Source organism: Acipenser ruthenus, chromosome 22, assembly GCF_902713425.1.
Source record: "Acipenser ruthenus chromosome 22, fAciRut3.2 maternal haplotype, whole genome shotgun sequence".
NCBI lineage: Eukaryota > Metazoa > Chordata > Actinopteri > Acipenseriformes > Acipenseridae > Acipenser > Acipenser ruthenus.
The window spans coordinates 28186652-28330830 of NC_081210.1; the positions used below are offsets into that span (position 1 = coordinate 28186652).

Below are 144179 nucleotides of genomic sequence, written 5' to 3' on the forward strand. Positions count from 1 at the left end.
CAACTCATCATCAGCCCAGAACTTCACTGAATTAGCAATGCTGCACTGCAGAATAGGACTACGTTATCTTACTCTGTGCAACATTTTCTGTATCTAAAATTTAAACAGCTTCCAAATCTCATCTCGTTGGTAAACTTGGAAGTAATGATTTCTAAAACACTCCTTCTTTCTTACCTCTGCAGTAGTGTCATTAAAATCCAATCTGTTCTCTGTTCTCCAGTGCCGTCACACAGCAGCTGCTTTTTAACCAGTAAATCTCACTCCAGCAATGTGCTCAGCTATCGTAGGACAATGAAATATTATAATCTGTTCTGCCATTAGGTCAATCTTGCATTAAATCTTCAGAACTGGATAGACCTTCTCTGTAATGCCCTCGCTTCCTCATAGATCCAAGAGAAAATGACAAGGTTTGTAAATCTAAGTTCAGATGTAAAACATGACAGATGAATTGTCTATAAAGATGTGCACAGTGGACAGCGTGGCGCATGCTCAGATGTGCTGTGCTGCACTGTTCCCTTCTGCACCTGGTTAAGCATGCAGATGAGGTTTGAAAAAGTGAGTCTTATGTTTCTTTTTGCTTCTGTTGTTCGACACTTACTGTATTCTATAAATATCAAGCTGACGCTAACAAGCTCTTGGCCTTTGTCTGCGGGTCTATTATTGTATATGACGTACACAACATTCATGCAAAAGTCATGGAACTTCTGTTTCTATTTATTTATCTATTACCTGCCTTTGACTATTTAAAAGTGATGTTGGAAAAATGTATAGCGGATTGACTAGCAGGACGACATATATATATATATATATAATGTAAACTTGTAATTCCCCACTTAATGAGTATCTAATGTAGAAATAAATATCAGTGAAATGTTTACTATACCGATGCCTCAGACAAACCTTTGTGGAGTTGCACTTAAGATGTGAAAATGCTATCCATCGTCGTGCTTTTTCTTTATTATGCGATGCTAATGCAATTGGATTTCGAGAGCAGACTATAATTACCAAGCATCCCCAGGTGCCTTACACTCAGCGGGAAACCCAAGACAAGCTGATCAGTTTGAGTAAATTAAAAGGTGTTTTAGCCTGCAGTTAAACCCGAGAGAAAGTAGTAGAAAGGTGTCAGAAATGTCAGAGGGGAGACTTGAGCCTGAGTGTATGCTAACAAAAAGCCATTCTGTATGCGGTAATATGCTTTATATGAGCCAGCAAGAAGAAAGCCAGCAGCAGATGAGCAAGGCAAACAATGAGGAGTCTGGTACCTTGCAGCTCCTCTGCGTCCCAGTCACTGCTCTGTAACCACTAAGCCACGCTATCAAATCAGTACCATGCTGTTCTCTGCTATAAGCAATAGGCCACTGCCTCTGAATCCCTCAGCTTCAACACACTGGCAGGCCTTTCCACATTTGTGCTGCTCTGGTTCCTGAACCCTGCCGTCTTTGTGTTAGGTTGGAGTGTGATGTAAGCCTTCTTTTATTTGAGTACTGTATGTAGTTTGCCTCATTGAGTTCTTGTTGGCACAAAGGAAATGCTGTGTTAATCGACTTAATATTCATTCTAGATCACAGTGGGATTATCCCAGTGTTTTGTTTTAAAAGCATTGCAATTAAGCAAAGCAAAACAAAACAGAGTTCAAGAGATGATGCCCCTGAGAAAACATCATCAGTTAAGTGGAAATTTGGATTTGGTTGTAACTGGAGTTGGCTGTATAGACAGAGGAACGAATCCACACAGGCCCTTGCTTAGCCCTTATCCTGCCGAAATAATGCCATTTGAACTTAGTAGTTATTAAAATTTACAGAATAAAGAGGTTGGGTTTTAAGTTTTATTAGTCTACAGGGGGGCACCTGCTGTTAATGTTTTTCTTTTTGTTCTCCTATATAATAAATCAAGCAAAGCAGCTCATCTGGGATACAGCGCAATCCGCCTTCTGCAAGCACAGCTAATAGATCTGTTTCGAAGAGTTATTGAAGCAGGGAGCTCTTTCTTTTCGATCTGCTCCGTCTGCTGTTATCAGAGGTGTTTAGCCTGTGCATTCAATCAATCCCCCTGCCTGCCTGTCTGTGTGGTAAGAGTCAACTGTGCAGTGCTGTGGATAGAACAGGGGCCATGGGGGGTTCCAAACAGGGCTCTATAAACGTGTATTCCAGTGGGCAGGCAGATCCCAGGCTGTAACGAGTCCAGGGTCAGAGGTGCTTTATCTGTAGCAGCATATATATATATATATATATATATATATATATATATATATATATATATATATATATATATATATATATATATATATTGCACAGAGCTTTAGGACTGCATTACCAATTGACTCACTGTGGCCTTCACTCTCTTTAGTAACTTGAACTCCCCAAAAAGCATGCAGCAACTGGCTTTATTATGGCCTAAATTTCACCCAACTGATTCACTACAGACATATTGATAATCTTGCTTCAGGATAGCTGCCCTCCACGTTTGACAAAGCCAAAAAGCAGGTGGAGGCTGGGGAGGAGGAGGCAAACTCTGGCGCACAGCAGGAAGGTAATGGTTTGAGGTAAGATATGAATCCATTCCCCTTGCTGATCGTTGGGCATACTGTTTACCGAAAGACAAATAAGATGCCAGCTATTCGACTGACGATTTGTCCTGGTATTGGAAGTACCTAAAACATCTTGATGTTTATGTGATTTTATCTAAGATTACAAGTGAGTTCCCTGCCTGAACCACCACGTTGCTTAATATGCGGGGCAGAAAACCTAAACTACTGCAAGTGCAAGAGGGTTAGTCTACAGCCTGACAAATGCAGCCCTGCTCTGTGAAGACCCAATTACCCCTCCAGAATGGGAGCAGCTGGCATCGGAGAGGTAGCACGCTTTGAAGCCCTTCTCTGCAGGCTGTGCCACCCATTGCCTGCACGCAGGAGCCCTTTGAAGTCCTCGACAGTAGTGGAAGGTCCCTTTTGTTTTTCGGCTTACTTTTTGAAGCGAGAGAGAGAGAGAGAGAGAGAGAGAGAGAGAGAGAGAGAGAGAGAGAGAGAGAGAGAGAGAGTGCCTGGGAGGTCGTGGAATAATCCAATCCTCTGTTCTTGAGAACCTCTTGACTTTCCCCACTGTGCTTTTTCTCTTTCTAAAGTGGTTTTGTTTTGTTTCCCCCTTCCTTTGCTGTGCTGGCAATGTTGTGAATATGATTATCATATTAAACATGTGCATGTGTATGTTTGTGCTCTGGGAGTGCTGGTGAACAAGGGCTAGGTCCTCAGAATACTGTACAGAAATCTCCTTCCTCAGCTAGAGACCAGCTACTCCACACACTCCCCACCACCAGCACCAGGTAGCATTGCTGGGCTGCAGCTGAGCTGTTGCCCTGTTGAGGTTCCTCGGGGGCAGTCAATGCACATTGAACCATTACCTCAACAATATCAACAGTACATTATGACCATATTCTCAAAACTACAGTATTTACTCAACATCGTCATTAGCACATCTAAAAGAAAAACACGCCCTTTAAAGATCCTGAACCAAAAGTAAACAGACATTTATTTGAAAGGAACTGTAAGTAGTGTAAATTCATACATACAGTGAGCCAATGGTGTCTTTTATGCATAGTCAGCTATAGGCACTTCTGTGTGCAGTGCTAAGTGTGTCAGCCACGTGCTAAACTTATGTGCTGTATTCTGAAACCCGTTCTTCAAACATCTTTCTTGTATGTAAATATTCATGTTATACTGAAGTTTATATTGGGAACGTCTGATAAATCTAGATGAATTTCAGATAAGTCCTTTAGAAATCAAATTGGTATAAAGCCGTGGTGTGAAGTCTTCATTATTTAAGGATTTCACAGCAATTCAGTTCTGCTCTCCATTCCCGACCCTTGTTACAGGAGTCAAAAGGTGTCAGAAACCCATTTACACCTGTCAAAGGAGCTCACTGTTTACTGAGCATGCAGCAGCACAATGCAGAGGAGATGCAATTATACCCTGAGACCCTTTATCTTAGCTGTGGCAGCAGAGTCGGTGAAAAGCTTTCAGCCTTGCCTTTCATTCCGGACGACAAACCCTTTCTTAACACCCCCCCACCCCCCCACCCCCCTAATATTTCTGTAGAAGTGCGAGGAAGGCAGTGTCAGGAAAAGTTTCTCTAAAACAGGGCCACGTGCACAAACAAACTGGCACCTTGCCACTAACCTTGTGATTCAATTTAACATTCAGGCTGGTGGAGAGTGAAATGCTGTCTTTGTTGCCCATCCTGGAAATGCAGTTGCTTTAATCTAGTATCTTTCGACCATCTGGCTAGATTGCAGTGCTTTCATCTGCTCTGGCTCATTCTGCCTTTTTGGCTTTGTGAAAACAACAAAAAGCCTTGTGGAAAGTTGTTTCATCGGCGACTCTGTATAGACACGGAACCTGATGCAGCGACAGACACACCTCCCGCTACAAAGGGTAAAACAGTTACGTGATCTAAGGTGAAACCATTCTATAAGGGATATAGTCAGGGCAATCAGACTGCAGGACAGTTCAGATGCAAACCAAACATTTATTTAGCAGTCAGGGAAACTTCAAAGGTCGTCAACATAAAAATAATAAAAGTATCTGGACAAACACTGCCTGTTGCTTATGTGTCAGTTGGTTATCTGGTACCTTGGTAGATGTCCTGGTCTATTCATTTGTGGTCCTCCAGATGCAGTTGACTACCACATGGTAATGGACTAATTTGGGTTCTGTTGATTTCATATACTATCTGGAACCATCCAAGATCCTGTGCACAGTGAGATAGTGGAGGGACGAGAGAGCGAGCCAAACAGCCTGTTAGCTATTCACTTGCCGTTCCCCAGTTGAGGTTATGCTGGGCAGGATTAGGTCAGCTCTGTGGAGGGCAGGTCTCAGGTCACACACACACACACACAGCACCTCTCGTGTGCCCGAGCTGTCGCCTCTCATCTCGGCCCCCGGCTCTCCTGGGACCTCAGCAGAACGACAGGCGCAGAGGGCTTCATGAAAAGAGACAGCTCTCAGCATGGGATGCTAAAGTGCAGCCTCAAATTGCAAACAGATAGCACTTATCTGCACAGAAATGGGCTTTTAACCTTGAGAGACAAGGTCACGGGCACCAAGCGGCAGCTGCTGTTTTTATGCATTAGAGTTGTATATATTTGCTTCTCTTCTTAATCATTTGTGCTCTGGTGGGTGACGGGGCAAGAAAGAAAGAAGAGAGGGAGGGAAGGATGGGGTGGGTGAAAGGTGATGAGAAGAGTGAGAGTGGGAGGTATCACAGGGAGCATAGAAGAGAGAGATGGGAGGGGGAAGGGATATAACACAGAAAAAGCGAGCGTCTGCTAAGAAATTAATAATAATAATAATAATAATAATAATAATAATAATAATAATAATAATAATAATAATAATGGAAATCCATGTGATAGTACAGAGGAATAGGCGAGTGTGGGAGAAGGATTGGAAACAACTATATCACAAGCCATGCAAGGTTAAACATGGCAATCTTTTCAAAAGAATGGGTGTGATTTCCTTGTTTAACACTAGGAATGTGCAATATGAGTTTTAATTGAAATTAACACTTATTTGAAAGTGTGAAAGCCAGTTACATAACTGCTAGATAAATGTTAAAAACTAAAAAAAAAAATATGCATAGGAGATAATTCATCTAATATTTCTGAAGAAGATTCCGATTCCAATGTGCATGGGAGTTTTTTTAATACCAACATTTCCCACACATGATTAGGTTTTGTGCACCAATTTTGAGCTTGTGTGAATTTAATGTTCACAGCACTCCATCTTACTTACTTTAAATCAAAAGGTGTTGAAGTTTCGCAATACGCATTCACAGCATTTAGGCAATTCGATGAAGAAAACCTGATGGGATGTTTAAAAAAATGTAACCTGCAGGTAAGTTTATATTACCTTTATAAATTCAATATAGATTTTTTTTTTGAAGTACACAACAGATTTAAATTATTGAAAAATAATTTATTTCAGGACATTTCAGACAAAAGCCCTTCTCCAGCTGCATTGAAAGAAAAGTAAAAACAGTACAGTAAACTTGTTACTGTCTACTGGAGGCTAATTAATTTCATTTGGCTCTGTTTTGGGGGTTTTAGGTCCTTTCAAGACAAGCTTCCTGATGGCTTAAGCCTCCCTTTGCTGACCATAATTAAGATGGGTGAAACAGGTCTCCCATAGAAGTGAGGCCTTTTGGCCAGACCTTGGAGATTGACATTTACTGCAGGAAGTGACACGATACTAGGAAGAAGGAAGTGTAGATGTTGTGATACTACATTGTGGTGCTTGTAAATTTGTAATACTCTAGCTCCAGTTACAGCAAACAAAAACAAAGAGAGGGACAACAAGATATGAAAGGGGGTCAGTGATAATGCCAGGTAGAGCGAAGGCACCAGGGCTTTAAAAGGGGTGAGCTGTCTCTGGCGTTTTACTTTCTTCAGAGCAGAAACCCACTTTCACAGTAGTGTACACACACTCAGGACCCCACGGAGAGAAAGAAATAACCCAGCTAGTTCCCTGCAGCGCTCTCTGTCTATCTGATCAGCAGGTGCTGAATGGGAGTCCCACAGAGAAACTCTTCTGTTTTAATGGCTTCAGAGGCAAACGGATTAACCCTTCCTGTGCCAATGATCCTAGCCAAACATAGTCAACGTGATCCCATGACAATTCTGCTTTGCACGGACAAGAGAGCATTTCTACCATCAAGTTACATCAAAAAACTGTAATCACGAAGGTTCATAGTGCTCCATGCCAAGAGTAAAAATCAGTTAGGACATGACAGTAGGATATAGGGGTCTTTAATTGGGCTAATAGTACTGGTCTCTAAAACAAACAAACAAAAAAAAAACATTCCTGAAAATGATCCTTAACGTTTTGCAAATAGGGCCCATAGTTACTGTACTTGGCATGCAGTAATGTGGTTCTAGTCTTTGCTAAAACTCTGTTGTGGTGCTTGGGAATTCTGTTCTGTGAAGGGATAACCTGAACCTGCTTTGTCTACCAGCACGATGTGTGGAGGTGTTGCTTCTGCTTTGGAGCTGGACCTAGATCTGCCTGCTAGCATGGCGTAGGTGGCATTGTGCTGTGTGCTCACTGGGGATAATACAATCTTCTCTATGCTCTTGCCAAGTGCTCTGAGGTATTTTTTTTTACCCATATGTCATTCATATTGTTTGATTTCCCATTCTTTTCTTCTTTCTATTTTCCATTGCATAACCTGTGTGAGATCTTTTCCAGTCTACCTATTAATACAACCCTAAAATCTCAGGATAATATTGGGTACCTTACTCCATCTGTTTAGCATGCCATGACTGACAAGGCTGGGGAGCTGTGGGAGAGATCTGGCTAGTCTCAAACCTTACTTTATTTTGTATATACTCCCAACCCCTGTAGCACCACCATTTACCACACGTTATTAATACCACTGAACACTCCCAGCCAAAAAAGTACAGCACCATACCCTAACTCCTGTATAAACAAACAAATAAAGATTTTCCACAATAGTACATCAGCACAGTACCGCTGTCATAGCTATTATTATTTATTTATTTAGCAGACGCCTTTATCCAAGGCGACTTACAGAGACTAGGGTGTGTGAACTATGCATCAGTTGCAGAGTCACTTACAACTACGTCTCACCCGAAAGACGGAGCACAAGGAGGTTAAGTGATTTGCTCAGGGTCACACAATGAGTCAGTGGCTGAGGTGGGATTTGAACCAGGGACCTCCTGGTTACAAGCCCTTTTCTTTAACTACTGGACCACACAGCCTCCTATGCTGTGTACACTACTTTCTTCTGCAGCAGATTTATAAACACTCTGAATTTTCCATTTGTCACTAAATAAATATAAAGCTGCCAGGCCCTACAAGGTAATTAAATCCAGACCATTCATCCACCCTCCTGTCTCCCCGGATCTCTGCCTCTAAATAATGTATTGTTTTGTAATAACCTTTCAAAGAGCTGCACATCGAGGCCTGCTACATCATTCTCTTTTTATACATCGTACTGACGTCTTTGTTACTCTCTAATCTGGCCGTGGTAATGACCCTCCATTTGTTTGTTGTGCACACAGAAAAGGCTGCCCTATCCTTACTGGAGAGTCCTCTCACCCTCCAATGCCTCAGAACTGACTTTGAAGGAGCAGTCTCGTTGGGTTTGCTGGACAAAATGTGAGGAAGCAGAGGAAGAACGTTAGTTGCAGTAAGGAGGATGCTCGGTCAAATGGAAGTGTGCCCTCTATGGGCAGAAGGAGCAGGAGACAATGTCAATTCTAATAGCTAGAACCTAGTGGCTGGTGGGCATTCTAGCCTACAGGTACCAGATGCTGAGGGATAGGGAAGCATTGTGCTTGAAGCTTTGTGACATTAGTGTAAGCAGCTGAGGGCCCTAGAAGCAGTGTCTTCTCTATGGTTGATTGGGAGCTAATGTGGCCAACTGGTAAGAGCTCTGGGACTAAGAGGCAGTGTTGCCCAGTGGTTATAACTGAGGTGCTGGGAAGCAGTGGTCCTTTTGGGTTGAGCGAGAGGATTGGAAAGCAGGGAAACCTAGAGACAGAATCTGAAGGGTTACATGCATTTGGATAAGTAAAGGAAAGTGTAAGCTATGTTTTTATTTCTTTGTCTGACTCATGTATTTATAATTTTGATCTCTTATCTGTTTCTGCGCACTCTAGTTTTTGTCAGGCGATTGTGTTGGAGGAATAACCTCTTGCGATGCCCTTCAGTGCTGATCACCAGCAGAGATACGGGAAGATAGATGCAGCGCACCTATTTTTCTGCAGCCTCCGGGGGAAGAGAGAGAGAAAGAGGAAGATACAGTGAGCTGTTCTTTATCAGGTTAAGAAGACAGGACCGACAGACAGGAGGAATGGTTCAGTAAGGTGCTTCCCAGCAAAGAAAAATATAAATAAGCATTGTATTGAAAATGAAAGTGCCTCCCTGAAATCAATGAAACTTTCTTTATTCTGTCTGCAAACGTTTTCACATCTAACACCTATTTTGTTATTGTATTTATTATATATATTTTTTTATTATAGAGTTTTGAACCCATGATTTTCAGACACAGAGCAGGTACTACACAGGCGGTAATGTTAAAATAGTATAGTTATAAACATTTCTGCAAAATCGTATTCCTTTGTGGCAGCTGAAGTGAGAGCTTTTACAATCAGCAGGGATAAAAAGAAGAAAGTCCAGGCCAGTGGTCACGAACATCGTCGTGTAGGAGCGAGCACAGGCAACAGCAAAACAGTCAGGACAGGGTGAGAGGTGTGAGAGAGGACTGGACTAGCTGTGTCCTCCAATACAAAAACTTGTTAACTGTCATAGAAGATGAATACTAAAATAAAGGTAATGCTTTACATGAAGTGTTTCTAATTACTGTGTATTTACATAGTTGTTACTTAGCAAATACATGTGTACTTACATATAATTACAATGTTATTATGCGTAGTTACAATGTACTTAAGGTGTAAGCAGAGACACTTCATGTATAGTGTTACCAGAATAAAATGGAGAAAGGTAGCTGGGTGGTACTTTCTGCTTAGTGACCTAACATGGTGTGTGAAATAAAGCAACTATCCCACTTTCCTCCCTGCGGTATGATGATGCAGCACTCCACTGTGACTGCAAGTGTTACTTATGTAACATCTAAATACTGCACAAATGATTGTGGTTCTGTACCTATGGTATTAACTCTATTGTACACCCGTCTTTCAGCTATTCATATTAATACATGGAAAAATCTGTTATAACAATGCACTCAATTATGAGACACCATATGTTCTGCTCCCAGCACAAGTAATGAGGATGGAGTGTGTTTGAGGCAGCAGATCTGTTCTAATTATTGTGGTAAGTGAACATGTTAACATGCTACAATTGGGTTTAAAAAACAAACCCTGCAAAAAGTACTGGATACATTATTTTAAAGGGACTGGATAAATGTGTAATGTCCCTCAATGTATACATACCATCCTTTTAAAAAAAAAAAAGTATTTCTTCTCTCACCTCTTCTTGAATCTGATGTGCATGTTAAACTTGGATAACAAATGCATTTATTTCAATTATTTGACCCTTTGAGGCTACTCTTTTCCAGTGCAATGAAACGTGGTTGGTGGAGGTAGAAGGAAATTGGAAAGAAGACTCTGGGATTACTGCCATGGGTCAGAGGGCCTATAACTGCACAGTATGGAAAACCATCCATCTCAAACAAGTCCAAATGGTTCCAAATGGCAAAGTACAGTATTCTCCAAAGGGACTCGCCACACATATTGAAGGATGACACCCTTTAATAAAGCTGTGAATGTTTGTTCTACAGCAGCAGCAACATTAAGCAGACAAGTGACAGTCTGGGCTCTCAGAAAAAAGCACATAACCTCTGAGTCCCATATGTGTGCTGCTCTGAGGCTCTGATAACTGACAGAGAGAGAGAGAGCGAGAGAGGGATTCAGGGATCACAGCCCAGCCAAATGATTTCATTTCTCTTCCATTTTCCTAACAAATAAAAAGCAATTTGTCTGCTGTAAAACCAGGCTGGGGGAGGGAGGAGGAGGGAGGAGGGGGGAGGGGGAGGGGGGGGAGCTTATCATAAATCAAAGTCGTAGCCAAAGCAGTGAAAAATGGTGGTGGCTCTTGCACTCACCCAAATGAAACATAGCCTGCCATTCTCCACAGCCCTCCCCTCTCCCCAGACAGGGGGCCTGGCGCTATTTAATGGAAATGAGCGTCAGGATGTCAACAGCCAGCCAGGCGGTTGGGAGTAATGAGCGGTGTGTGGCCTATTTGTCAAAACAACTAAATATTTCATCGTTAATGTACTGGTAGATGGCTGAAGTAAAAAAAAGAAGCAAAAATCCAAATGTATGTACATTTTAGATTACAGTGCTTGAATACCTGTCTAATTACATTGTAATAACTGGGTACATATCATACTGTGTTTGCTCTTACATGGTAACTACAGTGCTATTACATTGCAATGCCATGTAAACAATTACATGGTAATAGCAGCACGAGGGAGCAAACACTTCTACTTTTCACGTAGAGCCAGAGGCACTTTAAAAGAAAAAAACAAACCGCACCATGACTGATTCAGCCCTCAGAGTCTTGGAACTCATGCGCTTCTGCTATCATAAAACTAAAGATGTATCAGCTCTTAAAAAGGAAATGGATGAGATGGTAGTTCAAATATGTTTGCCTCAGATGATATGCTGATTTAGCTGAAACTGTGCAGTGATATCATTGTCATGCACTCTCGCTCAGTAGCATGCCTGTGCCTTGAATTTGTATAACACTAATGGTTACACTTTAAATACAATGGGAATAACACAAAACGTATTTCTCTTGGTAATGCTTTACACCTTTAAACCCTTCTGTGGCTTTGATTGCTCGCATTGGAGCTGCCAGCTTCAGCAGCAGCGGTGCAGCCCCTGACTTGATAGTCTGTGTCGCAGAGATTCCTCACCCCTGCTCAGGCTGCAATGCATTCTGGTAAGTGTAGGCCTGCTGTGAAAGGTGCCTGAGACAGGTAAAACATACCAGAATGCATTGTGATGCGATTTGAAAAGCTTCAGCTGTCCCAAACTGTCCTAGTGTACATGGAGTCATATGGTAACCCTTCTCACAGTCCAGGGGAATACTTGACAGTGCTCGCTAACAGAATACTGTCCTCCCTTTAAGAGTTGCACTGCTTTGGGTTTTATTAGATTTTTAATTAGAATGCAAGACTACTTATTATCTATTAAGAGGAAACCAAATTAACGTTCCAGTAATCACTGACTGGCTGTTTTACATTGCAGGTGTAAAGCATTACCAAGAGAAATACGTTTTGTGTTATTCCCATTGTATTTAAAGTGTTACCATTAGTGTTATACAAATCAAATCAACACAACATTTGTGATTACACTTGCATCTGGTTGTGTATTTAGAATAAAATTAATAAATAAAGACACACCCGCACACACACACACACATAAGATCAGATTGGTCTGATTGTACAAATAAAAATTAAAAACTCACCTCAACCTTTTTCTTTGAAAGCCAAGCAAACTCAGTAAACCTGCCTTAGTGTGCTAACTCCTTGTAGAAGCAAACCTGGCAGCTGCTATTCTTTACTTTTCTATTCTGGTTCAGCAATTCAATATTGTCTCATTTGACGGTTCCTGAAGGAAAAAACGCATCTCATACTGGGTTTGATCATCCTAGCATTATTTGCTCTTTAAATTAAATGTCACCATGCAGATAGGAAACTGCCAACCCCAAGCTGTGTTATTTAAAGTCAAGGTCCAGGGCATTCATTGGGCTTGGTGGATAAGAACAGGGGTAGGGGAAGATATGAATAATTAAGGAGCCATCTTTATGTGCAGAAGATTGTTTCAATGCAGCTTCAAAAGCACTTGACGTTCACTTTACTCTCAGGGATTCCAGACTGAAGAATTCATTCATTGAATATGACCTTAGTGGAACAAAACAAAAAACATATATACTGCATATAAACATATATACTGCATATCAAAAGAGATCTCCATTTACTGACTGCTCTGAAGACAAGGATCTTCAGTTTTCCTGTGTTGTGGTGAACTGCTGCACTGAGCAAACATAACTGGACATTCTAAATGTTCGATTTCACATAATGCTTGCATTCTTGTTTTTAAGGTATCGTCCAGACCTGCTGTGAACAGGTTTGTATTTGTCATCATGCGAGTGTCTTGGGGCTTGAAGGCAGCACTCATGCCTTGTACTGCATGTCTTCCTGACTCTTTCTCTCTGAGCATGGCTCTTTCATTTTCCCCAGGCTTGCCCCGCTCCAGCAGTGCTCCCTCCCTTCTCTAATTAACTACACTAGTCTTTAATTAAGGTTTTTGCTCACAGTATTCCCTAAGCTCCCCTATAATATAGTAATCTCAAAAGCACAGGCTACAGTTTACTCTCGCAGTCAGAGCAAATCCAATTGGCACTGGGATGGAAATCCCTTTTTATGCCAAGATGAAAAGAAAAAAAAAACAAGGCAAATATATTTTGTTGCAACTACAATGAACACTACATGTTACCTTCACTGGGGACAAAGAAAAAGAGGAAGCAATGTATGCATGGCTTGTTAATATATATATATATATATATATATATAATGAAGAAGAAAAGTACTTGATAAACTGAAAATGCACTATTTTAATAATTAGCTATAACGTTTTGGCTTCCGCCTTTTTTTTTACCATGTTAATTAAAGAAATACTGTTGTAGCTAATTATAAAAATAGTGCGTTTTAGGTTTATCAACTACTTTTCTTATTCATTAAATATTTCTAGTGGTTCTGCCTGATCATGATTTTCCTTGGATATAGAACTGTTTCCTTGTTTCTCTCTCTCTCTCTCTCTCTCTCTCTCTCTCTCTCTCTCTCTCTCTCTCTCTCTCTCTCTCTCTCTCAATCTATGTATTTTAAGTGTTCAATCACACAGCAGCTGGTTGCTTCAGCTAAAACCACAAGGCCAATTTGCCAGTTATCAGCTCTATTCAACTGCCCACAAATATCCCGTCCACTATTTCAACCCTTGGCATTCCAACCTAATTAACTGCTGAGGTGGGTTATTCATTCCTCCCCAATATCTGGCCTGGGTTATTTAATGCAAATTATTTATTTTATTTGCGCCTCATGAAATCCATAGTTAAAATGTCTTTCTGGCTTCTTAGCAACATTCCGTGCTTTAAGAATAACTTACTGTAATGCCTGTTCAGGTTAATAATGACCTTCTCTGCTGCTGTTCTTAGGTGATTACTGGCATTCCTTTCTCGTTGTTATTCAGCGCATGTATTCAGTTAATTGAACTGATGTATTAAATCAGTGTTATTCCCTTGAAAGGGAAATCTTCTACATGGTAATCTGGTGCACCTTTCCATATTATCTCTGCATGATGTAATCCTTACACATGTATTTTAATACCCTTACAACTTTACCATGCTCTGACTATTCTTTACAATATTTGGTACATTAAGTGTCTATTTAATACATTTAATTACACGGTAATAGCACAGTAAGTACACATACCGTTCTGTAGTTACATTGCAACTACATGTTGAACTGCAACGTTAAATGGCAAATCACTCTGTTGAAAAGACACCATATTTACATGTGTTTCTGCATTTACAATATAACAACTATGTAACCTCAGGTGCAAATATGGTGTAGTCGGAGACAATGTAAAGAGTTAACCAATGTTTTACCCTGTATCTAAAGAAACATGTGCTGTACTATTTTGGGCTTACTTTGACTTGCTCAACCTACCAGTGTCCATGCATGCATTAATGTGAGTAGGCAGAGGTTGGAGCTGCTCTTTTTAATGCATAAAAATATCCCATATATAACGCTTGACCAGTTAACCTGTTGAAAAATACATGGACCCAGATGAAGAAACAGATGAAGAGCCCTAAGCGTAACGGTGCCAATAATTACACTGAAATCAAAGTGCAGCCCTGCCTCACACTTCACTCGACCTAATTTACCACGGTTGGCTTTCGCATTAGCCACCTGCTTGTTGAGCAGGTAAAAGCCTGCTTGGTTAGAACACAGTCTCCACGGGGGGGAGCCGAGATAGCTTTGGGCTCCCACAGCTCTCCCGCTGGAGAGGAGACGGTCACTGGCAGCAGGGAGCGCTCAAAAAATCCTCTTCATGCTGAGCAGCAGCGCCAATCAACAGAACAGAAATAGATAACAGAATGTCAAATCCCTCCTCCACCAGGACCAAAAGCTGTTTCTTTCTCTCATTGTTCTGCTGTTCCTTGAGGGCATCATCTTTAAGTACCCCCGCACCCACTCTCGCCACACTCTTTCCTTCCCCCAGCAAATAATGTTCAAAATCCTCTTCTCTTGAATCAGGATGCAAATTCATTGCTGCTGTTTGAGTTTTCAAAGAACCAGTGTGAAATCTGGGTAAGAAAAGCCGATTAGAAACTGCAGGGGAAGAAAATTGAAGTAATCTAATATTCATAATTATTTATCGAGACTGAAAGGCGAGTTCAATTCAATGTCATTTATTAGCGTGGCACATAGATTAATGCTGTATGCAAGCCAGAGGAATTAATGTACTCTGCGTGAGCTGGGGGTTTAAATGTTTAGGTGCAGCATCCTGCCCATTCCCTGTCTGCAGAGCGCCTTTAATTTATTCCGATCCCAGAAGACTTGTGCTGGAGGATTAATATACCCCCCTCCCTCCCTCCGTATGAAATACACCCCCCTCCCTCCCTCCCTCCGTATGAAATACACTTTCCACGCATGCATTTCATTACAGGACATAAGCGTCATTTAGAGTTATCCTCTGTGTACAGAGTACCTCATCATGCAATTCATTCCTTATTAACTACCAGGACCAACATCTTAGTTTGAAGCTTACAATTAAGAAACATTTAAGGAATGATGTTGTCAACTGGATTTAATTGATTTTTTTTTTTCAAAATGAATCCCTTCAAGGGAATTTTAATTCAATATTTTCTCTCTTAGTGTCAACACATTTTAATTACAGAGGCATAAAGTAAATCCCCTGGTTTATTGCCATACAAAAGTGTGCTTTAATGTTTCCTTGTGTGCCTCAATGTTTATCATTGTGGCAGTGCCTTTTAATATTCTTTCTAAATCTGCAACGTCTACAGGATTTCTTAATAAAACGCAGTTTACTTGACTGTTTTATTGTTCCCCAATGTTCGGCAGTGCTTCTAAACTAGCTGCTAAAAGAACGCTCTGTCCAGCGATCACATATTGTTCCCAACTCAGGGATGGGGGTCCCCCTTGATCAGTACTATTAGAATGTTGTAATCTGCTGGCTCAAGCCAACCCATGCTCAAGGGTTAGACAGAAAGTTAGATTCACTTGCTGTTGCAAGTCTGTATGGAGCTGGGGGTGGCACAGATTCAATGCAGTGTTGTGTGATACACCAATGCAGATGAGCCCGGCTCTTTTGCATTGTGGTTATGATGCTTGCTTGCAGTGCGCGGGGTCCCCAGCCTCTACCCTCTTACACTTGGCATGCCTTCTGGATATGTAAATGTATTACAGTAGCCTCACTATTTAACTTCAGTGCACTCCCCATCACACTGATGCATTTATATGTATATCTCTGTGAGGAGTCACAGACTGGTTCTGGGAGTGAGTAAATAAAAATTGTATGATGTAATTAATGTCACTTTAAGTCTACGAAAACCCTAATTGCATAATGTATAAACAGGTATCCCATTAAATATCTCATTAAATATGTAATCCCATTTTATTTATATATATATATATATATATATATATATATATATATATATATATATATATAAAAATATATTTCCTTTAGTAACTCCTAAATTGTAAATTGTGCAACTTGAAACATGTCAATTTTGTCAATTTTCTATTACCAAGTACATTTCTCTTACAGTGTTTAATTGATGTTGACACAACTAAACATCTATTTTATGTTAATCTTTACATTACATATGTTCAAACGTGAATAAAAATGGAGTTTCTAATTGTCAAGCATTATTATTAATATTATGTGTGGGTGTGGGGGTATGGTAAGGAGAGTGATTCTTTCTGTCAGCTAATTCAAATCCACTTTCATGACTGTATGTGACAGGGTGTTGAATGCAGTACCCAGTTGACAACCACAGTTGAGAAGCTGCTGAAGAGAAAGACAAACACAGGTGCAAATCTAGATTCCAGATAGCTTTTGTTGTTTTGTTTTGTTTTGTTTTGTTTTTCCATTTCCAAACACAGGGTCATAATAACCAAGCTTTAACTTGTGAGCTATTAACTTTAATACTCTGTACTGTTGTTAAAGATGCCAACAACAGTCTGGAACACTTTAATAAATACAAAACTGTATTAAATCTATGAGAATGAAAATCACACACACACAGGCACACAGGCCGTTTCAGACTTTGCCATTGCTGGAATGAGATCATAACCGTAAGCACTGTGCTGACTGTAATTTACTGCCATATTTTTTTCAGTGACTTATTTGTCATCTCCTAATGTAACAGTATAAATGGTACTCCTGGTGTGAGCTCATTAGAGGCCAATCAGAATCAAGGAGCTAATTAAGTATTTTGCTCTCATAGTAGAGTGGGAAGAGATTTATGGATATTGGGGCCGGGGAGCAGTGATGAGGAAGTGCAATGAACTTGCAATATCAGATTCATTGACTACATGAACCAGTATACACTACCATTATATCACTGGGATGGGTCCTGTGGAAAGCTCAGACCATACTGTACAGTAGCCTCATGGAGAGGTGATGTGTTGTTCTTGTTCTAGGTCATTGTATGTGGGAGCAGGTGTTGCAATCCTGGATTTTTGGCCCCATGTTAATTCATTGATTTTGTCAATTAAATTCTGTCCATCTTCTCAAGGTCACACTGCTGCCAATTCAAGTCAGAGGAAATGGAGCTTTGCTCTTTTAGCGAAAGCGTGGGTCTCTGAAACTGGAACCTGGTAATCCTCCTCCTTGAAATGTGCCTTGCCCCCTTGATAGGCAGCATGGCATCCCCTGGTATCCCCCAGCCCAAATATACCAGCAATGCCACCGTCAAAAAGCGGTCATCTGTCTCCTAATGGCACCAATGTTTCCCTTGGCAGAATTAGAACATAAGGATTCAAAAATGTGGCTTGTGTTGAGCTGTCAGTGCTGTGGTGATTTGTAAAAGGAGATTGCTAGGACTGATGGCTCCTGACAGCTGTCAGTGGGAGAGCAGAGTCCAGAGGGGCCGGCGTGCCTGGAGTGACAGGAGAGCGAGAAGAGACACAGCTGGGGAGCTCTCAGGCAGGCAGGAGAATCACTTATAAACAATTAAAGCTCTGATGGCCGTCTGAAGTATCATATAAATTGTATGTGTATGGCAATATACCAAAAAGAAAAGAAGAAACTAAAGAAAATGCTGTTTGTGAATTAAAAATAAAACCCATTGGAATGTGCATAACATAACCATGTCTCCTTCTCTACAGAGAACAGCAGAGCTTCTCAAAGCTTTGAGGGATGATACGGGTGGAAGGGGGGCTTGTGCAGCTTGATAAGCACCAGCTGTTTCTGACCAAACAGAAGACAGCAGAACAAAAAGTTCAAATAGGCTGAAAACGGGAGATAACTAGAGGTATTCCCCAGGCTACAATTGGGAAAGATTCTGGTACACTGGATCCAAGCTGCTCCCTGGAGTCTCATCTGGCAGGCTGGGTGCAGTTTGGAATGGTCCCAGCAGCCTCTAGTACAGTACAGCTCATCATCTCTTTTATTGTGGCTGAACAAAAGGCAGACTTCGTGTTGTTATTATGAGAAGTGCTCATGTGGTGAGCACTTCATACTTGTTCAAAACTGTAGGGTGTTATTCTGGAACCCGAGCCACCTAAGTGAAGGGTATTTCACTGCTTTTTCAGGCAGCCTCTATTTCAAATAATAATGTTAGAGTTAGAGTGATTAGAGTACTGGGCTGCAGTGTGGAAGGTAGTGGGTCTGAGTTACTCAGTGGTTAGAGTGCTGGGCTGCAGTGTGGAAGGTAGTGGGTTTGAGTAGCTCAGTGGTTACAGTGCTGGGCTGCAGTGTGGAAGGTAGTGGGTTTGAGTAGCTCAGTGGTTACAGTGCTGGGCTGCAGTGTGGAAGATAGTGGTTTATTTATTCTAAAGCAGGATACTTGTAGGATTTCAGCTCAACTCAATTATGTATCATAATGGCAATCCTGCTGTAAAATGCAGTGCTGTAGCTACTGTAACCTTCAGTTGAAATAAGTGCTGCGTTAGAGAAACACATTACAGGTACTGCACGTTAACTTTTTAAAGAAAGATGATGCCGATGACATTCATGACCTTGTGCTGGATGTTGCAGCAAGAGCTAAAGTGGGGCGAAGCTCAACGGGGGTCCCAGTGCCCTTTTGAAGCCGTATGCACCACACAGAGTGGAGAGGACAAGTCAGGAAGTAAAAGCAGAGGCCCCAGAGCATAAAATCCCTTCCACCAGTCCTTTAGTAATAAAATCAATTCCTTCTGCCCCAAGATCTATGGAGGCATTTCCAGCTGTGAGGAAATGAATCCCTTCTGGCCTTCGCCTGCTGGTCACTTTCTGTATTGTACTGGCTAAGAAGCGATAGAAGAGGGAGTGGGGGTTGTTGTGGGGCTGGTAATACTAGTGTTTGGAGTGTCAGGGACCACACTTCTTTTTAAATGTATTTCTTTCTGAAGTGGAGGTGGCATTCCGCAGCATGCAGTGAGCCATAAAAACTTTGCAACTTGGCTTCATGCAGCTTAGTCTTTTACAGTACTTTTAGTTTTCAGGGTATGGCGTGCATTGACCAACGCCTTCCAGAGGTCACGGTCACTTGTCAATATGCCACCTGCAGAAGGATCATCAGAGCTCCCCTGGCACTGATTTCTGACTGCAGTCTGAGATATAGATGAGATATAGATCAGTAAAATTAATATGTTCTAGATTTTCCTAATGCATCATTTATTGTCTATCTAATATCCTATTATGTCTGCTGTCTATGGTTTTCTATTGTCGTTTCTGTTCAGACCTTTGTTTGCCATGCTTGCTTGGCGTGGAAGCATATTAGCATTACGCTGTGCACTGAAGCCCACAGGTGAAGCTCTGTGCACTGCTAACCTACCTCACCTTGTAATTGAGGCGTGTGCAACTAGCCGCTAGTCTATTTCCACCATTACTTAGGCTTGCAAATGCAAACCGAAATGATAGCTGAAAAAGTCCAAATCAACTTTGTTTTATAAAAGGAAGGGATGCACAGATCATATCTTTTTTTTCCCATTCACAATGACTGTAATTACGAAAATGATTTTCTTTCTTTAAAATCTAATTTCACGGCGAACATATTTCCACTTGGATTGACAGGCGCTATTATATCAGCACCCTGTATGCTCCTCTGTGTAATTACACTCTGACCCGTTACAACTGACAGCAATCATGGGCTATTGTTTTAAACAAACTCTTTTATTTGAACGCGGGTAGGGAATATTTCAAATTCTAAAGGAGAAATGAATAAAAACAATGCATGAAATATCATCCAGGTGCTGATTTGTAAAGCTGTAAGTTCATTTTCAAAGAAGTGGAGGGAACGATCTAGCATTTTCTATTCCTGACACAATATCATTTCCCCGACCCTTTTAAACCAGCCTGGCAGGAAACTCTTCAGCTTGCTGGGCCAATTCTTTAAGAGAGTCTGAAGAAAAAAATGAAAAAGACAGAATACCCTTTGGAGGGTTTTGAAGGTCTCAGGTGAGAAAGACATAAAAGAAAAACGTTCCTCTTTTATATGATAATTCAGCCGCAGAGAAGGTTTCCATTGGGAGGGGGCATTGCAACTGGAGAAACTGGGTCCTTTGAGCTCCCTTTTCATTATCCCTCTGAAGATTTTTATTTAAAAACTCTGTTTGTTAAAGGGTTGAAATGTCATTTGTATTTGTTTTAAAAGCTGCCATTCTCTTCACTTCTAGGGTGTTTGCAATGTATAGTTAATTCTATAAGGTGATGCAAAACCTTTGGCCACAGCTGTGTATACATGGGTGTAATGTGTGTACAAACAGAGAATAAGCAATGAATAAGCAAGACAGGTTTTAACAAACCATTTTATTCATTTATTATAATTCCCAAGAAGTATGATTTTCAAGTTCTGACAATTCTACAGTTGTGGTTCCACATAGAGTATAGGACATGCAATGAAGGAAGGTTTCTATTAGAATTTACACTTTACAGTTTCAACCCCCAACCCCTCCAAAAAACAAAAAACAAACAAACTGCAGAACAAAAGAAAATGTTTTATAGGCCGATCTAAAAGCAGACATTTTACTGAACACCTTTCAACTCCAGCAAAAATCTCATTAAAATCATTTTAGAAGCATTGACAGTCCGTTGCACATTTCATGCTTTTTGTCAGGGTTCAAAGAGGCATTTTAGTGTAAACAGCGCCATATTGGAATGTACTTAAGGATTTGCTTGTGTGCAAATTGCTTAATTTTGCACCAGTAAGATACACAGCAAGCTGTTTGGGAGTTTGATGAAGACTCCATCCGGTGCAAAGGGCAGATGCACATGGAATGTGGGTCAGAGTGCAAAGTTCTTACACATCTGCACCAATGAGATACTGGCGCTGGCAATACAGTGCTTCAAAGACACATCAAGGTAATTTAGGCAGGACTTCAGCATGGCTAGTTTTCTGCTGTTTTTTTTTTTTTTTTCAAATAATACCTGTGTTTAGCAGTTAGAAACTAAACTTTGAATGTCCCTTGCATTTCTACGTAAGATATTAGTTATCATCAAACAAAAGGTTTGCTACAAACTGTCTTACTACTGCAGTTAAGCAGATGTTTTTTTTTGTTTGTTTCGTATTGTTGGAACAGAACTATATTTTAAGAAGTTGATCAGAAAGCTATTTGATTCGATTCGAAAGGTTCAAAGGTGTAGCAAGTGCATCAATAACATTCCCGCTGGCGATAAAGTTGAAAGCGTTCAATTCTTTTAGGATCCGCCTTAAAGCATTCCTCTGCAGAAATTCTCTCCCCAGTGTAACATAATGCTTGATAATTCTCAACACGAAAGTATAACCATTTGTACAGGTCTCATCTTGTTTGTTTGTGTGTGTGTGTGTCTTTCTTCCTTTTATTATTATATTTTACAGTTTTAAAGTGTTTACAAACATTAGAGAAACAACCATGGCTTCCAGTTATACAGCTCATACACTCAACGCGTGTACCATTTTGCTGTGCAGTTAAAAATGCTTTTATGATCACATTTATATATATATATATATATATATATATATATATATATATATATATATATATATATATATATATATATATACATATTTGTATCTCTCTCCAAATGTTATTGTAGGCTTAATATTTTCAAAATGGTTATGTTACATGGGGGTAGTCACAAATATGGCTCCTAGTTCATCAGCATTGACAGCTGTCCACTCCCTACTGCTCCTGCCAGTGGCAGATATCAGAGCTCATCTCCCTCATCAATAAATAGAGCCCCTGCCTGAACCACTTTATCGCATGTCTGTGTTATATGGAAATATTCTGTGATTTAATCAGAGTCTTTTCTTAAGTTTGCAAGGTTGATTAAAAAGGACTATCAAAAAATAACACAAGGTTTATTTATTTTTTTGCAACCCACCCCTTTTGTACTATTTTCATGTTCCTAAATCTGTGCTACCCCTCCCCCTACTCACATCCCTGATACAGATGCATGTTTCTTTTAGGAGGAAAAATGAACACCCTGCAGGGAATTTAAACTTCTGGAGAGGTGCGATGTGATTGCCTTGAAACTTTCCAAAACTCTGAGCCTTTCAATCTTCAAATGCCATCATTTGCGCCACCAAAGAAAAATAATCTATAAAGGTTTAATAACCTGGCTATAACCCCCCACCTGTCTATATATACTGTAGCTTCACCTGCCGTTCTAGCTTTGTCTTTTTATTTCACTTTGTTTTTGGTCCCCACTGGAGATGCACACTATTGGGCCCTGTGGTCCTATATATAAATCTAAGCAGGGGCGAAAAACAAAGAGAATCTACCACTGGATCTATAGGATTATCACAACTTCCCAGCGTTTCAGTACATTTACATACCTTTGTCAAGGGAAAGTGTGTTTATATCTATCTATCTAAATATATATATATAGAGCTAGTTAGATAGATAGATACATACTAATAATTTTGGTGATAATGAATGGAAATAGCCCTTTACAAAATGTAGTCTACTTAGTGCTCAGTACACAATTTAAAAATAGGTAAAAACATTCCGAGTCACTCAATACCAGCATGTCGATGAATCCCACCCAGGCCAGCGCCGGTTTACCTGCTCTGCCCTGCCCTGCCCTGCCCTGCCCTGCCCTATCCTGCCCTGCCCTGCCCTGCCCTGCCCTGCCCTGCCCTGCCCTATCCTGCCCTGCTCTATCCTGCCCTGCTCTGCTCTGCTCTGCTCTATCCTGCCCTGCCCTGCCCTGCCCTGCCCTATCCTGCCCTGCCCTGCCCTGCCCTATCCTGCCCTGCTCTGCTCTGCTCTGCTTGTTAGCTTACAACTTAATAGCAATAATTCAGCCTGCACAGTCTGCAGCCCACCTTGGACTATTACCTTATTAGATCTCCTGTGTTAAACAGGGTTAATCTTGGTCGTCACTTTGCTGTGAAACTCCAGAAGTGTGGAGCCCCCAGCATGGTGTTCGGGGAACACGATTCTGTGTTAGGGGCTGCCTTTGGAAGGGGCTAATAAAACAAGTTTCTGTCTATTTCAAAAGCATATTATTTTTATATATACCTCTCAACTGGGAAAAAAGACATCTTAGATCTATCTATACATAATAATAATAATTCTAACAATATTAATAATGCTTTCTAAGTAGACCACATTGTGTTAGAATGTGTTGAATTGAGTTTCATCTGAGCCAAAAACCTCCAAGCTTTACCAGCCAGGTGTCTCTGTGGCTCGTTCAGCCCTTTTGTCCCGTTAAAAGTTTAATACATTAAAGTGGCAGAATGACTGCTGCTGCATGCCACCCTACCGACGAGCAACTGTTTAGAGACAAACACTGGACTCAGGGATCTGACAAGAGTTCAGTTAGCTCTGACAATTTACAAACACAAACTGTGCTAACTCTTTACATGAATTGTCTACAATTACTGTGCATTTACATAGTAGTTACTTAGTAAATACATGTGTACTTACACATAGTTACACTGCTATTATGCAGAGTTACAATGTACTTAACATGTAAAGATTTTTTTTACACAGTAATTAGAGACATTTAATGTAAAGTATTACCAAAAGTTTCTAATTTTGAATGAGTGTTGTTTTTTTCTTCTTATTGTGCTACATTATTTGCAACTTTCTCATTGTTTTTATTTTATAATGAAATATATTTACTAGCCTACTAGACGTGCCTAGGAAGCGCTCCAACATGCGATTTGAATATCAGTTTCTCAAAGGAACCTCCACCGTATCATTCTTCCAGGATTTTTTAGCCACACTGTAAGATCTCAGGGTTCTCTGCTGAATGACTGTGGATCAGACAGTTGCGATCCCCCAACCCCTGATAAGTGAAACCAAGCCAAGCTGAAAATTATTTGAGTAATGCTGCTTTATTTCTTCCTGTCCCTCACAACTATTACCAACACTGTACACTACAGCAATAAAAAGTGTAGCCATACACATACAGTGTAAGGTAACTAACTATTCAAAGGTACTTTGAGTAGCATTATTTCATGCTTTTTAATGACTGCCCAAAAGCCTAACAGGTTAAGAACATCCATCCCTTAACTGACTGCTAACTGCTGAAGAATACCCCATTTTGTGACTACCCTTTGTGTAACCTTCAGACTTCCTTGCTTATGGAGACTAACAATTGGAATCAAGCACATGGGTCAGATAGAGAGAGACACCTATGACAGGGACAAGATGAAACGACAGCTAACATCACGGACAGACACGGAGACACACACATATACAAGCACACGTGTACGCACATGTAGACATCATTACTGTGGCTTTTAGAAAGAACATTTCTGTCAGACATTTCATATATATATATATATATATATATATATATATATATATATATATATATATATATTACATAGAACGAAAAAAACAAGGAACAACTATTTATTTATTTATTTATTTACCCATTTTGTCTGCTTAGATTTAGTATTGCACTCTAAAACGATATGGCTTTAATAACTATTGAAAAAAGTTCCACAGAGCAAAACAATTAAAATTAGATTTTACAAAGCAAAACAACCCAGCAAGTCAAAGACCTGTGACTAGACTCTGGCTCCTCAATGTTGTGGTTTTATCCAAGTCCTCTGACCAGATCTGATTCTTTAGGCAGAGAGATAATGTTTATTAGGGTTTTTGGACCAGAAAAGGCTATAATTCTGTAAGAATAACCTCCAGGTATACCTTCTTCTAGTTGTAATGCGTTCCCTCATCACTAGAAGTCTTAAAACGGCATAAGAACCTGGTTGCAAGTCCTACTATATTTGTAGTCTGGCTGACACTGCTATTTAAGTGCAATGTAACTACATTGATATTCTGATTCCGGAACTGCTTTTCTCTATAATGTTTCCCAGGACACTTTTGACAAGGAGACCGCTAAAGCAATTTCTATAGAGTACAGTACTTCCATGTAATACAGAATAATAATTCATAGTTCTTTCATTTGAATCTTTCGGTGCTGCTCCTATTATTTGCCATACAAAGTGAGAGGATAGGCATGCTCCCTGTGAGCTGTTAATGCCCACAATGAAAAAACAGGAAAGGCACAAAGGCATTCTGTAAGACACACTCTTCCCAAGTGCCTCTTCAGGATAACTGTGAAAGTTAGCGAGAATCACACATTCTGTCTCAGTGGGTTCCTGACAAGTTTTAATATGTTACCGGAAAGTTCCACACTCATTAAGAAAGCTCATGAAAAGGTATTCATTAGAAAAGTGTCACTTTCTCTGACAGGAAATGATGACTTTTTGCTCAACAGAAAAAAAGCTGCAGCAAGCCACCAAGATGGTGTCCAACAAGAGACCCCAACATTGCATCGCACCCAGCAGTTGTACATTTCAGCGTTTACCTGGTCATGTTTTCTTTCTAAAAATAAGAATAAAACAGAAATAAATAAATACGAGTGGATGAGTCTGTGTCACCCTTTCAATGGCAGCGATAGACAACCAGGACCTTTTTGAGCTTTTAGAGTGCACACTTCCACACAGCAGCTAACTGGATGAACTTTGTCAGGCTTGCTTTGTGTCTGCGCATTCAGAAAGCAGATGCTGCAGAAGGCTCTTCCTCTTCAGGCAAATCAGTTTAGCAAATGACAGTATTTATTACTGTGTGCATCTGTCGGTAGAGGAGCTTCTCAGTTCTCTAATCAGTGGCTGGCGTCATGCTAGTTTTTTTCCCAGTGACACAGCAGCCTCAGTTATAACACCAGCACAACTGGTGGCTGCAAGTTACTACAAACAAATAAGGGATGATTTTGTATTGTTATCATGTACCTCAGTTTACGTAGCCCCTAACTTTGAACTTGCCCAATAATCAGCTATGATTTCAGAAACACAGCCGACAACAAAGCATTGCCTTTAGACAGGCGTTTAAGAACACGTTTTACACACACAGTATTGTCTCTCAATATATCCTTCTGTCTCTCAGGACAGCGGTTGGGAAAGAGTAAGCTGATTAAATACAAGCAAACCTCCCGCAGAGCATTTAAAATACTGAGAACTAGTACCTGAGATTTTGAGATGAAATATTCCAGAGCTAAGTCTATAGGGGTTTTTTTTTTTCTGATGATCTAAACTGTGGCAGAATTAGATCATTAAAATAGATGCCTATGTCCTGTGTGAGTCAACGAAACCAAGCCTGAATGGTGAAACTGAACATCTGATATGGTATCAGTGGGGGGAACTTCTTCTCTTTGGTCTTCATGTTAATGGATTCAAATGTTCAGGCCATGTTAGTCCCAGCACTATCAAAACATGCATTGTTACGGTAAAAGTTAACTTGAGGTTAAAGGAAATCGACAACCCACAAATAATATGGAACCTCATGGAATAATCAGGGTGCATTATTATTATTATTATTATTATTATTATTATTATTATTATTATTATTATTATTATTATGTACAGGGCCACTATTAAGGGAGCTCCTACAGTGACAGAGGCTTGCCAAACTGGCTTATCAGTAAGTCTGTCCAAGCGTAACAAGCCAAACAGTTGATAATTGAGAAAATCAGTTATCTCACAAAAACATGTGTTTAAACTATTGCAGTTAGAATAAAAAAGGCAATGATATTTTATATTCACGTATGATTTCATATATAACCCCCTTTTTTATAGGAGGAGCTTGTGCATATCTGGAACCTTCCTTTAACAGGATCAGTGGCGACGAGGCCCGGTATTTAGGTGCATCTGAATGATATCAATCTATATGCTGAAGTCCCTCTAGATATCACTGTATAACATTTTCTACTCATTAAGGTAAACCGTTTAGAAACAGGTGGGAACTGGGCAGTTATAGCTGCAAAATAAATCTACTGTGTATGTATCCAAATATATATATATATATATAAAAATACATCTTACAAATGTATGAGATTTCTTTTGAGTAGGTTGTGTTTTTGCAAATGTTTCCATGGCGATTTCAAGAACAGAAAGCGATGTGGGAGATTATATTACATCTTACACATGGTTCCTCCTACACAAATCATTGGTCCCCATTTAAGCCTGATTGATGTCATTTCCTGTTGTTGGTCCCTTGGCTCACAATCAGACATTTCAGGAGAGAAAAAAGAATTGCAGCTCACGCAGACATTTTAACAGTCACTTAGGACAGTCGTCAGAATTGATGGAACTAGTTTGCTAAGAAAGTGCTATCAAGAGATATGGCATGAAACCAAAGGCGAATGCTCCAAACAACTCCCCCTGTGGCAAAAAGTATTCAGAACTTTCAAAAAGAAAGAGGCTGTGTGAAAGTGCTAACAAGCTTTCTGTTACTGTCAATGATAATAATAATAATAATAATACAAACATATGAGCATAGCATGACAAACAAAGACTGTTATGATTTACTGGCTATGGACACTCAAAGGTATAGCTATGTGTGGCAGTCTTTTGAATTCCATGAACTCCAGGCAATAAGCAAACCCTTGGAGGCTCTCTCCTGGCTTATAGTGCAGGGAGCTAAGCGCTCTCTGTCTGCTCATACTGTATGTCCATTAATCATTTTGCCAAATAGTTTTTTTGGTACAATAAAACTGTACTCATTTCAGGTTTATATATATAATGCACCAGTAATTAAAATATATCAAAAACTATCTAAAAAGATCAAATGGATGCAATGCATAATATGGTGATGTATTTGTACAGAGAATATCAGACAAAGGATGAATGACCAGACCTAACCAAACCCGAAAGCTTTCTTGCACCCATGTCAAATTACGACCGTTGTCCAGACTGTTTTAGGATTAGCACAAAGCCAATTGGTGGAAGCCAATTTATGATCTCAGTTCAATGTTCACTTCGGCAGTTTAGAGGCAATTAAAAAAAAAAAAAAGAAAAAAAAAGAAAATATTATTAAGAAAAAAGGTGGAAAAAGAAAAAGGAGATAACTATCTGCAACATGGCATGTTAAGCTGAAGACTAAGAGTAACACCTGACTACACAGAGCTTGGGGGGGGGGGGTGTCAGTGTTCATCGGACTGCACAGCCCTCCAAGCTCAATGTATTCAGTGCAGTGGCCACTTCAACATGGCTTACAATAAATAAAGGCACATTTAAAAAAAAAAATTACATGTTCTTTAAAAATGTATTGAAGTTAGTGGTACAAAAAATATCTCAGAATTATCTTTTATACTGGGAAAAAACTGGCTTTCCACAACTCACACACCAAAACAGGTCAGTTCTTAAGAGAAAAATTGCTGTTTTTTGTATACATATACATATACATAAACATATACATATACACATACATATACAGTTTAGTTCTATATGTCTGGTCAGTGTGTATGGAAAGCTTCTGCAATGCCTACGCAATGGTCCACAGATTCATTCTGAAACAGGCATTGCAGTTCTATACTTTTATGCAGCTCAACCATCTTACTTGATTCGTGAGGACAGAAATTCTGAGATCAAGAAAGAAAAAAATAAAGAAAGAAAAGAAAAGATATGCAAGCACTATCTTGAGATATTAGATTTAGATTGTTTAAATTTTTATGGACCAAAATCGACAGGTTAAAAACAGAAAGGGATTTGCGCTGTGGTTGGCCTGGTTGCCCCCTCTCCCCCCACACCCCCATTACTTCTTAAACATGTCCTGCAGCGGCCCGGGCAGGAACTTGAGCACGGTGTCCAGGATGCTCTCCTCGTCCTCCTCATCTTCGTCCCCGCAGCCTGTAGGGATTGCCTTCTTGGGGCGCGTGAGCGAGCCCTCGCACGCCTGCTCCATCGCTGCCTTCTCCTCCGCCTCCTTCTCCTCCTTCTTCTTCAAGCCATACTGGGAACACAAGGAGGGGGCGTCGCTGTTAGACTGGGTTTGTACCGCCTCACTTGATAACAACAGCAAGGATCATTATGGCAAAGTATGACGCTGCTATACTCTTAGAACCAAATAACAAAACAAATACTGTAATAACAATACTATAAATTTGGTGCAAGCACATTTAATCCAAGCAGATGTCATATTCTGTATGTTACATCTCCTTGTTATAAACTGAAACTGCTAAAGAGGGATCTGATCTCTTCTTAGAGTTTTCCCTTAGAAGTCACATCCTTCTTTTAGCATTCTTATTCTATTGATTTTTCTAGAGAATTCTATAGCCCCTGCTGTTCCCTCAGAGATGCAATCAAAATCTATAATGGAGATTATAAAATAAAGTAGGACAAAGGAAATTCAGTGCTTAGTGAGATCTCGGCGATAACCACACCAGTAGATTATTAAAGATGGCAGATAGCAGAGTTTTTTGCGGTGCAGGGAGGAACAAGGTTACTGGTGAATACAGCTGCACAGGAGAAGGAGAACGCTGAGCCCAAAACAGAAATAATATCCTGTCTCATCTCGGGCAATATCAAAGGCAGTCACTGTTGCCAAGACAATCATTACAGCCTTGATAAATATTTTGTTTTCTTTCTTTTATGGCGGCGTAACTGATCTTTCCCGACCATTCTCCAGATGAAATGTAATTCTCAAGCAGCAAAATAATGATAGAAAAAATGATGCAATGATGGCTATCATGTTGGTGTATTGTTTTTAAAGAAATATGAAGGAAATTGCAGTGCCACATGCAACTAGTTTACAGAGGAATACTGCGTTAAAAGCATAGCAATGTGAAGAAGAAAACCAGAAGAAATTATAATCAGAAATGAAATTAGAAGAAAAGCCCAGCTCTTGTATACCCATGATTTTGGTAAATGGCGAGACACCTGGCTCTGCTTTCATGCAGTTTATAATCCATGTCCTTCTCCATAAAGTTTAATGAGCTTTTCTTATTAATAAACTTAATAAACAAAGTGACAAATCAATGTTTGTAAAAAGCAATGGTGCCGCGCAGGGAACAACTTTAATGTTACAGAATGATAACCATGCAGTGATGCAATGACAGTATAATAAAGCTAATGGTGTTACAATGGAATTAGCTGTTGTCTTACAGGAACTGCTACCTCTGTGGCAATAACGTCACATTGGAACAGCAATAAACACTGACATCAGCTGCCCCTTACACACCCTGGAAACATGCCAAGGATATCCAGCTAGAAAAAAATGTAAACGAGTGAATTAACTGTGCTGCACTGTCCGTGCGTATTGTAAAGAATGTGTTTAAGAACTGTATCCCCTTTCTGTCACTGTGCTGGGGTGGGGAGGCCCTTTATGTAGCCCAGAGGCAACCCTGTTAAGGAGATGCTCAGCGTATTCTCATAATATTAATGCAATCACAGTTAGAGTTTATCTAGCCAGGCTGGATGATTAGCAGCTCTGGCCAGCCATTTGGTAGCAGTCTTGGGGCTTGTTAGGCTCTTTATTCAATTGCTTGGAACGGAAAATAAAAACCAGCGCTGCATTTTATTTAAGTTCTTTAGGATCACATTAGTCCTCTGCTCAATGTGTCACTCTTTTAATGACCTGGAACAGACAGGCATTGCTGCAATAAAACACAGAGGTATGTTCCCATCAGCTCAGGGAACTGTAGCATGTACTGAACTGTAAAAAGCAAATCAACTTTCTCATAACTCAGCTCTAGGGAGAAGATGAGAAGATAGGTAGCTACAATTTTATGGGCCAATGGTAGGATGGTGCCCCAGTATTAACCTTTTCATATTGTGACATACTGATGATATCGCCATGGAATGAATCCATTCCTATTTCTAATCCAATGCATTACCATGGTACCATATCAGTACAGGTGTGCTACTGTATTGTAAAGGTCCTTTCGTTAAACAGTGAGACCATGTAAAGGCTCATGTGACAGGGTGGAGCCAAGACGCAAGCTAGCAAGCGTCAGGCTGGTTTGCACTAGCTGTTATGGAGCTTTTAAAGTGAATATTGATAGGGATGACAGTTTGCTTTTGTTGTGCTTATCTCTGTTTTGGGCACGTTTCCCTTTTTCTCAGATGTGATGTTTAGTCTCTTACTTGTCGTTTGAACATTAAAATCATAATATATCTCCCTTGCATCCAAACACCCGTTTCCTTTACTAAATTTAGTAGTAAACTGCAAATTCTTCTTTTGATGTCATTTTCCTGGTGCACCAAAAAGGTCCCCAGAAGAAACTGTGTTTTTCTCAAATCAAGCTCTGCAAGAACGCATCTTGTTTGACAAGAAATACCAGCACTGATATATCAGACCTACAGCTATGGCCTAAAGTTTTGCATCAGCGAGAATTTTAGGATTGAGACATAATTAAAAAAAAAACAAAAAACTGTATGAACATTATTTAGATATAAAGAAACCACAAAATGATATTGCAAAAGTCTACTTGGAGCCATAATACTAGTAAAGTATTTCATGTTAGATTTTTCGAAATGTCCCATTCTTCAGTTTTTGTTAAGTATATGGAAAACTACAAAGCGGTAAGTAATTCAATGTGTTAATGTAACAAGAGGATGTTCCTGGACTGGGCTGACCTTGTCTCGGATCTGCTGCCGTACTTTCTCCCTTTCTGCCTCCATGCGGGCGTGCTTGTCCTTCCTCTCCTCCTCCTGCTGCCTCAGTGCCTCCTGCCTCTCCTCCTCTTTCTTCTGAGCATCGGGGTCCTTCTCCTCCTCCCCACCCAGCATCTTCCCCATGTCTTTGGTGGCCCCTGCAAAACACGCACGTGCTCTTATCATTCACGTTTCATTGCATGAATCAGGCATGCACTCGTGCATGGCAGGGTGCATCTGTTAAGCAAACCAGGCGAATGCTCTTAATGTGATAATGAGTCAGTGAAAATGTATTAGAAATCCACATATCTATTTTCACATCTTCTGTATGCTTTGGTAAATTACCCACAATTTACATTTTCTTTTTTCCTCCTGTATGAGAGGCGTGACTGGGTTTTCAAAGGAAACGGTGTGTGTCTTTTTATAAACCCATGAACTTACAGGATTGCTGTGATTATAAAGAACATTGTCCTTCCTAAGTGTCCTGAATGCACAAAGTAGGATTATTCATCGATAGATATTTACATAGTTTAATTATAAAAGGAGGGTAACAAAATACCAAAAAGTCTATGATGTGATGGGCTCCACTCAACTGGGTAAGGAGCTTTTTAGATAAGAGCTTTTATTATTTACTTGAATGTATGTATGGGTTTCAGTGTTGGGGGTTAAGGGTTGTGGAATTGGGGTTCTTATATATATATATATATATATATATATATATACACATATACAAATCTTTTTCCTCTAGGATAACAATATTCAAGGTTTCTTCAAATCAGTGGTTCAAATTGCTTAGCAAATACCTCCAATATATCCAATGTCATCATTTCAGTATCTATTACTAAAACATCAAGGGTGTATTATAGAGTGCTAGAAAAAGCTTTCATGAAATGTTCATAGGAGAATTTTATGATATTATGGAGGTATTTACTGTAACCACAGTGTGTTCAATTTGAGTCTTATCTGGGGCCTGTTCTGGAACCCTCAGCTCACTTGCAAGCATATACGTGTCTTTAGAGAGGTGTCTGTTTGCTCTGTAAACAGAGTCTGTCTCTTCTAGGATAGCAGAGAAAATTGGTTCCCTTTACACATCACAAATAAACCCTCACTAAAGAGAAACTTTACAGACAGTCTCTCCAACAATGGACATAAAGACTGAATTACCCTTTCGATCCCTAAAGGGATTATCTGGGGCAGGGCAGGGCAGAGCAAGCTTGCATTGCGGTGACCTGTGTTGTACCTGCCTTGTGCATAAACAAGGGCATGAGGCTCACATGTGCAAAGGCATATATTTGATAGAAAATATGTTGTTTGAGGAAATCATTTCCCTGCTAGAGAAAGACTATCAGATCGTAAGATGAGTGCTCAAGTAAAAGCTGTTAAGGCAGCTGTTGTGGGAGTGAAGGTGGAGAGTATTCTATCTGCTGTTTGTGAGTGATTTGCTTGACTCTCACTTACACCCACACTTACATGGAAGAGGCAGTGATACAAATGGACTGCATTGAGAAGAAGAAGAAGAAGAAGAAGAAGAAGAAGAAGAAGAAGAAGAAGAAGAAGAAGAAGAAGAAGAAGAAGAATCGGTTGTCACATTCTTATTAGATATACGTTTGTTAAATTGAGCCCATCATTTGTAATGTTGATGGCATGTGTGTCTGTGCACGTGCGTGTGTGTATGTGTGAAAATAGTACTATAGATGCCAGCCAGGCCAGTTTCATTATTACTTTATTATCATATCATAAGCAGTGCTGTTGTCCAAACCTTTAGGGTACTAATTCTGGACAATGCATCCGGTTCTGTGTACTCCAGCTAATAAAGAGGGAGGGTAGGAGAAATGAAGACAATCAGAAAGATGTCCAGAGGGATGGAGTTAGAGATAAGAAGTGGACGAGCAGAGACAGACAAAGAGAGAGCTATATTGAGAGAAAGGGACAGCTGGAGGGAACCACAGTTACAGGAACTCAGCACACTTTTCCACTTGGTGCCATCTGCCCCACAGAAAACAATGCCAGCACACCCTCCGAGAGCCAAGTCTCTACTCATACCAAAGAAACTGCCCAGTCTGAACTGCCAGCAACCTGAAACTTCACTGGTACCTTTTTATACCTTGTACAGATATGCAATACAACTGTGCAGTGGTTTTGTACTAAAAGGCACAAATGCACTAAAATGGTATCAACTATTTGGTTGAATTATACTGCAGGGACACCCATGTGGTACCTGTAGTATTTTGATAGACGGCAAAGAGACAGGACACACAGAGATGCACGTTGAGGTAAGCAACTTGTTTATTCTCCATTGAACCGGAACAACTACAGGTAGGTCAGTACTTCCTAAGACAGCACTATCAGAGATTAACTCTTTCATTGCCCACTAGTACAGTACCAATGTCATACCATTATGGCACCACATCAGTAATGAAGTGCAATAATTGTTCCAAAAACATTGTGCTGCCCTTATAAAAGTTTACTGTGAAAAAACATAAAAGCATAGGAGAGTGTTAAGTAAAGCATAGTGAAAGCATGATAAAATCCTAGAAAAGTGTTGTTAAGTTTAGTGAAAGCATGGATAAGCACTGTCAAGCATGGTGAATTACTGTACCAGGAACTATGGTAATGCACGTGGTTTAATATAGGTACAGTCATTAATGTAGAATATGCATGGAATGTAATATAGTGGTACTCATTTCTATAGTTATAGTAAATAAAGTATCCTTCTCCTCTCATTTCTATAGTTATAGTAAATAAAGTACCCTTCTCCTCTCTTGTTCTCTATTTATCTCTGAAGGCTCTTGACTTATTCATTATCAGTCTATCCAAAGTAAATATATTTCTATTTTTGTAAAAGGAAAAAAATATATACATATATAACCCAAATGACCTCCTTCAGCTGTGTTCAGAATATAACTGATTAACACCTATTAGCACAATAGTTCCTGTCTGGAGATCGGCTGATGAATAGCAAGCAATTTACACAACAATTCTTTAATTGTTTTTGGTTTTTCCTTTATTAAAATGCAGGATAGATTGTTTAAAGCTCAACTGAGCCAACATGTTTCTCTTTACTAGGAGTTCTTTTGATTCAGAGTGGTTTCTACTAACCCTGTAGTAAAAGCATAACAATGTGTAATAGAGCACAGTGAAATCACGGTAACCATTGCAAGAATCAAGTCAAGAAGACACAACAGCATGAATTAGTTTCTCAACATCAGACAATGACAGAAATGACCTAATTTTAGCAATGTTTCGCAAATAGTAAGATCACACTTTGGTGATATTGCGAATATGCATGGGAAAAGCTTGGTAAAACTACAAAAATATATGCAAAAACACCATGGTAAACTTTTATAGGGAGCTCCACTCTCCAAATGTAGCTTTTCTATGGACTGGGGGGAATGTCACAGATTGTAGACAGAAGCACATATCACAGATTCATAAAGGAAGGCTAGTATGGGGTTTTGATTGACAGAGAACATGCTACAACACAGAGAGCAACTTTAGCGAAATGCATAATATTTTTGTACAGTATTCAAATGAGTTGGGATGGCATTGTCCATAGTCCTAACCTGTTGATATCTGATGCATACTATGAACTAGTCCCCTGTTCTCAGCCCTCAGCTCTCACCATTGGGCCCTGATCTGCCCACCCCTGTGTTCTGTCAACAGCCAGAAATGTCAGCATTGATTCTGAGAGCTAACTACATAGTCAATTTGTTTAACTGAGTAATCCACAGTATGAAATTGAAATCCTGCACAGTACTACTGAGGATATCAGGAGCAGACAATGAAATACGTATACAGTATCAGTCTAGCTGTAGACGTTATCAGTACTGTCCCTATCAAGGCTTGTTTTTTTTCCATCCCTCCAGAAATCAAACCGGTATAATTAGCTTTACTGATTAGAAACTCACATACACACGACTGTAGCAGGAGCCAGAGCTTTCTATTGATTCTGTTGTTGTTGCTGTGGCCAATCAGTAGAAATACAAGACCGCCTGAGTGAATATGAATTATGTATATGGCGTCAGAATGAAACCTTTAAGCAATATTGATTTGTTTCATGGAAGGAGTGACTTACAGTCTGCACAGTCCTGGTCAAGTAATAAGGTTGCACCTATAGTCTTTATTACTGAGACACACTAAATTATTTCTGTCTGCTCTGAGTCGTCGACAAACCAGACACAGAGCTGAGGCACAGTAAATTCCTGCTAAAAGCACAATTATTGTGCTTATTTACCACTATAAACATTTATAAAAGCACAGCCTAGCATCCACACTGTAGCCACGTTTCTATTGACTGCTGAGAATCCCAAACCCACAATGCAGCCCAGCACACTAACCACTGAGCTACTCAAACCCACTGTCTTCCACAATATAGTCCAGCAATCTAACCACTGATACTCAAACCCACTACGTTTCTCACTGCAGCACAGCACGCTAACCACTGAGCTACTCAAACCAACTACTTTTCACACTGCATCCCAGCTCTCTTTTTTAGATATTGAAAATCTCTCTGAGTGGTTCTGCTGCTCAATATTTCTCTGCCTCTACCTTTCTGCAGGCTCGATTTAGGCTTGTCTGGACACGCCTAACTGCCTAACATTGGACAGACTTCCCCATTCCAATCAATGTGTAGTCACAGTGACCTTTCAACTCTGTCTTCATATATAAAACATTTCTTTTGATCTTAATTATTTGTAAATTTGATCTAATGATATTATAATTTATCACACTTTCATTTTGTAACCCCCCCCCCCCCCCTAAAAAAACACCCTGTGATTTGTCCCTGCTCTCCTGTTCCCCACAGAACATATGCTTGTATATTTCTGAAATAAACAAATTACAAATTTGAGGCAGGATGTTGAGAAAAACAGATTAGCTCCCAGCTTGAGAGCTGCCTGCATGCTGGTGTGACTGACACCCTCCCTACAGGGAGACCTGGGAGAGGGTACCTGCTCTAGATTACTGCGTCCTCTGCAGACACTATATATATTAAAAAAAAAAAACCAATTCCAATTCTACAATGTGGGCTGTTCTGTTAAGGGGTAGCAGCACCTCTGTCAGCACCTTACAATCAACCCCTGCTTTTATATCATCTCAAGCTTCCTATCAAAAGTGGTTGAGGCGTGGGTGTGCTTGTTCTTTATTATAGCACTAGCATTGCATTGGCCGTCTGACACCCCATTCATTCTGTTATTCTGCATTTCTCACAGAGAGCTACCCACTACCTGCCCTATTCAGCACTGCAGCCCCATAGACAGAGAAACAGAAAGAGAGAGTTCTATACAAATCTAAATTACCGCTAAAGCATTCTGGTCCCAACAGCAATTTGCCCAGCTTGGTTCACTAGGACTGACAAATATTTCCTCCATTACCACCCTTAAAGAGCCACTGCCTGAATTTGAGGCTTGAAAGCTTTCCTAATGCATTCCGGGATGCCTAAATGGCTTTTCTTGTTTACACTTTTTCTCCTCATTTATTATTAGAAAGAACTGAACAGCTACCAGTTCTTTTGTGCGCCAGAACCCGGAGTGTGGTGCCTAGAGGGATTTTCCATTTCTATATCCATGTGCTGTTCCATATTAAACGTACATGTGTTGTTTATTTAGGAATAATTGATCATTTCTGGTTTTCCCTGGATAGCTGAAGGTCGCTGTCCTTGAATTTCAGTATGTGTTCTTGGTCCCCAAAACCATCAGTTTCCAATAATAAACATTAGACTGCTGTTAAACAATTTCATAATAACTAAAAACACTCAATAGCAGAACTGCTCTTAGAAACTTAGTAAATTCAATGACAAACGTCAATGACTAAAAGCCTTTCAACGTCTTTGAGAGAGACTTTCATTCAAAACAGTTTATTTTTGTAATTTCATGTGTAATAAACTAATAAAAAAACTAGGTACTTAACATCAGTTGCTATCCTACCATGTTCCCGTAGTTTACACATTTAGCTTAGTGGATAAATACTGATTTTTAAACTGGAACAAATACCTGCTTGTCCCATTGTTTTGTTGGTTATGTAACCAATAACTGGCAGATTCCAATAACTCCATTTATTTATGTACTCTGATTTTCCATCATTATTTATCAAATGAAGTGCCCATTTCTTCCCTTAATTCCACATTAGCTCTAATAGCCACTAACCAACTTCCAATCTCTGCTCTCTATTTAGTCAATTAGCACATTAATATGACAGCATCAAATGAGAGAATATTAAAGAGCTTAAACTGATTTGCATGCGCATGGGACAATATATTGTATAAATTAAGAAATGCAATGGCTCCTGTTATCAAAACTTGTGCCTTGACTTGACAGTGCTTGCATAGCGTATGTGTTTGTGTGTGGATTGGACTATAGACCCGCACCATGGAAAAAAGTCAAGTTGACAAGCATTGCAGCGGGTGATAGCAAAATGCAAGCTCTGTGTGCTGTTTAGGTATTGCTTTGTCTTTCTCAATCAGTACCTTATAATGAGTCTCTATCTCTTGCTTTCTGCCTTTCTATAATAAAGCTTTGGCTGTCAAGGCGTGGGGTTATTGTTTTTTTATTACAGTACTAGAAGTGTATTGACCATGTGACGCCCCATTAAATATTTATGCTGTTTGCATTTCCTCGGGACAAACTGCAGTGTGCCAGCGAGGCTGCTGATTACCTGCCATCTTGTGATATACGAGTTCTCTTGCCCCGATGCAAAACCGCTGCCCAGCCCTCTCTCACAGCAACTGGGCAACAGCCCCTTACAGGACTCCAGCCTCACGATCGACCGAGGTGCTTGTTTAGTTATTAATGTATACTGGTGGCATTTCATTACCTTACCTGATACCTACCACCTACTTTTACAATGTAGCATGGCGGAGGCTGGGCACAGACCGGCAAAGACGCACACCGCAAGTGATCGTTTTACTCTGCAAAAGAGCTTCATCTGACCGACAGGGGGCAGAGTCTGTGATGGCAGGGCATCACACAGCACTGATCGTTAGATAGAGAGCTTTGTTTTTCATGTTGAAAAATGTTCTCGACGTTCTCAACTCCATATTTCACCTCTCCTTCATGCTGATATTCCCCAATTCCTTCAATTTACAAATAACTTCCTGTATTACTGCAACTATAGGACTATAATAATAATAATAATAATAATAATAATAATAGATGGCCAATCTCTTCATACAGGCACAAACGCACATATGTACAGAGTAATTATTAAAATTGGGTCTGGGAGAGTTAAAAGATATGAGTGCAGCTGCTGTCTCCCCATCACTTAGTAACCTCCTCTCCTACACATATTAATAATTCTATAAAAATCTTACAAATTGGTGTCAGGACCCTTCCCACGTTAGCTCTAAATTACTGCTGGAAATGAACAATCGCAGTTCCTGAGTCTGAATCTCATTATGTTATTCCGCTAGGGTGGAGGGACGCTCTTCACTGTGCCTGGAAACAGAGCCACAATTTTAATGCGCACAGAAATAATAAAACAAGCTTGATACATTTTTAGGACATTTAAAAAGTCAAAGCGTTTGTCATTGAATGTAATACGTGTCTTTTAGTGTTTCTAAAGTCAGCACTAGTGAGTGTTTTATGGTTATGGGTGCTGTACACAGAAACACAAACAGAAACAGAAGCATACTAACTCACTTAGGGTTGTACCAGTCATAAAGGATTGAAAGACACAAAACAAGAAAATAAACATATCTCAACATATTCTCATAAGAAATCTAAACATTAAGCTTAATATTAGAAAAAACCTGCTATGTATGGTTTAGAAATCTCCAATTTCTCCAAATGCATGGGGATGATGCGTGCATCTCACGGGGCTACAACTGTTATTTTGGTGCAACAAGTAGACCAGGATCTGCAGTCTACTAGGTGTGCAAGGAGTGATTGGCACTATGAAGTCTTAATCAACAGCAACAGTCACATATTAATGAAACTGTTTATCTCTTGTACTTACCACCTAAAGCTTGCTTCATCACAAAATCCATGGTGCTCCTTTAAGCCTTTTCAAAGCAGGTGAGATAATGCACATGCAGCTTCTTCACTTTCCACAGGGCTCTTTCCAAGATTTAACACCTTAGAGAGAGAGAGAGAGAGAGAGAGAGAGAGAGAGAGAGAGAGAGAGAGAGAGAGAGAGAGAGAGAGAGAGAGAGAGAGAGAGAGGAGAGAGGAGATTACTGGGTATTCAGGAGTTCATCTCGCAAGATTGATTGCAAACCGCAGAAGAAATGAAACAACTGTCAGACGAGGACTTGGGTGAGTATGCCATCAGTCACCGAGGTGATGTGCTCCCCCAGTCCAGGTCAATATCTCATTATCAGTGGATTTTTCACTGTCCCATGCTAACGCCACAGAGAGTGAAAGTGAAGCCCTAGAGATCTGGCGCAGTCATTATAAACCACACCTTTCATGAAAAAAGGTTCAAATTTTACTCTTTCTTTCTATCTTTTTTAATGTGTTTTGGTGCTCAGGTAGGGTGCCACACTGGACCCTGATATACCTTCTTTAAATCTACAAAAATGTGCAAATGAAGACCCACTATATTTCATCATATTTAAATGAAAATCATAAAAATAAAAAATACAATCAGACGCTGCGGTACCTCAAAGCACTTTCATTGCCTCATTTATATTCAATAGTAAACTTTAATCAAAAGCACTCAAGGGGCTGTGACAAAAATAAGGAATTTTACTCTGAAATCAGAGGAGATTTATTCCATGAGCAGACCTGACTAACAAGTGACTGTATATGGCAGGATATATTATTATTATTATATTATTATATTATTACAGCACAAATATCACAAATAGGAATAGATCCCTAGAATTCGGCTACACTGTGTTCTAGTAATTAGCTGTATTTGGTTTTATTTAGAAACAGATGTTCTTGCCTGGGTCAAACTTAATGGCTTGTTAGAATGATAAGAGCCAGCTTCTAGGAGGGGCTTCTTGCTCAATGCACAGCTGTGGACTCAGCTCAGACATTTAGCGCATCTGAATATATCTTAAATTGCATATTTACTGTGCTGTGTATATATATACCCTTTCACTCCATCACTCCTGTTGTGTACTGTATATTAACTTTACAGGGCTGGATAGCAGAGGTTGAGCCAGCGACTAAAAATAAGATCTCTTTTACTTGAACTAAAGAAATAGTTTGCAAATGCAGGTCAGCAGATGACATCTTTGGTCCCATATATTTAAGCGACAATTTGTTTTGATGTGTAGCGTACAAAGGGGTAAACTCCAAATTCGAATAAACAACGAGGCCTGAAGAGCGCAGGTGACCATCACAACAAGGTATGCAGTGCTGTCTCAAAGGATAAAAAAAATGTGTCTGTTTTTTCACCTACAGCTTCTTGATGTTATGATGTATAGCATCCCACTATTAGTCGACTAGTAAGGTTTTGACATCCTTGTTGCTGCACACAAGCTTATGCACAGACACACACTGTTTCTGGCTTTGCATGTCAACTTCCATTCAAAACACATGCATGCACGCATGAACGCACACATGCACGCACATATGCACGCACACATGCACACACATACATTGGGAGGTATGTTTGCACCCGTAGTGATCCTACTTGAAACAAGACTGTGCAAAGGGACTAGCAAAGTCTACTGTAGGTATAAACCAAAGGACCAGGGAATCCCAAATGTATACCCTTTACCTTCCAGGAGCACATGTAGCACAAGATATTTCATCAATAGTATTCAATTTCAGTTTCTAGCAATACTGAATAAACCCTGGATGGCGACTCTATAAACATCACTCAAGACAACTATAGTTTAACTATGGATTCAACGTCTGAAATTGAGATAATGAAAGTAGAATGCAGCTTGTTTACATTGCTGTTTAACAGTAAGGCCGTGTGCCAAAAGACTGCGATGCCAGTGTACACAGGGAAATCATGAACGCATTAAAACTGGTATTAGGAATAGATACTTAATATTAAAGCTTGGCTCAAAACTCCACAAGCGGAAACTACTCAGCATACATGTATAATATTATTTTAGATGTATTATTCTGATTTAAACTTGTGAAACAATAATAATAATAATAATAATAATAATAATAATAATAATAATAATAATAATAATAATAATAATAATAATAGCGGTCTTTGGTTTATTGAGACAAAACAGACTTGACTGGACCCAGAAAAAAAACAAAAACCATTATACTTAAAGCGAGTAAAAACATCTGACAGCCACTGGCTGAGACTTCAAATAAATGATATTAAATACTGTAGCAAAGCGGAGATACCATCAAGTTATTATTATTATTTTATTTTATTTATTTTTGTATCCTTGCAATACAAATAATAAACATAATAAATAAATCAATAAACACATATCTTTTGTAACGACAACAAACACACCCGTGTCTGAGCTGTCCATTCAGCACCACACGCATCAAAAATAATTTGATTGCCACATAATATATTTTATGTTATTCTTCTGACTTATGGAATATTTCTCACCATACATTTAAAGTTCGAAAAAACAGTATTAACACATACACACACACACACACACGCACACGCACACACACACACACACACACACACACACACACACACACACAAACACACACACACACACAAACACACACACACACACACGCACACGCACACACAATCTAAAACGTGTTTCTATTACAACTACAAGATTCACTTTTAAAGTCAACTTATGTATTTGCTTGTTTGTTTATGAACTTTTAGTAATTAATAACCATGCTATTTAAATCGCAAAACAAAGCTAGGTAATGCATGATAAACCAATGAACAGCTCAGATGACATCAGGCATGTTGCAGCTGCAAAAATTGAAAGAGTGGCAGGCGTGTTTTCTCCGTCCAATCGATAGCCATAAAACGCATTTCTTTTTCCCTTTACTAACCTTAAAAATAGACCTTTCCAGTGTTCTTAAGACCGTCTTCCTCTCAATCTTACAAATAGCCAGGTTTCCGCGACGCAGCGGGTTTCAAATCGACAGGATACAAGTTCTTCTGCTACCGAGAATGATAACCGCCGCCTAAAAGCAAACTCGCCCAATCGCTTTCCTTAGCCACAAGCGCCCCCCTCTCTCTCTTTCTGCTTTCTTGCTGTGTTTCTCTCTCTCTCTCTCTCTCTCTCTCTCTCTCTCTCTCTCTCTCTCTCTCTCTCTCTCTCTCTCTCTCTCCCCTGGGAACTGTATATCAATCTTACTTTCAGATACATCGACTGAGCAGTGGCAATGTTTTAACCTTCAGACCCACCCGGCTATGGTTCACACCGCCCTTCCCCCTCTTTCTTTCACCCACAAGTGATGGACACACCTGCCTGAATCAAAGGTCATCTTCTTTTACAATGTCAGAGTGAACAGCGAAACTAGAGTCGTAAAACTAGCAAAACCAAAACGATTCTGCCAGTCTGATCCTGCCACTCAGTACTAACGAGACACTTCATTACATTTAGTCTAGACTTCCTCCATGCCCGCACCGCATTATAATATTAATCCTAATTATTTAGTAATTACCGAACAGGAATAAGCACCGTTACAGTGAAACAGCATCGCTCTTACTTTCAGTACACTGTTTATATAAGCACGTATTTCTCATTATCATTACATTTTGAATATTCTGAATGGGGGAGTTGGGTCTTGTCTATAGATTGGCCCCGCATATTAAGAACGTGTGTTATATTCATACACACCCAAAGCACACATTAGAATGCAACATTTACCAACTGCTCGTTTCATGCTCACCACTAAGAACACTATGTACTGCATATAATACATTATTTATTGGATTTGAGTGATGCCAGCTTGATTTCATACACTAATACACTCCCAAGAAGGATGCAAGATAGGAATAATAATAATAATAATAATAATAATAATAATAATAATAATAATAATAATAATAATAATAATAAGCCACTTTCCAAATCCTTTCCAAAGAGGTATCGATCTTGTCACAAACCCATATATAGACAGAAATATTTATATATTGCCAAACAGATCTAATAAAGACAGATTTACAAACGGACAGGATTAGATTAATATACCTACAGATATAAGTATTGACCTGGACATACAAAAGAGATAAATCCAGTACACTCAAGGCTGAGATACACAGAATAACTGCAAATATGTGCTTACTCTGGGGGCACAGACCCCACAACTCCACTGATATCCCACACATGCTCACAATTACTTACATTTTTATATTCATCCCCTTCGGTCATGAATTTTAAATTACATTTTTAGAACATTTTAAAACAGTTTGTGTGAACTCTGTGGAGTTTGAGATGTTGTCCTGACAAAACTTTGATATTTTAGTGACAATATGTAAAAAGTATTGGTACGGTATTGTGTATCATTTATGTGTGACCTTATATGTACAAACTATGTACAAACTATTTTTAAAATGGGGATACAACACCAATTTGAATAGCATGTTTTTTTACACCTCCATTTTCTTCTTAATCATTACAATCAAAGACGTTTTTGACACTGTATGCCTGACAATCAGATGAAGATAGTTTAAACCCAGTTGCTTGCAGCTCTATACAATAACCCTCCTGCCCCAGCAGTATCAGTCCTGTCAAAGCTTGGAGCTGCGTTAGCTTCTGTATTTCTGTTAATCAGAGATGGATGGCTCCAAACAGTTTAATCCCCATAAAAACTCAGATCTCAGTTAGCTGAACAGCTGAGGAGTGTAGCCGCCCCCAGCACTATAAACACACAGAAACTTGGCATGCAAAGCTACTAAATATCTACTGGCAACCACATGTAAGAAACGGATAGATAGGATTGGAAATCTGCTGCTTTTTGGCAAGCGGGCAGAATGTGAAAGAATGGAAAGAAGTACTGGTGAGTAACATTGCCGATGAAGTCTCTCAGTGCACTGAAGCTTGCCTGTGTAACATTAGATCACAGAGCATGGGTTACAGTTAAACATGTAGTTGTATTGTAACTGCACAACCCTCCATGTGATTACTGTGCTATTGCATTGTAATTAAGTGCAATTAAGAGACTTCATTTAAAGTGTATCCGATAAGTACGTTCCACCCCCCCCCCCCCCCAAAAAAGAATCAATAAGTTATACCAACAAGGTAAGAACTGAAATATTGACCCATTATATTTCCAGCAAAGGAGGGTTTCTCATTTGATATGCAATGCAATATAATGCAATAATACTTCATTTTGTATAGCTCTTCCCGTGAGAAGCAGCTCAATGTGCTTCCAGTAGATTAGAAGGAACAATAAAAGTTATCAATAAAAATAAAATCCAATAAAAATCCAAGGCAAATAAAAGCTGTCATTCTGAAAAACATAAATAAATAAACAAAAATATAGCCTCGTTGTTCTTGGGGTGGGAGCACAGATACGAGGGACTTATTTATGTGTTTTATGTATTCATGCATTTATTCATTAAGATAAAGAAAGATATACAGTACAGATACATTAATGCTCGTGGAAGACAAGTAAAGGCATCCAAGGAATTTTTTATGACAAGTGCCATTGTCCAGAGAGCCAGAATGACCCCGTGCAACACAGTGATACCTCACTATGGACAGCATCGGTCCAGAGACCCCTCACTGAACAAACAACACCCACCCAAGCACTAGCCAGCTCTCATTCTGCAGGGACTCTGAGATCTGATTACATTGGAATCCTAGTGGCCATCCATACCTGCCAAACACTCATTGAGGGGATCATTTCACAAAGCACTTCTAGGTAGTGATCTGCTAAATCCAATTCACTTCCATAAAAGATTCTAATAATAATTGTAATAGAAAACAGAACTAACACATGTATGCTTTAATCATATAGACTTGTGGGCAGTGATGTAAGGAAGTCAGCCAGTCACTCTTTGTCAGTCATAAGAAATTAGCCACAGGCAGATACATGCCCTAAAACACAGAGGCATCCTAAAGAATGGGTGGAGCTTACAGGTCAACCCAGTGAAGAAAAGCCATTTGAATAGACAAACCGTGTCCTGCATGTATCCCGGCTACTTTCTCGGTTGGCTTCTGTCCACTCATACTGTCACCCAAAGGTTCCTTGATGTAAAGCAGCATCTTATACAAGGCTGTGTTTGATATGCTCTCTGCTCTAAAGCTATACAAAATAAACCACAAGTGCATGGAAGAAATGTTTGAATTTGATGAACCTTCTACATAGATAAACAGAGATACATCACCCTCCCCGACTCCTGACGTTTCAACTTTCAAACATATGTCAAACCACCTGGGCAATGTGATCTGCACTTGGCACTGCTCCTGCGATAAGACTGCTCTCGACCCCTTCACCCGTGCATTAAGGTTTTCTGCTCTGCCTCAGGCACAAGCTCTGGGAAGTGATCTTTCATCCAGACCACACTGCTTGGCCTGACTTCTTCCAAGCCCTGATCCTCCACACACCAGCCTGGCTCCTGCTGTATCCCTCGACCCCTGTCTCTGCCAGATTCTCAGCATGGATATTCCATGATTAATAGCTGCCATACTGTCAGCACTGCATTGCTTTCTTTTTTTAAGGATAATGCAGGATATGCCGTATACACCGTTATAGCTTGCCAGCCACATTGTCTGTATTCAGATCTACCATTGAATTAAATAAGCATTAAAGAAATTCATCAGGCACCATGAAACAACAACTACTTTTAATAGATTGTAAAATAATCTGCATATATCTACAATAAAGTAGAATAACCAAGTAAAGTATCAAGAGGTCTTCATCACAAAAAGCGGGCCAGTGATAATGTGACTCGTGCAAATAGCAGGTCAGAAAATGGATTTTTAAAGCATCGGTTTGCAAGCCAGAATATCCAGTCATTTTGCAAATCTCAATTCTGTTTTAAAGGTCATTGTCATGACCAGGGGAACCTAAGGAGAATGAAATTACACTGTGAGGCCACCTGCTGAGCAAAAGATGTCTAAGTTGTGTGCTGATCCGGCTGTCTCTGCAGCGGTGATGTTAGCAGACTCTCCCCAGCAGCAGGTACACTATTACCATATAAAATAGTTTCTTTATTTTTCATATATCCCATTATGCTGATGATTCTGCTCAAAACCCAGGTCACGAAGAGAGGTCCAGTTCAAATGTGAACTTGATTGCAAAATGCAGAATCCCTATTACAGCATGCCTCTGCAATTTAAACAAACACAGATTAGTAAATGGAAGCTGCCCTTGAGAGAAATTATTGGGTTAATTTTTGGATGATTGGTTCAAAAAGTATAAATGTTTAATGCCACTGTAATGGGAATACATTTATTTCAAGTTTCCATACTTTCTCAGTACAGTTTTTCTTGTTTCTTTTTTTTTGTAGACCTGTGCAGGCAGCTTGACAGGGCTCCCACCCTTGGGTTCTAGTCAAACCCATAAACAAATATCCACTGGACTTGAGGCTTCTAGTAGATTACAATTGCCCTGGAGGTTTGAAAAGTCACCGGCTGTTTTATGAAATCTTTAATTAATTAAATAAATAAATACATCAGAATCCCTGCCCAGGTTTGCGTATGATGACAAGGCATATGATGATATATGTATATATTGTGATGATAGACATGGAAAGTGCCGGACTAAACATCAAAAGACTAAAACACTAAACATGGTTGCTACATCACAAAAACAAAAAGGTCAAAAAATTATACCAAAAAGGAAAAAACTGTGACCCATTACATTTCCAGCAAAGGAGGGGTTTTGATATGTAATGAAATATAACTTCGTTTTATGTAGCTCTTCTTGATGTACCACCAGTAGATTAGAAGGAACAATAAGTTATCAATAAAAATAAAATAAAATAAAAGATCCAAGGCAAATAAAAGCTTTCACTCTGAACAAAAAAAAGATATATGACTGCTATCCATTTCTCATTAATTTGCTCTCTTTTTGGATAATGTATCTCTAATATGTTTTTACTAGCACTTTACATTCATATGCTGTAGCAACCAATTGCTTTGCAAAGGGGATCGAACCTATGCAGTATTTCTGGGTGGCGATCCCATCTACTGTACTCGCTGTACTCCCTCCTTTTACAGATAGATGGAGGCTAATTAGGCAGTGCTCAGTACAGCTCTGCCTGCCTTACAAAGCGACTTGGACAGCCAGCACAAGCCTGTAATGGGTAATTAGGTTACCAAATGGGCTGCTGCTCAATACAGAGACTGCAATGCAGGGGGCTTAGACTGCAGGTCATCTGTAAAGAATGGAAATGTGAGTTCTACTGCTCGGCACATTCTGACAAGTACAGACAAGAGCGAGACATGGGACTGTAAGGTATGTGAACCTTGTGTTCAGAGGCAGTGTGTAGGCAGTGGTTAAAGCGGAGGAACTGGGAGGCAGTGTGGTCTTGTGTTTAGAATCGAGGGACTGGGAGGCAGTGTGGTCTTGTGTTTAGAATCGAGGGACTGGGAGGCAGTGTGGTCTTGTGTTTAGAATCGAGGGACTGGGAGGCAGTGTGGTCTTGTGTTTAGAATCGAGGGACTGGGAGGCAGTGTGGTCTTGTGTTTAGAATTGGGAGGCAGTGTTTTAGTGGTTAGAGAGACTATGAGGCAGTATGGATTAATGGTTTGAGCTGAGGGACTGGGATGCAGTGTGGCCTGATGGTTTGAGCTGAGGGACTGGGAGGCAGTGTGGTCTTGTGGTTAGAGAACTTAGCCACTCTAGTTGGAAATTAAGATTCAGAATATAACAAAAAAATAAATTGGGTTAGAGAATAATCTGGAACCACCCACCCCCTGCCTAATCCCACATGTGACCTCCAGAAAAAACCATGAAAACCAACCGGCTCCCTGACTGGTACAAAAGAGTAATTAGCTAATCATGTTTTCAGCGCTCACACAGTTCAGTGGTTCTTTGTGCTGTTTTTTTCTTCTTTAAAAAGTTATTTTCTAACACAATGGGGAAGACGTTTCCAATCTGTCTTCATTAGCATTAAAATTGGTTTCCTAAAGAGCCTGCTGGAAATGACAATCATTATTGAAAGAGGACCGGTGTCTGACAAAGTGGGCTTCTTCCTCTATCAGTGTGAACCAGGTGCGCCGCACAGCCCTACTGAAGCAATGACAGTCTGAGGACAATACAGCAGAAACCTGTTACACTCCTGTGAGAATCCCTCTGGAACAGAGTCTTAAAGTGACTCTTTAATAACACTGGGGGGCTTTCACTTTTTGTACACTATCTTGTACAGTATTTACGTATTGTTTCCCCATAATTCATTTCTCAGACGAACAACATTTTTTTCTTCATGTAGGTCTTTTAGAAATCAACCCACTTAAAAAATACTACAGACTAATAAATAAATAAATAAACACACAAAATAACCCAGATTGGTGACACTGAGAAAGACTAGTCAAAGCGTTTGCTAAATATTTTTTGATTTTTGAACCTTGTGAAAAGTAACAGATTTCAGAATGTTATTTGAACTGAAATGCTGTCCTAATAGATTACAGGCAACATATTTGAATTACACCATCAAATAATTCTACAGCAGTTTAATATTTCTTACAAAAGAGAAGTAAAAGATGTCCAGGTGTCTTTAACTTGTCTTGGATGACAACACCAAAACATTATTAAAGTTTCATGGTATTTGCATTTGAAAAGATGCAATTGAAATCTTCTACTTCAATGAGTGACGGAGGTTTCCAGGGAATCGCATACCAGCACAGGGCCATCAATCACCTTTTACAAGTGGCCCTGAAACCCCCACCACTCCAGGCAGTCTGATAGATGAGGGAGCAGTGCTCTCCAGTGCGGCCAATCTTTAGCTGTCACAGGGCTTCAGAATAGCGCCAGGGCCAACATGCACTCAAAGCTCACTCATGTTCCATGGCTTTCTAGATAGCACTCTACTGTACATGACCCCACAAAGGATCTAAAAGGAGGTGTTATAAAACAAATAGCAATCCTGGATTGTCTATTGAAACAACTTACTGTAACAAAATGTGAATGTAAAGTTTGATCAAATTCAGACGAACAGTTCCCAATAAATTAGCTTTCTTTTGACTGGCAATCACAAGCAAGAAATCATGCATACAGTCTGCTGTATAGTGCACCATGAACCATGAGGTAATAATAATAATAATTGTCATTATTCTTTGGTATTAATAATAATAATTAATTTGTTTAACGGAGTCGGGTAGTTGTATTATTATTATTATTATTATTATTATTATTATTATTATTATTATTATTATTATTATTATTATAAATCATTTAATTATTATCTTTGCCAGACTTCATTTTTAACATTTGTAATATGTCATGCTTGCTCCTTGGTGTCTAATTAATGTCTTTCTATAAAAATGATCATCCTTTCCAGCTGGCTCAGTGCAATTTCCAAGCATTACGGCAACAGGTGGAGAGAGAAGTTTCCAAGGCAACCCCTCATTATGAGAAATGTGGGTTTGAATCAGCGGGTGAGCCCAGAAAACAGCACAACAACATGGCTGGAAGAGAGCAAAGAGTTAGCACTCCACTGTGAGTGAGCAGGGAACTGTTACAGAAACTAAAGGGGTACGGGGGGTCAGACTGGGCTGGCTCACCCTGATCTGCAGGAGGACCACTTGGGGGAATATTGACCTCTTTCCCCTGGTGTCTGGAGTCCTTTTCAGGATCTCTGTCTCAGTTTCTCAGACCATTTTATTCCTGGCAATATCTCAAGCACCCTTTCAACTGTCTAGACTAGCCAGCATAGCGTCAAACGTTTGAGTCACTCGGTTGCAGTTGGAAATGAATCAGTTGATGTAACTGCATCAGAATCCTCTTGTCGCAGGCTCCTTTTGAATACTTCTTCCTCATTCCAAACCAATCACTTGGTGCTGTGACCTTTCAGCCCTTGCTGTCCCTATCTCACTGGGAGCAAAACAGTTTAAAGGTCACTGAATCACATGGTGGATTCCAACACACAGAAAAAAGTAAAACAAATATTAGAGTATCAGAACTTAAAAAGCTAATGGAAAGGTGAATAATAATCGTTATAATAAAAACACTTCTATTAAATGAATGAATGAATGAATGAATGAATGAATGAATGAATGAATGAATGAATTAATTAATGAAAATACAAATGGCCTGAGGGACCAAGGGACCATGTAAAAAAACACAGTGATGTGTTGCAACACCACATTAATCCAGAATCCCACACATCTCTAGTGTCCAAAGATCAAACTGGAAAAGGCTTGGGTCAGACTCTGTCCAGATTTCCAGATGTGGTTCCCACATACCCAGCTGTTGTCTGTTATAGGAGTGCCCCTCTAATCCTGCAGAAATAGGATGCAGATAATGCTCTTAAATGGGCAGCCTGGCTGTAAGCATGTTGGCTGTGGGTTTATCTTCACTCCCCTGACTGGCCTGTGCTTTTATTACTGTTTTCTGGCACACACACACACATGCAGGCACGCACGCACGCACACACACACGGGTTAGAAATTGATCTCATGTATCCAAGGCACAAAAGGTTAATTAGCACAGAGGAGAGCAGCCTTCCCACAAGGCCCTAACAAGTCCTCAGGTAGACCTGCTGCACAGATACTGGCTGCAGCGGGTGTCCCAGAGGCCAGAGCCTGTAAGTATCTGCCCACCAAAACTGAATTGCAAATGTCTCCCCAGAATGACAAAACCACAACCCTGAGACCTAAACACTCTTCCATCCTGTAGCATTGTAGGACGTACAGCACAATATTATCTGTCATCTTCACTTATATTAATTATCTTAGTAAAAAAATAAAAAAATGATCAGACCTAATTACCAAGTACAGTAGTAACCAGTAGAAAATATAACACTCAAACTTGATATAGGGATTTTAATCGTGTCACTATACTGTATATACAAAATCATTTAAAGTACAGTAAAATGCTGATGGAACATTTCTGGAGCTTCAATAAATCCATCTAGCAGTTTTGTCTAAATATCAGATTGGAATGGATGACATTAAAACTTCCCTCCTAAATGAGCAAGGTATTTGCTGGTAATTGCCTGACTCATATTTTGAATGGAAGTACATTTACTTATTCCTAAATAAACACAAAACACTACACAGCACTGAGATTGAGGTTATTTCTGAGCAGTGATAAATAATGAATCTGATCTCTTCCATGCGATCCTTGTTGTAGTCTCTCTGTTCATTACTTCCAGAACAGCGTGTTGAAAACCAACATACAGAACTCATAGAATACCCGGGATCCCAGCACCCCTATGGTAGATATGCCTTTGTGTAAAGAGACACTACTATATTATTTGTTTCATTATTTGTACACTGTCCATGCAATCCTCCCATGACTCCCTGGATTACACCAGCATAGCCAGACAGATACAGAACCCTGGCATTCTTGCAAAAAACCAGTTGTTGAATCCACCACGCCTTGTTTGGACCACTATAAATAATAAGCAGACACATTTCAGTTTAACAGTTTATTAATTATTCAGTTCTGATACCAGTTTGCAGATGTCTTGCATTACTTCAACAGACAGATTCTGATTCTGCCATAAAAAAATGATGCTTGATAGATTACAAGTGGCATTCTTTCCATAAGCATGGAATCGCAAAAGGAATATAAGAGAAGAAAACAACCACGTACAACCATTAACATAATCATGATCCATCCATGCCTAATATTCCTGCAGGAATGTGTAAGGCTTAGCAATACAAACGAACGGGACGCTGCACCTTTAGTGCATCTAACCCAGAATCACTTTGCAGGGAATAAATGTATTTTTATTACAAAGGCTTCAGAAATGCATAACCAGGACTATTTATAAGAAAGGTTCAACAGGGGGTGGTGCATCCTCACACACATATCTTTGATTATCAGGAAGTGCTGCACTTACCATCAGTCTGATTGATTGATCATTTATGAACTGGCCTGTTGTTAAACTACAGTACAGATGCACAACACAAACTACACAATGCTGTGTTTATACCATTTAAAACAGCGTTACATTCAGAAACATTCCCTATCAATCAGGAGAGAATCCTGTTTACTGATGAAGTCAATCCAGTACTGCTGCATGCTTTTAAAGACCTAACATTCTGTCTCTTTTAAATGCCTGGCTGTACAGATTCATGTTATATAACCACAATTATGCTGTTGCAACCTTGCTGTTATCTTAGGTGTCTACCTGTAAACAATTCTCTGAATCCCTGGGATAATTACATGCAATGCATTTGTGCAGCAGGTGTCATCAATAGCTCTATGCATCACTGAACTTTCACTTAAAATGGCTGATAGAGAAAATGAAATCAGAAACTGTAGGCTTTTCTTACTATTCTTGGGAAGATCATTAGGGATCCAGACACATCCAATATTTCTTTATTAAAATATTGACTAACATATATGTTGTATGTGGAATAAAAGAGAGACAATAAACTTGCTTTAGACACACAACTACCTGCCAGTGAAATGAGTAATGCATAGGCTGACAATTTCACTGGAATTACCAAGAAGAGTTTCTGATTACTGAAGCTGCAGAGATCCTTAAACAGAACCAGGGGCCATGATCTCATCTTCACAATGACGCTTTACATTTTAAAATACATTCCAGTCAGTAAACTAGTTGACAGGATAAGCCAATGTTATTACAGCAGCATTAGCATTAGCACCAGCACCATCACCAACTAGTCTTTGCACAATATTGCACTTGTTATTCAGTGGCCCCTATGGCCTTAAAGAGCAGACAATGATGCAGATCTTGTATCCCACATTACATGCTGTTCCTTAATGTGTTTTTAATGAGAGTGCTGTTGACTCTTTCACTGACATAGAAGAGGGCACTGAATCCTTTTAATGCATAGATGTCCATTGGGTAGAAAGCTAGTCTTTGTTGACCCAGTGAAACACAATCTAAAAAGAAGAAAAAACATCGCTTTTATATATAACTTAGTATACAATATACTGTAATAACAGAGCTAATCAGCAGAGAATACCCTGTTATGTTGTTTTTATAGGACCTGTGGAACTAAATCCAGAAGAGAAAGCTGAACCAAACTGGGTGTTTTACCAAGTCATGTACCAAACGAGAGATGATAAGCATGCTATAGATGTATGCCACGGATTCGTGGAATTCAGAATTCTGTTCCGTGAACTGACATTTTCAAAAGATGAAACACATATATAAAACAACAGGTATGCTAGTAACACATATCTCCTGTAAAATCAGGAAAAACAGCACTAAAAAGATCGACGTATATCAATCAATCAATCAATCAATCTTTATTTTTATATAGCGCCTATATGTGCAAGTTTAATCACAATTGGATAGAGGCCAGTGTATTAAATCTAAAGTGTGCGCCTCCACAATAAAATAAGTAAAATAAATAAAAAAATCCAGCCAGAAACACTTACTGGCTGCACAAAAAATACAGACAGCCGGTGTCATGGAGACACGCTGGCATGTCCCGCACCAAACAATCTGCAAACACTGTAAATCATTCGTGATCACATTTTGCACTTGTTAGCCTTTCACTGCATACTGTACGACCAAACGGGAAATTGTTAATAATATATACCTTATCTCTGCTGCAGCATCCGTGCCTCTCTGTCCTCTCTCGCTGTTTGCTGTCAGTTAGCAACACAGCTTTCATCTTTAGTCTAAGCATATCCCTGAGATGCATATAGTCCATTAGTGTAATCAACGATAAAGCCTATGTAGGATTTAGATAGGGGCGGTAAAATGCAAGCTCTACAGTGCCAGCCGTTACATCCCGATTGAAATACACTTTGCTCCTTTAATAGGGCTGATGCATGTTTTTGTTTATTTTTTTGGGCAACACAACATTATATATATCTGACACGACACCATTTGTGGGGTAGGGAGGTCATTTAGAACACATTTTTTTATATTTCTGTATTATGTGTCTCCAATTTACATGCATGGGGAGGACATAAAATGACCACACACCGTTTCTACTGTTAACACAGTATAGCAAGCATATGCCGGTTGTCATTGTGGCCTCTTATCTTATCTATATTATTTAATACTTCAGGACCATGGCACAGGGTAACAAAGAGCAGCGGGTCACACGAATCACAGTCAATGCAAAAAAAAGTTTTTAATTTAAGAAATGTAATCTTTGTAAGCATAGTTATGTGAAGGGGAGAAGTAAACACTTTCAAGCACACACTGGTGTGCCGAATCATTGAATGCAATAGGATGGCTACCGAAGAATAATGACAATGAAAGAAAAACAAGTTTGAAATAAAAGTGACGGTGGGATATAACATATTAAAATGAGGAACACGAGATACCAGAATGGTACCCATCCCAATAACCTGCATATTAGTAATATTTAGTAAAAACGGACACAGAGGGATTGATAGAAACCTTATGTCATAGTTTTATATACTTATAAAATATTTATACTATCGGTTTTATTGCAAAAGGGGTGTTCTGATATTACCTTGAAACAAACAAACAAACAAACAAACAAGTCAGTTACAAGGGGTGTGTAAATCAGTATTTCTCTACTAAATACAGCTGATAAGAACACACACGCGGTCTCACACGCGGCTAAGAAAAGGAGCAGGAGCCATTAGCATGCCCGCGCTTAGATGCAAGACACTCTGGCGCTGTCCTTACGAAATGGTGCTGAAACCGGTAGCTCACGCCTGCTCAACAAGCGTCTTTCTCAACAGCCTTATTTTGCTCCGCTGTGGCAACGATCTTCAGCATTGTCTGGACAGCAGCACTAAGTATGATCCCAATCAATCTCTCAAGCATGCAACCATTGAAACCGTTACCAGTACAAAAATATTTGTTTTTACAAACCTTGATCAAAACGGGCCCATAAGGGAAGATGCAATTCAGTAGACGCCTTTTTTGTTCCTTAAATCTGTTCATCCAATGAGTGTGTGCGTGTGCGTGTGTGTGCGTGTGCGTGTGTGCGTGTGCCTGTGTGTGTGTCTACCCCCTTGTTTTTCTTCCACTATCCAAGCTCTACCACTTCAAGCTTTTGCAAGGAATGACTTCTAAGAATAGCACAAAAGCCGAAAGACTGGCATCCCCACGTACAGTACATAAGCACACGCATACATTCAATCATTTGGTCACGCATTCATAAATATTTGTACGTTTACTGGATTTATACCCCCGTGTGTAACCAATTTAAATGTAAACCAGCATATGACCAGTTCTGTAGGTAAGGACATGCAATTCAGCTGATAATAATTCACCCGTATACACGATGATTTATTATCATATAAGAGGTTAAAATAAAAATCAAAGAACTGGACCATTTGCAGTGAGGCATCACATTGCTGAGACATACAATGGGTTTTAAAAATAATTCTGCATGAAACAAACATTAATTTGACTTTTTTGTTGGTGCTTAATTACATTTGCCAAAGTACCAATACATGCCGACTATATGCGAGCAGAGTTTTATGCTAACTGTTTCATGGTATATCGTATGTAACGTGCTTCACTAGACTTTACTGCTATTTTGCAATATTGCTCTACATCGTATTAAACGTTTGCTATTGTTTCACTGTGTTTTTATCAAAAATTGTAATTTGTCAAATGTCCACGGGTGTCACAAAAATATTAACAAAGACACATGGGAAATGAATCTGTTTGTCAGAGGGAAACACCTGCCTCACTCTGCAAAAAACAAAACGTTTAGCACTGAATAAACACCGCGTTGGCACGTACTGTGAGCTCATGAACTCGGGGGCTGCTGTTTTTTGTTAGCGTATGTGTGGGTGTCGGGGTGTGTGTTTAGCTAAGGGGACACTTCATCTGGGATTAGTTGTACTTAATTATTATTCAAATACCACATTTATCGTAATATTTTAATATACACATGTTTTAATATTCCTAGTTTACCCCAACACACTGGGGTTACATCTAAAAATGAAATGAGTAAATCAAAAGTAATGAGATACAGCTGGTGCAAACTAATGCGTTATATATTACACAGATACAATGGCAATACCATACTGCACACATAATGATAGCGCTGTATTTGCACATAGTGCATTGAAAGAGTAATAATGATCTGCAATGGGTAAACCTTGATTCAAATCTGAAGCACACGCCTGCCATACTGGTGATCTTAGTCGTCTCTCACAGTCATAAAATTACACTTGTTTGACTCTTTACTGTCTCATTTACATTTTGGGTGGGATTGCAGTCAGTAATTTGCACCCATGGTCCACATAGTCAGCTGGGATTGAGACCCGTCCCGGACCCTCCCCAGCTCCCAGACGCGGGACCTTATATTCCGCTCTCTATGAAGCAGAGAGCCGGGAAAGAGCTCGGCATGGGAGAGGACAGTGACAGAGTGCTTGGGACGCTGCCAGATCCATCCATTCTTCTTGAAATTAAAAAAAAAACATGGCGCAATGAAAAAGCAGCTCTTTGTTTTATGAATACATTAGGCAGCACTCAAGTATTCATTATTTAGACTAGCAAAAAAAACCGTAAAAGGCAAACACAGCATATTCTATTTTTTCCATTTGGCAAGTTTGACGTTGTTCAGAAAGTCAAATGGGCAACAATGTTACAGAACAACTGGCCTTTTTAATTTGACTACTTATGTAAACTCTGAATGTAACTAAACTGCAGTTACACTATATCTATTAATGTAGATATCTGTATTTCATGTTTTATAATTTCCCTTCAGCTTCAGACGTGCACGTTTTGTGGACTGGAAGGTACCATTTAGACATTTCCCCTGATATTACTTCCTGCCCTTTCACTTCCTGTTTTCAGATAAAAACTGTGTCTTGAAGCCAGATATATTGCAGACACGGTGCTTCCATTTAGAGTGCCGAGATTATTTCACATTCACAACATCTCGCTCTGCCAGCATTTCCCTGCCCTCCGGGTCTTCCAGCTAATTGTTTTATTATCAACACAAAAGTAATTACAGTATTACACTAACACTGGATGTCAGGGGCTGGTGATTCTGTTTCACATAGTAACCATTTGTCTGTGAATCACGCCAAAGCAAAAGCGAAACAAATGACTGAGTGGGGAGTGGGGGGTGGGGAGTGGAGCGCGGGCGGGGTAAAGACCACTCCTGTTTAAAAAGACTAATTGCTTTCTAAATAGGACTTTCAATTGAACTCCACTTGAGATCCCTTGGGTAAGGATTCGGGTTTCTGTAGCAGCTTTAAAAATAAAATGTAACTGCATGTGAGAAACAGCATTAAAGCCAGTAAAGATAATACAGGGAGCAGCTGTTATTGAAGCTCAGAGACTAGCAACATATTTTTAGTTTTACTGCACTGTGTTTACTTTTCTTTGTACACAGCTGAAGGGCTTTTGTCCGATATATACATTGTGAAGGATTTCACTTGTTCTCAGGTTCGTTTGGCCCTTTTTAAGCAGACCCAGACTCATAAATTGAAGTGTTGTGTGGTGGTGGACTTTTATTACACACAAACAAAATAAACAAAACAAAAACCCAACTCCCCACGGTGTACTAACTACACTTTTTTTTTGTTCTCACGTTACACAGCTAAACCGTTCACGGATTACAAAACACTTTTTTTACACGTTACAGCACACACAGAGGTTTACACAGTGCCTTGTTCTTCTACAGACTGGCCAGTACAAATATTTGGTTACTGTTTAAATACCTGCCTGCTGATTACAGGCAGGTGACATCAATTACATTCAATTGAACAATTACACCTGTAGTTGTGCAAACACAGCCACACAGCCACATTTATCTGTCAGGGACAGAAATTAACCCTATCCCTGCCAACCACCAACACATTTTTTACAGGCAGGGATTCGCCCTGCCACTATATATATATATATACACACCTAGCTGACACATTTTCATTTTCCACACCAACCATCTCACACAGTCCTCTTATTTACTAACCTAAATAGAGACTGCTTTGCCTCAGTGTGTAAGTGTAACTGTACAGCAAAGAATATGTGGTACAATGTTGTACTCGATTGAGACTGGTTCTAATTTCCCATCTGACATAAAATGATATAGATGTTGTGCTAACACAGTACTGGCTGTGCTCCAAGGCATCTGTGAATTAAGAGTAGCTCTGTGATGGATAAGGGGTGCTCATTGTGTTGATTCTGCTATTGTAAGAGCAGCACCTGTGCTGGCGCTATTGTGAAATATATAAACGGGTGTCAGGTTTGTCACTCTTCAGCTAACTCCCGTGGGCTTAACAAGCAGGGATTCTAAATGCCACAGTACCGCTCTGGACCCAGTTAATTAAATTGAGTTTTTAAAAAAACACTTCACACATTCAACTCTCTGAGTGCCGTACAAGACCTTTATTTATACCTTTAATTAATAGATTTACAAATTTATTTGTTTATTTATTTATTTTTTAAACAAATCGCATTTGCTCTACCCAAGGCACTAAAACGTGCAGTGCATCAGACACCTTTTGCGGTTGTGTCATTTTGAGTGTACAACATCCTTTTTTGAGTGGACATCCACATATGTGCAGAAAAATATCAAATACATGCATGCATATAGCTTATCATCTATACATTCATCCACCCATATAGCCTTAGCCAATGATTCGATGGCATCTAAAAATATCCAGGTCTGGCTCTTGACATTACCTGTTTTCAAATATAAATTATGAATGTAAATAATTTCTTCTGATCATTAGCCATACATTAAGTGTACAACTAGGGTACAATACACAATTTGGGGAAATATGCCCTTAGGGCCGGCTTCCCCAATATGGGAGGGGGCAACTTGCCTCATAAATACCAATCAAATGTTTGGGCAGACTAAAAAAAAACCTGTTATTAACCTGTGCTTTAACTCTTAGATTTATAGTCATAAGGTTCTGCTATCACCACAGTGCATTGTCCAGAGCAAACTGAAACTATTCATGTACATCTACAAGTGATTTACACTCAAGCTTCACGTGTGCGTTGCTTCCGTTACCCTACAAGTTTATCGTATCATCTTAGTTGCAAGTAAGTTGATTTTTTCTTTTTCTTACATGTAATTGTCTTTCAACACAATTTCATATCATCTCACTAGCAAACGGGTGTGATTAATCGATCGTAGATCGGGTAATTAATCAATCAATAGAACATGTCAAGATTAAACCCCCTAGTTCTTGTATTTCCTATGAAATGCTGTTGTGGTTGTGCATGCAAACTTTAAAAACAGAACAAAAACCTTCCCAATTCGTCTTAAATTTAAATGGATAGCAAAAAAAAATCTGTAATTACTGCAAAGAGATACTAGTCACCAACACATGAGGAACAATCCTACAGTGCTGAATACTCAATGAGTGAAATAAACTTGAAGAGGCTACCAGTGGCTTCAATTAGTGAAAGTGTGTGCATAGTTAATCACTTTCTGATGGATAAAACAAAAAAAAAACCTACATTCTGAAAATGATTTTTTTGTTGTTGTTCAGAACAGTTGTGGATTACCTGTGGGCGTGATGTGCTGTTTAAGAATAAAAGACACGCAATCTATCTACACACACCCCAGCAGCGTGTGTGTGGGGGTGTGTGTTAGATTATCAGCATGCTCACAGAGTCATCAGCAGGTCTATGTACTGTATGTCAACAAGTCTCCCCAATTAATATGCACTGTGTTCTAGCTGTAATGCAAGCAGGGTTACAACAAACACATCCATTGACAAACTTGACAAGTCCCCGTCCAATTACAGAGACAACACGCTGCCAGGCTGGCCAACTCGACAATGACTATTGGGACAAGAGAATTTCCAGTCTTAAAAATAAACTGTGAGATTGTACCAGCATTCAATCTATAGCTGCATTCACCATGCTTTCCTAACAATGTACAAGTACAGTACTATGCAATAATACCATGTTACATTAAATGCATAGCAAAGTAAAGAAGCAAGGGAGGAAGGTAGAACGGAACCAAGTCACAGCCTTTTCAGAAAACAGTGGAGTATTTCACATGCTGATAAGTGTGATTGCAGCTCAGGAAATGAAACAGCTTCGTATTGTCACACGCATATAGGAAAGAGAGCTGTTTACACGCTTTATCTCACCTCGGATGAAGTTATTCCAGACTTTTAATCATTAATTTGCACCTCATTAATTACCAAACAATGCATTTTAATGTTGCTTTTTGTTGTAAGAAATTCAACCCCGTGACACCTCCTTCACAGGTTTGCTTTTCATTTTTTTTTTTTTTACTTTTTAATACTTTTAATATAAGGGGATTGCAGGGTCCATTGAATTGATTCAAACCTCTGAGGATCCAAATAGCAGAACTAGGTTTAATTGTGTCTTGTTGCTTCCTTCTACAGCTGTGATCAATATGGTGACGTCATCTCTGTGTGATAGAAGCGTTCGGGCTCCAGGACATTTCTGATGGTTGATTCTGAGACGCCAGTAGAGATTTTGTCCACGTTGTGCACAGTTGGATTTTCTTAATTTGTACAACAGAAGACATTGGGACTTATTAAATAGATCTGCTTATATACAGATAAGAAACAAAAATAATAAAATCAATGTACACAGAAGAGTCTACATTCAAACACCACAGATATATCTTACATTGCCATTGTTATTTATGCTGTAAGAGAAGTGGAACATGCCCTCTAGTTAGAAGCCACTCCATACAGAAAAGCATGTTTTTGTGGAGCCTTAATAGCCTCAATATAGAATGCAAAGAACACAGTAATTGCTGGAACCTGTTCAGTCTTTGTAGCTCATGTATTCATCGCTCTGTGTTATTAAGAGCCTTAGGGAATAGTACTGAACAACAACAGCTAACTGATGTTAATGCACCATACAACCTGTGTCTAACAATGGAAAATAATGACCACCCAATTGAATTGAATATGGTAAGATGTGAAAGAAAGAACATGTTTAACAGTGGAGAGCTCTGACAGGGAGTCTGCCTTCATGCTTCCAGGCTGCTTGGTAGTGTGAGGTTCTAAGTTAATAGCTCATGTGTAGGGTGTCTCATACTGTAGTAGAGATGTCAGCTCGTGCAGTTTGGGCAAGAGGTTCTGGCTGATCAAACTGTGACGCAATCACCAAAGAAATGACTGAAGAGAGGTGCCACTCGATATACTTTCCAATGAAGTGACTAACCTCGCAGTGGAAATGGAATCAGCCACAGTTCATTTAAAATGTCACCCACATTTACTTTGGAATCGTTGTATCATGCTGGTGTAATAGGTTTCTTACAGTAATAAGTTTCTTATCAGATCCTGTCTATAACTGGAACCTGGGTTCCTTAAGTGACTCCTTCAGCCAGAGCCCAGCATGGTGTACAAGCCCGGGCACTGTGTTCCTGCTGTTTACAAAACCCAGTTAATCTAACATACAAGCGTGGCGTACAGTGCAAGCACGCGTCACTGCTGGCAATTAATTGCTTTCATTTTGTATTTTGATTGTGTTGTCACTTCCATTAGCATGAATTTATTAAAGCAGTGGGGGGCACCTGCATGGGGGAATGGGAGCCTTGGGCCCTGCAGGCTGAAAATCGACTGCAGCTCAAAGCCCCAGCAAGAGATCAGAGACGGAGAGCTTTAAATCAGTCAGCTAGCCTGCCAGTGAAGGAGACTGTAATTATACAGAGCTGAGGGCTGGGCGCTGAAATATTTAAGAGGCTGCTCAGTCCTGGGCTCTTTGGTAACATACAGTATTGCAGAGGCAGGCTTGTTTAATAAAGAAAGGAAATCAGCCCAGACGAAGCCCTCTGCCTGTTGTCTTGTGTTGGCCTTTCTTCATGAAACTGTACATAATTGCTTTTTTGTGTTCTACCAGAGCTTGTAATACTGATGAGAGGTTTGTTCAAATCTTCCAGACCTTGATGGACTACAGGAAGCATGTAATTTATTATGGAAACAACAAGGAGAAAACTTGAGAGGGAATTATTGATCAGAACTTGCAGGGGAAGTGATGCTGAATGCATTGACCTACACTTCAGTTGGCTTTAATTGACATGTGGACTATTGTGACCTTTTGTTTTATGCTCCTATGATAACATTTAAACTCTGCTGTAGTGTTATATTAACTCTATTGCAGCAATTCTCTGCGCTTTCAATAGCAGCTGAGTTTACCGAGGTTCCCAAGCATCTTTGTCAAACCCAGATCCTTCCAGAGCAAAGGTGCTGAAGCTAACTACTCCCAGCCACACAGGTGCTGGTTCTGATCCATTTAGAATAATACGATTCAAGCAGAGAGGAAAACAATTAGCAGAATGCATTGGAACTTATTTTCAAGGGAAATAGCAGCCCAATCCAAGAGAAATGGCCCAATTTCCACACAGCCAGTTGCAGCAGATTTATGACCAGCAGACAGAAGCTAAGGAAAGGAGATTGGAGGATGCCAAGGTTAACAGCTGTGCTATGCAGTGAACCTTTAAAATAGAAAAAATAAAGTTGTTTTTTTTTTTTTTTACCATCCTGCAAATTGGCCTTTAATATGCAATGCAAAAGCTAAATATTACATATCAGCTCCTATTATGTTTATAATCTGACCACATATGTTGTATAGTAAGTCCAAAAAAATATTACCAAATGTGGCAGAATTATGATTTTTTGTTTGCATTTATAAAATGGCATGATACAAAAAGATATATAATTGCAAAAATTCCTCTCTGATTTCTTCACTCTCCACACATTTACTGAAACAGCCCTACTCCCTCATTCGCTGCTATTCTGACAGCAAGCCTGATTAGCTAATGGCAGTCATGAGGCCATTTGTTATGACAGTCAGGATCTGTTCCCTATTAGCTCACTTTCTGGTCCTGTTCCAGCAGCCAGGTCTTAAAGCAGCAGTGATTTTGGAACTCAGGTGGAAAGGTCGTGCTGGGGTCTAATTAAAAATCATCAATCAGTGAAGAGAATTGCCGTTTTAATTAATACAGTACCCACCGGCAACTGGAAATGGGATTCGATTACAAATTAGAATACGGTTGTCAGGCAAGTTTCTGCTAAAAAAGATTCTGATCTAATGACTTGGTTGCTGAAGTGTTCCCTTGTAAAGGTTTAGTGTGATAAACAGTGGTAGAAGCACAGCAAAATGTAATAAAGCACAGTAAAGGCATTGTGAAAGCATGGTGAACACAGGCAAACAATGAAATCATTGGAAACTAAAGCATGGAAAAATAAACATGGTTAACCATGGAAAAGCAAAAAAAATGCAGCATACATGGATAAAAAGCATGGTTAAATGCAAAACTACTGGGCAAATATACCGTTGTAAACTCATATTAGGATTTCTTCAGCAGACCTTGTGAGATGTTTGCTTTGTTGAAAGAGATCGAATGAGTGAATCTGAGGAAGTATGCCCATGTCATAAATAATGTATAGGTGTAGTGAACCCTGGTGACCCGGTTCAGAGACCATCTGCCATGCCAAAATAGCCATTTGAGCAACAGACAGACAGACTTTAATTTACTGAACCCTGGGGGGACTTCGTTACAGACTGAGAAAAAGAGCAGAGAAACTTTGTGAATAAAAAAAAGAAACAGGAGAAGAGGAGTGTGAGGGTTTAAACGTGGATTCTAACTAAAAAGTAGTCAACTAAAAGGCAGAGCATGGTAGAAAGCAAAGCTTTTTGTGCATTTTCACAAAATTAAATAAACTAGAAACTTACAGGAAAGGACAGCACAGACTTGAAGCGTTCCTTTTGCAGCATTGAAAGGAAAGAAAAAGAAAAGGAGGGGTGACTGTGTCAGCGTGGAGAACAACAACACCCTGACCAGTGGGATGTGCATGAATGTGTGTGTGTGGGCCTGGGTGAGTTTATTCCTGTGCCCCAGTATGCACAGCTATGACATCCCTGCCAAGCACAGTCACCCGGGGCCACTCTTAATAATGAGGGCTCCACGCCACAGGACTTTGTCGCAGGAGATCTGATTGATCTTCTTGTTTTACTTAATGAAGGGGAATCTCAGGGGGTGTGGAGAAGGGAGTGGAAAAGGTTACAGATTGCCCAGCTGGTTAACACACTAATACAATCATGAAAGTTACAGGGGCTAAAGGCAATACCGCTGCATTGTTATGTTTGAAATATCTGTTTAAATATTACAGGAACATGGCTGGTGTCCTCATAATGTAGGTTTTGTCAGAGTTTGCTTCCTTGTAGGGACTTTTTTGAGCCAGCAAGCACTATGAATGAGCACACACACACACATACATACACACACTCTCAAATTATTACATGTAACCAAATACATGCAAAAGCACATCCCAAATAATGGTCATTAACTACCAATGCAAAACAAATAGATGGGACTTAAATTATGACTTCCATGAGTGGCACCACATCAAGTGAACAATAACACAAATGCATAAATAAATGAAAGAATGAATGAATTGTTTCAGAGATGACCTTGAAACTAAATGAGCCACCCTTCACTCTAGGGAGCCATCATGTTTCTTGAGTTGCAGCAGAGACTAGGGATCAGCGTATAGCAATAAGCATTGACAAGGATAACACATACCAAAGCTCACAGCCAATTTAAAAGCCTGCTTCCACAGCTATATTCTTGGTGAGGCCCAGCGGTAGTGAGAATCTCAGCTAACAGGAAAGAAAATGGAGACAGATAACCTTCCTAGCAGACAAACCCTGCACTGGTGTTGCTCTGTCCCTTAGCTGTCATCATGGGGAGAGTACAGGACAGCTAACTGCTCTGTGCATTTAGCAATGCAAGTACCACCATCTATAGCTTGCCCAGAAGTCCAAGCCCCATGGAAAATCCTGAGCTGCAGAGATGGTGTCAATGAAAAAAAAAACTGAGCGCTCAAAGAAGCCTGCTCAAAAAAAGTATAATTCTATACTCTGTTTCTGCAATGGAACAGCGAGGGAGACGCATTCATCATACTGGAGCATCAGAGAGAGCTGATCACCAAATGAAGAAGTTTGAATATTTCATGATTCTCTGCTGAGGGGGGGGGGCTGTTTTTACTGATTTTTATGAAGCAGTAATCTCAATGACAGATAGACCCCCTATTCATCTAGGGCTAGTATTAATCAAGGAGAGCATGTGCTAGCTTCGTTTCATTGTCTGTATATATCATCCAAGACGGTGGTAAGAACAGAAAGTTTTTCATTGTCATTTATTTTTTCATTGATAGCGCTTGCAAATGTAGTGCACTTGATGGGTAAAGGAAGCAGGCAGGTGCCACAGTAGCTTCTTCTCATGGCTTTGTGAGCCCTCCGCAGTACTGACAGGTGAAGTAGAGACACCTGTATGTAACTACTCTTAAATTCATCAAAGGGAATAGGAGCGACCCACCCACTCTCAATCAGGCCGTATTGGCTTATAGATGGAAAGGGTTCAGACTTTAATTACAATGGGGCTGTTAGTGAACAGCAGTGGTTTCAACATCAACCTCTTTTCTCAGTGACATCTATTGAGAGTGTTGTGGCAGCTAGCTCGCCAGTGTAGGAGGGACATGATGTATGGCCGACTCCAGGCCAGTACATTTCCTGAAATAAATATCCAGGGAAATGTAGGGAACCGGAGGGTATTTTTTTTCTTCACTTTTTCCAATTACTGAATTCATTAAAAATATATATACTGTACTTATGGGCTGTCTATTTGAATCATAGGCCATTAAACATCAGGCTCCAGCACAGAATCTGCACTCACCCCGTCTGACTGGAATGTGCCAAACCAGATACAGCAACACCAAAGTGACAACCTATTTAATGAGAGACGGGGGTCCCTGGCATGTTAGCAGATACCTTTGGATTGAGCACTTTGGAGCAAATGTTTACTCTTAACCCTTAGTGGTTACAGTCACAGCACACAGCTAGCCAGGTAGTTTAAAGTGATATGTGCTTCTGATTTCAACAAGAGTTTGAAAACTATATGAGGAGATGTGTTGATGAGGGGCTACCCCATGATGATAACTGGACCCAAGCCATGTTAATGCTAGGGCAGCCACAGGGAGTTCTTATTCAGTCCTGGCTGTATTGAAATTCCTAATTGAGTGTGCCATGCACAGCTGAAGACAGCACATTAAGTAGTAATAACACACCATTGTGTATACTGACAACCTTGCTCATTCAGGCTGGTCCTCTTGGGTCTAAAAATCTATACGTGGAAAAATCAATCTGATTGACACTACCCTTGCCAGGCTTTTCCTTTAATAGATTTTAATCTCAGTGGGACCCTTGTTAAGTAAAAGTTGCATAAATTATAAATGCATGCATACATTCAAACAAATATTTTGAATGTTATATTTTGTAACAGCAAAGCTTCAGAGATTCTTCATATTATGTTATTGCGGCAGTATAACTGTTCAGACATTAAAGTGGAAAGTCCTGGAAATCCAAAATAAATATGGTGTTTCTTTTCGGCTTTTAATATTCATCTCATACATGTGTAAGCAGGGAAATGCGCTTGAATTTGACCAGTGATGTAGTAAATCCTGACTAGCCATCACTGCCACGGAAAGAAGTTCCATTTGTCATTTTTGGACGAGCCTCCTGAAGTTTCATTTTGCAAGGAGACAGGTCCACAGGAATGATCGATTATAAAAACAATACACGTTATATATAATCATTCATCCTACAACCTGGCTTTATTTTACATAATTTACTGTCTTTATGGGAAATATAAACAAGCTGAATATTTTTGAGTTTGGGAATTGCTGAATTATTTCTAGACACGTTATAGTCTGGTTGGCACTACACCATAGATGAGTGGAGAGAGGCTAATCTTGTTCTGGTGCTGGGGAAACTCTGGGACTGTATATACAGGCCAGGGTGTAAAATAGTTTCTACAGTCTTATCCATCCTGGCCATTGCATACTGGATCCATTCTGCTGCTGCTGTTTTTAACGCACCAAAAATTAGATTGAAAACAACTCAACTCGGCCAAACATACTGCATGACTTACTGATGTACAAATGGGTAGACAGCTGCACAAAAGATCATATTATTAATGAATTCAAACTAATACTTGTATAAGAACAAATAAGGCCTTTTATTCCGAGGGCTGGGGGAATTTTAAACTGAAAAGGTATCTGTCACTTTCAACCCAATAAAAAGATGAGATACTGCAGCATAATAAACACAACCCTTTTTTGGAACATAGATTTTAAATTAAACTTGTTTCAAATGAAAATTAGTATTTGGTGAGTGTGTATGTATTCACTAGGATTCATTTAAATTCATTGACGATAGAAAAAAAATGACGTTGCAAATCCTGACATCACTGTTTTCGGGCATTGTAGTTTGTATCCTCCTGACCCCTCAGTACCGATAAGAACTATAATGCTCTTAAACAGGGATGTGATTGCTATCCTAGCCTTTAGAGCAGGCTGTGTCTGCATTTCTAACACAATTTCATGCTACATTTGGGATAAGAAAATGTCACAACAGTTTATGCATCCCTCATCCTATCAGAATGAAAAAGACTTGCTAATTGCAATTTAAATATTACATCATTTACTTGACTGAGCACAAGGCCAAGGTGGAACTGAATACTGTGGAGACTTTTTTTACAATGCAGGTGCACGCACACACACAAACACAGAGACAGACAGGCTTACACACACACACACAGAAAGCAGACACAAAAACAAACAGACTCATACACTCACACATGCTCACACACACACACACGGACTGATAGACAGACAAAGATAAACACATTCAACTGTGATATGAATGTTTTGCCCCTGATGAAACTGGAATTACTGGCTGTATCCCAAATCCTATAGAAAACATAAAGACAGGCAGCAGTTTATTTGGTCAGGCTACTATCAAAGCAATCGCAATACCATGTCTGGGTCTCGTTTTGTTTTGATTTGTTAAACACTGGCAAAGACGGCAGAGTCAATTGTAAAAAGAGTTTGGACACAAAGCTTTGCAAATTGGTTGCTTTATTTACAATTCAGAAAGGGCCTATTTAATAGCCACAGTGCCATCTATAGGGGAAATTGGAAAACTGCAGCTTTTTGGCTTGTTATGTTATTAACCACAAGAATAGCCAGGCAGCTTCAGTTAAAGGGGCCCTATTTTTCCCATTCTAGTCTTGAAAATCGAAAATAATTCCCTGGTGCAGGGTGGATGGGAGAGGATCAAATACCAGCATATGAAATTATTACAGGAATTTACAAATATTTAAAATCAACTAAAGAAGCCTTTGGAATATACATGTTTCTAAATAAAATCAATTCAGCAATAAATTCAATCATATTAGATCCCATAGGTAAAATGTAAAGGGACAGCATGATCGTGAGCAGCTATGTGCATGCAGGAGGGGATGCACGCACAGACAGTGCAAAAGAGCATTGTTATTATCAGGAGGGTGGCTAAGAAGGCAGACAGGTTTCATCACAGAATCGGATTGCTGCTCAGAGGCGGAACTGCAATAGTTAGCGGCAGCTGATCAGAAACAAGGGGAGCTGTGGAGCACGGTGAATGGGATAAGGGCTCAGCGTGGAGCCCTTGCTATTTGGAGCAGCTCGCAGACTCAGGTGTGCGGTGCTCATCCTTGTTTTCTGCTCCAGCAGACAGCAGCAGATCAGATATGGCAGGTGTGTGTCAGGATTCTAGTGCACCAGTAGCACAGAGAAAATGTGTTTTAACACAGGCTGCTGTTTCAGCAATACTGTTAGCTTGCTTGCTAGTTTAAACCCAAATGAAAGCAAAAGCTTTGGACTGCAGTGAAAGAGCAGTAATCCAGTACAAATGGGCATTGTCGTCAATTCCTGATCCTCAAGGATGCATTTTATTATCAATAAGCTATTAGCAAAAAGAGTGGTTCTCTTTTCCGCAGGACAGTTTCCAAGCCATGCCACCCTGTAGAACTGATATGTGAGCAAGGAAAAAAAAAAAGATTCACTCAGCACTCGAAGCCTGGTGCTTAAATCAATCCTGTTCGTCTTCAAGATAGGCTCTCACCTATGCAATGTGGACATGTGTCTGCTTGCATTCCCTGTAAGCCCCATTAAATCCCATCACTGTGAGCTGGGAACATTTCTTGTAGTAAATAGCTCAGCATGGAATGGAATGCAGCAGGAAATTCATTTTCAGTGGTTAGGTTAAAAGCCCTGTAATATTCAGACCCTAGATTATTTCTCGTCAGAGCTCCTGCAAGTGGAATCTTGCAGGGCAGCTGCTAACAGGGGTCCTTGTCTCTGTAGAATCAGAGGCAAGGAGCCATACTCTGCTGTTTAAGCCTTTCTTATATGCAGTGAAACAGGGCATTTTATTAATCCTAAAGTCTATTAATGTATACTGATTTTTTTCCATTTACATGTCATAATTGAGTTTATTTATGTATCATTATCCAGGTTATATCAAGAGAGCTACAACATCTAATTTCAATAGGATCCCAAGGGACAGACATCACCTTAAGCTGTCACCATATATATGGGCAGCTGGCTCTTTGAACTAACATATATATATATATATATATATATATATATATATATTTCCTGTATGATGTGATTTCAAGGTGCCATAATATATGGTATAAAGACAAACCAATCAAATAAATCATACAAAATACATCACAGCAGTAAAACATGTAGGGCAACTTCACTGTCTCTTTCATCCACTTTAGTCACTGTACCATTAGAAGTTTCCTATGTATGCTATAATGCATGTATGCCTTTTCAAAGTCTTGGCAGGGCAACTTCTCAAACCCCCTAACCGTTTTATCCTGAAACAAATTCAAAATCAAGACGAATGGGCTTAAAATAATGTAACTGCAGTCACTGCTTACAATGCCCCCCCTGCTCCTCTGCAATGATGAGATTCCACACCCCACCCCACCAGAATAAACCCCTGAAAACAAAGGCGCTGAAGACCACTTTCTGACTAATGCAGTGTGAAGGTTCTTCCTTCCACAGTCCCATTATATCACACAGAAGCGGATCACACACTCGTCCTGAAGCCAGACACATTATATGAAGTGCAGGAGAACTGTATCCGACTCTATCATCCCTCCACAAGTACATCGAAAATATTGCAAATATTGAAATTTGTGATCGGTGTTATCCCTGTGCATTTTGCAGTTTCCTAAAAGATCTGTGTGCCTGTTTTGTTTTTTTTATTCTCGAATACTGTAAAGAAATAGCACCCTCTAGTTTCAATGTAATAGAACTGGTTTCCTTTCCCCAAGCCGCAGTGGCACCCACAGCACAGGACCCTGGTTCTGCATTGTGGAACACAGGGTCCCTCTGCTGGTACACTTTAACATTACCATTCTATACTTTCAACTTCGGCCGTTGTTTTGAAGCTATGCATGATTTTATTTGAATCTATCTGTCAGTGTTTTTTGTACTATAAATATATGTGTCTGTTACTAAATCTAAAACCAAATTACTTGGATCTTTTCTCTATTGATCAGTAAAGTAGGTCTTAATTTATACTAATTACTCCAGTCCGTTCATATGGTGGCTCATCAGGGTTCCTTAATCTCTGTCTGTCCATCCGCCCTACAAAGTGAAAGAATGCCTGTTTTAGATGTCACTTTATTTTTCACTATTTCACTAAGACTATTTTCTTCTCAAAGTGTCTTTATTAAGTTCCTATAGAGTTACTGTAATGGAAACGTCCTATAGCCAGCTAAGATATATATATATATATATATATATACTGAGCTTTGAATTGATGTGCTTTGGAAATCCCATGAAGATTTGTATGCTTAAAGTCTCAAATGATCTCCTCACATGCACAGCAATTTGGCCATGCAGGGTCTATACTGTTCAGAGATATCCACATTCTCCTCCGCAGTCTTTAAACCTGCAGTTATAAAATCTCAAGTCATCCAGCACGTAGTCTCTCTCTCTCCAGTGTGTTCCATTCTGCAAGCCTGGGGAGGAGAAGCTCCACCCAGTCCTCAGCAATGTGAGAGACTGAGGTAGACTCAGGGAGGCCAGCGGGTGCTCCCAGTCCACTACAGACCCCTGAAGAACCTGAGGGAAAGCTCGTAGGCCAGGAACATGGTGGCACTCATGGGGAACCCCCGGATGGCATTTACAGTGACCCCGCGGAAAAATACCTGGTGATACAAATTAGTTTAATTATAACAAACTATGAGCCATAAACTTGTCTCTTAGTTTTTAAATCAATTAGGAGAAAAGTCCTGTGTTAATGTTAAAAAAGACATCATATTAAATTATATTGTTTGTTGGTTGCAGGTGATTTTAATTAAAGAGTAAAGGTTTTGGAAATAAGGCCTTGGGTGAATTACACTAGGTACATTAGGCATTCAAAGTGTTACTTTAGACATGCCTGGACTGACGAGGTGCAACGAGGTGCAGGCCTGGTGTGATTTTATTATTGAGGGGGAAGTTACCTGTAGCCCATCAGTCTTGTAACTCTGCAGGATGCAATGGACAATCCCTTTATATTTTCTTTGATAAACTGAATCTGCCTGAAGACGACTTTTTACAACATCTGCTGGTGTGGCCGTGACCCAGGAAATTGAACCTGCGAGTCAGAACACAAGTACTGAGGTATTATTATTATTATTATTATTATTATTATTATTATTATTATTATTATTATATGAGGATAACATGAGTCCCTCAAACATTATAAAGTTTGTGGAGTACCTGGTAACCACACAGAAATAAAGAGCAAAGGAGAAATTGTAATGGTGAAATGCATACATGTTGAAAGAGCAGTTTCAGCTTTCTTTATTAAGTTCCTATAGCGTTACTGTAATGAAAACGTCCTGTAGCCAGCTAAGACTTTGGATTGATGTGCTTCGGAAATCCCATGAAGAGTTGTATGCTTAAAGTCTTGTATATTATTGGGGCAAGCAGTTTCAGCTTTCTTAAAATCCTGAAAGTGAATGCCATTAGATTTTTAACTATTAAAACCTACACAATCCATACAATGCTGCCTGCAAGTACAGTGGAAGAACTTACCAGCAATAAGGAAAAGATTAAAAAAAAAAGAAAAAGCAAATGAAAAAGCTGAACCCTGTCTGATTCCAGCGTCCTGGCAGAGCCGGTTCAGACGACAGCACCACAGAAGAGATAAGCCTCTCACCTGCAACTCCTCCTGCCAGGCAGATGTAAAATGGTTTGAGGGCAGCACCCTCCCCTGGGGACAGCCAGTCACAGAGCAGCGTGTAAGGAACGAAGTAGAGGGTGTACCCCGGGATGTCCCGCAGGACCATGGCCCCAGCCCCGCGGTACAGCCCTGGGATCCCCTCGCTCTGCAGGATGGTGCTGATGCAGTGGACAGGTCCCCTGGAGCCAGGCTGCTGTTCTCGGAGCTCAACAGAACGCAGAGGGACACTGCCTGCCAGGGTCAGGTTCTCTTCAATACAAATAGAAACACTTTGCAGGTGAGCTTAGTGCCTACTCCTCTGACCACCTGCACAGGATCACTGTTTGCTCTGGAAGCCTCAGTGTTCGGTGTTCCTTCCCAACCCGATCAGAGACAACACGTTTAGTGGGTTCAAACCGCGCATAACTATTTGTTCTGTTGGAACCAGTGAGAAGTTGGCTCCCATTCGTTTGTGAAAGGACATAAACCCAGTGAAGTAAAGTACTGGGCAACATTGGATGAGAGCCGTCACCATCTTTACAGCTGATGAATCATAAGCCAAATGTGCACACTTGTATTTCTAAACTAATATTAATAGGGATTATATTTTGACGGTATGATAACCTTCAAAAAATATACCATAGTTATCGTCATACCGTCGTTTCATTATACAGCAATTACAACCATTATAATTGCACAATGCAATGAACATCATATACAAAAGGATCTATTTTTAATAAGCTTCCATTACAATGCTAAGTTTTAATGTTTTTTTTTTTTTCTAAAAGAAAAAAACAGACATGTAAATTACTTTGGCATACCATGTAAGCCATGAAACTCCATATGGAGGAATGATCATGGTATCCAAACCCTGGTAATGTATACCATGGTATAAAGTGATACTGGTATAGTGTGACATCGTTAAAGGTTAACCTTCCAAGTTTAACTGGGCATACAATCTTGAATCAGCAAATTCCTCTTAAAACTGGAGTTACATAGGCTCAATATCACGGCTCACCCTGTGACTCAGTATATATACCTATTGCATAAATTATATATATATATATATATATATATATATATATATATATATATATATATATATATATATATATATATATATATACTGTATATATATACATATATATATACACGCCCAGGACATATAACTTGGATCCCAGATATCAAATGTGAATATTATATTTTGATTCGATTTCTTTGATGAAGAGAAATCAAACACATACATAAATGCACTCCACATTTGCTCCTTCCTAAAAGGCTTTTTGTTCTCCACTACTTAAGGGTAATGACAGACAGCAATACGTCTTATAAACACCCAGATCTACCTGTGGGAACTGGCCGGGTCTGCATCTGCAGCCGTATTTTGACCAAATCCACAGGGGCCCCGATTCCCACCGAGATGAATCCGGCAGCGATGCTGGACAGCACCAGCTCCACAAGGTCAGGACCACGCCTCTCTGTGCCACTGCGGGACTCTCTAATAAGCCGCTGCGTGTTGCTGTACACCCCAAACACCACCGAGTTGTAGAGAGTAATGCTTGCCAGGGGGAAAGACAGGCCTTTGAAGAACCCGGAGACCTGGCAACCGAACAAAAAGTAAAACGCAGAGGGAAATGAAAACTAGAAGCAAGCAAGTGCTGTCAACTGCAGCTGGCAATACAATCTCAGGAGGCTTGGGACACTCTGACAAGTTTAAAAAACTTTCCAGACATCCCTCACCAGGGATGAGCGTGCAGCAAAGAAGCAAGCACCCCATCTACTCTTTAGAACTGTGTAGCACACACTATGGACTATACTTGTGACATGTATGTCCCAGCACTGTGTTCTCTGAAATGACTTTGCTGGCAGAGGGAACAATGGACTGGTTGTGTTGGGAAACACAAAAAGAAAAACCTTAAAAAATGCAGCGACACTGACACAAGAGAGACACGGGGCATGCAGAACAATGGAAAGCTACCAGGAAAGCCCAGTTCCAATGCTACCAAAAATCTGGAAGATTCAGCACTGACGCAATTCCCATTTTAGAAACAAATATCTGGAATCTAAGCTTACTGAGTTGTATCTGTCTGTATCCATTTCCACACTATGTTAATTTGTCACATCCTCCCCTTCATGTCAGCTTTATATCGTTTCACTGTAGCCCACTCCCATTGCTTCCAGCTCACTGATGAATGTCTGCATTGTATTGCAATGTCTCTGAATCTATTTGTGATCCCCATGTAAACTTTTGATTTGCAATGAGGTGCTGAACTCAGTGCACAAGGCTTTTTATAAAAGATCCACTTGTTATGGCTAGATCTGAAATACACAATTTATATAATACAATATTCTTATGTAACAGCTATACTGTTTGGCTATACTGTTAATACAAGACGGTGCTAAAAGCTTTGCAAGAGATACTGTAATTGATGAAGCCTCCCAGTATAACCAGTTCACCCCTGGCTGGGTGATGCAGGACAAGGCACCTCCTGGGAGGGGTACAGAACTGCAAAGGAGGAGATAGGGAGAAGGAGATAGACAGATTCTGTAAATGAGGCTAAACCACTGAATGGACATTCCTTTAAAGGGTCTCCACAGGATCGCAGAGTCACACACTTACATTTTCCTTTCTGTAGACTGTCAGAATGCAGTGAAAGGTGTTTTTGTAACCTTTCCCAGCTTGTAAACGAGTCTGAAAAAAAAGGGTTTCGCATCAATGTTGGTCCACAGGCTAACATACCACAGAACTCAGCATAGGGGAGACAGGGGGAGGGACACAAACAATTCTGTACGACCAGCAACCTGATATGAACTTCCATACATATTCTGTACCTGCTATCAATTCAGTACGTTCTTTTTACAGCTTCTGCCCTTTGACCAGCGCTCTTTTAAATAAATGCAAATGCATCACGCCTGTCTAAGACATGCAGGGATACAGGTACCATCATTCATTATGTTTGCCCTGGGGAACCTGAAGTGTTTCAGTGTGGGACAGTTCTCAAAGTGGTTATTGTATTAGTTGTCATGTTAGAAAATAATTGCAAATAAACAATGTACTGTTGTCTATTTTCACAAACTTGATAAGAGATTTAAATCTTAAACAGTAAGTGGGTCACCTTCACTGTATCCAGGGGGTGTCCTACAACAGTACTGGCGGCTCCTGGAAAACAAAAACAAACAAAAAAAAAAACAAGGTAGAAGGTCACCAAAACAAACCCTCAAATCGTACTTCTTTAATTCCAATAATCTCTAAACATGTCCAGGTGGATGAAGCGGCTACATTGAAAACTCACATTTCCAGTCGTCTACTCCACCTCTACATTAATTTATACTACACAGGAAAGCTTCTATATGAGGCGAGCTGGTAGAACGCAGCATTATTTACCATTCGGGCTGCTCAATCCTCGCATAATCCTGGAGGAACGGATTAGTTATCACCCTGATCATATTATTATTATTATTATTATTATTATTATTATTATTATCAAACATTAAGAAAGTATGGTCGTTTATTTTAACGTTCAGTAAAAACAACTTACCCCCTATCCACCCAGCTAGAAAGTCATCGACTTTAAAGCCGTTCATTGCCCCATCCAAGCAGATTATAGGTATATAACCTTTTTATTTAGTGCACTAGCACTAGACAGACGTTTTGACTATTTTTTTTTTTTGTTCAGTGTCTGAAAAAAACAGTTTCTTCTTGTTTCGATCAGACCTTTCCATTCTGGTTTTGATTATTCGTCCATAACTTAAACACTAAATGAAAAAAAAAAAAAAAGATTCAAATAGTTGAATCTTCTAGTAAGAAAAAGCAACTTTTTTCCAATTAATTTTCTCCCAAATAGATTCCTTTTCAAAAGTATTGATAATAAATAAATAAATAAATAAATAAATAAATAGTTTTGTTTTGCTTTGGTTAACTTTTGCAGAAAACTTCACCCACTCCCCTTTCTGGTGCTGACACTTGGTCTCCTGCTGTGGTGTACAGCACACCGTACAAACAAAGCGCAATCTGGGTTAAGCGCCGCCGTGAAAAGGACTGACTGTTTCTTAAAGAGTTGATGCTGAAGTGTTTTTAAAATAGCATTATCGCTACGCTAGAGGCGTTGCGGTGGGCTCGTCAAATAGAAGTAAAGATAGGCTTGTCCTTGCTCGTCCAATGAGAGAGAGAAAAAGAGAGAGAGAGAGAGAGAGAGAGAGAGAGAGGGGGGGGCTGCTAAAGCATTTTTTTGCGAGGAATTTCGTGTGAAAGAGTTACAAAACATAAGTTACAGAAACTAGTTACAGGTGTGATATTTAAGCAGTAATATACGACAGTGTGTGTTATCACGAGACCTGCTTTCATTTAACTCAGTATGGCGAGATGTTGATATTTTCTTTTCTTTTTCAAGTTTTTCAACTGCGGGACGTTTGCAGTTAATTTCAGGGCTTGCTGTCATGCTGATTGACTCCAGTGGTTTTGTTTACCCAGGCGTACAGTTACATTTGGCAGTTCTTCACTGTTGTGTTATCACCTGGTATCTAAGTAAATGCATTATATTGCCTTATTAAACTAAAATTAAAAGAACAAATCACATTTGTTGTGTTTAAAATTTGTATAAGACTTTTCACTGTGCAGAATTGCATATGAACCTTTGTTCAACTTCCCAGTTAACAAAATTATGTGTTGGGATCTTAAAAAAAAAAAGAAATCTCTCTGATGCCTGATTTTGGATCATTGCGTTAGTGCATATAAATTATACCTGGAGCATACTCTCAACTGTCTCTCCATTTCCTTAAGTAGGGTTGTAATGTCAGCTGAGTACAGATCTCTAGCAGTGGCTCCAGTAGCATTCATATATAAAGCGTTTATACGGCTGGTTTCACAGATCCTCGTCAGTACTAATCCTGGATTATCTCACCTAAAGTAACATTAGGTAGTCCAAGATTAGTGCTCATCAGAGGCTGTGAAACTAGCTCTTTTGATTCTTATTAATGTGATATGTGAAATCATATTAAAACACAGGGACCGAAATTGTTAAAACCTCTGTCAGTAAGCTTTCTCTGAATCCTCATGTATCACCAGTACGCATAATCATTATGGGTAAAAAAAAAAAAAAAAAAAAAAAAAGAAACAAGCTCTAAAGCAAAAGGCTATGACTCTGCATTGTACTAGATTTAGTCACAGGTTATACTTTATGTTTCTACATTTTTTGTATCTGATTACGTCCCTACCCCCCATAAACAATACAAAGTCAACACTTATCAAAAGAAAAAGAAAGCAATTTTATTACTGTAGCATACTTGCAAATACCTGGTTCTGCAGTTTAACTGCTAAGATGAGTAATCAGATTTATATGATCCACAATAAAGGCTTAATAATTGTCTGCTCTTGGGATCCAGCCACATTTCAACTTGATGACACACACTGGATCCAAGCCACAAAGAACAAGACAAGATGTTCGTCCATTTCCCATAACTGCTGCTTAAATACCACAGTGTACTACACCTCCAATAGCACACAATGGAAAGAGGTGCATGTATGGGCGATTGGGTGCATAATTATGAAGTGCTAAAAGTACTTGCTGCAAACTTGCAATCATGTTGCAAGTGAAGACCACCAGGTTCAGTTGAACAGCATTGGTCTGTGCATTGCGAACTGGTGACCCCGCGCACTGCAAACAAGTGTCTTAATCACAATGCAAAAGAGCCGGGCTCGTCTGCATTCGTGGTCTTAGAGATTTTAACCTCATCTCACCGACAGGGGACAGGTGAGATGAGGTTAACACTGTCCATTGCACTGGCATCTGAGTTTGATGCAAGGTACCAACGTAACCAGGCAGTCGCTCGGTGAGAAGGGTTAGATGGCGATACTGATAACGAGTGGATGTTTTTTTTTTCAGTTTGAAATGCAGAGGATGTACTTCAGGGTTTGATACTCCAGATCTGGGATAGTGCAGGCAAGGGCAAACCACAGGGGGAGGCAAAGAAAATCGGTTTAAATAAAACTTTAACGAAACACAGCCTGTTAGCAGTGGAAGGGAGAATGTGTTTGTAATTGCTGGAAGCGTTAATGCAGTTCCTACCAGGGACTACAGTGTTCTGTACTAAATATTGTTATATTTTTACCCAGTAAAAAAAGGAACAGCTCTTGAACAAAATGAAACCTGCCTTGTCATTGTGTATGTATAACTGTGGATTGGGATCACATTCTTGCTGTAGTTAAATATTCTTGAACACAATCTTTTCTTTTCACTATAAAGGCAACCACTGCCCTCTGTGCCATAAGAAAAACACATTGTCCATTTATATGAAATAGCTTGAATTTATAAACACAGACATAGACTATAGGAACTTCTTATGACACAGGGAATTCCACTCAGCATCACAGTAGCTTCACATGTCAATGTTAGCTTGTTTACTTACTTGCACATCTCCATGACTTGTACAGTAACTGAATGCATTGCCCCACTTGCCCATATAGAATACCAGGGGGTCATGTTGAAATGTTACAGAATATGCATGCAGGGATTGCAGGATGATCCCTGGAAAGGTTATGTCATTTTGCTAGCAAAGGCTGCAATTAGTTTGTGTTTGGACTTCAGTACAGTAAGTAAAGCATTTTATAACTGCAATTAAATACTTATATATCATGCCATATCCGTGTAATACTGGATATTCATTTACACTTTCCAAAAGAAAAAAAAAATAAGAGAATAGGAACAATGGGTTATAAAGAGCAGTAAACTATACATTGGCAGGGTCCAACGCAATCCTACTGGGGTCAACTTTAGAAACGCTCTGGGTTCAATGACATCCAGAAGGGTTTATCTTTTCTCCAGTTGACCTTTGCCATTCATGCATGTTTGGCAAACATTGGAAAACAAATCTTGCAATGAACAAACATTGAATGTTTTTTTTATTTTTTTTTATTGGCAGTACACAAAAAGGATTAGGCGTGACACAGACAGTGAGATTTCCATACACCCGTACATGTCTGACACCTGAACAATGAAAAGCAAATTCAATTCAAGGATCTGCTGCATGCAATTCAATTTACAAAGTGTATTTATTTCATTCGGTGGGTCTGGTATCTAGGGAGCTCGTATGAATCCAATCACTAGGAGAGAGGCAGGCTAACAGACTTTGGCCTGGTGTCATACTGGCAACAGTTCAGCTGCCTGTCTTAACTGCAGAATAGTTTATTTGCCTCTGGAATATTAACAAAGTGTTGTTTTTGTCCAAATCAAAGTATAGACATTCAAAGAAAAGTTTCACTGGGTCTGTGAAATCCAATTCCAAATTAAACGAAGGTCTAATGCGATGTAACGTAAATATTTGAAAGTAACCCATATGTAAATAGTTAAGAATTGAATATGCACCAGATGATTTTCCCATATCAGTCCTTGATATCTAGCCTCTGCAAACCCAAGTAGAGGACCTCAGTTTATCTTTGCGTGAAGGCTGGGCTGCATTAGTAGTGTAAGGCTGATAATTCTTCATATAGCCTTCATTGATGAATCAACATCTCTACTCTTAATATATTCAATTGAAATAATTTGCTGGAGTGTACGGCTGTACGGTATGCTCAAGCAAACCTGTATGCTTAAGAAGACCTTGATCATTGGCTTGACAGTGGAAAGTTTATAAAAACAACACAGACAGTATAAACATACATCCTGATTATGTGATCTTGGCTCCCAGACCATAGCAGACACTGAACTTTATATCCCCCTCCTCTTTTTGTAATCGGTAGCTTGTTGGTGAAATTCAGTGTTTGTTTTTCAAGGACTAGCACAGCAAGTGCTGTGGTTAAAACTTAATGGTGTCTGATTTTAAGAAGACCTAAGGTGAACTTGCACTGAAATGTCATTGACCTCGATTAGTAAATGAACAGTGCTGCATTGTCAAAATGACATAAAATAACATAACATAAGCTACTGTACTATTGCACTTGAATTTGTGAGATAAATTAAACCACCTGGGTCTATATTTAACTGTTTCACTGCTGCTGTATTTAGATATTACTTGTTTAACAAGGCAAGGTACAGTATGCTTTTTTCTGCAAATATTAACTATACAGGTAATGCTTTATTTTGAGCAGCATACATGAGTATTTAAATTAAGCAAAGCAGTGGATTTGGCAGGTAACTCACTTTAGCCTCAGATCAAATCACATAAACATCAGGCATATTTTAGGCACTTCAAAAAAAACAGATCGAATCATCAGAAGAATAGCTGGTATCTTTTTTGTCCTTCGATAAACAATACATCCAATGATCAGCACTGACAGGATTTATATCTTAACTCAATCCATTGCCCCTGTACTGAGAGGTTCTGAAAGCATATTGAGTTATAAGAAATTGCCAGGGACATGTTTTTAAAAGTTTTTAAGTTTTTAAAATCTTAAAAGGAGTTGACATGCAGCAGTTAACCCTGAGCAATACTTTAAGCTCAGTACAGAAACCAGGACCAGAGTTGACAGTTGGAAATTAAGTGCAGATAGACTTGGGTCAGAAGGAAGGAGACACTTCTTTGCACACAGAATGGAGAGGATCTGGAATGGGCTACCAAGTCATGTGGTTAAGGTAGAACCCCACTGGATCTTGCAAGATCAACTTGACAAAGATCAATCAGCTACTAGGAACCAGACCAGCTTAGATGGGCTGAACAGCCTCCTGGTGTTGCTACATTTTCTCATGTCCTTATGTTTTTATATGACGACTGAAACAGAAAATGATTCAAAGTGAACAAGAGGACTGTCAGTTAAGATAAGTCTGATGTTTGACACCCACACGCAGTTAACCTTGAGCACATGACAAACTGTTTTGTAATCTTTACAGGACAAGACACACAGGCAAAGCAAGCATGTCACAGGATGGCTTGAGTGGTGACATCAGACCCGGAACAAACACACACAGAACTGCTAGTGAAATGAAAGAAAGGGCGCTTGTGCTGTTTAGTGAACAAATAAAAGGTTTTAACAAAAACACAAACAATGACACAAAACAAAATGGTACGGTGGCCAAAACGAACAGACAGACAGACAAACAAACAAACTGTGGTCAAACACTAAACAAGTATCATGCGAGAGGACTAGCATTTGTTATTGTTAATGTTAATGTTAATGTTATTGTTAATGTTAATTACTTATTATTTTAATCTCCTCTCTACACCCGTTCTCCACTCACGAACACCCAACCCTGAATGAGTGAATTGTGCAACTATTTATACAGCTGTGCTGGGATTTAATTACTAATTAATTATTCACTTGAATCCCAGCACGTTAACTAATTTGTGCACTCCCCGTGCACACATATTAATACACATTTTATCTGTGCCTAAATGCAAGTATATATATTTTAAATCACTCGTGCTACACAGACCCATGTATAGCCAGTGCACCACTATATCCACATATAGCTGACAACATAAAACACAAAATACACACAGGGTCGGGGCACACTGCTACAAAGCTGAATAAAACATCCAGTTTACTCAGTCAAGTCTGAGTGTACTGTAGGTGACTGTCTTAGTATTATCCTTTCACTGTGACAATAAAACAACATTGTAGAAAGTCTGTTTTTAGGAATCCAATACAATTTAGTACTCCTGCTAAGGTCTAGATAAGTGCCACAGACATACACCTTTTATGAAATTGGCCCATTACTATAACTTTTAGAACAACTACCAATTTGAGTCAAATATTTGAGGTAAAAAAAAAGTTGAATATATCGACTAGATTAGTTGCCAAAAATGAATAAATCATGTCTGGTGCTCTATTAGTGAACTGTTGTTTCTGCAGTGTATTTTAAAACTACACTTCCATCCACCTGGAACCTCACGCTTCACAATTACATTGTAATCACAAGCGATTAGCTGACTAAATTCAGAGGTTAACTGGTACGATGTAATCATTATAAACGGTTGGAACAGAGACCTGGACTTGAATTTCTGAGATTGCTTAACCCTACTTTAATCTTATCAACAGGAATCGAGTGTCTGTGTCAATATATATATATATCTTGCCAGCAGATGTCAGTATAAGCAATGGGACAGCTGGGAGCCAACAACACTCTCAAATCCATCTTCAAGTAGAGCAATTCTCTAAAATATATATATATTGCCAGGTTATATTTTCCTTAGTTGTCCTCTAGAGGGAGACAGTACCTTGTAAAATGTCCAGGTAAAACAACTTGCATTTATTGTCCACCTGATCACACTACAGCAATTGAAGGATTCAGACATAGTAACCATGTACTTTATTAGCACTCCAGGCTGTTTGACAATTGTATTTAGTGCTGTATCACGTCCGGTTTGCCCCAGAATTCAAAGGGGCAGTATGTGCCATCAGCAATGGGAGTCTATTGTTTCTTGTTTCTTGGATGGGCAGTGTAGCTAGTCCTCAACACACCCAACTTCTGTGGCAATCAAAGGTTTAAAGCAACAACGGTAGAGAAAACTAAAGCTAAAGGAATGGGCCGTGAGCCCTTACTGTGTGTAGATGCTGCTGGAGTCATGGGGGCTCCCACAGGCTTTTTCACTGAACGAATTGACACCTATGAAAGACTCTTGAGCTAAATATCAAAATCTACATAAACGCAGACATTGATTCTGCCTTGCGAACAAGGTGATGTAAGTGGATCATGCTCACTCATGCAGCAAAGAACCTGACATTTACATTTAAATCCGGAAGACCCAGGAGACATTATTGCTCACAGGTAACGGAGTTCAGCACGTCCACATTTCTGGGAATTACTTCTCCAGTATCCCCCTATGGTGCTCTGTCACATCATGCAGGATCGTCTCAAGATAAGATTTCAAAAGGAATAGACATATTTGTAATATGTTTTAAGTATGCAAAATCTATAATTTATTATTGCATATTTTGTGTTTTACAACTAGAAGTTCAGGGATGTAGAAACAGACATTTACCAGCTATTAAATCAAGCTTAATCTGTGCACATCACTTTGCATCAACAGCAGTTTGAACAAATACTTTGCTCTCTCTAATCACTACAACTCCTCAGCTTCGCTGTCCTCTTTGTACAGTTTTGCCAAAGGCATAACTGAATGCCCAGGGGAAAAAAAGAACGCAACCACTAAACAAGTGGTTTTGTAACAAATAAAATGTCGTCTTTGCTGAAGCACAGCTTTGACACAAGGCTTAGCTGCTGTTGCTACTGTTTTTCAGCTTGATAGAGAAGGGACCTAGTGGCCTGGCAAGGAAAAACAAATGAATAATTCCCCTGCACATTCTCCAGAGAGCGCCCAATGCCATGTGTCACACAACCGGAGACTTGTATTGTGTTGAATTATTGTTATTAATATTTCAATGGGGCAGCACCCTTGAAGGCTCAGTGCTGAGTTACAAAGCTTGAGTTAATTCTTCTGACCTTAATCAAAAACGGCTATAGTAGTATCCGAATAGACGAAACCAAAAGGCAAGCCGTGGATATTTTGCAGCAAGAAAAAAAGTTTGTAATCCTATTGTAACTGATTCTGTTGACTTTTTAAAGATAGTCTTTACATGGACTATCTTTTATAATTTTTCAAGTTGTGTCTCTTAGCATCATCAAAACCCAGTAAAAATGCACAGGACAGTGTTCTGAAGACTATCAGAGGCTGCTGTGTGACAAAGATACTGAGATGATCCTCAACTTGAATACATGCATTACATTTTCACCATGTTGTTCTGTCGTAAGCCTGGACACCAATATTGAACTTGGTTTACTCTGCACTGCGGTCAGTACTCTACCCTTCTTTATGGTAATTTAATACCCATTGAGCAGATACTGTCTCACCAAATAATGTAAGCAAACTGAATGCTATTATACAGGTAGCTCCAGACTCCCAGACTTGGAAATGGTTGAGATCAATGCCATGCGCCTGGAGGCATAACGGGGTGATGACTCTGAGAGATCAGTCCTCCAGAGGCCCTGCATGTTGTTGGAACAGGGTCCATTGTATTCTGTACATGCACACATGGTCACCTTTTTGCATTGAGAATACTTGAGATACATTTCAATGAAAGGATCCGATCTTGATGTACTGGACATATTGACTGCATTAAAAAAAAAAACATTTGGTCAGGAGCCTTCAGTTGCATCATTTCCCCTGTTTAATCTTGAAGTTAAGTCCACAGTCAGTTTTTTCAGTCTACCAAGCTTTTCCCATGATTCTCCTATTCCCTTACCATAGTGCTTCACCATACTTCTCTTGTTTTTACCATAATTTAATTTTGCTGTTCTTTATCACACTTTGTTATGCTTTTATTAATATATACACTTTACTAGATTTGTAAATCCATCTCATTTTGTGATCAAAGCTGATTTGGTTACTATCTAAATGAAGGCAGTTGGTTGGCTAGAAGGTCTTGGAGCTCCCTATGAGTTACAGACGCTTGTCCTTCAAGTACTTTTTACACAGAGTATATGCTTTTGCAGCAAATAAAGGTTAGCGCTGTCCTGCAGTCACACAGGGAGTATTAAGCTGGCTGTGATTCACACAGGGGTGCTTGTGCTCCCAGAATTCAACACAGGATTTTGGTGGTTACATAAAATAAGGTCGTGTTCTACCCTGCGGCTGTGTATTGAGTCTAATTCAGAGTGACACTCAAAGAGTTTTGTTGTTTTAATTGTATGATTGGTGATATTCCATGCATTTTGGGGGTGGGTCTGTGTGGGGTAGAAGGGGAGTAGTCACCTGGGTGCACATTATGACCAACTGAACTGTTGTAAAGGTCGGCAGGAGGGGATGCAGTGTAGGGAAATGGTCCTACACTTAATCTATTTTACAGGGAAAGAAAAAAAAAATCATTTTCAATGTATGTGAGAAAATGAATCATGCTGTAAGCTATTGGAAATATTGTCCTTTACAAAAATAGGAACAGTGGCTTTCTCTGCAGCCGCACAATACCAGGCTACTGAAGAGAGACCCAGTTCATTCTCCTCGTGCTTCCCCCAGTGCACTGATTCACATCCTAACTCATCACTGACTGAACAGAGTTAAATAAAGATATCATTGCTCCAATGGGCTGAAGAACATTTAGCTTCTTCACTTGTTTATATACAGGACTGTATTAGCAGTTATCTTTTCTGATGAAGGAGAGATTGACTAGGAGCAAAAATCTAGTTCTGAGTCTATCAACTTGTGTTTGACCAATATCCCCCGACTTTTACAGAAGATGTTAAACCAACCCTGGCTATTGGTAGACATCTTTCTAAAATGTAATCACACAATCTGGCTTTTTTTCTATCCATGCAGGTCCATAGATCCTCAGCACCTTTTTAATGCTTTGGAGGCAGGTTGGAATGTCACCAAGCCTATGTGGCTTTTGTACAGGACCTCGAAAGCGAGTTGGCAAAGAAAGACAACTGCAAAACATGTATTAGCATTTTTTGCAGTTGTCTTTCTTTGTCACCAGCTGCATGATCCAAATAGCAAGGAATACGGTGCTTTATTCTCTTCTTAATTCTCTAAATCTAAACTCCACACAAGGGCCCAGTTGTTGTATTGCTAGTATTTGAAATTACGTGGGTCATTCCAAGGGGCTGTTTAAAGAGGACTGTGCAGTCTGCTCAACTGATCTGAACAGAGGCGGACCATTTGTGTACCAAGGTTGTGAAAATTACATCTCATGACATTCTCAAATGTATTGTAGGCGTTAATAATTCCAGGGAGAATGCTATTTGAATTATTTAAAGGACTTATATTAATTGCATAGAGTCATATATAGTTAACACTTTTCATTTACATACAGTAGATCATATGATAATGGTTGAAGTCTCTTCTGAATAATTTCTACTTTTTAGATTCAAATTGTTAGAGGGCAGCATAGGTGATATCGCAAAGAAAACCCTGCAGGTCAAGGTGAAAAACACAATTAAACAAATCCCCAAACTCTGCGATACTGTTAAATACACCAGTATGTGTTTCTTTGGTTTAAACATTGCTACCTTTAGGAAAAAGATCCTGGTAGTAACAGAAAGGCATAGAGAAAGGAATATGAATACCAAAGCTGCCATTGTGAATCAAGAATGCCATGCCGTCCACTATAGAAATGTGCTGAGTGAAGAATTTACAGAGGATCAGCATTTACTAAACTGTTTGCAATTGAATGCAAATGCAAATCCTGTGGGGGGTCTGTGCACATCAACATGCCCGTTATTAAACTTGCCTTAGGCATTTATGCAAACAGCTACTTTGCAAAAAAAATCCTTTATAGCTCCCAAAACTAGGAAACAAGTTTGTAATCAGAGACTTAATTATGTAAAATAGTATGTGCACCAAGATATTCAGCACTGACAACAACAGTTCTTACATGAATCTCTCTAGAAATACCCCATTTTGAGACAGCGGTGTCCTGACTCTAGTGGAATTTGCCAATATCATGGCTATGAAGTGTGTTGTTTCATGCATAAAGGACTCTGTGAAGCTCGCACACCTGCTTACAGTAATAATGCAATAACAGCAGCTTGTTGGGGCTGTGAGGTCTATGAGGCTGTGAAACATCTTCAGAAAGCACCATAACTCTTTCTACAACAGCGGGGCTCTCTGTGTTAGGATGAAAGCAGAGGCCTGTGTTCTCCAGATAGAGAGAGGACTTGGTGGACAAAGCACACTGAAAGCTGACAAAGCATCACACTGCAGAATCATATTTTTTTTTTGTTTGAATTCCTGGAAATAACATGCACAAATATTACAGCGTTACCAACATTTCAGGGTCATTTTTTTAAAATACAAATTGGTGTGTGTTGTTTGCAATTAATCACGATACATTTTAATGAAACATTTTTCCTACCCTCTGGCCGTCAACATCTGGCAGAATTCCATGTTCATTTATAATTTTATGAAGGGCTGTTGCAACACTTGAATTAAAGATCTGATAAGCTTTTTATGTACTGTACTATAGCCACCACTTTCATAGTAGCCAACATCTAAAGACATCATTTTAAAATGACCTTGCGGCACATCTTTGAAGACTGATATATTCTGGGGTCTATTTTCTATTAGCTTTACAAGCAAAATATGAGACCCATTGTATTCAAATCTCAACTGAAATATTTTACAGATAAAAACATAAAAGAAGAATAACAGCAGAAACTGCTGAATGGATTATATTACCTTCTGAGCAGCTCCATTGTGCATAGAGTATGTAATGAATTGGCATCTCAGCCCTTTGAATTGAATAGAAAGACAAGGGGATGACACGAACTGCAAGCCATACAGTTCAAAGATGAATGTAAACCGTTCAACCAACGAGCAAGCTCTGCAGTGGAGAGGTAGGTATGTTCTTATGCTGATGTCAGTACTGTTAACTCATCAGCCGCTAGGAGGAGATTCATTACAAGTATAATGTACACTTACAAGATTTCTGCAAACATGTTTGCTTCTCGAAATATTCATCTGTCGTTGAAGATGGTGAAAAATAATTTTTGTATCACATTTAGTGCGCTGTTCTCCTGAATTAAAAAAAAAAAATGTCACAGTGATATTCTAGCCAGCCACAATCCTAACTAAAGCAGACATAATCACAGTTTAAAAAAGAAAATGGCTGGACCCCAATCTGCTACCAATGGAAATGAACAGGACTGGAATACAATCCCTCTGGTATGACAGCATCATTAAGAAGAAATCATTGAAGTAAACTCCACTTAACAATATCACTGCGATAATTCTAATCTGATTTACACAGATGTTAAAATAATACCTTCAGGGCTTTGTCTCTGATTAAAACAATACCTTGCAGCGTAGCTTCAGGGCTTCAGTTTTGCTGGCGTATGTCTGATGTATGTTTCCCTTTTGTTTTCACTGTATGTGAAACGTCCTCAACCACTTTGTTCCTCTCACTCCATGAAGGTTCAGTATCGTATCCGATGATAACTTGCTTTCTTGATTGTTTCTGTCACTTATATTTTCACAAAGTGTTGTGTTAAATATGTAATCTCAACACTTTGCAGATAGAGGTTATGATGGCACAACAGAAATGTTCTAGATAACTTCAGGTTCCATGAATGCTTCTCTCCAAAATATAAGATCTGCATCCTTTAGTTCCTTTAAGTTTAAGCGTATCAATTGTTTCACACTGTTTTAAATGTGATAGCAAGGATCATGCCAAAAATTATTATAGAAGACATCATATTTTGAAAACGGGTAGCACACTTTTAAAAAAAAAAAAAAGAGATTCTGCTATTTTATGGCTGGTTTTAGAGACCCTGGATAGCCCTGATCTGGGATTATCTTTACTAAAGTAACATTAGATCATCCAAGATTAGTGCTAACGGCAACGGTCATGTGTACAATATATAAATTATTATTATTATTATTATTATTATTATTATTATTATTATTATTATTATTATTATTATTATTATCATCTCCTCTTCAGTTTGAAGGTTTGTAAATAAATAATAAAAAGCTCCTGGTAAGAGTGGTTTTATTCTGAACAGACTGTCTGTGTCTCTTTCACCTTTCGTGACCTCCTTCGTAGTACTTTATAGAGCACATCTTTGCTCTCTAGCTCCTTAATCGTTTCATTAGCAACCTGAAATGACAGCCCTCTGAAGAGCTTTGGTTTTAACACTTTCTGTCAAACCTTTGAGCCACTGCTACTGAAATCCTTCATTAGAAACCAGCTCCATGCTCGTATAGAGTGACTAAATCTGATGTTTTGGTTAAGCTTGAATAAATGACTGTTCTATCCCTGGGACAACACTTTCCTCCTTAGAGCTCTGCAACGCAGCTCAATACATCTCCCTGTCATTGTCTTACACTGAACTGTCTCATTTGCATGCCAGTGCAACTGTCACACTTTCTCTGAAATATCCAGTCATTACCTGTGCTGAATCAATAAATGAGGCTACCGGGAAATACACAATCGCTGCTTAGGGAAGGGGAAGAGGAATGGGAAATGTGCAATGCAGCATCAGCCACCAGTTCAGAATGTTTCTATTAAGAAAGGCCATGTTGTTCATAAATAATCTGGGGAATGCATGCATACCAGGCATAAAGGGTGGAACATGGGCTGTGATGTATTACATATGCATGAACAGTGAAGAGCTGCTCCTACAGTTTGACATTCCAAGAAATTCACAAACAGAAAAGTACCTAACAGGCTTCAAATGATGTGTATCTTTGGCTTTCCATACGGTAACTGTCTCAGCTTGCATGGCTTCCCAATACAGCATCCTCAACTCAGTGAACACCTAGGCAGGGATTAGAACCATGCCTTCACAACCTGGACCTCATTCCACACATCCAGTCTGTAGCACTATTAGGGGAATGGCATGGTAGGATACTGGAACTTGGGGGAATCACCTTAACAATGCATGTTTGTGCAAAATGAATCTGTGTTCATATATATGAAATTAGCACCACCAATATGTTTTATTTGGGACATACTGTACTGCGTGTTCTTTTGATTCCTACATATATAGATGAAACGAACCCCAGGATTAAGTTCATTCCCCTGAGCACTTTGTGAATGTTCTACTTATTTTGTTCTTCTGAATAGCAGAGTGTTTCTAGCCCTGCTGAATATTCATTATCTTGTCCTCTGAATGACAGCCAGCAGCAACAATGACATTTGTTTTCAAGCGTATTCCCATCCCTCATGCAGTTTCATTAAGTAAGCAGATAAAAAACACCTTACTTCTCTTTTCACAATTCATTCACCAGCTTTATTCACAGCACTTCTTTGTTAATTCTTTTCTCAGCACTTACAAACCCTGGCAAAGAAAGGAAGCTCACAGAGAAGGATACGGGTTGTTTCAGATCATTTTTATCGTGGCCAGACACCAGGCCATATTCATATTGTTTGTGGTGATTTTTAAAATGTTTAAAACGGGCATGTGATTCCATGAGGATGCATTCTGTTTGTAATCAGGCTCACCTTTTACAAAGCAAAATGTGCAAGGAGACACCTATTGCAAGGATACATACCTAATAACATTGGGAAACCCATTTTGGCTTTGGTTTTTAAAATGCCACTTTCTACATGCGTGTTTATTATACCAAATGCAAGTGTCCTCTAATGTAGCCTAGTTCTGTCATATATTAAACAGCTCCAATACAACCAACCCATATGGCCCCACATAAAGGTACATGCTTTTGTTGGTCCCCATTAGTTAAGAGATTATGCAGTAGAGAGTATGCCTACCTGACACACGCATTAACAATGGTAAATAGGACCGTGTTCATTAATTCATTGTTTTTCTTGTAGCAGCAAGATCTTTGCACCCCAGGACATGTTTTTTTTGTTTTTTTTAAAGATTACTTGACACTTCTAGTAGCGCTCATATCCTGTAAATAAGTGCTCAAGCTGTTCACACCAACACTCTTATACAGTATGGGCTCTCTTTATATGTACCTTCCCTAATACAGAATTAAACACATTACCAGGAGATGGTAAACAAGGAAAAGAAAAAGAACTATAAGCTCTTCATAATGAATCTTTTGTAAGAGCTGCAGCATTGTATACATTCCATATGAATGCATTATTTAAAACTGTTCCAGCCATTGACTTGATACAGGATTATTGTATTATTGAGCCTGACAATGAGCTTGGTCTGTTTGTTGGGTATGTATACACATAGATAGTGGAGTTATACAATTGCAACCACAATTTTGACTATTAGGAACATAAGACGTTTAAATGACAGGAGATTGTATAATCCATTATTAATGCACACTCACAGAAGAGGAAGATATTGAACTTAAAACTTTATTAAAGAATATAAATGTAACCTAGCTGTTTAGATCATTAACATTGATCACTGTGGGTTAGTAATGCTGTGGTTCACTAATGGTTCTGCTGGGATTTCTTAAGGGTAATACACTGGGATTATAATTGAGCCCCCAGTGCAGTTTTCAAACTTGTAAAGTCTCTCTCTCTCTCTCTCTCTCTCTCTCTCTCTCTCTCTCTCTCTCTCTCTCTCTCTCTCTCTCTCTCTCTCCCTCTCTCTCTCTCTCTCTCTCTCTCTCTCTCTCTCTCTGCTGGCTGCAAAATCAGGACTGAGCCTTGGCAGCTAGTGCTTATAAGAGACCATACACAGCTTAACCCTGTCTGTCTCAGCCATCTCAGCCATAGAAAAGTAAGAATCTCGGTCAACGGACTGGGGCCTAGGGGAGAACGATATATAGAAAAATGACATATAACATGTTCTACTGAAATACATTGGCAGCTGGAAAACATCAGAACTTGAGAGTTACAGGGCTCTCTTCTGTAGGCCTGTCCAGTGCCATCTCATTACTTGTCTTTTTTGGAGATTTTGCCAACGCCTGCGAAAAAGTGGTAACACAGGCCAGGTTATTGACATCCCTGCAGTGAGTTATTATGTTGCAGGATGCATTAACATCCTCAGTGGCTGTTCAATAATATGGCACAGGGACACAAAAGGCACCCTATTGGAAGAATGACCCATATAATCCCACCATTGTAAAAGACAGCAAATTTCAATGACCTTTTTTTTTAGATGACCCAAGGATAGAAGTCCTCTTTGATACGAATGGTGGCCTCATTGATGCAATAATACATATCAGACATCAGCTACAGCACCACCCTTATACATATTTATAGGATCTTGTAGCCCAGCGGCCAGTGTCTCCTTTTTCCTGTTGCACAAAATGGCTTTCCACAACAGTAGAACACAGTGGCCAACTCTGTTCCTAACCAACTTTTATATATAGATAGAGAGAGAGAGAGAGAGAGAGAGAGAGAGAGAGAGAGAGAGAGAGAGAGAGAGAGAGAGAGAGAGAGAGAGAGAGAGAGAGAGAGGGAGGGGGTATTCTGTTTAATTGAGGGAGGGAGGGAGGGGGATTCTGTTTAATATAGAGGGGGGAAGGGGGTACTGTTTGATATAGAGGGGAAGGGAGGGATTCTGTTTACTGTATTAATATAGAGGGAGGAGGGATACTGTTAGTATTAAGAAAAAATCTTTGTCTGTATATTTGAGTTGGTTATGCCATGTATGTGCTTTGGCAACACAATTCTTTTTATTGTCATGCCAATAAAGCCAATTTGAATTGAATTGAATTGAATTGAATTGAGAGAGAGAGAGAGAGAGAGAGAGAGAGAGAGAGAGAGAGAGCTTGTACAATATGGCTCTATTTTTTTTAGCAGTCCAAACTCTGTTAGTTCTGTCTGTAATAATTAATGGCAAAACTGACACATGAAAAAAACAAACAAACAAACAAACAATAAAAAAACATCCTAGATCCAATTTGGGGATAAAAAGCCAGATTACAAACCCCATCCATCCCCATTTCGAAGGGTTTCACATCACTTTCACATCATGTAAATATTTTACTAACACATCCCATATACAGTTATATATTGTAAATAAAGCTACACTTTTATCCTCACCAAAGATTACTGCACTGAGAGACACTGGTACAGCATTTGTGTTGATGGAGTATACTAGAATGCTATTATCATCACTGTCAACAGGAAACTCAATGAAACTGGTTGACATTGTTTTGTAACTGTTGGCTTGTGGCTTGTTCTGATACTGTTGCATGGAGTTGACAAAAGTACCTGACACATTCATTTTATTAAAAATAAGTATAATGCTCTTTGATACAGATGATATAGTAGGGGCTAGTGCTGTATATAGTCAATGCCTTTTCGCATCTAACCTTCATAGCTCCTTTTCCACAGTATGGCAAAAAGCTATTATATCAGGTACAATCCCTCAAACATACACCTGGCTACGGCAATAAATCTCTGTCTCCATTATAGCTCTGCCAATAGCATTGCCATGCTGGCTGCACACAGTCTTTATAGCATAGCTTGATGAGTATTTCACAAGGGTGCAGGGGGAATGACAGAATGGGGTTGGGAAAGGAAAGAGCAGATTCATTATGCCGCTACAATGTAGAGTCACTGAAAACCTGCTATTAACTTCACAGGACTGCATTAGAGAGAGAGTGACTATCACGAGCCACTGAGTAATTCTTCATTGCTGATACTGCAGTGGTGCGGGGCAGTCCGAATAATACCGCTCACTCCCAAGAGTCGCTCAACTGTTTACATCCTGCCTTTTGGTTTTACAAACAACAAATCCTGTTGCCCTTTCATAGAGAAAAATCACAGCAAAGTGTCATGTTGTTTTGCACAGTTTCATTTGAAGGTTTTTCTAATGCTGGTATAGATCCAGGACGCATGTGCTGTCATTCACACTTCTGTTTCTTTGGCACTTATTTTGGCACTCGTGTCCATCTCTGGATCAAAACTAGATATGTACTGGCAGGTGATAACTACAGGCAATAATGAGGATTCAATTAATGAATCACAGCTGTGGCAATCGAGATTTTGTAGTTTTCATTCTTTTCAACGAGATGGAATTCCAGCAGGTGGAGCTGGACTGGATACTTCTGGTTAATTCTGGGTGTAATCAAGAAGGGCCATGTTTTAGTCAAGTGGGTTGATGTGATGGCTAAAGGCAGGGAGATCCTAGCTTTTAAGCTTAAGCTTAAAATGGCAAATGCGCTACTGGAAAATCAGTAATGAAAGGAAACTGAAATTCAGCTTGTCAGACCAAATGTGGTCACGGAGCGGAGAGGAAGCATGTTCAGATTTAAAAGAGGGCTGATGTTTTCTTTATAAGCCCTCATCCTCACCTTATGTAAAGCAAACAGATTTGTATATATGTATGTATTTAAGCTCAATCTTTTTTACTTTTCAAGAAACAGTATAATAAATTAGAACCGTGGGGCCCAGAAAACAACAGAGCTTAAAATGGAGCTATGCTTACAATGCTGCTCTTGGGAAAAGGGTCTTTACACAGACAAAGCGCTTTCACTCTTAAGTTATTTAAAGACCATTACATACTGCTATTAAACTTATAAAAGTTTATGATGGTATTTTTGCAGTTTTCCCATGTTTTTTCCCATGGTTACACTATGCATTTACCATAGTCTACCATGGTTATTTAAAACTAATACAAATAAATTACTTTTAGTCACTACATTAATCATAGAGTCCTCTCTGAAAAGGCACCCATTCCCTTGGATAAATTAGGCAGTCTGTTCACAGTTAGTAGTTCTGGCAGTAGCTGGGTTGTTCACCCAATCTCAATAAGATCTGGCCAGGATCCATGTCTAACAGTGTTTAATACAACAGAAAGGTCAGCAATATTAAATGGGCCTCTTAAGACCTGTCTTGAAAATGTAAGCTTGAATATTTTCACAGATTAGTTAGCTGCTACATTAAAGTTACAGTGCATTCATTTGAGATGTTATGAATTGTTGTGTTAATTTCAAAGCTGTTCTTAAAAACAAAACCGCATATTTTTTGGCAGAATTTCCAAGCTTGCTACTCTCTAGGTCGCCATAAGCTTCCCACAGCCTGCTAATCTGCAGCTGAAACACAAACTGTTCTCTGTGCAGGGGATAAACTTGGCAACACATGTTTTAATCCTGCTAGCTAACCCAGCTCCAAATCAGATGTTTCACTCTGTCTCCAGAGTTAAAAGCAATCCAGGTGAACCCATCCTGATATAAAATTGCCTCTCCAAACAAATCAGGGTCCAGTAGCTGTGTTCACAGATGTACTGCAACACCTGTCTGCAAAACTTATATAAGCCATTTGGTTGACTGTGGTTGAGAACACTGATAAACACCAGTATTACATTTTTCATGTCTGCCCAGATATTTCATAATTGCATATTTGCTTCTGTTGCAAATTGTGTGTTGATGTGCAATTTAGACATGGTGCTTAACTGTCATTTCCATCAAACTGTTCATATTACAGCAGCATTTTTAATATGCCACAATGGTAAGACACACTTCCCACAATCAGCTAAAGTACTGGATGTTCCTGGAATACCAATGCTGATTCATGTGAGTAAACAAAAAACACATTTTACTGAGTAAGCCAGGACTTGAGGAGGGGAGAGGACGATGGACATTATCTAACCTCCATCTGTCTTCTATTGAACACTTTTCCAATGACAAAGAATTCATTTGTCATTTCATTTCGTTTCACGTTTTGATAAAAAAAAACAAAAAAAAACTTAAAAACCTGAAATACAATTCAGCGAGATGAGAACTTTATGCATTCATATAAATACCTGCTGTTCCACCTTATTTGGTATGGACAGTGCTGAAACAATAATATGTTCTCACAAAGGCTTTCTCTAAATTACAATAATTTTAAGAATATAACACGCACCCTTTTAATAACCCAAACCTGCTGCATTACAAGTACTGGGCAGTTTTTATATAATGTGCATCTTTTGTATAAAACCCAAGTAAATCTAGTCACATACACACTTACTGCCAATGTATTTTCTTCATTTCCAAATCCCTGTAAACATGGCAGTGTCCCTAGAAATGTGATGTGGATTCTCTGAGGCTCCATCCAGCTGCTTAGGTACTGTAATATAAAGGTAAATTAGCCACAGCTTTTATTTACTCAATCTGCCTGTCAGGATTAGCTAGATTAGTAAGCGATTAGCAAGTGATTCCTTTATTTCATTTATCACTGTGCATTTTAAACCAACTGTTTGAGATACAAATAACATAGCATGCAAACCAAATATAGGACACCTATTCTCATTTCATCTTTCAAAAAGGGGGGGGGGGGGGTTATATTTACAATATTGCAGAAAATTGGTACTTTTTTCATATGCTCTTTTTCAACCAATGTCATTCAGAATACAGTTTGCAATTTCACATCCTCTTTTATTATATCTGTTATAACATAGTTAATAAAATAATAATAGTGACAGACACAGAGCCAAATATTATTACTAATAACTTATTTTATAAAATAGTAATGATTATAATTATATTAAAACGTAGCATATGTTCCAACTCCATTTCCACATCTATGTAATTGCTACATATATAACAGAAAATAAGCCTCATGAGCCATCTTTTCAATTAAAATGAATTTCAAAAGTGTCATACAGAATATAAATATATTGTAGCTGCCTGTTCTGTCACAAAGTATTGTCCTGTTAGCGAGAGCTGTTAGAATCAGCAGAGGAAGTGCCACTGCACACATTTCACTTGCGTATTAAACCTGTCACATCACAAGCAAATGGCGGGCTATGCAAATGCCAACCAGCCATGTGGAAGGAATCCATTTAACACAATGCATTTCCAAGCCAGAGTCTCCTAATGAACCAAGTCAAGGGTAAGTGCTGTCTGTGAGATTCTCCAACGTCATTCATTTGTTAACAGATAATGACTAACACTCTTTATAAAGATGCCATTAATGCAGTGTCCACTAGTGTAACAAAATTAAGAAAGAAAGATTACTAATAACAAGTAAAGTGCTCTCTTATTATTTTGCTATTCGTTTAACATATATCCCATAAAGCACCATTTTCTATTGCACTTGCAAAAGTTACAAATGCCACGGGGGTCTCTAACTGGTGTCATTTATGTTAACCTCCCCAGGGCTTTTGATAGTGTTGAACAAATAACAATATAATTTCTAAGCTGCAGGGCCCTTGGACCTGGCTGAGGTCATGTGGAATGGGTTTAAGTGGGCTGGTTCTATCTCACAGTTGTAACACAGGTGCTTTGGCTATCATCCTAATCAGGACCTACATCTCTCTGGGGAAGTTTCACTCCACTCTTTTAAGTCCTAGCTTATCTCTTAGAAGAATTTGCGGTCATGCTGAAGAAATAGATGTATAGTAGGTTGAGGTTTGGTACTGTTAAAACACTGTAAAAGCATAGTATAGTATGGTTGTAACATCTCATAAAGAACTGACCCGATGGGTGTATTGTGAAACTAATACTGATCCTGGGAAACTGGTCATTTTCAAACAAGCACTGGTTGACAGTGTATCTAGGTTTTTAAATCTGTTTTTAAATCTTGTAATCATTCTTCTGGGTGTGCGTGTGTGCTTCTGTTTTCCAGTCTGGATCAGTTTTTAAAAGGCAACAGCATCAAACCTAAGAAAACTATCAACCCAGTAAATCCCAAGTAATCCTCAGATTGTTTGTCAGCAACCATCTCGTTTTTTCATTTTTTCAAAAGTTTTTTGATGGAAGCTTTTTATTATGTAGACCACGCATTCTAACACTCTTTTGATTTGAATCAATGCTTTTAAAGTTAACCTGCTGCCCAAAAGCTGTTTCTGAATTTGAAAAATGTTTTCCGAGCGCTTAACCTTTCGCTTACATCTCGGAAGCACACATTTCTTTTCAGCATGCTGCCACTGACTGGTCTTCAGGGGGAGCAAGGCAAATATTGTTCAGTGATTTAGAAAATTAAGGAGTCGACTCAGCTGTTGAACTTGAGTCTTTCTGTTAAGATATGAAGGATCTCACTTGCCCAAAGCATAAAGAGTTGAACAGAGAACTCCTCCTTTGAATTTGCGATAACATTTTGTTTCCCAGATCAATGATGAAATAGCTCCGTGTTAAATCAGTGCCTGAATTTGTTTTCATCATCTTGACAAATGCTACTGTAGCATATAATTGATGCTCATGTCTGTGCGTGTGCATATGTCTCATTTTCAAGATACAAATGAATTGGTACCAGGAACACTTGCCATGACACTGCAAAAAACGAATATGCTTCCTCTCCTCACGTTTTTTCTTGTAGATTAGGCATGGCAAATAATGTCATATCATGTTCTCAGCGGAAACAACCATTTAGAATCATTCAGAACACGCACAATAGGATACCAGGTATTCCATTTAGAATCATTCAGAACACGCGCAACAGGATACCAGGTATTCCTTTAAGAGCTGACATTTCAAAAAGGAAACGCAATTGCAAATACTCTCTCCAAAATTCAATTTTATTATTAAGCTCAAGTGGTTTGTTTTGGCATCCTGCCCTTTTTTGCATTTCCACAGAGTTACTTAGCAAAGTTACAGTGGGTTTCTTTAGCTGATGTAAAGTGAACCCAGTAACACTGGTGATGCATGTTCTATATATCTGACATTGAGGCCTGGCTGGAGCCATACATATACATTTAAATTAAATGCTGGCTGCAGATTTGACATGTCTCCAAGTCAATATTAGGAGCAGTGTCTTAACATTTTTACATGAATACAGATATAACCTACAGTATAAGTATTGCATTTACATAACTTGCAAACCCAGAAATCCAATACATCCATTTGTGTTACAGTTTATGTGCATAGCCAATGCATTTTTAAGAAACAGGCAACATAATCTTATTTGTAATATACTAGCCTGTTCACACATTGATATCTTTTGTAAGAGTCTACTTTCACATTTTAGTTTTATTTCAGAACGTTGGAAGCAAAACATCGATCTACTGCAGTCCAATTTCAACAGTGTAATTTTAACAGTGCTGGCCCTGTTACACAAACAATTGCAGTTTCAAGATGAGAAGCAGTTTCTCTCAGATAACTTGTGATATATTAAAAAGAAAGTAGGATTTGCATCTCAGGAAAAATAACAAAAAAACATCTAGAATATACCCTTGTAAAAGTTTATCACTGTAAATATTGCAGTTTTCCAATGGTTATTACTTTGCATTTACCATAGCTTACCATTTCTTGCAATAGCTTGCCATATTTTGCCATAGTTTACCATGTTTTGCCATATTTTATCATGGTTTGCTGTGTTATTTCATATGCTTTACCATGCCTTCCTGGGCTTTACAACTCTTACCTATGTTTTATCACTGTGCTATGTTTTTACTATGGTAAACTTTTATAATGGTAGGAATATATATATATATATATATATATATATATATATATATATATATATATATATATATATTAGCTCAAATATATAAAATGTTCATCCATTAAAAAAACAGAGCTTATTACTCCCAGCCTGGGATAATTACAGCTATGTTTTTACTGACTATGCTTAGCATTACCAGATTGGTCTGTAATCCTCTCCTGTCCTGGAAGATGGCGAAGATTTTCTAATTTACGATCTCCAATGCGTACTTATTCACCTTCTCTTTCTAATGCTGGTGCTGCTTCGGCTTCAAAAACTGATTTATATTTTGCTGTGAAGTATATATATATATATATATATATATATATATATATATATATATATATACTATATATATATATATATATATATATATATATATATATATATATATATATATATATGAGCAATCTGCAAGGGTGCTGCAGGATAAAATTGGTTAAAACATTTTTTTTTTCGCTGGATAGAACAGAAGCAGCTAGCTGATGAAGTGTATGTTATAACTGCCTCCTGAAATCAATGGCTTCATAACTTTGTTCCAATGTTGCATATATTAAATGAGAGAGAGAGAGAGAGAGAGAGAGAGAGAAAGAGAGAGAGAGAGAGAGAGAGAGAGAGAGAGATTTTATAGCCAAGTATTTGAAGTGCTGTTCTAAGCTATTTCCCAAAGCAACACAAATACTGACCTATCAACATTCAGTCCTGAAGAAGCTATAAATTGCACGGCTGTGTTTTAGAAAAGGGCTTTATTGATTCCTAACACTGAAAAGTACTGCAGCAGCCAGCTCTATTCTGATGCATATTAACTGCACGAATAAGTCACTGGGCTGAGGAATATGCTGAGCGGAGATTCGATTCTCTGATTGCAATGCAGCCCAGATTATACTCTGTGGTACTGAGGAGAAAAATGAGGATAGTAGGAGAAAAGGGCATAGGGTTATGTCTTTAAAGAAACAGCATGTTCTTAACCCTTCATCTACCACCAGGGCATCTCCGCTACAGAAAGTATACCTTTTACAAGCTGCAAAACAATACATTTGCACATACAGTGCAGCTCCAGCTATGGGAACACACAGTCTGGCACAGATCCAGTGCCATGTTACTGCAAGTGTTTGAGCATTTAACACACAAGCCAAACATATACAGTCCCTCCTAAAGGCATATTATACATACTAGCAAAATGTTTGAGCAAATTGTCCATGATCATGCTATATAAAAAATAGGGATCCTGGTATCTTATTATTATTATTATTATTATTATTATTATTATTATTATACAAAATTTATTTTAGATCTAATGGTTTTCACGACTTAATTCAAATAAAACATGAAACGAATGTGGTTTTAAGTGATTCTTCCAAACCTTCCTAATAAGAAGGTCCCCTTCCTTTGAAAACAGTGACACATGAAGAGCTGCTCAAGTGCAAAGCATGGGAAGCTTTCCTTCAAGGCTGCATTGCAGAGCCGCTCTGATGGCAGGCTGATTTGCAGCTTTTTAAAAGACAGCAGTAGAGGCTGGCTTGGAAGGATGCTGTTCAGTCTACTGGCTTTTGTTTCTTTCTCTTTTTAAATGTTTTTTTTTTTTTTTTTTTACATGAGAACAATGAAAAGCAGGGAGACCATATTTAGGCTTGATGGGACCGAAATAGGAAAATTATAATGTTGTTGATGCAAATGGACTAGGGTACCAAAGTGGCAGACAGAAGCCTGGTTTTGAGTTTTAATAGACTGGGTAACACTTTATATTGTGTCTCTAATTAACGTGCAAATCGTTTTGCACGATATATCTAAGTACACAATTGTGTCAGAAAAGGTTGAGGGATAGGTTAAGGGTTATAGGGTGCAAAAACATTTTCACATTAAGTACATTGTAACTATGCAAAATAACCCTGTAATTATGTGTAAGCACACATGCATTTACTAAGTAACTACTATGTAAATACACAGTAATTAGAGACACTAATTATTAATTACTATTATTAATTATTAATTATCAAAATCTGGTACCTGGGGAAGGGGTTTCAGTTTTACATCTGGAATTGAAGTGGTTAATAGTTACATATTAAAAACATCTCAGGGACACATCTAGAGCAAAAAAGAAAAACAAAACAGTGCTATTCTGTAAACCTCTTCTCGAAATACACTGGGATTCTGCTTCATGTCAAGAATAACTCGGTATAAATGTGCCACAAGAAATCGATCTTTAATTAACCAAGAAAAAAAGAAGTTGATAAGCTCTAAACTCTTAATAAATATTAGCAGTAGTTTTAGTTTGACTAATCATATTAAAAATCTAACTTGAAAAAGAAAAATTAGCATGTTGCTAAAAATGATGATTTTATGGTTGAAGTGTTCTGCTTTTACTGGCGTGATACGAACCCCGGATGAACACAGCCATATGGTGCTTTCTTCAAAGAGCAGGCCAGGTGTAGTCCCAGGTCCTCTTCAGAAACTGCTTCATTGTCAGCCAGAATATGCATGTAAGCTTCAAAGTGAGTGCTGTTCATGGAGAAAGCACTGGCAGCGTGTTTCAGTGCAACTCATGTTAGCACTCTGATGACATGACATGAACAGCTGAGCATGAAAGCCTGCTAAAGGACTAATCGAAGGGACTGGTGCATCCTTGTCTTGTAAACAGTGCTTTCTAAGATCGAGTGAAGTGAAAAGGACAGCAGGGTGGGTGGGGATGACTCTGTTTTAATTGAGGTTTGTGCCTGCCTGCTGTAATCTGCTTGTGCATTCCACTTTAGCAAGGCTTGCATGTTCTGTGAGGTGCAGCAGAGTCAAAGGTAATGAATGCTTCTTTCTGCTCTCCCCATTATCATTTTCAGGGTGAGTTAGCAGCAAGAGCGATGGATGATATGAGCTGAGCTCACAGCTGGAGTGGGCAAAGGCTGCTGTTCAAGGCATAGGGGCTGTTGGACGAAAAGATGGACAAAAGTTAATGGTCATCAGAAGAGACTTACTGGCAGTTAGTGCACCTGAAATACTTCACAACATACTGCCGTAACATTTTAGTTTACATGTCAGTTATAAACCATTAATAATGCATCTATTTTACTGTATACATTATGGCATAAGCAATATTAGACAGTTATTGTTATTATTATTATTATTATTATTATTATTATTATTATTATTATTATTATTATTATTATTATTATTAATTAGTAGTAGTCATAGAAGTAGTATTATTAATACTACTACTACCACTACTACTACTACTACTACTACTACTACTAATAATAATAATAATAATAATAATAATAATAATAATAATAATAATAATAATAGGCTAAGGTGTATACATGAAATAATACAAAAAAAAAACACATTCTGAATAATTCAAAAAATGTTCATGCATCTTTTCATTAACAATGCCTCACTAAAATGTGCCACAGAAAGATCTAAGAATGTGCAGTCATGGAAACATACTTAGTTTAAGATTTCTTAGTTTAATGTTTCATGTTTCTAAATACATGTCTAAATACAGCTTGGAGTAAAATAACTGGAAAATGCTGCATGAAAGCCTGTGTTTAATATATAATAGAGCGGTGGAAGTCAACTGACTTTACCCCAAAGTCAAACTGAGTGAGCAAGACACAAGTTGTTTAGCATAGCCTGAGGTCACTATCACTGCCCGACATCATTTCATTAAAATATTGATATATATATATAAACAATTGAGTGTCAACAGCCAATCAGCTTCCAGATCTAGTGGGCTTCTATTTTGCATAGATGCCCACTGGAACATTGAAGTGCTTAACTGTGAATTCAATTTTTATTGAATTCAGCGCATAAATACCGGCTTTTTCCCTAAACATTCTAATTTACAACTAATCTGATAACATAAAAAGCTACTTAAACATGCTTTCTGATGCTGGTCTAGAGACAAGGGAAATCATGTCTGTGACAGGACAACGTAATGAATGCTCAATTCGCAGCTACTGGACAGCAAATAAACAGGAAAGACGCGATTGGTCCACAGAATGCATTTTGTATTGACTTAAACTTTTCTTCATTGTGATGTTCGATAATTTCTAGAGTACTACAAGTCACTGCTGTTCCTATAAAGGAAGCTGTGTGATAGGGAGAGCATCAAACATAAAAAAAAATCTACAATATCTTTCCTTCTGGGCTTGGAGCCGAGCAGGCAGATCCATCACTGTGTTTAGTATTGATTACGCCTGGGGTAAAATAAAGATTGGAGCAGAAAACCTTTTACAATTTACACAGCTAATGGGAATCCTGGAATAATACCCCTTCTAGAACATATTAATGCAGCATTGAGAGTGAAGTGATTAAAAACCAAATCCTACAATCAATAATGGCATGTGCTGGAGCCTCACAGTCCCGTATAGAAAGCACATCATTAAGGCGTGATAAGTCGTTTCATATCCATAGCCCTGATCTTTTGTAACACTGTACAGAAGTATCAGGTAGATATTAAAGCAGTTTAAACTTTATCAATAGGGGCCTGTGTTGGGCCAAGGGGGTTGGGGGGCTTATAGGCTGTGCCCCCCCCCCCCCCCCCCCCCCAATTTAGACCCCAAATAAAAATCTATGTCAAGTCATTAATAAAAGTTAAACACAAAAATCTAACTTTTATATGCATTATTTCTGAAACAATTCCAAGGTTGTATACTTTTTACAAATTAGTACCAGTAATACCCCTCATTAGCAACCCCCTTTTTTTTGCAGTATTTTCTAATCTGCATATTCCGAGGGTGGAAATTATTTGACTTGGGTGACCTTTCCCCAAAACAACCTGATTTCATAAAACAAATGCTATGCACAGAGAGGAACACAAACAGAATCCAGTACAAGCTGTGCTTATTATTAACACCTGAACGCTACTCTTAAAGCCCCTGGAATCTTTCATCCCCAAGGTTATGTTAGTAGCATGTGTAAATAAAGCTTACCAAACTAATGATGAAGAACTCATTGCACTGCTGGTTGTAGGTCCAGTCCCAAGAGGGATCAGTGAGTCTTGTGTCCACACAGTCTGGATGTTTATACCTCATCCATTGGGATGCTGAGCAGGACTTTACCTGCTCAGTAAGAAAATACAAAGATAACACTAAGTCAAGAAAACAAGGAAAGAGGATTTGAACATTATTAATTATTAGTTAAGGCAACACTTTATAGTAGCACTTTACATTGAGTGTCTCTAATTACTGTGTATGTACATAGTAGTTACATAGTAAATACATATGTACTTACACATAATTACATGTTGTTATGCATAGTTACAATGGACTTAATGTGTAAATCTTTTTGCACGATATAACCCTAACCAAAACCCTAACCCTTTTCTGATCCATTTGTGTACTTACATATATCATGCAAAAAGATGTACACATTAAGTCCATTGTAACTGTGCATAATGAAATTGTAATTGTGTGTAAGTACACATATATTTACTAAGGAATTACTAAGCAAATACACAATAATTAGAGACACTTAAAGTAAAGTGTTACCCACTTTACAATTGGTCTCTAACTGCAGTGTAATTGCATGTGTAGTTACATAGTACTGTAATTATATTCAAATCTAAGAATTTAGGTAGAGAGTGATAACTGTAGTTTTTTTTCATTGGATGACACATTCAATTTGTGCTCTCCATGAACTATATACAGTAGAACATGATTAATGTAGACTGTATGTAAAGTGTTCAATTTATGATACATCAAATAACAGCACCTGGCATCTGGAATAGAAACCTGCAGGTTTTAATTTGCCTCTCAAGACCAGTTTAACTGCTTGTCAGGTTTGCAGGAGGCATTCACTGGAGATTTAGAGATGGCTTTCCTTACTGTATCAGATGTAGCTTCTTTGAATTGCTTTTGTGTACTCGGGGGACGGGATGGGACGTAATGGGATGCAGCCCTCGGCAGAAGGAATCCTGACACATTTCCTGCCAAGGATTGCTTCATTAAGGAGTGTTCCTCTTGTGTGTCTAAACATCTCAAAACCCTTTGCTGTGTGCCATATGCCAGGGGTAACCTCAGGACTAGGATTGCTTTCTAAGCTCTTCTTGTAGGCTCCATTGCTGCTGTCGATCTCAGCTCTGCAGGCTCTCTCAGTTACAGTGGGGGTATTCCCAACACCAGCCCTGGATCTTGTGCCTCCAGGTTCTTGTGCAAGGAAACATGCAATAAATTAAACTGTGAACATTCAGTATATTCTGTATCATTATTAATTGAAGGACAGCCTCGAAAGCATTTGTTACGCTAAACGTGAACTTTTACCCATATGTACTCATGCATCATTGATTCCAACAATGAACCACCCAAATGTTAACAAACAAACTTGGGGGAGTTAAATGATTCATAGGAAAGGGCTGCTACTGTCTCTGATTATTCTATTCATGCCGACAAAATATTGAGATTGCCAGCATGTAAACAATTTACTGAAGATGCATTATTTAATGTTATTTGAGGCAGCCGTAGGGCATGTGTACTGTACCAAAAATGACTTTAGTTACAATTGTCCTTATTTGTAAATAAGGTTGGTTATCTTCCAGCTTTGTTGCTTTAAAATCTGTTGTTTATCCTAGCACTGTCTGTGTGTATTTATTTTCTTTGTTCAAAAGAACTGCCTTATTTATGGATTAAAAAATTCGGAGTCACTGCCAGACCACAGGAATCATTTTTACACAGTTGCCTGCGTTAACTAATGCTATAAATATTTCCTGCCACAACTGAATTAAATTAAAGTGTATAATTATTGCATTGGTATTGCACAAGGATCCAATGTGCCATTGTTGAAAGTCAAATATTGAAGACAATGGGCTTTCATATTAGGATTCCAGAGCTGTTGCAGGATGGGACTCTGCTAATTGCATTGCAGTGAACAGTCAAGGGCAATTAAACATAGGTGAGGTGAGACATTTGATGAGAAATTATGCATTGAATTGTATGTTTAATTATCATGCATATTGTACATTTTCCCAGCTCATGAAAAAATCAATGCATATGTGTTAAAAATTAGAACAGCAACTGTATTTGCAAACTGAAGTCTTGGTAGATAGTAACTTGGTAGGTTTTAATACTGTATGCATATTAAGGGACTTATATGTTGCTGTTATATTAACAAGAAGGTGTTTATTGAGATGGTAGGAACAAATACACACTGATATTTAAATGTCATACCATGGCACCACGTCAGTGCCAGGTATTTCTGCATGTTGTTGCTGCAGCATACTGTTAACACTGTGTAATGCTGATGGTTCTGCTGGAGTTTCTTTTGGCTAATACTCTGGTATTGTAAATGGTTAGTCAATTATATTTCAAACCCTACTATCATCCATTAAAGCCATTAAATTCCACCATTAATTTGGATTTAGTGTTGTATGTTAAATGCTCGATAGGTGGAGCTGTTGGGCATATTTATGGTAAGTTCTGGGAGTGGCCTGCATGCCACTGTTCTGTCAGGTGAATTACAGTGCAGTCACAGTGCATTTTCTGCACTAAACACAAACTGTCAGGAAGAGAAGTTTTCAAAATAAATACAGAACCTATCGGGATTTTTGACAATTTCCTTTTTTGCGGGATGAAAAACTGTAGCTGTTGATTTTAATTGAAGGAGTGCAAACCAAGGTTTTGCTCTCCTTTTTCTTACCTCTTGTTGGTGCTACCAATAAATTTGCTATTCTTTTTCTTTAAAATAAACATCTTTAGACGTCTTTATTCACACTTCAGTTTGGAAGATGCAGATTGCAGATATTTAAAAGATATCTCTATTAAAGTTGTTGCTTCCTTTAATGAATCCTGGTTCAGACTCACACTAATGGTCTAAGTGCAATAAGACCATATGTCCAAGATGCAGCAGTTTACAACCTTAAAGATCTACGTCTCTTGAATGAACACAAAGTGAAGTGAAGAACCAAATGGATTGTTCAACACAGTATAAGAGGTAAAGCTGATAAGAGGTAAGAACATGAAATTCAAAACCTTGATTAGCACTCTAAAGCTGGGAAGTGTTCCGAGGTCACCGCTACTGCTGCAGTTTATTCCACTTTCTGATTTAATAAATTCAATTATCTATTGAACCAGTCTTTACTATTCAGCCCTGCATCTATTTTTACACAATAAAACTATAATTCAGACCAGGGGGGCTATTCAATGGATCTACGAAGAGGAGGATCTTAATAGCGCCGCTCTTTAAATAATTAAAATAGGATCCTCTCATCTGTTTTACAGAAATACCCTGAAGAGTCGTACACACTGTTTGACCTTTGCAAACATATGGTCCTGTAAAAATTATCTAAATAGATAAACTGACCCCCAAGTATTGGAGTATGGCTATAATTTCCATATGTATTCTGATCCCTGCCAGGGGACTTCATCACAGAGAATAAAGGAGACTCCAAATCCTATCAAAGCTTTACATTGTAATGAGAAGCCACTGGTGGATTAGCCTCTGTTTAGTGACGAGACATATTTATATTGCAGGAATGAAATTTAAAAAAAAGGCTGAACTCCCTGGCATATTTGTTTAGCAGACCAATCAGCCACACCACTTGGAAGATGTATGAACCATTTTCTCTCTAGCCAGTGCAAAGCATTTCAATATCTTCTTTGCATCTTTCTTTACTTTCTTTTTTTTTACATGCCATAGGGAGAAAGTTTAATATTAAAAAAATGCGTGGGCACAGCAGTCCTTTCTCCACTGTGAGATGATAAATTGATACGATACTGGCAGTGGCACGGCAACAAGATAAAACATAGCAATTTGGAAGATGAGAACCTGTTATATTTCAGACAGGTCAGTGTGATCGATTCAGAGTCATATCTCTGCAGTCGCTAGGTAAAGATTGTAGGATCTAGCACATCGATCTCAACAGTAACAGACACTGCTGTCCTTAAACTGTCACACTGGATCCTCCCTAGCGTGTAACTAGTAATAACGGGAAGAAATACATACAAGAGCTCACATACACTGTTAAATGCATCGTTTTCATAGCCTTGAAAAATGAGTTTGAATTACATCAGTGGTCTCTTTGGGTATGCCTCTGCTTTAATCAAATTAACTCTCTCTCCGTGTTATATCTCCAGTGGGAATAGAGTGCTACTAATGAGTTGTTTAAGACATTGTGCCCAAGTAACGAGATCAGCAACTACGATACACTACGAAACAATTCTCAACCCCTTTTTGTTTTTGTACTTGAGGTTTTGAACTCACGTTCTGTATATTTATTGTTACCTTAAGCAAGCTTGAATGAATCTTCAGTGCTAAATCGGAGTGATACAAGTAGGGTGTTTTATCAGGCTGGATATGCTGTTGTACATTGAGAACAGGTCAGGGGAGCAGTGGATTGCATTTGAAATATAATCCTTTCTTTCACACTCCAGTTGAATCATCGCAGAATAATATCTTTATGGATAAAGTACATAAACTGTCAAGGTCTATCAGGTAAAATTGTTTAAAAAAAAAAAAAAAAAAAACTCGTAACAGCTTCATGAAACTGCACTTGCCATGCTCTGTAGAACTCGATCCTACAAATAAATACACTGTCCCCCCCCACCCCCCACCCCCCCACCCCTTAAACACGCAAACACTGACATTAATGGGATTAAGGGGATTCCAAAGGCAAACTAGATGACAAAAAAATAACACCTTCCTCTTTTTAAAGATTGGACCCAGTAGTGTATACTTGCCTAGCATTCAGAATGAGTTCACAATGAGTTTACTGCAGTTTAAAATTCTTTCAAGACATGTCTATATATACACAGTCAGCACTCACATATCCTACCCTGTACAGTTTTGACTTCAGTGATGATTAAAAAAGTGTGACGTATTCTGATTATTTTATTTTGGCCCGTTCCAACCCTTGTCTGTTTTTTCAGGGAACACAGCCTAATATAAGTAGGCTTTCATTTCGATGTACTGTAGTTGGTTTTGTTGGTACAGTACTATATTTTCAACAGAAGAAGTCATTCTGAAAATATCACTTGCTAAAAGAAATGACTGTGGACAAGTACGGTATGTATTGTAGCAGTATGTAAAATTCCCCATTAACGACCCAGCAGCAAAATGAAATCAAAATGTTACCCATGCACAGAACTGCATAAAACATAAAAGGCAATGTAATTTAGCAAAAGATTAAAAAAAACAACAACAACACCAGTTTCCAGAATTAAAACAGTATCCAAAGTCAGTATGCAAAATTGCAGAATATAGTGCTCGATAAGGCCCTGATGTCACAGTTCACTTGCAAATGAAAATGCACAAAAGCAACTAAAGATCAGATTTTTAAAAAATGCATCACGGTATCTAAAACTGTTTAATGATTCATTGTTTTCCATTACCGTAGCTGGTCTCGTTCGCTTTGTTTTGGCTGCATTTTCGTCAGGTGAAACTGGAGGAAGCGCTGTGTAACTGCACAATAAAAACAGACTGATTTGGCATTTTTGCGTGAAAAAAAATGCACGTATGACGGGAAAGTGCATTCATTTGTTACATATATATAATGGGGATTGATTTTATTCTGAATTCTTAAGGTCGGTAAAACGTGATTGACGTGTACCTAGGTAATGGCTATCCGAATGCTGATTGTATAAAGTAATATGCACATTTATTAGAAGACCCCATTGTTTCTGATTTGTTGTGCTTATGAAATCAAACCACTGTAACTGAATATCTTGGAAATGTGTCAAAATAGGCAAATTAGCCACACATACAATTAGCCACATAGCCACAAATGGTAAAGAAGTTGTTTAAGATGGCTAATTACAGCACAAAGCGGTCTAACATTTCACACATGAGTGCCTATGGTTTCTATATCACTGATTACTGACCAAAAACGGAAATTCTCCTACCCAGAGGTTTTCATGCAGGTAGGTATATAAAGGTTATAAATGACAAATCTTGAGGTGTTCTAATAAACGTGCATGCTATATATATATATCTATAGATACACACACACACACACACACACACAGAGTATATGTTTTAAAATATTGTAAAAAGGGAAACATTCGTTGTGTACATAACAAATCAGTCTATTTGGAGAATGCATTTCTCTTCTCCCACTCAGAGCAATGATTCCTTTTTAGAAACTGGTGTGCCCCCCCCCCCCCCCCCTTAAGCACACAAACACTGACATTAATGGGATTAAGGGGATTCCAAAGGCACACTAGATGACAAAAATAATAATCCATGTGGTTTATCTGCACCCTTTAGAGTATTGCCTTGGCTCTGCTCTAGGGAAATCAGATCCCTTTTGCTTCAGGAGTGGGATGTCTACAAATATATGTTTGAATGATTTACTTGCCTAGGTCATTTACAAAGAGCTCACATGTTTGGAATCCTGCGTCAGTGAACTTAATGGCTTTATTGATTGTGTTTCTATCAAAATGCATGCAGTTTCGCAAATGGGACATTTTAATTATCTCAATAAATCATCTTATACGGGACCTTCTGGACAACACAACGGAATAGTAAAAAGGTATAAACCAAAAAAAACAGCAAACTGAGCTAACCAAAGCATGTTCTATTGTAGAGACTGCAGAAAGCTAATAATATAGAGGCCAATGGAACAGACCGCCAAGCTATAAAGTTGAGGTATTTGGTTGCAGTTTGTCCGTATCCAATCAATAATCTTTGTTAAGATGTATGGTTTAATTGGGAATTTAATTACAGTGCATTTAAATAACGACTTTAGTCATTTAAGCTTGATTCATTTTCTGAAGATATGAGTATTGAAAAACGAATTCCCTGCTAATATTTTAGATAAACCTCAGCGTGCTGAACAACTGTGCGATACTAAATTACGGATCAATTTGTCAGCTGAAAATGAAAAGGTGACTCAAGCAGTGAATTATACTTGAATATTTTAAAGTTTATTGACCTCAACAAAACTTGTGGAGATTATGAACCTTTACGAAATGTATTTCTTCATTTTTTATTTGAATGTCGTACAAATAAACTCTAGAATACTGTGTTATTACTAACCTTCGTTGCCAATCGGATTTAAACAATTTTAAAACTGTTTCTTTAGCTTTATTCCTATTGTAGGATTCATTGTATATGTATGTAGTGAGCAAATTTATTAGAATACCCCTTTGCTTCTGTTGTTTTGATTTGCTATGCATATGAAATCTACTGGAACTGAAAATCTTGGATAGTAGATGGTTATTAAGGTTTTGTTGGGTATTTAATACCCCACATGACTGTCTGCATTTTCAGAGACCCCAGCAAAAGGCTCACATGAAGGCAGTCTATTTCTCAGTTTCATTGAGGTGTGAGTTTAACAGCAAACTCAAGGACTTGTTGTTTATTTTCCATGTCCTTGGTGCTTTTTTCACACTGACACAGCTTGGCCCGCTTGTGTTCCCTAATAAATCCAATCCACAGGGACAGATGAAGCTGTAGACTCTGGTTGTTTTATAAGGTAATAATTGGAACTGAAACTAAACTACAGATTGTGTAGATGTAATCGCTGAAATGCGATAATTAATCTGTCTGAACCTATATGCATGCCTGTCTAATTGTTGGAGCATAACACTTATCATTAACTGTCTGTTACTACACTGTGATTACATGCACTGTTAAATAGTAATTACATTGTAAATACACAATCACATGCATAAGTACAGTGTTATTATAAAAGACTAGCAACTGTCCACATTTTTCATTTTGTTATTGTTATTGCATTGTAACTACACTACCATGCCTGGTTAGAGATAACTAAAGTGTCAACTAAAAGGCAGTGTGTATTTGTCTTGTCAGCAATATGTTGGAAAGTCATAATTTCTGCAATTATAATTTCAGCTTTCCTCTTGCAGACAAAAGCAGATGACTCTGTCGACTTTTATAACTTCTAGTATAACAAACCCGACAGCATTGGCTGGTTGCATCTAAACCCAATCTCCTTTGTGTCATTAGGATTGTGAGCATTAAAACTAAAAGCTCAATTTTCTCTCACATCTGTCCAACATTATCCTAAGATTGGGGGGGGGGGGGGGGATTTCAGGGCACTGTGCGAATAAGGAATACTCAATGAACCTTGATTAGTTGTAATAAATCCTCATGTCTATGCTCATTTGCTTCGCCATGCAAAAAGAAAACTTTTGTTGCAAAGCAAGAAACGACGTGTATTCCAAATACTGAAGTATTTATCATGCATGAAAACCTACACCTGGACACCAAGAGGAACATCTAATGCAAATGCATTTAGATGCTAACCCTGCATGGCAATGCGCAGTTACTGTAACCAGTACTTGAAATGGGCCGGTAGTGTAGTTGCATTTCAATCATGGACTGTAATTACACAATCCTTTCCTGCCAACTATAGGACATTAACAGTTTCTAGATGAGATTCAATTGACTTTCCCTTCTCTGTAATTTGGTAACACTTTACATTGTCTTTAGCTGCACCACAACTACGCTCTAATAACACTGTAATTACACACGTGGTTGTGTAGTTACAATGCAACAAGATGTTGAATTACACAATCCAGCATCCTTTGTAATAACACTATTTTGAAATAACACTAAACAGTCACAGATTGGTTTCATTTTGGAGGTCAGGGGACAGGTGGGGGTTGGGGGTGGGGGGTTTAAATTCACAAGATTTTATTGCAGGCATAATTGCTAACGTAGCTTGAGACACCTAATAAATCACACAGCAGTAAACAGATTCATCCTGTTCGGGTTTGAAGATGATGATCATCCTATCCATGTTTTATACTCACTGTGTGGGGCACTGTAAATTCAGCTGAGTGGAGCCTAGTTTAATGCCCCATGCTCCTTTCATTTCCACGCTCGCTGCGTGCAGTAAATATCAAATGGAATTTGTCTTCTATGTAAAAATAAAAAATACTTTTTAACTGTGAAAGTGAATGCAAATGGAAAAGCTGTGAGCTGAATTTCAATTAAGCACAAAGAGTGTCTGATTCAGTGATATTGAACCAAACCACCCGGAGCTATCATGCCCCTGAAGAAATCCAGATATTCCTGGGTTTGCAGTTTTGTTGTCATGTCACTGCGCATCTCTTCATTCTCATAGTGCTGACAGGTGTTTAGAGCTCAGACTGGGCTGATCTAAAAGCCTTGGTTTACTGTATACAAGCCTTTCGCAGGGTAGCAGCTGAGAAGCCTCTTCATAGTGAATCTTGTTGTGCTTAGAGTTGCAGCGAGAACAATGCCCTGTGGGTCTGCCATGGTGTGTGAGCTATGTGGAGTGCAACCCTGCTCTTTCAAACTCAAGAAATGACACTATACTGCATGTGTGGCAGGAAGGCAGGAACTAGGGGTTCTGGGGGAGGGATAAATGAAAGCATTATGGAATCACACATGTGAGGCAGCAGGTGTGGGACTGCAGACTGCACTCGACTCTTAAACAGTGTGAAGAATAACAATATGATTCTCTTTAGGCAGCGGTGTAGTCCTAAATCTGAAGTTACCGGAACGCCACTAAAATATTGATATTCTTAAACAATAATTACTATACAAATTCTATTTGTATACGGAAATTCTAGTAACAGATATAATAGGTAATGCATTTATCTAATTTGTACAAGTATTTCCACAAAGTGTCTTTCTCTCGCTTCGTTTGTGTTTGTGTCCACTGTCGTCATAGTCGATGCACTGTTTCTGTCGTCTTCGTCAGCATTTTTAGCCTTCTTAAAAAGTAGTTTGTAATAGAAGAAGTTCCTAATGCTCTGTTCATTGCATAAAGAGAACTACTGACTGAATCAGACAGTTGTGTGGGAGATGTGAGACATGTGACTTTGCTTGTCTATTATTTGAGTTCCGGTTAGACTACATCACTGCTGCCTACATAAAACAGTACCAGAACAGCATTCTAACACGTTCCAGATCCACTACACCACTGTCTCTAGGATGCCTAAAAGATTGAGCACCCAAGAATACGAAGAAGGGGATATTGAAGATAAAAAATCATCCACATCCAAGACTGTAATCATCATGATCACTTTGAACAGTATTTTGGCAAAGAACAAAATTGATAACATATGAAAAAATATCAGGAGGCAGTGGGGGGGTTCAGCCCTGAAAAATGTTCGGTGTGCCACCTCACCTCTGGATATGTGATTTGTAATGCAAAACATTATATTTAATGTATCAAAGCAGAAAACAATTAAGGTACAAACTTTTTAAAACCATAAACAGGCCATAAACAATAAAAATTATTACAAGAAAGCATTACAAGCATTAAAAAATGCATGAGGGATATCTTTCTTCATTAACTGATGCTCTGCTGTTTCTCATCATGGATTCCCAGTTATTTATGTAACTCATTCTGAGTTCCCCTGTTTTAGGCTCATAATTATTTTAGACCATATCGTGTCAGATGTATTTTCCATCTTAAACCCTTTTGAGGCATTTCTTGCTGTGATTGTTTATCGGCTAATCCTTTAGAAATGCTTAGACTTACTATAATTATGCTGACGGTGGCGAGAATTCTTTTGGTTTTATAAAAAAAAAAAAATAGAATGTTTGTTCTTATCCCTACAAGCTAATTAGAAAATTGATCATTTTTCAAATGATCAAATTGTCACACTGAACAATGATTCTAGGCTATTTTTCTTTTTTCATAATTCAGGTTTTAGGTAATGAGCATTTCCTGCATATATATATGGAAAAAACACTCAAAGTCCATTTTTGAAAAGGCTCATTTAGGAATGGGTGTATTCCATATGTATCAGTTCTGAAGACCAGGATTGCAAGCATTGGAAACACTATTAGAGCTTTTATCTGTGAGAACTACTGAGACTGTAATTTTGGATAATGAAAACGTACATCACTGTCGTGTTCAAGAATACCTGTGATTGATGTCTGTGGCATTTAAGGAATCTGTATTTAAAACTCTGGGAGGCTTCAATCTCAGTCAATAGAGGAAGCCGGCTAGCTTGAAAAAGTTCTGAAGCATGTCTGATCAGATGGGAAAATCCTACCTGAAGGCTGAGGAACTTTGCCAATTGTTTCTCCTCCAAATTCAGAAACTAAGCTTACAGACATTCCTTGGTTGTGTATGAAACCTGTTTGTCTGCATCACAACCTCGCCTGGGGAGACCCTTTTGCAGTTAACGATTCATTCACAGAACATTCTTAGGAGTCATTTCCAGTACCTCTACCACACTCAGATAACAATGACTTGACTACTGTACTGCTGACAAAAACATCAATTTGACCAAAACAAAGCCGCTATGTTAGTAAATATATATTTAGTGTTCTGTAAGGCGTGTTTGTTGTACATTTTTAATACAGGTTTAAAAACAGTGCTAAGTGGAACCCAGTGTTGAGCTGGCTGTGATTATAACTCAAAATAGTGTAATGAAGTGCTCAGGCAGGCAGCTAAATAAATCAAGTGAAACAGGTGATACATGGTTTAACAACAGGAACAATAGGCCTGAATGTGCACCCTGAAAATTACAGGTTTGCACCTAATGCGTGAATCTTGAATTAACTGAGAAACAAGACAGAAACTGAGAAACCATGCAACTATATGCTAAGTTAATTTCAACTTGTTATTATGCAGTAATAATAGTATTATACAATTCAATACTATTCCCATTCATATAGCGCCTTTCATCACAAGGGTCCCAAAGCACTTCACACACAGTCATAGTGGATTTGTTTTTCACAATCTGTCCCCAGCACCTGTAGATCTCAATTCACGTCTAGGATGTGACACCTGCTTCCAAAAGTGACCTTCTTGAGTTAAAAAAAAAAGCTTTAAAGGGAAACATTACAATGAGGCTTTCAATATCACCTTCAACTGTCAGTGGCATCCCAATGGAAAGCAGTTATGAAACAGTTACCGTGATCAAGAAGTCCTATTTTGCGACATCCCTTCTGTGGTCTTGGTTAGTCTAGTCTGATTTTAAAGGAATGGACGCAAGACTGCATCTGAGGGACTCAGTTATTAAACATGGGAAATCATTTCTTTGCTGCATTTACAAGGACTGCTCATCTGAACAGAGAAAGCTCTGAATGAAGATGTGTCATTGTCAAGTCTGAGAGATCCCAAGATTGATTAATAGTAGTATTTAAACATTCATGGCAAATGTTGGCATTGCCTTGATTGAACCTGACAGCTGAGATATGTTGGGGACCTGCAGCTTCTCTGTCAGATATCCCCCCAAATTTGGGAAATAAAATATGCAGACAAATGTTGCTATTTTTCTTGTATTAGCATTCAGCTGAACTGTTGAATTGTCTTGCACATTTTCAGATACATTATAAAACACAACTCTGATTCATTTCTCCATTGATTTATACTGAATCGGCGTGTGAAATTAAACACGTTGGCAGGTGCAATCTTCCTTATTTATACAGGAAATCGGCTTCTAGTCAAACTGATAAACCCCGGCCAGAGGGTATTAAACTCTTCCCAAAGCCTGGGATTAACAACTTGAAACGTTTCTGCAACCTTCACAGCTACACAGTTAACCCTGTGCACATCCAGAACTGAATCAGAGGAGCACCGAATGAAGATTGAACAACTTCATGCTGTGTTTACAAAACATCTCAACCGTTCTGTGCTTGTCTCTTTTCTGGCGCAGTGCTGAGTGGGGTGGACTACAGATAAGTGTGCATATGTTTTAGTTATCCAGTTAGGATATTGTGCATTAATGGCGGTGCCTTTATTTACTCAAACGTTCAGTATTCAAAGCACAAGGTATATTCTATTAGAAGATGCAAACGTTCATTAAATTCATTGGGCTGTAACAAAAGTGTTCTTTTCAAGATAAGAAACTCGTTTGCCCTCCAGGTATTAGTTTCATTACCAGTGAATCAGAGTTTGTTTCTCAGTTTGTGTTTAGAGATTTGACAGCTGAAAATGTTCACTTCTGAATCCAAATAATGTATTATAAACTTTGAAAGTTCTTTCTTTGCTGGTATTCATGCAATTAATTGATAGTTACACAGGCAAAACGGCAGTGGTAATTAGGAGACTGATGACCACTCAGGGTTGGGACTAATATAATATCCTCAGCGCGAGAACTCCTAAACCTGCAGCTTCACTAAATATGTTAGAAGAAGCAGACTGATAATAGCATTTAGAGAACGACACTCAGATACCGGATTCTTCTATTGCTTTCTTTCAGCTTTTCATTAGATGTTACTTTACAGCCTCCTTTTTTGTTTAGTGATAAAATGGTCAATCAGTATAATACACATTTTGCACAATCCTTGACATATATTTAATTTGAAAAAACAAATGTCTGGTTTAAAAATAAATGAAGCCCAGTACTATATTTATGTTGTTTTTTTTTTAAATCCAACAAATCTTTAGAAATGTTTATGGAAAAATATGCAATTTTAGCCCAGGTCATGCATAAGCACGTAATTACATAGTAATAAATGTGTAATCACAGATGGTTCCTGCTCTTACAAAGTACTGTAACTACTGTTTAATCAGATGGCAATGGCCTTTGTGAACAACAGCTTGTTATCTGACACAATTATAGAGTAGTATTATAGTACAGGCTATGTATATGTTATTACACACTTATTCAACCAGCAGTTACACGTAAGAATAGGAATCATTGGTAGCTATCCAGTTATTACTATGTAATTACACGTTCCATAATCTAGAATGCTCAAACTATCGCATTAATAAGTATCAAAAAGGCACATCTTTGTTTATATTGTTAAAATTATTCAAGCGAGTTTTACATTATTCAGATTATTAAGTGAAAGTTAGTTGATAATGGCCCACTGCAGAATGGTTTAATATTGCTTATTTTCTAAGGTCAATCTGTTTTGCTTGTTTCTAACTGACATACAATGCACTTCAGAATGTAGCACTTGCTTGCTCTCTCATTTGTCCTGCACACTTTTCATGTGTACTGACTTTAACTGGAAATATTGACGTGGCTAACCACATATTAACCTTTGACTTTTGCTGTTGCTCCTGTCGGGCCCAGGAAAATGAAACATAAACATTAAAAAAATGAAGAAATATTTTATACAGCATCGTTATCTTAATTAGAATAATATGTACCCCTTGCAATTCCTTTCATGGTAATCCCAAATTAACCTATGCAAATTCATGCTAATGGACAAATCCCAAGCTGTTTGCAGTTGGGTTATACTATACTGAGTGCCACAGAAGATGAGTTTGGAACATGCAGTGATGATGAAAAGCAATGCAATTGGCATGCCTTCCCCAGACAGATCGTAAGGATTCACTCAGCTTGTTTGCCAGCACTGCAAACCACACAATCCACTGACACTAAAACAGCAACATCCAACATCTTTTTGAAAGCACAATTTTTACACAAATTTCATGAAGCATGTTCCGATTATTATTATTATTATTATTATTATTATTATTATTATTATTATTATTATAAATATGTTATAAAAGGGTGTTATGAACAATATGATTATTAATAATAATGACTTATATAAACAGCGATACAGAATGTTATAATTACTTCATAACATGACACAAGTCTTCATGTTATTTGTAATTTAATACCTTGTACAGCTATGGACAAACGTTTTGCATCACCTAGAATTTTAGGATTGCGATATATATATAGATATTTTATTTAACATCATGCAACAGAAGAAACTACAAAATTATATCTCAACAGTCTACCAGAAGCCATAATAGTAGTACAGCATTTCGTGCTAGATTTTGAATCATCACATTATTCAATTTTTGTCCGTTTTTCATTAAGTATATGGAACGCTACAAATCTGTATGGAATTCAATATGTTAACGTAACATTATTTAACAGGTTTAATTCGACTTTATGAAGCACAATGAGTTAATTCTGTAGGGTGATGCAAAACTTTTGGCCATAGCTGTATTTCCGAATCTTGCTTTGTCATCCTTTCCTTAAACATATGCTGCAAGGGGTTTATAATTGGTTTACACGATGTTGCTGCAGACCTAAATCTCACCTTCATGGAATCAAAAATCCTCCACCACTCATCCCTTTATGAAAACATATGTAGGGCAGCCCTGACAGACTATAAACCTCTAGCTATAAAATGTTCTGCATGGAACAGAAAGCAGATAGCTCTTTACTCCCAATTCAACACCTATAAAGCTGTCATTTCCTTCAATGCAAAAAGAAAAAGCCAAACATGCGCAGGTTTTACCCAAGGGAGCTGTGATGGTTTCCAGTCTTGTTAAGACCATAAACAGACATTGTGTATCCTGAAGGACTCCAGTACTTGGAAAGAGCAAAATGCTTAATGCCACTGTTTAAACATTGATGAAAATGGGTATCTTAGCTGAGATCAATAGTGACAGGTAAGACATGCTTGTGAAAACCATTTATATTTCAAGACAGAACTATGTATTTTATAGTATATTATGTTATTACTCTGCTTTACTTCAGCCAATGTTTCTAATGTTAGCAGGTCATTAAATACATTCTTTCTCAATGTACATAGGATAATTTACATAGTCACATATGTTTGTGTAACAGGCAGTGTTGTGTGATGCACTGTCCTTACAGATTCTGTCCTGTCCCCTGTCTGTGAGATGAGATGAGGTTAAAAGCTCTGTAACCATGAATGCACAGAGGTTCAGATGCTAGCTGGCAGTGCGCTGGGTCATCTAAAACTATTACATATTACTTCTGAAGATCTGAATCTGGGTTCCACTACACATCATGAATCATGTTTCATCGACCCAGGTGCTTATAGAGGCTGGCTGAGATTTGAATAACATATCCACACCTTAATAGAGCGTGATCATCACGGTTTAATGTAATTTTGAATTAGGTCAATGAATGGCAAGCCCATGGTTTCAATATGCATTATTTAAGTACAGTGGATAGTAGCGTGGCATTTTATTACTATATATGGTCATGAGAAACAATTTAAAAAAATGCAACTGGGAGGGTATTTAATGCAATATAATGCAGTAGAACACGAGCGAATAAACCTGCTTCAGTTTTATCAATTTATTGTTTGCGGAAAGTGCTGACTGTGCATGGAAGCATTTTGCATTTTGCTGCTCTAATCAGCTCCTGGTAAATAATTCCCATTCTGCAATCCTCTGTTCAATCACCAAGCTTGAACAGAGAATTATTGTCTATATACTGTATATATATTATTCATGATGTTGTTTGGATATTTTTAAATTGAAAATTAATCCCAATTTAATAACCATTTCCTTCAGTGAAAAAAATAAGACATTCACTACTGTCTAGCAAGGCTGCAAGGCCATTGTATCTATATGATTTACACTTGTATTCAGTTTAAAATAGTGCTCTGTCACACAAGCCAATTGGTTAGTGTAGTATATTTTGTATACATGTAAAACAGCGGTCTGTGCATTCAATTTACTTTTCTGATCAACAGAAACAACTAACATTTATGGCTGTCAACCCATTCCGTTAATTAAACAAGCGAAACATGAAGAGTTGTACTCAGAAGCAATTTCCAGTAATATCAAGCAATATTTCCTTGAGTTAAACTAGTGTTCTTATCCATGTCAGAATTAGAGAATGCACCAGAAAGCTGTCTGTAATCCTGTGCTATTTATCAATGAGAACAGCCCAGGTCTGTGATACCTCAATGACATTAAGATTCAACGGTTTTTATCCCATGGATAATCCACTGAATCCACTGAATCAGAAGTCAGGGCTTAATGTCACAGAAAATGTGTTCGTGAGAAACCTTTCAATAAATCCTTTTTGTGAACCCCCCAGCTGATAGACACTTTATTGGTTTACAAGATGTCTCAGTGCTATCACCAAGTAACATTGCGCATAATTTACTGTACAGCAAGTGATTGAATCCCACATCATGATTATACACTTTTCTGGATTTGGATGTTTTCTCCCAATGGAGAGGTCATTGGGTTACTTCTTTACTGTGCAGATTTCAACTTTTCACACCTACCTGTGTTAGGGCTTCACATCCTAACCATTTCCTACAGTAGTGATTGGTCAGAATTGGTGTTAATGCATTATCACACCTGCACATTGTGAGATGAGATGAGATGTACTGTAGCTCATTTTACTGGGCAGTTTATAGACAGTATTTTCTAAACCTGCTCCTTTATCTCAATGCCTAGAAATTCATACCAGATTTTTTGTGTCTACTTCTTTTAAATATGCACTTTCAGCAAGATTTTCTAACATGTTGACTTGCACATCAAGCACACTTGCACGCACACTTCTGGATTAGGGTGAGTCATTTATGAGCACTTAGCTGCTATATCCCATTCACCGTTGATATTACTAGACCCAATTGGCCTTCTTAAAAAAGCCAGGCAGAGAATAATGAAAAAAACACCCAGTTCATACTGGTTACCTCCATAAATAAACAAGCCTCCAAGCAGGTAATCAGCAAAATAAACTTCAAATACTTTTATAATTATACTTAACATCAGTTTGGAAATGTCAGGCGGACACAATGTTCGAGCCCTCGACCCCTCTATCACATCCAGATCTCATTAGTGTGTTTCAACTGCCAGAAAGTGAACCAAGAAACATCTGTGTTTGCCTATTAGGTGTCTACTTTATTCAGTGGTTACTGAAGAGGAAATTGTCATAGTATTTGTGCAGAATTACAGAACTGAACCTAAAAATCTCTTTTCTTGCACAAAAATATTTGCAGTAATTCAAATGCAATATATTAAGCCCTGTGAAATGTAAAGGAACAGGAAAGTAAATGACACATTCTGCACTTGCCACACAATTAATCGGTAACATGTGTTTAGGATTCATTTTAAGCAAGTAATAATCTTTAAATGAGTTACCTTGGGTGTTATAAACAATATTTGACAGTTATTAATTCTAACAGCAAGCTGGAGCAATACAGTGTTATAGAAACATGTAACAGAGACTATGCTAAACCTTATTTACTTAATAACAAGACAGGAAACATTACACTGCTAAAGTCATTCCAATGTTATTGTAATAAACTGTTAATACTCTACTTCATCAAAACCCTTATAACAAATAGATATTTTATAAATGGATCATATGCTGAAGTGTGACCCATCACAGGCACTTCAAAATGAAATCTATGTATTGCCTTTAGAAGAACATTGGATAAATGTGGGTAAAGTTAAGGATTAAAAAGGACTGCATGCTGCATATTTTACACTTAATTCAAGTAAGAAGTCCAGGTGTGGGTTAGAACACTGTATAAACAGTCTGAGCTACAGCTGAGTTCATTTTAAATGAGAGAAATACTAACTCTGCTGACATAACATACAGACTCAATGATTCAATTCATATCCATAGAACTGAAGCGTGGCATAAACAACTCCATCTCTTACTTGGTGAGCCATGGAACTGGGGGTTCCCCAGGGATCTCTGTGCATGGCATGTGTACAGAACTATATACCAATCACTGGGTTAGACGCAGTCATGCCTTTGGCAGCAATGCCCCTGTTCAACCAACGAACAACTGAAAAATGACTTGAAACCCCAAAAAGCTGTTCTGCCACTTACTAAATCACAGAGGCAGGAGATGCATCTCTGTTTGATATAATGGAAGGTGTAAACTACCTTGGTATAACTATTAAGGATGTCTCCAAAAGTGTAATTGCTATTTTTGTACTTGCTTATTATGTAACACTTTCAGGAAAAGGGAATTCTAGACAGTAAATCCATGTTTTTTCGCACATCCCTTTCCAGTGTCAGCACAAACCCTACCCTCTCCACCTTGGTGCAGCACATGTCCCGTTTTGAATTGAGTTCTAGCGCAGATCCTGTTGGACAATAATCATGAAACATCCTTCACATCTGTAGAGGATTGACGCTCAGGATAATGAGATGAGACACACTCCATGAACCGTCAACCGTCAAATCCATTTCACATACAAGTGCACAGTAGTGTCTTCTGAGCTACATACTGTGATGACTCTTTATCCAATATAAACTGTGAAAACATTGATCTGGAACATTGCTGCTGAAACTCAATTCCAACTATCCAGCAACATTATGGCGAGCGCTATGAGCTTGCTGGATCTGCTGGAAAGGGATCTCTCCAGGTTCGGGTTAGAACATAGTAACTAGATCACTAATTTGTCTATTTTGACAATTTTCCAAGATTTTCAGTTACAGTGGTTTGATTTAATATGCACAACAAATCAAAACAACAGAAGCAATGGTGCGTTCTAATAAATGTGCACATTACTATATTGATCCTCTTGTGTACACGGCTGCCCGCTAAGATCTCCTTGGCACCACCAAAATCAGAAGCCTGATTTGAACCCAGGTCTTTAAAGGTGAAAGGATTTAGCAGTACCCACTACATCACCAAGACTCCCTTTATTACTTCACTCGAAAGGGGTAGGTCACATGCTTTGAGGGGCGAGAAGCGTGAAATCAGTCCCATCTTTTAAAATCAGTGTTGTGTTTGCATTAAAAGATATTTTTGAAAGGTGTTGTCAGTTTGAAATGCAGCACCATTTTTGTGTCAGCCTGCTCATCACAAAAAAGAAAAAATTAAAGAAAAGGAAAAGAAGATGATGAGTAATCTTTACACTTTGATAGCAGACCCAGGGCAGATGAATCATGGAGCCAAGCGTCAGGCAGTGGATTAGAACTCTTAATGGACAGCTACCTATCATGTGTTCTTCATATCCGAAAGGATTGAATATGAAACCCGCTCATATGATTCATTTATGTCGCAGAAGTTACTGCTGCAGTAAAAAAATTAAATAGATCTGCTACAATATCATGCATGAGGAGAGCCAACCTGATAAAACTCTGCTGCAGATGGTTGCAAGGCTAATAAATTAGTCTCTCTGGTACTTCATGTTATGTCTTGGCATTGTATTCAGAAGTTTTTGAAAGCCCACTTGGCTTGTTTTTCTCAAATTAAACTGGCATTAAAATGATCAATTTCTTACTTTTGGAGTGTTTGTTTTGTGGTGGGTTGAAATCCCAACTCCTATAATAGGTGTTGTGGAGCAATTTAATCTTTTTCTCTCCTGCCTCTGAAATTGCTCAGCAGTGTAATTGGACTTTTCTTTTTTGTGAGCGTCTCAACCACAATGCAAAAGAGACATGTTTGTCTGCTTCTATGGCTATAGAGCTTTTAACCTAAACTCATCTCACCAACAAAAGATACAATCCATAACTGCAGTATATCACACAACACTCTCCGTTACACCCCCCCCCCCCCCCCCACACACACATTATTATTATTATTATTATTGGCCTCAGCATTCATTCAAACCCAGTCAATTCAAACGTATTGTCTCCTTTGTTGAGAAAGTAGCTTAGGATATCCTGTACGTTGTCAGTAGAATGAGGGAGGATTCTTTTGTAAGAGTTAAAAGTACATTTCAGAAACTCTGGTGGCTGCTCAGTTTTTCTCTCTGTTCCTGTTGGTGTGCAGTATTCTCTCCATGGCTGTGAGTGTTCACCAAAGATAAGCACCCGTGATGGAAGGGGTGGGAGATGAGGCTCTGTGTCGCTCATGTCTCAGTCATTTTATCTTTAAAAACAAAATCAAGAAGACTTAGTAACCTTTTTTTTTTTTTTTTTTTTTACAAATGCAACAATCTTCCAAACCAAACGCCTCAGTCAGCTTCATTTAATGTCCCACTAGCTATTAAAATGTGTTTCCGTATCCCACCTTTCATGCAGCTTTGCTGAAATGCAATAAATAGCAGCCAAAGCATGACGAAGCAATAGCTACAGATAGGAAATTCATGGAAAAACAGCAAAGCACCAAAAAAAAAACTGTGCAAATTCACCCTGGCAAAGTGACAGGTACAGACTGGCTGCCACGCTGCTGAAGAGCTTATAGAACGCTAGCAGTGACTGGGAATTGGTAGAAGCACTGTCTTTACTGGACGTACATCCATAAGTGGTTGGATACAGGGGATGGGGATTGAAGTGAGGCAGGTCTGACTTAGTTTCCCCAAGTCTATCCACAACACCACAGCTATCCCTGCCCACTCACTAAAACAATGCAGTGTTCCATTCTGGGAGCAGCAATACATCACTGCCGACTTCAGGGAGTGGAACACGCTCAGGGAGACTCCAGTGCTTAGAGATACAGTATGACTGCAGAGAAGGAAACGTTGGGAGTTTCTATCAGATGCTGTGCAACAGACGTCATCCATCAGTCCTTGTCCCCTGAATTAAATTGAAATGCCTTGCTTTCAGAAACAAATATTTTAGCGACAGCAGTGGAAGTACTGTTCTGCATATGAACACAGTGATGTATTGGTATTTGTCCACTGCCACCATCGCAGATACTGTAGAATGATAAGAGTACAAGTACAGGGTATTTGGCATATAGATTACATACAACTGGGATCTAAGTACTGTACACACAGCTGTTCAGTGACTTCATAAACAGATTTAGCCCAATTTTCTTTTCTTTTTTTTTCTTTTTTCTCGGTATTTGCACTTCTAATAAGAAAAACAAATGTTAATTTAAAAAAAACCTAGTGGGAAAACCAATCAGAGGCATGTAGAGCAATTAAATGAACATTTCAAGTTATTTATCATTTTGCTACATTGAAATAATAATAATAATAATAATAATAATAATAATAATAATAATAATATATTATTATTATTATTATTATTATTATTATTATTATTATTATTATTATTATTAACATTTAGAAAAAAAACAACAACAAAAAAACATGAGGCGCTGGGAAAAAAAGATATGCTTTGGAAAATCAGGTCCAGTCTGGGCTGCGTTAAAGCATATGCTTGCTCAAAATACTTCTGCTTCTATCTTCATACACTCATCCTCAAGCTCAGAAACCCATTATATTGCAGACCTTTTCCCACCTTATTCTGACTGCACTTAGTGCTGCTAAATGAGTACTAGCTAAGGTTTTCAAATCATTTGTCCTACTTAATATTATCTCTAATCCCCCTTTTCATATGTTTTGAAGATCTTTTGGTCTTGTGCTTGTCATGCATGTTTGAATTTGGAATATGCAGATTTCTCAGACATCGCAGAACGTTTGCTGGTATCTGCAGTAATCACTTCATGTGTTGCACAGTTTAACTCCAATAGCCAACCTGCAATTTAGATCACTTGACCTACAGCAACGGTGAAAGCTAATAAGATGGAAGATTGGCTGGCACACCTGTACTATAGGGGTTAGTAAATTACTCCTGAGGTTAAACGGCAGCATGATCCACCATTGTTTAATTAATATCAAATATATCTCTTTATGAGCCGTAGGGTTATAATGTTTAGAAAAACTTTATTTTGAGTGTTATTAGCGGCTCTTGCATTAAAGCCACTTAAAATGAATTGTTCCCACTGTATTGGAAAAGAGTGTCATTCAGCTGTTCATGAGCACTGCTAGGTGTATTAATTGAAGTGCAGGTCAAGAACTCTTGAAATGAGCTGTGTGCATTGCCTACCACAACTACACAAGCCTTGCAGGACAGATACGTCTGTTGTAATGAATTGGCATCTCAGCTCATTGAATTGAATGGAAAGGCAAGGGCTGGATGTGAACTGCAAGACATACGGTTCAAAGACGAACGTCTTACTATTTAACTAAAGACCAAGTTGAGAGGTAAGTAGGGTTCTTATGCCGATGTCAGTATTATTAACTCATCAGACGCTAGGAGGAGATCCATTACATCTACTAACTGCTACAGCAGTGCTTTAGAAACAGTACATAGAATGTTTGATATAAAATAATAATAAAAAAAACATTTAAAAGTCTGCCCTGCTTTAATATAAACTTTCTGTATGATTACTATTTTTATAGAGAAAAAAACTTAAATTGAAATCCAATGCATAATCTACATAGCTTCATACAGTATATACCAACTTTACATATTTTTTTTTTACTCAGCTCATTTTAGAAGGGTAGACTCTTTTTTGCAGACAATTGAACAGCCCTTTCTAATGAAATACCAAACCAAATCTAACCAGTTGACTCTGCATGTGGATATTTTAGATGCCTGTTTTGGTATTCAGATTATTTTCTAAAATTCATACCCTGCTGTCTTTCGCCTTTTCAGCAGTTTAATAAAGGAAATTCAATCACCCAGTTGTTTTCTCAACCACTCCTTGTTCTTTAACTCTTTGGATTCTGCCACTTTTACCCTGCCAGGTACACAGTTTGCGGACCAGGTAACAGCACCTAACCTCAGTGATGATCACAGACTGAAGCCGTTGTCTTTTCATCCAAAACAAAGCAGCCCAAGCTGCTGCTATCAATGTAGTCACATTCAATTCCATTTCTCAAGCTGCCAAGTGGCCAGGGCATTTCTCTAGCTGTCATATATTTAATAGTATATTATTGGTTTTAAATTAACATTAGAAATATGATAACATTAACGATATATTTTCTAAACTATGTCCTTAGAAACATGTTTCTCTTAAGTCTTAGTGTTGTCTTAGTGGTGGCTCACCTTCCTCTCCTAAGGCGAGAGACCGAGGACAATAAAATCAATTGGTTTTGTCCTGGCTCAGAACACAGACATGTGTTCAAAGACGGTTACTCTGTGCTAGAAAGATGAATAGGAAACAGTACTGCAGCATATTTGTGACACACGGGCTTGAACTCTACAGTAGGGAGAATGACATTGAGAATGTTTTTAATGTCAGCCCATGTTTGATGAGAATGAATAAACCGGCAGTGTAGAAAAATGAGATGTCAGCGCACTGAGCAGATTAAATAAATAAGCAAACAAAACAAAAGCAGCATTGTATTTGTAATCTAGTATGTAGTTCCCTGTGAGTTAAGAAATGATTCTATACAGTCCCTCCATCAAATTAGTCTTATTATTGAATTCAAGCTACAATATGAGTCTGTTCAAAGCTAAGGGATCCCTACAGATTGGCTATTCTAGAACCATGGAACCACATTTTTAGTTTTCTTTACATTAGTGTCTCTAATTACTGTGTCTTTAAATAGTAGTTACTTAATAAATACATGCGCACTTTCACATAATTGCAAGGTTATTGTGTATAGTTACAATGTGTTATCACTTCTTTATTATTACTGAGAGGGTTTTACTTTAATATCAGTCCCAGCAACATTGTGCAGGAGTCATTACAAAAAGCCTTTTATGAATGCTGAAAAGGTTTGCTTTTGCTGCAGGGAGAGCCTGAATAATATTTGGTCATGGAGTAACAAAATAATTAGAAAACCTTTCTTCATCTCTTACTTTTACAGCCTGCAGCATACATGCAGTCCCAGTATGTCACTTAGCAATTGCATTTATACAACTTTTTTTTTTTTTTTACTGCATAGCACCAGGACATATACAATAGGTGCTGAGAATAGAAGATTGATTTCTATGGTGCCCTGTGGAGCTTATAACCCATAAAACCAAGGGTAAGAGAATCACTTGACACAATTAAGTACAAAATAAAGGAACCAGACTGAAGTATATGACACAGCATGACAGTGACCAGAGCAGCTGAAAGCAAGGCTGGTTATTTAACAAAGGACCACCAGCTTTAGTGTCTTACAGAAGCATGTATAAAATAAAACATGATGTCATCACTGAAGCCATGTTAGTGTCTACATCCTTCCATACTATATATAAACTGTTTGTGGTATACACTGTATGCATATTGAGGTACAACAACGATCAGCATCCAAAGAAATCAATACCACCTCAAAGGAGAGCTCAGTAATCTCTTTGCTTCTGCTCTCCCCCCGTTGTCTGACGGCCCCTGATGGCTTCTCGCAGGCTGTTTGTATCAGAAAGAGAATACTGCACTGTAGGACTCGCTCTGCACCTGTGCATTGATGATTCCATTTATTAGAAAGATATGAGGTATCTGTAATTCTCAGTGCACAGCAGACGAGAGATACCACATCTCTGGGATTAGCCCAAATATGACACTTTTCGATCTGCCTTCTGGCTGAATATTATCTTCACAAACAATCGCTCAACCTCGCTATGTAACACTGGTACATCTTAACAGATTTCGAATTGCCTTTTCGAAAAACAAGCTTTACAGCTTAAAAACGTGGATTCTGCATGTTTCCAGTCATGTCTGAACTAGGAACATAACAAGATATGCTAACTTTAGGGGCTACAGTTTTTAACATGTGCCTTTCAGGAGTTGAGTGAACCAGTGTGGCGTCCTAGTTAGAATCCCATTATGTTGATGAAGTGGATTATATTGCGCAAACGTGCAGCTTAAGTGGCACTTGATCAGGGGAGAGAGCCAGCGAGAGCAAGAGAGCGAGAGAGAGAGAGGGGGTGGGGGGTGGGGGGGAAATGGTAGGACAGCAGCCAAGCATGACAGCACTGCTCATATTTCTCTCTGACACCATCTGCAAACCACAATGGGCTTGGACTCTGAGGCTGAGCAGAATACTGAAAACAACACTGCAGCAGTTTGACTTTGCACTTTGGTAATGATAAATAAACAACAGTTAACTCCTGTGGTAGAAGCTCGTAGAAAATGGAAATAATACTGTACATACACTGGAATATTGTACCGAAATTGAGCAATTATGTTGGTTCTCACTATAAAACCTATTCATGGACATAAAAGTTGTCAGCATATGCATCTAAGAAAAAAGGGTGTGGTGTATGTAATTGGTGCCACTGTCGAACATGGGCCTGTTACTATGAATGGACCTAAGTGAAAATTCAACAAATAACATCCCCTTGAAAGTATTTAATCATAAAAAAAACACAGCAAAAGGATTTGAATTCAAGTTCATTTTCAAAAGGTACTGCATCAGCACAGTACTATTGAACTTACAGGCCAGCTGACAAAAGGGTGGCAAACAACAGTATCGCATCACAACCAAATTCCAATTCAAATTCCTTTAGATGTCCCAGTTGGTAAATATTTTTGAGAAAACAAATGCACCTGCACATCTCAGTAAATGCATCTTTAGGGAGTTTCTGTAGGCATTCAAGACACGTGCTTCCGAATTGGGCCTCATAAGTCTTTGAAATTACCCTCCCTATATATATCATTTTTTATAGGTTATTTTAAATTGCATCTGGTATGTTTTCCCCGTTGTCCATCCCCATGCAGTGTACTGAAAGATACAAAATAATGCTCCACTGACGAAAAATCAATGCAGCATGTATGTATTTTATTAGCATAATAATAATACTAATAATAATAATAATAATAATAATAATAATAATAACATATCATTTTAACACCCTACCTTTTGTGATACCCTCAGTAAAATAAATTGAGAGGGTTTTAGTTATAGAATCGCTTTGGGGCTACTGCAATCTCGATACACACCAATAAATATGTAAATCAGGTGCTATGATATAAATCCAAGACCGCACATTGTCATAGACTCCAGAAGATGAACATTAAATCACAACAAGGCTTCATTCCCTCGCTACACAACAGCGTGCACGTTCACTTCCAAAACACCGCTTAACTCCTTCAGGGCCAGCAAGGAATGCAGCTCTCCTTCGAAAGTTGTATTTTGCTGTGTACATTGTTTTCAAATGCTTTTCAGAAGAACCGTAAATGTCTCATGACTGTTTCTAAACCTTCACGTTAAACCAAGTATCAACAATGTTCTTTCTATTTCATTTCTTATTGTCTTTCTCTATATAGTATTCTCTTAACATTTCAAAGCAGTCGGCTAGACCAATGAGATGAGCGGGATGAGGGAGGTAAGTGTTTAATTACATGGGCATTGTTAAATGTAATTACACCAGGTAATAAGATGTTTTTCACAAGTCAATGTCAAGGTAATTACAATAGTGTTGCTGTGTATAACACTTGGGTACTTTCCTGTTTATTACATATTTATACACCCCACCGTTGCATGGCTCTTCCTGTCCTATCATAGAAATGTTAACGAATTATGTTGGCCAATCGCAGTCTGTAACTGAGTGCAGTAAATGGTTACCTGTAACGTATTTTGATGAAAAAGTGTACTGTGTCAATTCCCTCTTGCAGAATAAAATTCTTATATTGAACAAAACGATCAGGACATTAAATGTAACTATATCATTTAAGAAACTGTCCCTGACAGGTAATTCCAAATGGAACCCTAGAAAATACAAATAAAAAAATCACTAAACTTTTCAAATGTGCTGACATAACTCTTATTTTCTGTGTGTTGCCCTGTTTTAGTTTGATTTATTGTGAAGGGAATAGAAAGGAACTCTCACTGCTTTTTCATATGACATTTAATTACATTTTTTAAAGCAGAATACACAGGTCAAAAGATATCATAAATGAAGACCATTTGAGCAGTTATTTTGTTAACCAAATGAAAAATGCCTTTACCCTGTTACTGAAAAGTCTACAAAAAGATCAGTTTGCAGATTTATGAAATACAAATATTAAACCTGTTTTTACACACATATTGGTGTACTTCAAACACAGTGTGCGGCAGTACAAATGATTAATTATTTACAGTAATCTTTTGTTTTTTGTTCCCTTTTTTATGTGGGTGTAACTTTAAGTGAGTAGAGAAGATGAAAGGTTACAATTCTAAATAAATATTTAATGTGTGCTTCATGAGAAAATAATTCCGGTAGGATATCAGAGCCAAATTGTCGCAATATAACCGGTGAAACTAGTGCATGCAATAAAACTGTATCGTTATGAACCCAGGAGCCCTTAAAAGTCCATCTTGATTAAATTTGGTTCCTTTTGATGTGACTAGCAAGCTTGAACTCAAACGTGGAGGCAGTCTGGATGGTAATGGATCTCATCTTTCCAGTCAGTGGTCACTGTAATGGTAATTCTCAAATATTTCTTCATAAACACATCCCTTCCATTTTCAACACAATTCACTTTATATGAAGTGTACATTTAAGGTATTTTCCTAAAGTGAATTTTATTTGCATCATACTGCTTTGCTGTTTAGTTTTCAGTCCTAATCTGTATAAAACTACAGAACAGCAGATTCAGTAATGCTTTCTTAGCTGTGAGCTTCATGGAATCAGGTTAGCTGCTAAGCAGTAATTATGTAGATACTGTTGCATTGTTCTGATATTGTACTATTGTGACTGAATACCAGCATGACTCGAGTATTTAGAGCAGTGGTTTTCATTAACAAATTAGCGTGGCTTTTGTTTTAAAATCTGTATAACAGTCATGGCTCCAATGTACAGTATTCTTGATTGGTTTTGCCAGTCAAAATGAAAAGTGCTTGTTTACAGGATTAGAAAATATGCAGGATGTCCAATAGCACTCAGAATTTGTTTTGCTAGACGAGATATTCAAGATTCAACCACATGTGTAACATTTAAATGCTCAATCGTGTTAAATTTAGACATAGTAAAGGGAATAGACGTGAATACACGTTTGTCATTAAATTTATTAGGTTTCTTTATAACTACGAGATACACTACCTATGTTTTTGTTTTTTGTTTTTTTTGTTAGGTTTTGTTGACTAGAGTGCAGTGTTAATTACATTTTTCTTATGTATTTTCTGGTTTTAATACACATTTTTTATATATTTTGTGTTTTGTTTTGTTCAGCATTGCGTCTTCAATATAAAGCTAGTTTTTGTGTGTGTGTGTGTGTGTGTGTGTGTGTGTGTGTGTGTGTGTGTGTGTGAAGCTCTAGATTCTACTACAGTTAATTGAATGTCACACGTTTGATGTTTTCATTAATGACGGTGTTATTTCTATTGCAGCTGGCCTAGTATGAAATTAAGGTAAACATGAAATGTAATTTGATTGAATATTACATTTTTCACACCTTCCCGTTGAGGCTGACCTTCAGCATCCTACAGTATAATAAGTGATATAGAAAGCCCCATTTGAACCTCAGATAGCCCTACAGCACCCCATACATATTCTGTTCTCGGCTCTCTACCACAATGCTTAGTTGTAAGATGGACGGTTTCCATTTGTTTCAATCACACAAGGTCACCTTCTTTAGACGATTATGTGTCTTGGACAGAATTTCACTTGCATTACTGTTGACCGCTCTGGGAACTCATTAATTATCATTAAGTATGCACTTGTGCCTTCTGGCAGCTGCAGATACAAGGAATTTAAAAAAGGCATCAAAATAACATCTTTAAATTAGAGTGTACAACATTATTATGTTCATATACTTATTTGAAAACAAGATAATATGTTTCAGTGGCCTTCCTCCCATAGCTACACACAAACACCCATGGGAGACGTTCCTGCTCTCATTTGGATGGTGAGGTGATTAAACTGACATCCCCCAGCTAGACGCACACTTTTCTAATGAACTTCCCCTCAGTGCTTCAAAAACGAATGTATGCCCAATAGCAATTTCAAAGATGCAATTATCCATGTCATTAACTTCAAAAACGTAATCATAAAATCTTCAGTAATGCTAAAATAACAAATCTTCCTGGAAATCAATTTTCCTAATAAAGATTATTTGTTGAAACTGTGGTTTACTGAAACTTGTGTTATTTTCTTTTTTCAGTATTGGGCCTAGTGAAGTAGATCCTAACTTCTGTTTTAAAATGTGTTAGGGCCGCCAGGAATCTTGGCTTCCAGATGATTACTGCTGTGTTAATAATGTCTTACTGCTGAAAGATTCTATAACGGCGTGCTATATTAGTTAATAAATTGAGCTGATATTTTCCTTTATAAAGGTTACATCACATCACAATGACAGCCGTCTACAGTAAGATTTATATTGCAACTAAAGTTCAGCAGTCTACTCTGTGATGTGGGCTTTCAGAAATATGACTGGAAAAAAACAACTGTACAGTCCAATACAACTACAGAAATGTAAGAAATCAAATCATTTTTTTTGTACATTTCAGGTAGAGGTAAGGCCGGTTTCATTTTTGTGCTGCCAGTTCATTTAATGATTTTTTTATTTTTTTAAATTTTTTATTACTGCCTCCGTAAAACTTTTCCACCTTATGAACAACTGGAGCAAAAAAGGGGCCCCCTCCTGGATACAGCAGCTGATTACAGTTTCATTACAGCAAAACAAAACAAAAAATAAATAAACACCTCTAGCCTTATTCTGAGCTGCTTTGTGAAGTCATCAATCATATTGCCGGGATGATATATGTGCTGTGAAACATGCCTGTGGTTCATTACTTCAGTATGGTCTACAGTGTATTTATTTATTAATGTCCTGCATGTGTGCCTATATCAGATAGCAACATAATAAAGGCAGAGGATCCATCCAAATTGCTGGGTGAGCTAACGACCCTGGGTAACTCTCTCCACAGGGTCAAATCACATTGGAAAACTCACTCCAAGGAACTGCAGCAGCCTTAAAGAGGAACCATCACTGGACCTGGGATGTGTACATGAGCAAGGGCCTTGTCAAAGACAAACAAACAATTAAACCCACATCATAGGCTGCAGAGTGACTGCCTGCTTCCAGGAAACAATGACCACAAGGCAACACAATCCAAGTGATGCACCACACAGAGAGCCACAATCCAAGCGTTGCACCACACAGACAGCCATGACCGCAGCATAGCCAGCAATATCAACTCAATGGGATCAGAATCTACTTCTTGAAGACATGTACACTGTGGATTCCAGACAGATGTGAAAAGGCTTTCTGTTCTATAGTTGCTCCAAGCCGACAGAGCCTTAGGAATGTTTACTCCTAATCTAAATGTCATCAATACCTCCTGGTTCTTATGATTTAACTATGATTCCTTCAACAGAGAGAAAGTCAGAGATCAGGCACGTAATTAGCTGACCGAAAAAGTTAATTTATAAACACATTAACCTTAGAAACATGGCTGCATTAAAGCTAATGGGAGCTGACAGCCCCTGAGTAACATGAAACTACCTACACTATATTAGGAACAGAATGGAAATATGGGTACGTGTTGGGATGGTGACAGTTGATAATGGAGCATAGAGCAGAACTTGACAAGTCATGCATGACCTTTTTTTTTTTTTTTTTTGCAAAGGGTTGCCAAAATGAAGAGATGCCAAGACGCCATTTTTTTTATTTGTAGTGCTACAGCAGAACAACATTATTAAAGCTACCAGGCACTGTTTAAATGATCTCTGTTTGTTTGTTTTGTTTGTTTTCCCTCAGACGATATATCATGCAAAACACTACTGTGGAGTGGTTGAAGAGATTCGGTGGTTCTACTGACCCATAACATTCACCAGGGGCTGTTGTGTACGGAACAAGAATAAGGCTGCAAAAGTTGTCTGCTTCAAGTGATTGAAACTTTAATGTCAGAGCAAATTCATTCATGGAAATGTAATGAAATCACCAGCCCCTGGGTGAAATCATGTAAATCTACTATGGCAGTGAGTTCAGATTGGACTCCTATGTGGCTAAAAATAGTTAGGCACAGTCTAAAACATGTCCAATGTCAACCTTTTGCAAGATATATCCCTAGCCCCTTTCTGATACAGTTGTGTGCTTACATATTGCAATGTGAAAAATGCACACATTAAGTACATTGTAACTATGCAAAAGTACACATGTATTTACTAAGTAACTACTATGCAAATACACAGTAATTAGAGACACTTGATGTAAAGTGTTAGCGTTTGCTTGTTTTGTATTGGTGTTGGGTCCCAGAATGTAAACCAGAATGCTGTACACTATTCTCCAACAGGAATTGGGTTACCGTACTTACTGGAAGGACTTCCAGTAATGCAGTGCTGTACATTAAGTTTGGAGTTAGACGAGGTATACATACATACTAGGAAATATGCTTGGATTGCACCTAAATATAGGAAATGACATATATTTAGACAGTGTCAAAACAGTAATCTGGCAAAATAAAAATGAAGGAGATATAATAATGTAACAAACGTGATGCTGCTATGTAACCCAAGGACCAGATACAGTATAGTGTGAATAATGTAAAGCAGCCTACCTGCATTTTGAAATCTATCCCAAAAATGTGCATGTATTCAAATAAGGGAGCTTGGAAAATGTTTTCTAATGACTCACAGCTTGTTATGGACCGTTAGTTAAATGACCTCAGGGAGATTGGTTTTCCCACTACACCAATCTTCATCCTGCACAAACAAGGGCACTGCCGCTAGCAGTAAAGACATTCAACTACAGTATGCAGTTGAAACCATTACAAGAAACCATTTCATGTTTAAGACATTTTGTTTGTTATCCGTGTATTTATTTAAATAGTCAAGTCACGCAAATGATAAGATATTACCGCAGTGTGCTCAGAAATTCAACAGATCTATCAGTGTGCATGGGTCCAACGAGGGTGTAACAGACATGGTCGCTGTGAATAAAATAAACACAGGGTAGGATTAATGGAGGTTCAATGCCCCCTAGCAGTAGCTGAAGGACAAAAACAATCTCCTTGGTGTCAGAGGAAGAAGATAGAAATGGATTTCAATAGAAATGATCCACTGCCATCAGCGCGAGGAACCAACGCGGAACGACAGATTTTTTCCATGGACTGACAGGCTCGGAATACCAAGTGAAACCAGAGAAAGCCAAATGGGTGTGAGGAGGAGCAAAATGAACAGTGCCATCAATACCTAAAGAGGACAGGAAAGAGCCTATCGATAGTGTCAGTGGAGATCATGTTCTGCTCTACCTGAGAGGGAAGAAGGATGAATGGCAGCCCTGAAACACCCAATACCACTAAGAAGAGACAAGCTGTGTCGAAACCCATCAGAGCCAGTTGAAAATCCTATTAAAGAATATTACTGGGGATGCAGTGGTGCCTTGCACAAATTGAATGACACGGTATGACAGCCCCACAAAATTGCTAACTTCCCTCATAGAGAGAAGGACAGTGAGAGCCACTGCTCCCAAAACCCCCTGGGAGACAGCAAGTCTTTCTCAAGGTCTGGACGCAGTGTTACCCTCCCCAATGGCAAAGAAACTGCAAGACTCTGCAACAGCAAGAAAGGGGTTTCTGCTGAAGTGCTTGTAACAAGAGGATCATTTCTAGCATGTCCCTGTAGTCTCTTTATTTTTTTTTACCAATTCAGTTGTTTTTAACCCTGCACAGAATTGTCACAAATTTTCCCATATGAGAATTGCCAGCTCCCAGTTGTGTCTGTTTATTTAGTTTCTCGCATTTTAAAAATTTAAACATTCAAGCATTATATTTGTGTATCATCAATTCATTCATAGCACTACTTACAATGAAATACACAAGCTGGCTTATTACTGAGGCTAATATATTATTTATAAGTGGTTTCTGAATAATAATAAACACATCTGCTTGAATCCTTATTCATATTGCCATATTGCCATATTATTTCACAGAAAGCATGTATAATGCATGCTGTGTTATTAAACAACACTGCTTATGGAAAAAGAGGAGGCTGTGTGGTCCAGTGGTTAAAGAAATTGGCTTATAACCAGGCCTTATTGTGTGACCCTGAGCAAGTCACTTAACCTCTTTGTGCTCTGTCTTTCAGGTGAGACGTAGTTGTAAGTGACTCTGCAGCTGACGCATAGTTCACACACCCTAGTCTCTGTAAGTTGCCTTGGATAAAGGCATCTGCTAAATAAACAAATAATAATAATAAAAAAGAATAAAACAGAGGCTGCCAAAGCAATCAAAGATCATAAAACATTCTTTTTTTTAGCAAGCAATCACTTGTCTATACACTTTGTCTTAAACTTACCTCTTTGCTTTAAATAAAATATTGCACATTTTGTGAAAATAATCGATTTACAAGCGACAAATTTGGGATAGGGAGGCAAAACCAGAAGGGACTGTTTCTCCTCACCGTGCTACAGCTGACCCTAATGGCCAGACGCCAAGTGAGCTCAAAGCGGACACCTACAGGGCTGGCCTTTGTCCTCCAGAGATCGATAACTCACTGACATCCGCTCTCGAGTTTCCTGGATGAAGAAGAAGAAGAAGCTGGCTTGGTCGTGGGATCGGAGGATGTCCACAGAACCTTCAGGTGTGTGCGGAATTGCTGTGGTGAAGGGGAACACAATATTTGACATTCTAAATTGGGGAGGAAATCAGGGGTAAAATACCTGGGTACTCTTAAATAAAAAAGAAATTTTTACTCCCCCAACTAATCTGTGATGTTCCATAATTTTTACCAGGGTATACCACAGTAAAGTTTTGTAATGAAATCAGTGCACATGCTTAAGGATACACACAGACACTTTTCCGTTCCCTTTCATTACAGATCAGATCAGGAGATCAGGGATCGCTGCTCGTCTTTCTGTCAGTAATGGGATCTGAAGGCACCCCTCGAAGGCAAGTTTAAGGCAGCAAGCACATGGTGGCAAACAGTCAAACCTGCCTTGCTGTGACATCTGAGCAAAGAGAGAGCTGTCAAAGTGTGCACTGAGAACACTGATGGATTGCCTGACAAACTCTTTGTGCCATTCCATTATAACAAGAATGGAAAATGACTGGAAAAGAACCAATAGATCTTGATTTCCCAGAAGAAATTGGAGCAAATGTTTCAAATGTGAACAAAAACAAAAAGAGCACATATACAAAAAGGTATATAGTGGCGCTAGACTGCCAGCACGATTAAAAACGTGATCAGAACAACCTGACAATATGATGCGGTTTAGATATAGTGGAGCCAGACTGCCAGCACGATTAAAAACGTGATCAGAACAACCTGACGATATGATGCAGTTTAGATATAGTGGCGCTAGACTGCCAGCACGATTAAAAACGTGATCAGAACAACCTGACGATATGATGCGGTTTAGATATAGTGGAGCTAGACTGCCAGCACGATTAAAAACGTGATCAGAACAACCTGACGATATGATGCAGTTTAGATATAGTGGAGCCAGACTGCCAGCACGATTAAAAACGTGATCAGAACAACCTGACAATATGATGCGGTTTAGTTCTGAACGGTACTGACTGATTCTATAAATACACTGCACTTTGTAGTATTGCATAGTATTTCTCATGCTCGGTTTAACATTTCTGCAACTGACCTAGTTTAAACTTAGCTAAACATTGCTTTTTTTTGTTTTTTTAAAACTCATCACTTAAGCAGGAACGTTCCCTTGAGATGCATATCTCTGGTCACAGTGCCCTGCCTTAAAAATGAGCTCACAGTGAAATAAAGCACAGCCACCCCCTCCCTCTCTCGTTCAAGCAGGGAGGGTTCCTTCTGTTCATTCCAAGTAATATCCTGTCCTTGCTCTCTCGCAATGGGGGGGATGAAAATGAAAGTAATTTTTCTTCCTTTTATGTGCATTTCTTTTCTGCAGCAGTTTGGTATGCTAAGGCTGTCATGCCTAAGAAAGAAGCTGTCATTCTTTGTCATTCACCGAGGGAAAGGTAATAAATCACCCCAGACACCCAGATTCTCTGCAAAGGGAGTGTGCTCCTCTCTCTCTCCCCTTGTGAGTTCTGCTACTTTTGAGAGTATGTGCCATGAATTTAAATGCTATTTTATCAAAAAAAGGTCCTCTTTGATTTACTGTACATGCTCTATGACACATTGGTGTCTCGTCCTCCTTGAACCCCATAGGAATAGAGTGCAGGGATGAGTTTACAGTGTATCAATTCAAGATGATCAGACTGCCTTTTTTGTTTTTAAATACATGCTGCATAAATTCCACATGTATATCATTTCAACCATCTCAATAAATAAACAAATAAATAAGTATAAACTGTGGTGGATTGCTATTTACATTTTCACTGCTGTTTTTGTCATTCCTGTGCAGTTAATATGATTATTATTATGACCTCATGAGACAACTAGCTTTAAGTCACATGACACTGGAAATGCTCGGTCACTAATGTCTGTGCCTGCCATCAATGAGCAGCAGCACAGTGTGTTTCACAAACAGGCTGCACGACTGGGACACTGTGTCACAGCAAAGGGTTGTCAGTTAATCTGTTTAATCAAATCATGACTTCAGGGAGGAGACGTGGAAAGCCATGTGAAATGCTTTAATACTTTAATAATTTATGCAATCACGATTCAAGATTAAAGATGAGCATAAGCAAGCAAATGAACTACAGAGCTGTTGATAGTACAGGGCGTGAATTACAGTGTAATTGCCTTGCAATAACTGCATAATGGTTTCTGCTCTTCTGTTGTAACTACTGTGTAATTACATAGAAATGGCTTTGTGCATAACAGCTTGTTACCAGGTGCAATTACAGGTAACAGCATGGTAGCATTTCTAAGTAACTACACAATATTTTCATCAGGAGTTGCCAAGTTACAATCACAATCTAAAGATGTCTATTTTATGGGCTTGATTCGCAAAACTTTTTAGCATATATTGCTTTTAAAAAAAAAAGAGAGAGTAAAATAAACTGTCCCTATTATATATTTTATGAATTGTTAGCTATTGGTAATCTAAGAAAAGCCCCCAGATTTATTGCAAATGCACAGCATGTTATATTCCACTGTACCACTCTAACCCAATGCACGGTGCAGAGCTGTATTACTTCACTGACCTGATCCTGTACAGCCTTTTGAAATGACTGGGTAGCTGACTGTGGGAGTTTAAGCTGCAGAAAGCGCTGCAGTAGTCAAAATGCAGAATAGAAAACGAGGATCACTGTCTGCAACTAAAACAGCTGATATCTTTATTACGCCTCACACATGGAGTTAATTCAAAAATATTATCTGATTTCCTTTAGGGACCTTCCTTTCCGATCTGATCCTCATTAATAATCCAGGTGAAGCAGACTCAAGTCTATTATATCCTATGGCTGTGCTCCAGCATTAATCACATTTAAAAAAGACAGACGTTCTCTAGTATGTATACAGTACACACTTATCCCGAACAATGACATACCATTTGGATTCAGATAATTTGCTGATTAAGTATGTGCCGGCCTGAAGGTCAATTCAGTAGCAGGCTATAACTCAAGTGGTCTATGGCTTTCTCAGCAAATGCCATTGCTTGGAGCTTTTCTGCATCCATCTGCCTAAACTTTTCCACCTTCCTTCATGACTTTCTGATTCTCTACTTTAAAATTGGAGAACTTGCCCAAAACATGCCTATGAATAGCAAAAATGTTGTGAATGTTATGGTCAAATCCAGTAAACTACAGTATTAATGAAAACTCATTTGAAATTTCAAGGACAAAACAGTAATGCAGGCTATTAATCGGAAATGTTTTGATGAATCCCAGCAAAAGTAAGAGTTTGCTAAGATAAAACAGAGGTTGGTGTTTTGTAATATTACTGTATGCAGAGCTGGCTGAGATGGTATGACTTGACTACTCCTGTGTACTGTCTGCAGATGAACCATTTGTCACGCTGCTGTTTACTTTTGTAAAATGTAAGATAGACTCTTTTAGGGTGAATCTATCTAGTGACGGATAAAAATGCAGTGCAATGAGCTATATAAACCATTTCAGCAAATGTCCTTTTAACTGAGAGTCTCGCTCAATCGTGAGGTGCTTCATAGGCACGCTGCACTAGTTTCTCTGCACTGATGCTATTTGTCATAATTGCTTCTTTTGCATTTTAAATGGTTTTGCAGATATACCTCACTGAGTATTTCCACTGTTTCTCTGTTAAATGAAATATCCTGACACCTTGGCAGCATCATCTACATAAAAAGACCATGTAACTAGAATCTAATATCTGTCTCTCAAGAGTTACACCGTCGCTCTGTATTCAGCGAGCGATGTTACAGCTCATTCCACTTGCCACGCTGCCATATTTGTAATACATGCTCCAGTAAATGACGCTGCTCACATTGTGGATAGAACTGAATTTATGAAATTAAATATTTCCTCCAAGCAGAATCGCAGGTGCTTGCATGCAGTGAAGAACAAAAGCCATTTCCTGGGATCAAAAGCTTGGGTTAAGCACAGCTGTTGTGTTGGGAGGCACAACTCTTTCAAAAAGAGATTTAGGTTTTGTTTTTATAATGAAGCTTTTTTTTTTTTTTTTTTTTGCTTGCTTGCTGTTTCACTATATTTGTTTCACTACATGTTACACATTACACAGCACATGTTTTTGCTACACATTTACTTGTGAGGAGGGTTACCAGACATCCTGGGACTAACTGGGATGGTCCCAGTTTTCAGCCTAAACAGTAACATTGTCCTGGTTTTGTATTCACGTTTTTTGTATGTACAAAACTGTAGCAGCGTGCTCAGCTAGTTGACAGCACAGCCATTTAATATACACAAATAAAACAAAGAAACATGTTGGATTACTTGTTTAATAATTCAGATTATGTGTTTAATAATAATTTATATGCTGTAATTTTTTGCTCCTTTTGGTACACAGGAGCCTTTTTCAAATTTCAAATATATTTACATAGTAGTTTTTTTTTCATGATATAACCCTAACCCTAACTCTAACCCTAACCCTACACCCCCTAACCCTAACCCTAACCCCCTTGACCCTAACCCCCCTAACCCTAACCCTTTTCTGATACAATTGTGTACTTACATATATAGTGCAAAAAGATGTACAAGTTAAGAACATTGTAACTATGCATAATAACACATGTATTTAAAAGTTTTTACTATGTAAATACACAGTAATTAGAGACACTTAATTTAAAGCGTTACCAGGAAATCTTCATATTGCTTTTCCAGCTTTAAAATGGATCACTTTGCAACAAAGCAAAAGATTACCAAGTGTGACAATATAGCTTCTGTGCCGAGATGGCATGAATTTCAATGTTGTTAAGATGCATGCATATAAACCAGAAGGCTCCAAGATATTGTTCGACATCAGTTTAACAAATGACTATACAGATATTTTTTTGGAAACGCGCTGTTAGATTCATTAGCAGTACCACAGGGTCTGGCTCTCTCGTGTCCCATTACCCACTGGCTATAGGGAATTTATTTTGTAAGTTCACTTCAGGTAATTAGCACTATAAAACAAAACAAAAAAAAAAACTTGGATTGCGTCCTGAATGTTTAATCATTGGTTTTAATAATTAACAATGTAATTAACAAAATATGTAATAAATGTGTGCTGCTCTTCCAGTACTATGCAAGAGTCCAGTTCTCTATTTTATCACTAGCTTTGAAAATGAAAATGTGTTCTTAGATTAAATGCCGACATTGACACATAGTGGTGAGCAATAGCTGCTCATTTTCCAATGTTATCCCATGAGGCTCCTGAGCCTTATTGTATATTATGTGAGCTATTCAGCTCTGGGGATCAGAAAGGTATAATTGCATCTCCTTGTCCTGTGAAATTAGTAAACAGCTAGGAAATTAATATTACTCCATGAAAAACATAATAAAATATACAGCAGTACTACAGAAAATACAATTGTTCCGTGACAACAAATGTGATTATCATTATTTTCTTTTGTTTTTTTACCAAAAATATGCATTGTAAGATTGTCCCTATCTTGTTGTCATTACACTGTAACAACACAGTAATTACACAGCTGGTTGTGTAGTTAGTGAGAAATGTTGACAGTTGTCTTTTATAACTGTACTTACACAAGACTGTATATTTTTACAATGTATGTAATAACACATGTAATCACAGTTTACTGCATTAGCGAAACTTAAAATACAGTGTTATTAAATATACACTACAACACTGTCCAAAGAGCATATGTCACCATACCTTAAAGCCAAACCAAATGATACAAAGTAGTTTATACTGCAGCAATATCCAAAAATGATCTGTTGTACTACTATCACAGAAAACATTAACACAAATTATTAATATAGGTATATATATTTTTTTCTTGTACAAGAATGTCTGAAGTGCCTTACAGCATGTAGCTGTGACTCTGAACTGATTTTATTGAACCCTGGTTTTCTGGGGTTATTTTCTTTGGAATTTTGCAGCGTTTGATTTAAAAAAATATATATAAATAAAATAAATTGACTAATTAATAAATAAATAAAAATAAAAATCCATACTCTGCTACATTGGGTAATGAGGCACTTTAATATATTGTTCAGCTTTTGGTATAAATTATGCAAATTCATTTCTCGACAATGTTTTGATATGATTTATTATCCGGCCCAGATTGAAGATATTACAGATTTTCCATTCATTATCGATATGACTCCCCTGCTGATCTTTCTCTCTCTCTCTCTCTCTCTCTCTCTCTCTCTCTCTCTCTCTCTCTCTCTCTCTCTCTCTCTGCCCTCTGGCTTTTTCTGCAATAATGACCAAAATTATTTATTAAAGAAACTAAAAACCTGGAGCACACTGTGTGTAATATAAATGTTTCAATTATAGTAAATATTCGTACCACTGCAGCCCCTTTTCTTTAGCTAATGACTCA

General features: G+C 38.6%; 2 protein-coding genes across 5 annotated transcripts; both read right to left on the reverse strand.

The window, feature by feature from the left end:
- Window positions 1-22904: 22904 nt before the first annotated feature.
- Window positions 22905-55509, reverse strand: LOC117431633 (complexin-2). 4 transcript variants are annotated; one of them, XM_058996394.1, is made up of 5 exons: window positions 55400-55509; window positions 39602-39720; window positions 31634-31809; window positions 28816-29009; window positions 22905-25604 (listed from the first exon to the last, which is right to left on the reverse strand). In XM_058996394.1, the coding sequence occupies exons 2-5, from the start codon at window positions 39630-39632 to the stop codon at window positions 25592-25594; spliced, it is 414 nt and encodes a 137-aa protein (XP_058852377.1). In that variant the 5' UTR covers window positions 39633-39720; window positions 55400-55509; the 3' UTR covers window positions 22905-25591. The 4 variants fall into 4 exon arrangements, with proteins under 4 accessions (XP_058852377.1, XP_058852378.1, XP_058852376.1 ...); XM_058996395.1 differs by lacking the exon at window positions 55400-55509 and adding an exon at window positions 54141-54254; XM_058996393.1 differs by lacking the exon at window positions 55400-55509 and adding an exon at window positions 42547-42807.
- Window positions 55510-68170: 12661 nt separating this feature from the next.
- On the reverse strand, window positions 68171-76630 carry slc25a48 (solute carrier family 25 member 48). Its single transcript, XM_034052899.3, has 7 exons — window positions 76090-76630; window positions 75667-75710; window positions 75171-75242; window positions 73897-74149; window positions 72548-72820; window positions 71847-71980; window positions 68171-71549 (listed from the first exon to the last, which is right to left on the reverse strand). The coding sequence occupies exons 1-7, from the start codon at window positions 76133-76135 to the stop codon at window positions 71445-71447; spliced, it is 927 nt and encodes a 308-aa protein (XP_033908790.1). The 5' UTR covers window positions 76136-76630; the 3' UTR covers window positions 68171-71444.
- Window positions 76631-144179: the final 67549 nt, after the last annotated feature.

Coding starts and splice junctions, on each gene's coding strand:
- slc25a48 (XM_034052899.3), bottom strand. CDS start 76,135: ATGAACGGCTTTAAAGTCGATGACTTTCTAGCTGGGTGGATAGGGG. Junction 75,711..76,089: donor TCTAGCTGGGTGGATAGGGG/GTAAGTTGTTTT, acceptor TTTGTTTTCCAG/GAGCCGCCAGTACTGTTGTA. Junction 74,150..75,170: donor CAGTCTACAGAAAGGAAAAT/GTAAGTGTGTGA, acceptor TTCGGTTGCCAG/GTCTCCGGGTTCTTCAAAGG.
- LOC117431633 (XM_058996394.1), bottom strand. CDS start 39,632: ATGGATTTTGTGATGAAGCAAGCTTTAGGTG. Junction 31,810..39,601: donor GATGAAGCAAGCTTTAGGTG/GTAAGTACAAGA, acceptor CGTGTTTTGCAG/GGGCCACCAAAGACATGGGG. Junction 29,010..31,633: donor GGCAGCAGATCCGAGACAAG/GTCAGCCCAGTC, acceptor TTGTGTTCCCAG/TATGGCTTGAAGAAGAAGGA.